Below are 126,164 nucleotides of genomic sequence, written 5' to 3' on the forward strand. Positions count from 1 at the left end.
CAGGTGTCAGGAGAGATGCACACACACAGTCATACAGGTGTGGGAGAAGGTGAGAGGAGGTTGACAAACACGTGTCCCTAAAGGAGAAAGCCAGGGAGCCACCTAAAGGGACAGAGAGGGTGTCGAGGGGAGGGGAGCCCGGGGCTCAGAGGAGAGCCTGCAGCCAGCCTCGGCCACTGTCCCCACAGGAGCCCCAGGACAGGAACCCAAAACAAAGAATGGCAGAGGGCAGAGCTCCCTTGAAGCCTGGCCCTGAAGACAGATGGCCCAGGGGCTGCTGGGTGCAGAGGAGCTTCTGAGCCGGAGCCTCCCAAGGACAGCGCCTGGTGTCTGTGCCTATGCCCCAGGTAGACTCCCCAGAGCCTTGGCAACCCATTCCACTGTTCCACCACTCGACACAGCCCCTTGGAAGTCCTCCCTGCTGTCTAATTCAGATACCTCCCACTGCAAGTGCAGCCCACTCAACTCTTTAGGAGGCTTAAAAAAAAAAAAAAAAAAAAAAAACCTCTGCTGAAAACTGAAATGCCACAGAGTGCTAAGACAAAGACCCCTTTCTATACAGTTCCACCCCTCCTACACCTCTCTCCTCCTCCCCACCCCCTTCCTTACTGCAGGCTAAATTGGCAGTAGAGAGGTTTTGAGTCAACAAATGCAGTGGGCTGGGGAAGGGAGCCCTGAAGGGGATTCCTGTCTTGGAGACATTTGCTGACAGCAGTTACTGTGACAACAGGGAAGGCCTGCTACAGACCCACACGCAGCCGCTGCTTCCTGCTGGCCGCCCTGCCCAATTCCAGCTCTCTGGGCACCCCCTGTCCCACTTCATTCACTTATTCATTCATTTATTCTGTTATTTACTCCACAATCTCTGGCTACCAACCATGTGTCCAGCACCTGCTTGACTGTCTCCTTCAGGCCTCACGGCAACCCAGGAAGTGGTCCTTTAACAAAGTAGAAAGCTGAAACCCCAGAAAACTAAAGGGACTTGCCCAAGGTCACGCAGATGATAGAGCTGGGATTTGAACCCAGGCCTGTCTGACTTCCTAAATCAGTGTGTGGCCCGCTGGACAGTGCCAGAAAGCCAGGTGCCAAGTGGTGAGCTCCTTGAAGTCTGAGACTTCATCATCTTAGCTCCATGTCCCTAGACAGCGCCCAGGGCCTGCACACAGTAAGTGCTTGGGGCATGCTTGGGGCCTGATGTTATGAACATTAGGTTATGGAGGGGAGGGCAGGAGTCGGCAAAGGTAGGAGCCTTCAGAAGGGAGGGCCTTCCAGTTTGGAAGCAGCTATACCTAGATTCTGCAATGCAGAATCTTAAGGGCATTTATAGAATTCCTACTGTGTGCCAGGCACTGTATTAGGACCCCAGAGTACAAGGATTTTAAAAACTCATTTGTGCTTTGCCCTAAAGGAGGCCTTTGTTTAGCTGGGGAGACAGACACATAAACAGAGGGAGTTAGCAGTGCTGTAGAAATAAGTATGAAGTGCTGTGGGATTCCAGGTGGGACATGGGCCTCCCTGTGAAAAGCAAAACAATGAAGCTTTTATAAGACAATGTAGAAAAATATCTCCGTGACCCCAGGGTAGAGAAAGATTTCTTAAACAACACCCAAAAATAACACTAACTGTAAAGGGAAAGATTGATACATTTGAGTACATTAAAATCAAGAAGTTCTGTTCTTCAAAAGACAGCACTGCAAAACGGAAGTCCCAGTGGGGAAAAGATTTTGCAACACATACAGCCAACAAAGGGCTCATCTCCAGAAGGTGTAAAGAACTCCTACAAAGGACTATGCAGGAGACTGACAAACCTGGTGGAAAAATTGGACTGCAGAATGGAACATCGGAGGGGCAATAAATATATGAAAAGGTGTCTGACTGGATTAGTAATCAAGAAAATGCTCTTTAAAATCCCAGTGAGATTTTTATCACACATTTGTCAGATTAGCAAACATGTAAAAGTCTGATAAAATCAAGTACCGGGGAAGCTGTGCAACAGGAGTTCTCAGATACCTCTCTGAGAACAGCCTGTTAGTATTTAAGTCAACAAGTCAAAGATGGGCACACCCCAAAGGTGAATTCATGTAGAAGAATGTTCATGGCCGTCATCAGTCATGAAGACCCCCGATGAGAACCAAGAGATCGCATAGACTGGGTACCCGAGTTCAGGGGAACAGAGAGAAAACACAGTGGATCCTGCTTGAGGGCCTGGGTTATCTGGGAAGGTGAACTCTGAATTAGCAAAGTTTCCTAGTCAGGGAAGAGGAAGGGATAGCCTTCTAGACAGAGGTGTCCCCAAATGCACAGGCAGGGGCTTCAGAGCAGTTCCCCTGTGTCCTGGAGGCAGTGGGTTGGGGTGGCAGGCAGAGAGGCAGGAAAGGCGAACAGAGAGGGGTTGGCCGTGTCTACATCAAGGCCTCTGTGAGCCATCACAGACTGTTTGGCTTTAAATATAAAAGTGGGAGAGAGTAGGATCAAGGAGCCATTGGAGGGAGGGAGACCAGTCGGAAACTATTGCAGAAGATGGTACAGACTAGAAAAAAGAGTGACTGTGTGACGAGTGGGTCCAGGCACCAGCTCTGAGACGGATGGATGGGATGTGGTGACTGGGGATGGGGATGGGAGATGGAAAGGAGCTGAGGGACACCCTGGTCCCTAGTTTTGGGAGCTGGGTGCATGGGGATGCCGAACATCCAGGGACCGAGGAAGGAGTGAGGGAGAGGTTTGAGGTTTGAGGAAGGATGGGCAGCCCAGGTGGCTCAGTGGTTTAGCACCACCTTCAGCCCAGGGCATGATCCTAGAGACCCAAGATCGAGTCGCATGTCAGTCTCCTTGCATGAAGCCTGTGTCTCTGCCTCTCTCTCTCTCTCTCTCTCTCTCTGTCTCTCATAAATGAATAAAATCAAAAAAAAAAAAAAAAAGGTTTGAGGAAGGAGCTCAGAGCCCTAGTTGGGACGTGCTGCTTTGGTGTGGCTACAGGATAAACAGGAGAACATTCAGGACAGCAGGACAAGCTCGGAAACAGAACTAAAGATATCAGAGCCATTGGAGCAAGAAGCCATGGGTTTGGATGAGAAAATTCAGGGTGCAGTGGGCAGAGGGAGCCAAACACAGGGAACCAAACACAGAGGCAGTGGGCAGAGGAGGAGAAGTGAGCGGTCAGAAGGTAAGAGGGTCTGGAAGAGGGTGGTGGTGTCACAGCAGCTGAGAGAGGTCTGGGGTCTGTGGACTGAAAACAGGGTATTGGAAATAGGTGGGGTTGGGTCTGGATTAAGCCCAATCCAGGCTGGGTCTGGATTAAGTTGGGGGCGGGCTGTGGTGCTGGTTTGAGGATCTCTGTATTCTCTGGTAAGTCTATGTGAGGGAGGGGCAGGCCAGAAGCCTGGAAGGGCAGTAAAGGTTTAGAACAGGAGCTGACCACCAGGGGCCCAGCAGCCTGGAGGGCTGGGCTGACGTCAGGGACCATAAATCTGGAGTGGCACCAGTTTGCACGGTTGGGTGATTTTCCTATGCCTTCTCGTAGCCTGGGAATCATGATGGGGAAAGCAGATGACTGGAATCCTCCAGGGCTGGGAAATACAGGGCCAGGGGGTGTGGGAATCAAGGGTGCCAGGGAGAATGAATGATGCGGCCGATCAGAGGCAGGTCGATGGGGGAGGAAGAGAGCCAGGACGGAGCTGACAGCCTGGCAGAGTGCCTTGTCCGAAGCCAGTGCTCTGGTCCCATAGTTGAATGAAAAAGACAGAATGAGGGGATTGGAGAAATCTCTGTGAAAGGTTTTATGGGAAGAAAGGAAAGAAGTTGTGGTCCAAGAGGGGGATGCTGATGTTTAAGGTTTTATAGGAGACATTCCAGGCAGTATGTGGGTGGCTGAATTGAAGAGAAGAAGGTCACTGAAGATGGGAGGGTAGGGGAGCCAAGATGTGAGGACGTTGGGGTGTCCATGCGGACATCCACATTACCTAGGGTGATGGCAGAGCTTGGGATACACAGAAGAAGACTATGAGCCAGTGACCAAGACCTCAAAAGTTGTTGGGTGACCTCCGGGTGGATAGGTATATCTGCAGGGTTGGGTTAAGAGTTCGATGGCTAGATGGTGGAACTCTGGAGGTCTGGTTTTGGCTGGGAGAGGAAGTATAATGGAGGAAAGTGGGAGAATGCTGACCCTTTGCCCAGCCTGGCCAGGTACCTCCTGCAGGCTCACCTGCTCATTCTCTTCTTGGCCTTCATTGTTCTTTGAGTCTGAAGGACTCCCCTTAATCCTTGTGTATACACGACTCCAATACTTGCTTTCCTCCCCTCAAAATGGTAGGGCAGGATCTTGCCCATGGCCCCTATGTATTGTGGATCTGGTCACATCCTGAGGAATGGCCATGCACACAGCACAGGGCGGCCTGGACACTACAGTGTGGGGCTGTTCTGGATCCACCAGCCTTCGCTGCCTCTTCCTCATCTCCTCGGGACATGCAGAATTTTTCGTTTCCTTTTTTAAAATTTTAAAAAAAGATTTTATTTATTTATTCATGAGAGACACAGAGAGAGGTAGAAACATAGGCAGAGGGAGAAGCAGGCTCCCTGTGCAGAGCCTGACGTGGGACTCGATCAGGATTCGAACCTGAGCCGAAGGCAGCCGCTCAACCACTGAGCCACCCAGGTGCCCCACATGCAGAACTTTTCTACCCTTCAACTCCCATATGGAAAATTAAGCCAATTCAGAGATGCTGAGTGTTAGGGCACGAGCTAAGGGGTGCTGGTATCCAGTACACAGTGACTCGCTCTGTCTGAAATGCCTTCTCCCCTTTAGCCCCTGCTAAAATCCTGCTTGACCTTCAGGCCCCTCAAAAAGTGTCACCTCCTTTCTGATCTCATCTTTTCAATATCAGTTACTTTGATAGCATGATTCTTGGTCCTTCCATTTGGCATTTTTGTCCACCAGTCTTTTTTTTTTTTTTTAAGATTTTATTTATTTATTCAGGAGAGGTACAGAGAGAGAGAGACAGAGACACAGGCAGAGTGAGAAGCAGGCTCCATGCAGGGAGCCCGATGCAGGACCCGATCCCAGGACCCCGGGATCACACCTGAGCAGAAGGCAGATGCTTAACCACTGAGCCACCCGTCAGTCTTTTTTTTTTTTTTTAAGATTTTATTTACTTATTCATGAGAGACAGAGAGAGAGGCACAGACACAGGCAGAGGCAGAGGGAGAAGCAGGCCCCATGCAGGGAGCCCGAGGTGAGACTCGATCCCGGGTCTCCAGGATCACACCATGAGCTGAAGGCGGCGCTAAACCGCTGAGCCACCTGGGCTGCCCTCTGCCAGTCTTGAAATTGGTGGCTAAGAGCCTGTATTTCTATACAACTTCATTCTTGGAGGGAAGACCTCTGAGGGGGCCACAGGGACAGATGAGGCACGGCCTTTGTGGGAAGGAGCTCGCATTCTGGTCGTTGAGTCAATGAATTCCAGTCGATTGCTGGATCTGAAAGGCTGGGACTTGCAGACAGGAGGCTGAGGGAAGGGCGGGTAGGAATTACCCTGAAAGCAGGTGGGAGCCTTTCCAGGTCAGAAGCTACACCCAGGGATCTGGATGTAGCAGGTGGGGGGCAAGGGTCAGGACTTCTGCATTTTTAGACACCTCAGGTAGTTCTGAATCTTCCTTCTGCTTGGGAACCACTCCTGGGGAGATAGAGTTAAGCACACTGGGGACTGACGAAGGAAGAAGAGAAAAACCAAATTCAGACTGACCACATAAGGGTGATAGTTATTCACGAGCCTGGCACACAATCAAAAACTCATCAGTGTGAAGCACAATAACACCATGAGTGGACATGTCATTAGAAGGTGCCAGCTACTTTATTTATTTATTTATTTTTGCCAGTGACATTAGATTATGACCCTTAACTTCTTGGGACTGGCCTGGCTGCTGTTGCCCAAAGGACCACGTGCTAATCACAGCAACCCACTGGCTCTTTCCCCAACTCCCCAACTTGGTCTTTCAATCTTTTGGCTTCCAGAGCTGGATACCTGGAGAGAAGAAAATTAATGCATACCGAGCACCTACCAGATGCCAGGCACTTGAAACACTTCTCTCTTTTAATCTCTAAAAGGTCTATGTTGGGCAGCACCGTGAAAAAAAAAAAGGTTCAGAGCAGTGACCTCTGCTGAACCAGGTTCAAGGCTTGGCCCTGAGAGGTTCACTAGCCTGAACTTGGAGCAGTCTCTGAATCCCCGCAGCCTCAGCGTCTTTCTCTGTAAAATGGGGCTACAGCAGTTTACCCCATCAGGCACTTGGTCAATGCATTGCAGCTCTTTCTTGCCGTTTCCTGCATTTTACAGGTGAATAAGCCGAAGCCCCGCTGTAAGGGGCTAGCCATACTGGTACTCAGGTCTGCTGGACAGGCCAGGCTCTTCCCTCCACCACACCACCTCTGGGCTGTAGGGCCTTAGCCAGGGGACTGTGTGCCACCAAGGGGAGCTGGGGGTGGGGGCAGGGAGGAGCACCTGTGGCCCTGTGGCCGTTAGGACTGGCTTTTATGAGCCTGTTTCACCAACTGGCTCCCTCCCCCAGGTCTGCAGCCCGTTGAAATTCTTCCTGTTTGCTCCCAAGCAGATGGTGCTGGAATCTCTCTACACCAACTCCCATTCATAAATCACGGCCATTCCCCTGGTGCTGGAGCAACCGTTCTAATTACAGTGGGGGGAGGTGTGCATGTGTGAGTGTGTGTAAATGTGCATGTATGTGTGTACGTGTGTATGAAGAGACTTAGACACTGCTGGCCATAGGATGCCACCTCTTTTCCATTGTGGGTACAGCTTTTCCCCCTCCTCATCCCTCCCAGCCCACCCTGCTTTACAGAGGGAAGCTGGAGGTCTGAGGCCTGAGGAGGGAGGCCCTCCTGGTGGGAGTGTTTCCTGCTTCAGATGGTGTCCCCTCCCCCACCAGAAGGGACCCTGGGACCAGGCAGCCATTCTTAACCTCACACTTCCCGGCCCCAGGTACTGGGCATGGTGGTAATGTTAACAGAGCCTCTAGTGTGTCCCCAGTGTCCTGACAGGTACTTGAGAGGGGAGTGGGAGTTGGAGATAGGGATGGAGACTTGGTCCCAGGCAGGTCAGCTCTTATCTGCCAGAGCTGAGAGTGATTGGAGGGGTGGGAAGAGAACGATAAGCTTGAGGGAAGCCAGGCTGGGGACCCTTGCTGGGCACCACAGCTTATACCCCAGCTTTCTCTGGGTTCCTTATCTCAGGCCCACGGGGCTGTGTGTGAACATTATTACCGTACATAGTCATATACCTGAGTGGGCAAGGGGGTTTGGGTGCTGTTGTAGATCTGGGGCCTGGTGCTTTTGTGTGTCTGAGCAGTCTGTAAATGCTAAATCATCTTGTGGGGTGTTCATATTTGTGCATGAAGCTGAATTGGTGGAGTAGAGGTTTGATTGTGTGTCTGGGTCATGGAGAAAGGGGTGTCTGTGTTTGGGGAGGGAGTAGAGGGGCTGTGTGTGCTAGAGTCCAGGTGAGCAGGTGTGAGGCCTGGCTGTTGATTGTCTGCGGCTGCCTGCATGTTCTGGGGACAGTGTGACGCTGCATGTCTGTGCCTGACTCCCTGTTTCCTCTACCCTTTCCATTCTGAGCACCTGATTGTGGAGGTTTGTCCCTAGGTTCAGATTCTCTCCCTAGTCCCTGGGGCTTCACTTAACAGATCTGGGGTTTGGACTTGCCCCTTGCATTTTGCCATGACAGACGGGGAGGTAGGAGGAGACAAAGGCATCTCCCCAACTGGAGCTGGCCAGGAGGCAGCATTCAGTTCCTGGATGCCCCCACCCAGAGACAGTGGCAGCCCTAGGGAGCTCATGGCTGACCCTCAGTGTCTCTTCTCCCCAAATCCTTCCCTTTGTCGAGGCACCCCTATAAATGTGATCCTGCCTAGGACCCTTCTCCAGGTGAGCTTACCTTTCAGGGGGTCCTCCTTTGCCTTCCCCTGCTCCCAGAGAAATCTGAGACTTGACCTGCCTATGTTCCCTCATTTGCCCGTAGTCTTCACCCCAGTATTAGGTGGCACACAGAAGGGAATAGGGGACAGACACCAAAACAGAGGCTACTCAGAGGGAATGCTTTATTTGCCTTGCCCTCCTCCCTCCCCCCTGCTCACCTTCATCCCTCAGTGCTTTCCTAAGCACCCCGAAGCTGCTCTAGTAGAATGAGCCTTGGCTTTAGAATGCAAGCTATACACCTGCCATTTGCCAGCTGTGCCTCCAGCCTCACATCATTGCACTTTGCTAAGACTCAGTTTCTTCATCTGCAAAATGGGGATTAAAATATTATTGTAAAGGGGATGCTGGGTGGCTCATTCGGTTAAGCATCTGCCTTCAGCTCAGGTCATGATCCCAGGGTCCTGGGTTGGAGCCCCATGTCGGGCTCCCTGCTCAGTGGGGAGTCTGCTTCTCTCTCTGCCTCTCCGCATGCTTGTGTGTGCTCTCTCTCAAATAAATAATTAAAAAAATATTTTTTAAAGATTTTATTTATTTATTCATGACACACACACACACACACACACACACACACAGAGGCAGAGACACAGGCAGAGGGAGAAGCAGGCTCCATGCAGGGAGCCCGATGTGGGACTCCATCCCGGGACTGCAGGATCATGCCCTGGGCTGAAGGCAGGCGCTCAACCGCTGAGCCACCCAGGCGTCCCAATAAATAGAATCTTTAAAAAATATATATTATAGGGCAGTCTGGGTGGCTCAGGGGTTTAGCGCTGCCTTCAGCCCAGGGTGTGATCCTGGAGACCTAGGATCGATTCCCACATTGGGCTCCCTGCATGGAGCCTGCTTCTCCTTCTGCCTGTGTCTCTGCCTCTCTCTCTCTCTGTGTGTGTGTATTATCATGAATAAATAAATAAAATCTTTAAAAAATATATATATATATATTATTGTAAGGACTGAGGGAGGTAATACACATGAAAGTAGCTAGAAATGATGAAAGGCTATATACACGTGCTAGCTCTTATCATTTCTGGGTTTTCTTTTAACTTCCCAACACTGTCCATTTCACAGATGGAAAGACTTGACCCTATGTTGCTCCCGGACTTTTGGACTTTTGGCCAGGAGCCTGGCAGTCATCACCCAGCGATCACTCCCAGTCCTTAGCGAAGGGGAGGCCCACCTTTGCCTTCACTTCCTCCACCTGCCCTGTCCTGCCTGCTTTGAAAACTCTTTTAAGTATCTTTCAGGCAACAGCTCAAAGGGCACCTCCTCTGGGAGGACTTCCCTGATGCCGAGCGGGCTGGCGGCTCCTCCGCAAGGCCTCCCGGCTGGGAGCACATCCCGTGCGCTCTTATCAGGCGCTCTGTAATTGTTTGTTTTCCCAACACTGTTTCCCAATTACTGAGCAGTTTACAAACACTGACGGAGCAGCGTGATCTAGCTGCGCTAGCTACTGTTGCCGGCTGCCCGGCGAGCTCCTGCAGGGGCAGCCCTCCAGGGCAGGACACCCCCACCCAGCTCTTACCTGTGACCGCCACCGTCCCAGGGCCTGGCCTAGAACCTGGCTCCAGGGGGCGCGTGCTAAGTGGTCATGGACTGGAGAAGCACATGAATGAGGGCAGGAGTAGAGACCCGCGAGGGAACAAGACAGAAGGGAAGAGATGCTTCTCGTTAACATCTCTTCATAAAAGCCAGCGAGTTCCTGTATCCAGCTGGTGTCGGAATTGGGGCTGATGATAAAACGGAGAGGCCCCTGAGGCTGAGGGCAGCTGGCTGGCCAGTGGGCTTTATAAGGCGGTTTTATGGACTCAGCTGAGATGTGGTGATGAGAAGCCAAACTTTAAACATCCTCTTAAAGTTCGCTTTCACTCCCCCGGGGCCTTCAAGCTGAACGGAATTGAGGAGAGGCCTATGGAAGAGGTGCCAGTGGAGCGATGAAGGGGATAGCATCACCCACATGGACCAAAAGGAAGTAGGCAGGAATCACAGCAGGAAGGGTAGCAGCTAGATGTGAGGAGGACTTCGTTCTGGGGCTGGGATGGAAGGCAGCAGGGGTGAGTGATGTGGAGGGGAGCAGGTGGGCTGATTGCTCCCCGATTCCTCTGAAGGGGTCGCTTCGTGTTTCAATGCCACTGTACCACCTCTGCCCCCTGTCTCACCCTGCTGACTCCTGACCTCCCCAGTTTTTGAACCAGACAGAAATTTCCAGGAGAGATGAGCCCAGGTCAGTACCAGCATCTGCTCATAGGGTGCAAGCCCAGGCGAGCCCTGCGCCAGCCGGGCCTGTGGGTGTTAGGCCCATGGCTCCTCACTTCTGCTGTTCAATTTGTGGGAAGGAGAAAAGCGCCCAGCCTGAGGGACTTTAGAAAGTGCTGGGGAGGGAATGAGAGCCGGAAAAAGGTCAAAGAGACAAGGAAAGATAAAAATCCAAGAGAGGAAACGGTGGAAAAGAAATGCAGGAAGGGGATGAACTTGCAGAGAGCCCACAGGACAGGCTTCACTGAATTTAAGCTGTTTGTCTACATTGAATTGGAAATATGGCAGGAGAGTTTGTCTCTTGGAAATTCTGACAGTTTGGTCCACTCTCTGCCATCTCTCCTCATCTTGAGTTCTTGTGCTTATTGCTTCAAGTATTCATTCCCCAAAAGTTTATTGAGCATCTACTATAGGCCATTCTACAATCTTGCCACTAACATTTGCGGGACTCAGCGCAAGAGTACCAGATAGAGGCTTACAGGCCATATGTCTAAATGCCTAAGATTTATAAACCAAGCTGGCTTTCCCCTCGACTCCTGGCTACTTCCCATAATGCGATGGGCCTTGCACATATGCACTGTATGCTAGCTTACACATCCAAGCACATCCTCAGTTCCCAAAATCAGGCACCACTGCACCATTCTTTGGACTTCTACTCTCCAAACGAGGGTAGAAGCTTATACTAGCCGTACAAGTCGGCTCCAAAAGGGGGCCTTTCAGGCCTGGGGCTAAGGGTAGTACTCCCAGAAGCCATACAGGGGCATCTATACAAGGCTACAGTTTTCCACTGTGCACTGTAAATATATCATTCTCCTAAAATATCACCACTTTTCATTGTCAACCCAGTCTAACCCCTTACTCTGATTTGGCCTTAATTTTTTAAAAGATTTTATTTATTTATTCATGAGAGACAGAGAGGCAGAGACACAGGCAGAGGGAGAAGCAGGCTTCCTGATGTGGGACTTGATCCCAGGACTCAGGGATCATGTCCTAGGCCAAAGGCAGATGCTCAACCACTGAGCCACTCAGACATCCCTGATCTGGCCCTAAACTTTCTAACCTGGTAGCAAAAATTTCCCTTTACAGTGTTGAGAAGAAAACCACTGGCAGGGCACTTGGGTGGCTCAGTCAAGTAAGTAGTTAAGTAGTTAAGCATCCGACTCTTGGTTTTGGCTTAGGTCGTGACCTCATGAGTCTTGAGATGGAACTTCGGGGGAGTCTCTCCCTCTCTCCCTCCCCTGCCCTCAAATAAATAAATCTTAAAAAAAAAAAAAAAGAAAGAAAGAAAATCACAGGCCTCCAAATAGTGTCACTTGGGCCAAGTCACCAAACTAGGGTTTAGTACATGATAGTGGTCTGTGCAAGTTTCACCATCCTTAGAGGAGTTAGTGTTTTACAGGTGGGCAACCTCCACTCAGAGGGATGCCACAGCTTGCCTGGGGTTCCCCCACTGGTGAAAATCTTGAACCCAGGACTCCCTGATTGAAGCCCAGGGCAGGTTCTAGGCCCTGGAGAATGCAGAGCTCTTGCATATTGGCACTGGGCGGAGGCTCCTGGCTTGGTCCACGTGAGCTCAGGGAGCCCGGGATGTCCCAAGGCCCTGGTGTCCTTGTGGCTAGTCTTCTCTGGACCTGCTTCCACAGACTAGGCTTGTAGTTGGCCTGTTTGCTGGGAGGACTGATGGCTATCACCTAGGGGATGGAGAAGTCAGGACCCATATTTTTTTAAAGATTTTTAATTTATTTATTCATGAGAGACACAGTGAGAGAGAGGCAGAGACACAGGCAGAGGGAGAAGCAGGCTCCCTGATGCAGGACTCAGTCTCGGTCCCGGGGTCACGCCCTGAGCCGAAGGCAGAAGCTCAACCACGGAGCCACCCAGGCACCCTAGTCAGAACCCAATTAAAGGCTTTTTAACTCCTGCCAAAGTCCTCAGCCACAGAGAGGGCGCCCTTTGCCTTGGGGGCTAAGGCTCATTCTCGGGAAGCCGCTAGTCGCTAGTTGCTAGTCGGAGCAGGACTGAGCACCCTCCTCTGTCCCCAGCTCCCACGGGCCAAGCACCATCAAGGTCAGGTTAGGAGGGGCACTGCTCTGCCCCCGCCGCCTCTGCCACCCCTCTGGCCTCCCCCTGCAGGGGCTGGAAGCTAGCCGGCCAGACAAGGCCAGTCACCCCATCCACACCCAGCTGAGGGGTGAGTGCCTGGCGGGAGGGGGCAGGAGGGGGCGGGAGGGAGCTGCTCCTCCTTCCCGGCCAGGGCCTCACTTGATTCCCTAGGGCAGGGAAAGGAGGAAAAAGAAGGAAAGGGAAAGAACATCCATTGAGCACCTATCCTGTGCCAGAAGCTTTACATACATTAGCACATTTAATCCTCACAGCAACCCTGAAGGGAGGATTATTATCCTCATTTTACAAGTGACAAAAATGAAGTTCAGAGAGGTTAAACATCTCACTGAGGCCCACACAGCCAGTGAGCAGAGGAGCCGGGATTCTAACTTGGGTCTGCCTGACTCCCAGCCTCGCTTCTCTGGCTCTGGGAGAGGATGGCTTGAGCACCCCTCCAGAACTTCCAGGCCCGGGGCGTTCCCAGGCACACTCCATGTGTGCATATGGCCTCTGGAGGCCTCAGCCGCCCAACTCTAACAAACACCCTTCAGACATTTCCGGACACTTCCCACCCCTGCTCTGGGGTCCTTGGGAAAACCGGGTTGCCTTTGAAGGGCCCCCCCAGGCCCATCAGCATCTCTACTATTTCACACTTTCCCTTCAGGAGCATCAGATGAGGAACAGCTGGGCCTGCAGATTTATTAGGGTTTTGCCAGTGATTCTAACCGTCCTTCCGTCCCTAGCTAAGCCCCGCCCCCGCTCCCATTAGTAGCCTCTGGAAAGCCAAGAGAGTTCCTTTGTCAGTGCCCCAAACCCACATAGCTGGTGTGATTTTTGCCGCTCTCCCTCCTCGCAGCAGTCGGGAACCAGCCATATGTCTCCCCAGAAACACTGGAGAAAAAGAAGAAAAAAAGCAAAGAGAGATTGAAATTTTTACCTCTCTGTTTCAGAAAACAGAACACAGGAAAGCCCTGGCTGGAGAGACAGGAGACCCAGATTTTCCTCCTGGTTGCATCAGCTGGGTGGCCAGAGACAAGTCATGTAATCTTACTGGGACTCAGTTTCCTCTCTGTCAATGGGGAAGAGTATCTACCCTGAGTACCTAGAGGGGAGGATATGAGTGCTAAGGCCAGAGCTCTGCAAATCAGAAGGCCCGTCCCAGGCCCCTCTCCCCTCCAGTCTGCACCCAGAAGCAGTAGGGGCTAGGCTAACGTGCGAACGCCCCTAAGGGTCACCCCCCCACTGCAGACACCGGAAATACAATGTAATCATGGAGTTTTCACACTAACAGCTCTCAGAAACAGCCAGCATTTCTCATTTTTCCCCTTTGTTTTTTCAAGGGTCACTCACTGACCTGCACCTGCATGACATGCATGTGTAGGGGCTTGTGACCATCATGTGACATTAGGGGAGCCAAGGGGAGGAGGCGCAGGAAGCGGTAGGCACAGGGGCACAATATGAACATTCAGTGACAAACAAAAAACAGCAGGATGGGATGCCTGGGTGGCTCAGTGTTTGAGCATCTGCCTTTAGCTCAGGTCATGATCCTGGAGTCCTGGGATTGAGTCTCCGGCATGGGGCTCCCCGCAGGGAGCCTGCTTCTCCCTCTGCCTGTGTCTCTGCCTCTCTCTGTGAGTCTCGTGTGAATAAATAAATAAAATCTTAAAAAAAAAAAAAAGGCCCCAGGTACAGCAGGGGTCATAGTTCCAGGTGTAACCAGTTGTCACAGGTACCACTTGCAAAGGCTGGCCAAAGCCCTCAGGGAGTTGAGCGGAGGCCCAGACTGATGATGATATTTTAATAATGAATCATTATTAATCATTCTAATTATTAAATAAAATATATTAACATGTGATTAACTATTGAGGTACTAACGATGGTGCTCATGAATTAGTGGCTCAGAATGCTTATGATGATCACTACAATAACGTTATGCTGAAGAAATTTTTTTGCCAATAGACCAATCCGAAAGCAACCGAGGTAGACCACTGAGGTTACAGGGCTGATACGTAACGACAACAAAAAATAAGTATTGCAGGGGTCCAAGTGCTGACCGTCTGCTGGGACCACCAAGCTTAGCTGAAGGGCTCTGTCACGAGGAGGTTTTGTGCGGCACTGGCCCAGCGTCTCTGGAGCCTGCACAGCCCAGGCAGCGCGGGGGGGGGGGGGGGGGGGGGGGCCCACCCTGAGTCCCGCTGGGGCCTCTGCCGGGAGGGTGGGCACCCTGAGATGCTGGTGCAGGAACTGGGGAGGAAGGCCTGCGTGGGGACCATGGGGACCGGGGTGAGCAGGAGTGCAAACCAGCACAGGGTGATGTGATGAGAGGTGGGGGGTGAGAAGCACGCTGAGAATTGGCAGCAGAAGAGCTCCCCTGAGCTTTGTGCCAACCCCGCAGCCAAGTATTGCAATATAATCGCCAGGTATTAAGAAAATAGAAATAGGGTCTCCAGGTGCCTGGCAACGGCGCAGGTGAGGAAGACAGAAACTGACAACACGGAGCAATGATTGAGGTCCGGGGGCAGCCTGGGGCGCACCTACCCCTGCCCGGAGGAGCAGGGATGGGCCGCTAGAACCAGAAAGACAGCCATGCCTTCCCCCTGTAATTAGGCAAAATGCTTACTTTAGTTGTTTAATAAAGTTGTAGTTGACTCTTTCCGTGATGTGCCTGTTCACCAGGAGTTCAGTATTTCCTTTGTTTTAAAGTCCCCATTTAAGAACTGCAATCAAGATTTGGGGGCGGGGGAGGGGGGGCTGGCAGGCTAGGTCTGTAGCACGTGCAGTTCTTGATCTCTGGGCTGTGCATTCAAGCCCCACATGGGGTGTAGAGCTTAGTTGGAGTAAGTAAAACTATTTAAAAAAAAAAAAAAAGAACTTCGACCAGGATAGACTTGCCTAAAGTTCTTGTGTCCAGGCAGGACCATTCATGGGGCAGTCAGGAAGGGACATGCTGATCAAGTGATCCTGACCAGGGACCTTGCTGAGTTCAGAATTCCCCCACAATGGTGAGCAGCCCCAAAAGTTGGGATAAGCCCTGTTGTCTCTTGTATTGGGCAGAGAGGCAGGGTCACCTGATAGAACCGGATAGTTACTCAGCCAAGAAAGCGCAGCTCAGCACTTTTGTTGACGAGCCAAGAGATCAGGAGGTGGAAGAGGACAGTTTGGGGTGATGGCCTCTGATTCCCCTGTTACAATAGGACTTTAGGAGTTATCCAAACCTTCTTTGAATTCTTCCAAGAGCCAGTTTGTCCAGGTCCTTAGAAGGGGCCAGGGCCTTCAGCTTGGAGGTAGGCAATCTAACTCGGTGGAACTGGAAGGGGAAGGGCATTTCCAACTATTCAGACATTGCCTGTTGTGGGAAGGGGCTGGGATTGGGGTTTTCACTCTTCTTGTCTTGAACCCCCAAGAAACTCAGTGGAAGTCTTTGCCCTGTCTTTTTGTAATCATGGTTGCCACGTGGTGTTAGAAGAAAGTTTAATACATGGAGGAGCCAGCCATTCTTTGTCATAAAATAGGAAAATTTCTGTGATCAGAAAATCTCCCAGCGCCCTGGGTCTTTCAGTGAGTTCTAGTGTCGCCCCCAACTGGTGGCCGGCTGGGGGCGGGGATGCTCGCACAGTAGGTTCTCATGAGCACGTGTGCTGTTTCCTCCCCTCCTGGCGGGAGCCCAAATAACCCATTTAAGGTTATTGTAACAAGTCAAGTCTCACTAGCGGATTTGTTTAACTCACACCACGTTGGGTATAAATTCCTTACTCCAAATAACGGTCACTCATTTTCCCCCTGCCTTGAAACAACAGGCATTTCATACACCCCAGCTGGCAGCGCCAGGCAGAGCAGACGGGCTAGCTGCCTCACACAGGCTGAAACATGCAGCGCCTTGCTCCTGCTCTCTCTACCTCCTCAGCTTTTCTACCAGCCACATGCAAAAATCTGCCCCATTACTCGATTATTGCATTTCGCATGAAATTAGGGATTGCAGGTCTTCTGTTATTCACTTAGCTCGGTGCAGGCTGAGGGCATGACTCAGAGGCACTCCCAGTTTCACCTCTTCACAGTCATGGCCTCCTCCTTTATCTTCACCCTGGGGAGACCCTGTCTTGTCAGGGTGCACTTCTTCCCCCTGGAGGCGTGGGTTAAACTACATTCTCAGGTCCCTTGGTTCCAGGACAAAGGGCCTTTTCTGACAGCTCCAGTTCCACCCCCGTGAAACCTCAATCCCCAGTGTCTCCTGGAAGTACCCAGATGAATGACCTCCATTTGCCTCCCTCATGGTGTGGCCTGGAGCCCTGTGGAACAGCCCTGGTGCTTACCCTGGCCCTGGCGGCTTTTTCATTCTTCTCCCTGTCACGGGACTAATGGTTTCTCTAAAAAGCCTCAGCACTCCGGGCTGCAGTGTCAGCAGCTCTGGGTGGCCCAGCACACACTTCCTGCAGGTACACGTGAGCATGTTGAAAATCCTGGTCCCACCCGCATGTCCCGGCCCGGTAGCCTCCCCCTGTTCCACTTTGCAGCCTTCCACATTCTCAACTCCCACATTTACATTTCATCAGTCAACCCCTGGCTCTCTGGGATCCGCCCCCCCCATCAATCCATAGTGATATTTTTGGCTATACCCCCTGCCCCTGGAAATGAATTCCCACCACTCCAGATGCAGACACGTGGACCTCCTTCTCTTCCCAGAACACTTTCCCTTCTGTGCCCAACTGTCCTCAGAGGTGCCAGGAAACGCATTTGGGGTTCATTTGCTCATTCAGCAAAGTTGTCTAAGTACCTACTATGCATAAGACCATATTTCTCCTTGAGGATTTATAATCTAAGAGGAGAGGTGAGAAAAAAAAACCCTACAACTATAATATGGAAGAATAACAATAACATAGGAGAAAGTGCCTCTTTTGAAGGACAGGATGCTGGTGATCTGCATATCACTCTGGGAATTCTGGGTTATCATGTCTGAACACCAAGGACTCCTAAGGAACTTTGGACAAAAACTTTGCATCTGATACTCAGGTCTTAAGAGACTGGGTGAAGATTCTTAAAGACAAGATAAAGGATGAATCAACTGTGGTTCTGCCCCGTGGACCTGGAACTCGCCATCAGCTAGAGAGGAGTGAAGGATCATTGAAAACTCCAAGTTCCTTTTGATAAGAATGAGCTGAGTATACTTCCTAAGAAAGGCATCTCCTAATTTTGAGGTTCCCTTTGGCAATGAGCCGTCTTAATTGCTCTGAAGTCCACATGACTATTTGAAGCAAAAATTATAACATTGTCTTGTGGGTTTCGTAATATATGTAGATGAAATACATATGATAACTATAGCATAAAGGATGGGGGTAGAGAGTAATGGACCTCTGTGGTCGCAAGGTTTCTACATTTTACTTGAAATAGTAACTCTAAGTGGACTGTGGAAAGTTAAGGATGTATAGTATAATCCCTGGGGCAATCATCAAAAAATTAATGCAAAGAGGTATAGCTACAAATCCAATAGATAAATTTAAATGGAATTCTAAAAATCCAAAAGAAGGCAGAGAAGGAGGAACAGAGAAATAGAAAACAGAGAAGGCAAATAAAACTAAATGTAACCATATCAATAATTACATTAAATGTTAATGGACTAAACATTCCAATTAAAAGGCAGAGATTGTCAGAATAGATAAAAAAGAAAAAAGACCTATTTGTACTCTACAAGAGATATTTTAAATATAAAGACACAGATATGTTGCAAATAAATGGATGAAAAATGATATACATTCAAAAGCTGAAGAAACTGTATTAATATTAGACAGAATAAACTCAAGCCGAAGGATATTACCAGAGATAAAGAGGGATATTTTACAATGGTAGAAGGGTCAATTCACCAGGAAGGAAAAACATTAGTATGTGTGCAACTAATAACAGTGCTTCAAATGCATGAAGCACACATTGACAGAATTAAAGGGAGACATACACAGTACTATAATCAGAGATGGAGATTTCATCAGTAAGGGTGGAGTTGTCTGACTGCGCATCTGGGACCAATGGGTTTGGGAGGCCATCCTCTAGGCCAGGGCTGGGTTGTGGCTGGGTTGTGGTGAGACACCTAAAGGAAGAGGCTGGGAGGGAGTGAAGCAGAAGTTCAGCAGCAAAGCCTGGAGAGATTCTTCGAGGATGGGACACTAATGGTCCCGGGTGATTTTTATGGAGGCCCTATGGCTCAGGCTCCACTTGGGGTGGGCAGGGAGTGGTTGGAGGTACTGAAACTGTTTCTGAAGATAGTGGTAATAATGCTCATGTGGCAATGGTCACTCTGTGAGCTGTTCCAGAAGAGGATGCCAAGTAGTGGAGTGGAAAGCAGCAGTGGAAGCCAAAACAAGCATCACTCATCTCATTATTAGCTGCTCAGGATCCCTTTACAATATACCTGATGATGTGGGCTCAGGTGTCAAAGGCTACAGCAAGAGCTAACCTTATCCTTGATTGTTACCAAGACTGAGGAGGTCTGAGAAGCCAGAGGAAGCCCAACATTTCTCAAGCTAAGCCTGCATCGGAATCCCCCAAAGGGCTTGTTAAAACAGATTGCTGGCCCTATGCCCAGAGTTTCTGATTCAGCAGGTATGAGGTGGGATCTGATGCTGCTGCTGCTGGTCTGGAGATATTCTGGGAGAACCACTAATGTAAACAGAGTGCCAAGGGGATCTGGAAGAGGGCATAGGTCTTTGGTACACTGAGTCAGCGTAGAAAGTCATAGTTGGAGATCAGGGTGAGGGGCCTGCCAGACAGAGGAGAGTCTAAGAGATAGTACACTTCCGGGGCTGAACTGGAATGTCCATCTAAAGAGCAGAGTGGAGAAGCCTGGTAAGGTGGATCTAACTTAGCAATGAAGAGCACGGGTTCAGAAATTAGACACGTGATTTCAAATCCTGAGTCTGATACTTACTTGTGGCTTTACCTAAGAGAGGTTACCTAATCTCTCAGAGCCTCGGTTCCACAATCTGCAAAGCAGGGCTAAATGCTAATGCCTACTCTCAGGATTGCTAGTGAGGGAGCGCGTGCAAACGCCTGGCAGAGGGGAAGAAGCCTCGTCCGTCAATGCTGGGTTGTGGCTGAATGCAAGGCAAGGGATTTGCAGGCAGAGAGAGCACGGCTGACCCATCTGTGGGCTGATGGTGACCAACTCAGGCCTGGGCTGAAGCCACAGCGGCACGCTCGTCGGTATTTTGTGAAACCCTTCCTGAGGATTCTAGTCTTCTGTCTAAAGAGTTCCAGGCCTCCTGCTCCAGTTGTCAGTTTCCTGGAAGTCAGGGTGCACCGCCCCCCCAACCTCCAGCCCTGCTCCGCCCTTCCCGAGCCCCTTGGCACCCAGGACTGGAGCTGAGACAGCTCTGCTCCACCGGGCCCCAGGCAGAGGAGCCGCAAGCCACCTAGCCTCTGGATTTATTCTCTCCTGGCTTTGAGTTATCAGCTGGCATCCAACAGAGCAAATGGCAGCAGCTTTTGGATTTCTTTTTTTAAAGTAAGAAGCGAAGGGGATTTAGTCCATCTGCATTAAGGAAGGGGAATTCATTCCTCCCCCTACCCCACCCTGTGTTTTGAGATAAAATGGTTCATTTCCATGAAAATTGAAACTCAGAGAAGAATCCTTGCTGCAGTGCCTTTTGGACTGTGAGCTTAAAGGGGGGGCGAAGGGGGGGTGGAGGGATGTGCACTGGATGGAGAACCGCGCCTCCCCTCCACCTTCTCTGGGTACCACGGAGGCCCGCGGTACATGGGCACAGGCTTCTGAGTGGCCCTCATACCATTCTGAGCCTCTGTGCTTGCGGCTCAACAGAAATGCAGGTGCTGCCCTGGATCCGAACGAGGTTTCCATAACCCTTTGGAAATTGTATTCAGGCTCCCATTCCCCGTCTTCCGAGGAATCCAGCCTATTCCCTGGGCCACTACCCCTCACCCCAACCCCATATAATTCAAGCTTACTTTTCTGCTTCCTACCAATCCACCACTATGGCCTTCACATGTCTCGTGGCCACGTCCTTTCAGGGCCTTCCCATGGAGAACGGACAAGGACAGCCTAGGCAGGCACTGATCAGGAGCTAGAAGCTCCCCCTGGACATTTCCTCCCACTGGGATCTGTCCCCAACCACTTCTGACCCCTTAACAAGGGTGCCTGGCCCCCAGTGCCATCTCAGTAAACCCCCACCCCCCACCCCTGCTCTCTGTCTTTGTGGTTTGAATGGAGCTCAGGATAAAGCCAAGCTTGGTCATCTCGGGGAAGCATTGTTCGCGGTTGGAAATCATGAGTAAATTTTGAAAAATAGTCAAGGAAAATCCTGCTTAGGGAAGCAAGTTTCCCAGCAGGGGGAAAACAAGCCAACTGGCAAAGTCCATCAGGAATAATCAGAAATAGTCTCTGGATTATTCACCTTTGGTATCATCCGCCCCCTCCCCATCCTTCCCCGAAGCACGGGTAACCGAGAGATACCAACATTAAGGCGATTGTCTAGGAAGAATCAACTTGGACGTGAAGCCAAATTCCTGAGCAGTTTCCACTGCAGTCCAGATTCCCTCACACTGCCTTCTCCAACTCCTTCTTCATCCAAATGCAGTTCACATTATGCATCTGCTACCTGGGGGCTGTTGGCCCTGGCAGATGTTTGCGGCAGAGCCCTGGGACCGATCCAAGGGTTAGACCTTCTGGGCCCTGCGTGGGGAGGTACAGCTTAAAGGTGTAGGTGGATTTATCTCATCGGCCAAGTATTGCCTGAGTGTCTGCATGCACAAAAGGACAGTGAACTCCTCTCACTTAGCCTTGCAAATCAGTCCTCCAACTTTCCCAGCCCGTGTGGGGGTATTTTCTTCCCTTGGGACTGAGTAGAATAAATGAGGCAGCAGCTCAGGTGGGAGGCGGGGGACCTGGTTCTGAACTGGCTGAGTCATCCCTCTAGTCCTCCCCCTCCTCCCCAGTCTCTGCCGTGGCTTTACCTCAGCTCTGTGCCCCAAGTAGGCATCAGCCTCCCTGCCTCCACTCTCCATAGAAATGCCTTCTTCCCAAGCAAATCTGTGCATGCATATGGCTTGGGTTTTGCACTGAGGGACAATCAGGTACAGAGCTCTGCAATGGCCTGGAAGGGAGAATGTAAGGGAAGGCTCAGTCCAGGTTAGCCCCCTTTCTTAGCCTAGTGGGGCCAGGGGGTTCCATCTGCAAGTACGGGTCAGTCCCTGCTGGTCCAGGTTGTGGGCTGGGAGAGACGTCTCTCCCTTCGAGAATGTTCCCCCCAGAACAACACAAAGTACGTGAGCCCTGTGCTTCTTTTACCATCCTGGGGGAGGAGAGTGCTTCTTTGGGAACCTCCCTCGTGTCCACTCTGCTCCTTGGGGCGTGGTCCTCCAGGGATGCGTATGGAATGACTCTGGGGCATCTGGAATGCAGTAGGGTCGGGCGACTTTGGCCCCCAGGGCGTAGGTGGATCACGTTTCTCTCGCAAACCTTCCTCCAACAAATTGGGACCCAGGAGTGGCAGCGCTTCTGAGGTGTGACAGGCTTATTTTTAGTTTGGATTCTAGCTCACAAGCCCACTTGTTTTTCAGTTTGGTCTAACTTGGGCCAGGTCTTCGGGGTGTCTCCGAGGACCCTGAATTGGGCCGCTGAAGGTCTGTAAGACACGAGCTGCCAGGTCAGGGAAGTTCCACCGGCTTCCCGGCCCAGGGCATCGGCACCATACAGCCTAATCAGCCACCCTGGGGCCTGGACCGCGGCTCGCTTGGAAGAGGAAGGAACCTGGGCCTCCCAGCCCTGAGCCTTTGGTGATTTGGGGTGGGAGGGATGTAGACTTAACATCCTGTTTAAATTTGGCACTCTGTCGCATTTTTAACAGGGGTTACGACCCACCCTCCTCCCTTTCCCAGGCCTATCCTTACATATTCCTCTAATCAATTTTTTACTTTTGGCTCTAATTCTGCTCTTCACCTTGGAGCTTTGGGCCTGATGGAGGGAGGAGCAGTGTGATCAGCGTGATTTCTTGAGTGCTGCCTCTGAACAGAGCTGACCATGGAGAGGCCTCCCATGGAGCGTGAGGGGATGGGAAGATGCTGGGCAAGAGGAGGGTGATGAAGCGGAGAGGAGAGACAGGGTGGGCATGCGTGTGGGAGGGTACTGTGTCGTCACCTGTGTTGGGGCTGGGGTCCTGGTGCAGGAGATTTGGGAGGATAGGCAGTAGAGAGGGGAAGATGCCTAAGGACAGCCAGGCACAACTGCCCGTGAGCCCAGGCCCCAGCCCACCGGCCATGTGAGCAGAGGCTCTGCCGAGCAAACACCCAGCCCCTCTGTGACTCCCGGGCGGAGGAGCCCACATTCCTGCCCAGCAAAGGCCGCTTTAATCAAGGCTCCAGATCCTTCCTGCAGCCGCCCGGGGGGGACTGTAACGCTAAACACATTAGTGTGTGAGATTGAAAGGTAACACATTCTCATGGAAGCCCCCGGAACAATGGGCCTCGGGTCTGGGTTTCATTTGGAGGAACTGTGTGGTGGGAATTTCTCTAATCAAATAAAAGGAAAATGAAAAACTCTATCGTTCGCAAACTTTAATGCTCTTAATTGCATTAATTTGAAAAACATACAAGGTCTTTCTGAGTGTGGTGTTGGAGCCTGATAGGAGAGGAAGCTCAGGGCCCGGCTGGCGAGAGGCATGGGTCTGATGGCAGCAAAGGGTGCCCGGGCGAGGTGGCCCACCCCCCGTGGCCTCTCCCACCCCTGGTATTTCCGGGGCCCCCATGGTGGCTGAAGAGCCCTGAGAGCCCCATCAGGCCACTTGGCTTGGACCTGCTGCTGTCACTCACCCTCTCTGCCCAAACCTGAGGGGGAAGGGCAGATCCTCTCTGGTCTGTCAGCACCCACGGCCCAGGGCCAGCTGCTCATCTTATAACACACCCCACCCTGGATGCTTCCAGAAGCTCAAATCCCAGTCTGCCCTTTCCCTTCCATTTTCCCCCATAGGACCACAAGAGTTCACCATCCTCTTCCTCTGTCTCCATGGAGGACGGAACAGAAAGAAGCGCCCTGCCTGAGGGTACTGTCTGTCAAGATGTGTTTCAAGTTCCTGAAGCCTGAAGGAGTTACAGCCTTCCCTCTGTGGCAGGGCCTGGCATGGGTGGGTGTCAGGGGGGGCCACATTTCTCACATGGGGTTCAAAGGTCTCTCTGATGTGGCAGCTGAGAGACGATGACCTGGGCCCTGCAGAGGGTTGTGGAGATTGGAGCTTCCCAACCGTACTAAGTCATGGCCCTCCCTGAAAAGCTGAGGAGAGCTGAAGGCTGCTCCTCAGCAAAGCGATTTGTGCTGTGCACGTGGGTGCACATGCGTGGACACACACACACACACACACACACACACACACACGAGCCTGCGCACAATTTCAGAGGTTTCACAAACACCTGTAATCTCTGTCCATGTTGGAAAAACCAGTTTAAGTCCTGCTCCTGAGTCTTGGCAAGGACACTGACTTGCTGGAACTCCTGGGGGCGGGGGGGGGGGGGGGGGGGGGCGGGCAGTGTGGGATTCCAGGAACCGAAGCTAGGGGTGAGGAGAGCTCTGGAGTTGAGGAGGACACAAAAGGCAGAGGTTCAGGGGGGACTCACAGAGAACTGGGTCAGGCCGTGGGTGCAAGCCCTCCATTCTCAACCTGTGTGACCCTCTTCTGTAGGAATAAACGTCAAGCCTGCCAGGGCTGTGGGGAGGAGTAAACGAGGTGTGCTCCATGCAGGGCGAGCAGGGGGTGCTCCGCAAATGTCATTTCCCCTCAGGCCCTCTGTCCTTAGGTGACAATGAGTGGAGTGAAGACCATGTGTACATAGAAGCTTCAGTGCCACCAGAAAGGGTCCTCTTTATCCATCCCATAGTTTTCTCCCTGAACCACTATTGTCTTGTGGCTCCTTCAACCTGAGATTTCCATCTCATCTTTGAACCTGTAGTAAGCTCATCTCTTCTCTCAAGGGTCACCTCCTCCGTGAAGCCCTGCAAAATCCCTGTGAGAACCTCTTTTCCCGGGGAGGTAGGCTGGGGCTGCTATTGTTCTTATTGTCCAGAAAACGGAGACTCTGAGAGGTTTGTTGACTTGCCCAAGGTCACACAGCAGCAGAGTCAGGACCTGTCTACCAGACTGGCCCCTGCTCCCTAGCACTTGCGGCGAGCCCAGCGCTGTGCCAGTCACTTTGTATGTGCAAGCTTGCTGAATTTTACAGAACCCAAGTGTCTTGGCTCCAGGTCCACATTCTTTCTCGGCACCACACTGCCTCCCAAAGACAAGGATGGAAAACCAGGAGGCTTCCAATGCTCTTCTAAAATCTTCCTTTGTGGAGAAGTCTGTCAGCCATCAGCCAACACCACTTACTCAGAGCTCTGGGTGTGGACTAATGAGGGACACAGTTCTTGCCCGGGTGGAATGCAGGCTCCCGGGGAGGCCAGACCTGCCGCCCTCCGAGGGAAAAGAGAAAGAGGACAGTCTGTGTCTCCTAAGGTCTCTCATCTCTGCCACGAACCAGCCGTGTGACGCTGAGTGAGTGATGCCTCTCCCAGCCTCAGTTTCCCTGGTTGGGGAAGCACAGGGCCTTCAAGGACATTCCTGGGCAGAGGACTCCAGGTTTCCGTGACTTCCAGGAGGACCTTGGGCCGGCCACATCTGGGTGCAGGGAAGCAGTGATCATTGGCAGGTGTTCTCCTGGGGTGCCTGGGTCCGCAGTCTCACTGTCAGCCGGAGCTCAGCCTCGGGAGGAGGGGCTCATCTGGGACGAGGGGAGCCCTGGTTGGAGATGATTTACAAAAGCAGGATGTGCTCAGGTTAGCAGGGCCTAATGGCGTGCTGGGGAACAGGCAGATGTGCTCCCCAAGCTGGCAGATGTTATTTAAAAAAAAAAAAAGTCTGAAGACAGAATCCTGGAGGGAGAGAATCTTGTGGCCTCATCTCTTCTGTACCCCCAGCAAAAGGCTCAGTGACCCAGGAACATGACCTGATTTAATTCTCCCACCTGATCGGCTCCTCCCCCACCCCCTTCCCCGGCTCCGTCCTTCAGAGCAGCTCAGAGGCCAAAGCTGCCCACAGGGTGTGTAAGGTCACCCGGCTGGGAAGTGATAGAGAAGGGCAGAGATTCAAACCCAGGCCCAGCCGGTGCCAATGCCCAGGTGCTGTCCACTCCACCGTGTGGCCCTGTGTCTCATCGCCATCGGGGAAGAGTGAAAATGACAGAGCTGGCAGTTGAATGCCAACACCGAGGATACTCAGAGAAGAAAACCTCAAATGAAAGGGTTGCAAACTGAATGCTCGTGAGCCCCAGTCTAAGCAAATCTAGCATACCCAAATCTAAAAATAGCTCCTTATATTGGAACTCTTTCCCATATGAATTCATTCCCATATGAAAAAGAATCACTGGTTCTTTTCTTCAAGAAGCCAACTCCATTAGTGCATTAAAAATACGATTCCAGTTGCCAAATGTGATTTCATATGCAATCCCCTCTCCCCACCCCCAGCCCCAGCACACTTCTCACTCCTGATCCCAAAGGAATACTCCGCCTTGCCTAAAGAGAGGCTCGCCTCCAGTGTGGGGGGCTGGTAATCAACATGGCAAACACATGTCCTGGATTTTCTGAGACTGGCTCACTTTCTAATATAAGTTTTCCATTGTCCCATGAGAATGCTTGGAACTATCAGGCCTTGGGGACTGATGCTTTGGTTCATAAAATGTGGTCACCACGGAGGACACTATCCTATCAAACCCATTTTCCAGCCTGGCAGGGCTGAAGGATAGGCCTGGTCAGAGCGGATGATGTGGGGAGTCCAGAGTCTAGCCTATGAGGTGGCGTGGGGGACGCTGGGTACGGGGTGAGTCAGCTAAGAGGCAGCCCCCTGAGTTCCTGGGATCTATTAGCAAGCATGCCATGCAAAACAGGCAGGCTGCAAAGATCCTGGGCTCCCTCACAGGCACTCCTCTGCCTGGGAAGTAGGCGGGTGGGACCTGGAGGGTAGCCAGGGAAGAGCAGCTCCATGATTAAAGGGTTGGAGACCAGGACTTTTGAAGCAAGACTGGGATGGCTGGTTATTTATGCATTCAGCTCTGGGCCCTGCCTCCACCCGACCCCACCCACCACCCAACAACGCTGACCCGCAGCCCAGCTCTGGGCTGCACACTGGGCTTTGGAAGGGTGGCAGGGAACGCAAGGATTTCCAAAACCTTGACTGAGGACTTGGGGTATGTTGGCAGGGGCTTTAACACACATGCATCAAGAATCTTCCCAAAGAGCCTCTGGGGTAGACTTACCCATTTTACAGTGGAGATACTGAGTTTAAAATGCTAGCTCAAGTGGAATAAGCACCCAGGTCTTTTTTTTTTTCTCTTTAGGTTTTCATTTTAATTCTAGCTAGCATACAGCGTTATATTAGTTTCAGGTGTATGGTATAGTGATTCAGCAGTTCTTTTTTTTTTTTTTTTAAGATTTATTTATTTATTCATGAGAGACAGAGAGAGAGAGGCAGACATAGGCCGTGGGGAGCCCGATGCGGCACTGGATCCTAGGACCCTGGGATGATGACCTGAGCCAAAGGCAGATGCTCAATTACTGAGCCACCCAGGGGCCCCTGATTCAGCAGTTCTGTACATCACCCAGTGCTCATCAGGACAAGTGTGTTCCTTGATCTCCCAACACCTTTTAACCCATCTCCCCACTCTCCTCCCCACCAGTAACCATCAGTTTGTTCTCTGTAGTTAAGGGTCTGGTTTTTGGTTTCTCTCTCTCTTTCTTTCTCTTTTTATTAGGACCCACCTCTTCTGATTCCCTCTCATCTCAGCAGAAACAGACATGGCAATGGGTGAGATAGAGAACTCTGACTAAATCCCTCCAATGACTGGGTTGTTCTCCCAGCATTGTTTATGTGTGAAAATAAGAGTCCTTAAAATAGTAATTATGAGGAGCTTGATGCCATGTACCACTTACTGAGCAGCTACTACATGCTCAAGATCACTGTATGTAATCCTTAAAACAATTTCCGAGGTAGGTATTATAATCCATGTTTTGCACATGAGGAAACTGAGGTTCCAAGCATTACCTGACTTGCTCATGGTCACAGAACCAGGAAAAGGCATAACTAAGATTTCAGCCTTGATTGTTTGGTCTTCAAAGCCCACAACCTTCCATCTGCCCATGACCCATATGACACCAATGTCATGGTTGCTGGAACTGCTGTCTTGTTGGAAAAAAAGCCTGGGGCATGACTGAAGAGCATCCTGGGAGCATTCTTAGAGCCAGGGAGAGTTATCTCAGGGGCTGCTGATTGACCACCTGTTTTCTAGTGCCTTAAACTAGCTCATTCCCATGCTTGGGCTCCTGCTCTTTCCTACCTACTTTAAAAATATTTTGTGTGGTTCTAGGGACACCTGGGTGGCTCAGTCAGTTAAGCATGGGCTTCTTGATCTCTGCTCAGCTCTTGATCTCAGGGTCATGAGTTTGAGCCCTACGATGGGCTCCATGCCTAGCATGGAGCCCAAAATAAGTAGGGGTCCTTGGGTAGCTCAATTAAATGTCCGACTCTTGATTTCGGCTCATGTCATGATCTCAGGGTTGTGGAATAGAGCCCTAGTCAGGCTCCACACTTAGTGGAGAGTCTGCTTCTCTCCCACTCCCTCTGCCACCCCTTCTGGCACCCCCTCTACTCCTGACTTGTGTATGTGTGCTCTCTCCCTCAAGTAAATAAATAAAATCTTTAAAACAAAAAACAAAAGAAACTATTAAAAAAAAATGCCTCAGGACTAGGAGTCCCACAGGCCTGGGGTTTGGTGGCCTCATTCTGTGGATGCCTGTGTGACTTTGGACAAGTCAGCTGCCCTCTCTCGGACTCAGAACCGGCCAATGGCTTTTCCACTGGATTCAGGAAATACCAGGCTCATTAACAGAGAGTCCCTGCCCTCAAGGAGCTCCTGTCTAGAGAGGAATGTACTCAGTAAGTAGATTGTTGTAAGCAAGATGGTTACTCCTTTTTTAAAAAAAATATTGTATTTATTTATTAGAGAGAGAGAGAGCACAAGGAAGGAAGAAGGAAGAAGGGTAAGTAGGCTCCTTGCTGAGCAGGGAACCTGACACAGGGCTGGATCCCAGGACTCAGGGATCATGACCTGAATGAAGGCAGATGCTTAACCAACAGAGCCACCCAGGCACCCTGTGATGCTTACTTCTTTATTTTTTTTTTTTTTGCTTACTTCTTTAGAAGGATGGATAGTGCATTGAGGGGAAAGAGGAAAGAACAGAGGAGACAGTGACCAACCCTGTCTGGGGAGGCAGGGAAGATCTTACAGAAGAGGTGATCTCTGAATAAGGACTTGTAGGATGATGGGAGTTTGTCAGAAGAGTGGAGGTACCCCACTTTGGGCTTTGTTGGCCTGGATTCATCACCTCACCACTGTGTCAATTCCTTAATTCTGATAACAATGTGCCCTTGATTGCTACTTGGCTGGAGGTTTCCTGGCTCATTTTCAGAAACCTCAACTAGCCACCATTTAAATCCTGGTAAAGATCAGCAAGAGAGCAGCTCACAAAGGAAACGGACAGTAAGATTGGAGCAGAAACCAGAGAAGCAGGCCAGACGAAGGGATTTTAAGTAAATATTCAAAAACATGAAGAGCTACAGGGATCAGGAAAGATAAGGATGGTGAAAAGTAATATGACAATTATTGGAATAAAGAAAAAAGACTGGAAGGAAGTATGCCAACATGCTCATAGTAGTATCCTCGTGGTGGTGTGATCACCGGGTAATCCTCTTTCTGCTCCTCCCTACAGCTCTGTACTTGGCAATTTTTCTACAATGAAGCATTTCTTTGATAACCAAGAACTAGAACCATTGAAACTTGTTTAGAAAAGAAGTCGCTGGTGACCTTGGCAAGAGCAGCTTCAATAGAGTCTGCCGCCAAGCCAGATTGCAGGGCATTAAGAAAGTGGCAGGGGGTAAGGAAGCGGAAGAAGCATACGTGGAACGCTTGGAGAGGGTTGGCAGTAAATGGAAGGACGGAGATGATACCTGGAGGCAGCAGGGCCAAGCAAAGATGTCTGTTCTCTATTTAACGCAGGAGGGACTTTTAAAGGTAATGAAGTGTCCTGAGTTAAAAAAAAAAAATCTGGATCTTATAAAGGATTTCTGTGTCTCTTCTTGATGTAAGAGACAGAAGAAATTTGTTAGAATTTCTGGGACTTTTTTTTTGTGGCTTGTGGGGGCAACAGAAAAAAAATGATATGAAACCAGGATGGTCTCAAAAAAATGCAGGCTTAGTGGCTGCTGAATATTGCGTGGGTTTTGTTTCCAACTGGAAAGAAAGGAACCAATATAGGTGAAGACAAAGAGGATGCTAAGAAGTGGGGGGTGCCCATGTTTACAGCAGCACCATTTAAGATAGACAAAAGCTGGAAGCAGCCCAAGTGTCCAAGTGAATATTAAAATGTGGTGTATAAAAAAATTAAAAAGAAATAAAATGTGTATACACATGACGGAATATTATTCAGCCTTAAAGAGGATAATTCTGAAACATGTTATAACATGGATGAACCTTGAAGATATTATGCTAAGTGAAATAAACCAGTCACAGAAGGACAAATATTATGTAATTCCACTTATATGAGATTCTTGGAGTAGTCAAACTCATAGAGAGAAAGTAGGGTGGTAGTTGCCAGGGCCTGCGGGGAGGGAGGAGTGAGGTGTTATTGTTTAACGAGTGCAGTTTCTGGTCTGGAAAATGAAAAATGTTCTGGGGATGGATGGTGGTTGATGGTTGCACAATACTGTGAATGTACTTCATGCCAAAGAACTGTGCACACAGAAATGGTTAAAATGGTAAGCTGCATGTGATGTATATTTTACCACAATCTTTTAAAGGTAAAAATAGGTGGGGCCCCTGGGTGGCTCAGTGGCTGAGCATCTGCCTTTGGCTCAGGGCGTGATCCCGGGGTCCTGGGATCGAGTCCTACATCGGGCTCCTCTGCCTATGTCTCTGCCTTTCAATGTGTTTCTACTGTGAATAAATAAATAAAATCTTAAAAAAATAAGTAAATAAGAAGAATTATGAAAGGAGAAAGAAGAGGAGGAGAAGACACAGGGGAGAATGGGAGAGCAAGGACAGTTCCTGGCAGGAAGAACTGGGGACCTGGTGTCCTGGTGGGGATGCTTTTTGGAAAAGTGCAAAGGACATTTTGTATTCAGAACAGAATGAGTGGGAAGAATGGACAGAGAAACAGAAACAAGTGTGTGTGGAGTAGGGGGTTGCGTCAGGTACCCAGAGGGAAAGTCTGCCCCCATATGCTTTGGCTGAGATTTAGAGAGCAGGTTAGAATCATTCATTCATTCATTCGCTCCATGAGGTGTGACCTCTCTGCACAGACAGGATCATCAGCATATACATAGCTCCTTCATGTGAATTAGGGAAAAAGCACTCCACCTCCTTCCTAGGCAGACACATCCTCAAGGGTACAGGGCTTAGGAAGTAACAGTATCTCTGAGGGAGTGGGGATTTCAACTCCTACCTGGGCACTGGACTGAATGTCTTTTTTTTTTTTTTAAGATTTCTTTCTTTCTTTCTTTCTTCTTTCTTTCTTTCTTTCTTTCTTTCTTTCTTTCTTTCTTTCTTCTTTCTTTCTCTTTCTTTCTTTCTTTCTTTCTTTCTTTCTTTCTTTCTCTTTCTTTCTTCTTTCTTTCTTTTAAATATAATAATAAATTATATTATATATATATATATAGAGAGAGAGAGAGAGAGAGAGAGGCAGAGAGAAGCAGGCTCCATGCCGGGAGCCCAACGCGGGACTTGATCCCTGGACTCCAGGACCGCGCCCTGGGCCAAAGGCAGGCGCCAAACCGCTGAGCCACCCAGGGATTCCCAGAACTGAATGTCTTTATACTATGAACAACTTGCCCAAATGTACCCAGTGGCCCGTGTATCAGGCACCAAGCTGGACCCTGCAGAATTTTCTGAGCTACAGAAGTCCCAGCCCGTGCCCTGAAGTATCCAATCTTGTGAGGACCGAGGGGACAGAAGAAGAGAGCAGAGGCGATCAGTTGGACTGTATGACCTTGAACTCCATGCACTGCACTTCTGTAGGCCTTTAGCGCCAGAAAGCAGGGATGTACAGATGCCAGGAATGAGTGGGGCTGGGCACTGGCACTGCAGGCCCTATGCAGGTCAAAGGCACAGGGACACGGAAAGGACCACACTGAAGTAGCTGCTCCAAGGTCTAGGCTTGGGAGGCAGCCTGGCTTGACTGGGGAGGAAGGAGCCAGAGGAGAGTGAGCGTGTGTGAGGTGCTGAGTCTGCTGATCCCCTGGAGGAACTGGCTGGAAATACTGGGCACCCTCAGGCAGGGGTGCCTCTCTGTACTAAGCTTCGTACACAGAGATACGTGGTCGGCAGCACTAGCTTCTCCTGGATCGTCCCAAGGGCAGGATGCCCACAACCAATTTTAACTAGAGGTTGTCTCACCTGTGAGCTGCATCTGGTATGTTCTGTCTTTTTCACATCAGCACAAGATAATGATGTTCAGGCTGTGTGTGTCCTGAGGTAATAGATATTTTGGGCTGGGGAGATCAGGGTTCAAATCCCAGCTTTTAGTGCCACAATTTTTTTTTTTTTTTTTTTTAAATTTTTTTTTTTTTTTAATTTTTATTTATTTATGATAGTCACAGAGAGAGAGAGAGAGAGGCAGAGACACAGGCAGAGGGAGAAGCAGGCTCCATGCACCGGGAGCCTGATGTGGGATTCGATCCTGGGTCTCCAGGATCGCGCCCTGGGCCAAAGGCAGGCGCCAAACCGCTGCGCCACCCAGGGATCCCTTAGTGCCACAATTTATAAGCTATATAGCCCTGGATAAGTCTCAAGTTTCATTATTAAATAAATTCAATATACCAAGGCCCAGGAGTCCATAAAGATTGAATGTATATAGCACCGAGCACAAGGACCATAAAAACGAATAAATGTTCAGTAGATGTCATTTCATACACATGCATGTGTGCAGGCATGCTCACACCCTCTTTTTGGGATGTCTGCGTTGGTAGGTCAATGGGCTGGTATGAGGTGGTGGGGCTGGCTCACGCTTCTACCTGTGGGCATACAGAGTCTCATTCTGCTTGATTTGTCAGGGCTCTTTTCCCCTCTGGTTTCTCCACCAAATCCAGTGAGCTTAAAGATAGGGTTGCCTCTGCTTATCACGGCAGGGCCTTTCAGAGCTTAACACTAGGACTTGTACTTCTATGGTATTTGTGCCGAAGTATGATGTAGAATGCTGACTGGTACCAGGTAGTGAGGTAGAGAGAGCTATAGAGAGGTGAGGGCCCTGTGATGAGGAGTGGAGCACACTGGGGGAGGTGAGGGTCCTGTGATGAGGAGAGGAGCACACTGGGGGAGCTGAGGGTCCTGTGATGAGGAGAGGAGCACACTGGGGGAGGTGAGGGTCCTGTGATGAGGAGAGGAGCACACTGGGGGAGCTGAGGGCCCTGTGATGAGGAGAGGAGCACACTGGGGGAGGTGAGGTCCTGTGATGAGTGGAGCACACTGGGAGAGGTGAGGGCCCTGTAATGGGGTGGAGCACACTGAGGGGAGCTGATGGCCACTGAGATGAAATGGGTACAGTGGTAAACCGAGGCCTAGTGCAGGGACAGGACTGCTCTGGGAAGGAAGGGTGGCCTCCCCTTCACAGTCCTTCATCTTCCCACTTCTACTCCTCAGTCTGGACCTAAGTCTCTCCTGGCCGGCCTGTCCCTAAGGACCTAGGGACCATGCTCCTGGAGCTACTCCCCTCACAGGCCCAGTGCCGCCCGCCTGCCCTCCCTGCCACGCTCCCTGCCGCAGGGCTAGAGCTCACTTTGCACAAAGCCCCTGTAAGTGCCTATGGCCCCAGCACCACCAGGGTCTGGCAGATGGATGAGCCCATTCCTGAGTCCACAGGGACCCATTCAGTGCACACTTACCGAAACCTCCAGGTGTCACCCACTGTGCTCGTCTCTGGGGATTCAGACCTGAATAAAAGCTGGTCTCCACTCCAGGAGCTCAGGTGACAGGGGTCATAGACCTCTTGGATTCCCCTGGGCTCAGAGTGCCCCCAGAGGCTTGAACCCCATATTCAGAGCAGAAAACAGGCAACTAGCCCGCCCAGGAAAGTCTGGTAAGGCTTCCCAGAGGTCGTGACCTCTGAGGTGGGATTTGAAGGGAGAGTAGGAGTAGAGAGCCAGGGACCAGGCATTCTGGGTTAGCTCTCAGTGGTTCTGGAAGGTTCTGACCAGCGGGAGGGAGGTGTGAACCTATAGAGGCTCTCCAGGGACTTGCAGTGCTGTTCTGACTTGCTGGAACCCTCGGGGACCTCACCTCGACTGGGTGATGGGGGCTACAGTGGGGTACAGCTGTTTCTCTTTAGAGGGAGGCAGGAGGGGGCTGGTCAGAGAACGTGGCCTCACCCATCCCGCCCCGTAATGCATTCGGTTGCAGTCAGGGAAGGAGGAAGGTACGGAGGGAGGGGAGGAGCTGGGTGGGCTGGGCCGGACTGGCCTGGCACTGGAGGGACTGGCCGTCGAGGATGATGTTTATTTGACTATGATGTATATTTAAAGGTCTCAGTTACAATGGGCCCCGGGCGCTCTTTAACAAGCTGCAGCTGTCCGGTTGCTCATTAGCTTTCCTGACATCTTCTCCGGGCTGTTCCTGGGGGAGCAGCCCCCACGGCTGCTCCCCGTGGGCCAGGAAGGCTGACATCTTGCCCCCAGCGCCAGAGCCACCGTGATGAATGGCGCTGCTGCCCCATGCAGACAAACGTCTTCCTGGAACAAGCCCTGTTTGTTTAAGGCAAACAATCCCGATCAACTCCGGAGAAAGCCCGTGGTGGAGGCCCCAGGCTCACCTGCCACCACCTGCCACCGCCTGCCCCTCTGCCTTGGGCACTGGGAAGAGTCACTTCCAGGCCAACAGCTCTAGGCGCTGTCCTCGGATGGGGACAGAGCAGGGTCTCTAAGGCAACATGTCTCTGGAGGTGAGTGGAGAGAGAATCAACCCTCTCCAGACAAGTGGCTAAGCAGGCAGGCATCAGGGGAAAGCAGGGCCTTTGGGCTCGGTGTCTGCTCTCTGCTGCTCCCTACATGTGTCTCTGCTCAGGTTACACCTCCCTCGGCCTCAAGACCCTCAAAGATAGAATAGGCCAGTTTGTTAAATGGATGGTTCTCGACCCTAGCTGCACACCAGGTCACCTGAGGAGCTCTTAAGAAATACACCCAGGCCCCACTCCCAGAGATATGCTTAAAGTAGGTTTCAGAAAACTCCATTCCCACCCCCACCCCACCCCAAGTCTTCAAGTGATTGTAATATGCAGCCAGGGTTCCAAGCCATGGCTTTGGGGGGTTCCCAAGGTCTGACTCTATGGCTTGTGAGGCCTTCCTTGAAAATTCCTGGTTCCTTAGCAACCACCTCCAGGAAGCCATTAATCTGCAGAATGTGAGTCCCCAGATGTCCTTCCTCTAGGACTTCCTCTTGAATAAACCCACTTGGACTGGAGCAGAAAGGGACCTCAGAACTCATCTAGTCCAAATTGGTTTCAGAGACAGCAAAACCGAGGAATCCTCTGGGCGAGCAACACTAGCAGGAAAGTGGTTTGTATCTGTAAAGTATCAAAAAAGGTGGGAGATTATTCTCATCACAGATGGAATGCATAATACTGATGAAGAACAAGACTGTGGCACTGGCTTTATAACTACTCCGTCTTCTGAGCCTAGATTGTAAGACCCTTAAGAGCAAGGGCCAGATCTTGTTTTGTTATCCTCCTCCTGACTTAGCCTTTGATGACCATGTGGACGGACCAACAGACAGATGGGCAAACGGGTGGACCGGCTGAATGGATGGAGCCACACTGGTTGGGAACATCCATCAGGAGATTTGACTGTGGGTCATCTGGCCTGCCATCACCACCATCACTGCTGTGAATAATGGAAGGACAGGGACTGTCCTGTTAGCCTTGGGACTAGAGAGAGGGCCGTTAATAAGGAGTAAGTATCCAACGCTGGTCTTTCCAGACCAGATTCCATGCCCATTATGCTCTGCTGTGAATTCCCAGCACCCGAAGCCCATGAGAGCACAGCCAGGAGTTTCCCCATCCCAAGAGGTCATTTGGCCAAAAAAGCCACTTCTACCAAAGGAAGAATGTGGTCTTGCAGGCTTCAGATGGGAAGGAGAGGAGCCCAGTAGGGGGTGAAGAGGAGACTTGGAGCCCTGGACTGGGTCTGAGTAACCCACAAACTCTTCATTCCTCCAAATACTGCTCCATACTCCACCAGCCACCCTTTATTGAGCTCCCCCTTAGGCAGACACTCTGCTCTGCTGAGGGTGCAGAGGGAAAAAGAAAGTCCCTCTGTCCCCCAAGGAACTGATAGTCAAAGAGTAGAGACCTTTGGGAAAAGAGCTAGTGCACCAGAGATGAGGAGATGCCTGGCAGGTTGGGGACATTGACGCTCAGTGGGACTTCTTCAGGATAGGTCCCGGGAATCTGAATTCTTCTTAAAATTCATCAGGGCATTCTGTTGTGCAGACAAGCCTAGGAATCTTTTGGTTAGTGGATGATGGGGAAGACTGGGCGGGCAAAGGAAGGGAGGTGACCCAAGGGCACATGGGAAATGGCCAATAGTCAAATGTGTCTGGAGACCAGTTTATTTGGGGGGAAAGAAGGAGATGTGACTAGGGTGGGAGGATGGACTCCAAATGCCTTTTTATTAAAATAGTTTAAAATAATTCCCCCAGGAAGCAGTAATCCGTTTCAGTCCTCCTCCTGCGGTGCTGACTTGCCCAAGTTGCGGGGAGATCTGGTGCCGATTACCAGGTTTCGGTGCATTAAGTAATGCAACAATAAAATTTGGGTCATTGCAGCACAAAGTCCCCTTTATTTTGACAAGTGTAGTTTTTACTCTGAAGTGTTATCATAAATAATTAAATTAAACCAGTAAATGGCTTGTAGTATGCTTTGCTGAAGTAACAAAGTCTCTGTAACCCCAGACACTGAGCCTCTCCTTTGGGGGATTCTTGGCTCAGAAACATTTGGGAATTTGTCAGAGCTCAAGAGTATTTGAACTAGTCAAGGGAGAGGGTAGAGCAGAATGCTCATCTCATTTCCCTGCTGCCCCTTTCACATTGGTTCGGGTTCAGCTGTGCCCTAGCCTGTCATCTGACTGGTGGTGGTTTGACTCTTGGGCAAGGGGAGCTGCTCCGTAGCCCTGAATCGGCCTGGGCTGGAGGGTTCAGGGGGCCTAGTACACATACTGGGCAGTGTTCCTTTTTAAAATTTTCATGACCTTACCCAGGCACCAGGACATCAATACATAGATGCTTTAGGTTTTAGTGGGGAGGACCTGCAGGGCCTCTCAGGACCATGTCACTCCCCACCCCTAGCTGTTACTCCCTTACAGACAAGGAGACAGAGGCTCAAGGAAGTGCAGTGACTCGCTCTAGTGTGTGTTGGCTGGTGGGCAGGGGCGAGCAACAAACGTGAGTGGAGAAGACTCAGACCCAGAGGGACGATGTGCTGGAGGGACAGGGGCTGGAGGGCAGAAGGAGGGGGAAATAGGCAGCAGTGAGGTTTGTGGGAGGGGGGAGCTGTGAGCCACGTTCTCAGGGGACATCAGCATGAGACCCTGAGGAATAATTGCCAGAGTCCTCAAGCATCCCGACTTCTGCCCACCGCATCTAGACAGTTCTTACATAAGGCAGCAGAGAAGAACCCAGATCTTTACAGTAGAGTGGGGGAAAAGGTGCTGGAGAGAATACCCAGAGGCAGAACATGTTGGTTAAAAGCAAGGAGAAGTTCCAGACCCTCCTCAAAGTGAGCAGATGGCTTTTCTCCTCTTTTCCACCCACCCCACCCCCTACCCATCCTCTGCCAACATCCTGCCTGGGGGACATTCAGGCGTCAGCTTCCCTCTTCCTGCCCAGGGTCTTCAAGAAGGTGGCAGCTGGTAGCTGGTTTGGATAGGGGTGCATTCCCATCACCCCCTCTTTTGGTAGTATCCTAGGCCTGCAGGACTCTGTGCAAGGACATGCCATTCTTAGAGCCAGAACTCCCAGCAAGAGTACCGGAACCTGGGCTCCCTCAGAATCCCAGGCCACTTCAGGAGCTCCCAGGCCTGGGGCTGAGCCAGCTCCGAGGATAGCATCACAGACAGCGCTTCTGGTTGGAGGAGCCCATCAGAATGAGGTCCTGATGGCACACTCGGCCTTTCTGCCCACCCGGCACCCCCCACCCCCGACAAGGTGTTTTTCATAGCGCCTTTGGTGGAAAGGAAAGCATGTTGTTCTAACTCCACGGAACACTGAGCTATGTAAACAACACCTGCAGCAGAAATCACATACGGGGCAGACAGAGCCACACCAGAAACCCCACAGAGGAGGCAGTCGGGGCCCCAAGGTTCCAAGGTGCTGCTTACCAGGATGCACACTTAGACACCGGTGAGGTGTTGAGTGGTGTGGGCTTTTGCCCTGGGGCTGTGGAGGAAGGCTGGGTGGAGGCTTGGTGGCCTGAGTGGCGGCCCCTTCTGTCTCCCTGCCATGCAATGTGTCCCTCACAAGGATATGGAGAGGAGGGGAGGCGAGCTCAGCAGACCTGGAAACCCTGGCCAGTCCATGCCAGCTGGGAAGCTGTGAGGTGCTGCGTGCTCACCTCTTGGGCAGTGGTCGCAGAACAGGGATGGAGCGGGAACGGTGACCTGCACACCAGCTGGGGTCTGACACTGCTCCTAGAAGTCCACTACCAAGCTGGGTCCTCAGGGAACTCCTGAACTGTCCTCCCCTCGGATAGCCTCCCCTTCTCAGAGTCTCCATCTGTTCAGGAAGCTCGCTTTGAACCCCAAGGCCCGGCAGGGTACTGTCCTCTGCACCCCACTGTACCCTCTCACACTCAGGCCTTATCATACCAAGTCTATCTCCTTAAGGCAATTTACATTTGACTGTATTTGTCTTGTCTCTGTGCTCACTGTCGTGTCTACAGCAGATGCTTAATCAAATGCTTGTTGAACAGAACAGGGCATCTCTAGACCAGGTGGGATACACGTCGCCTTGGCCTGGAGGGAGCAGTTGGGGGAGAGTTCAGGGAGGTCAGAGCCCTGTGCACTGCCCTCAGCCCAGCCCAGTGCCCCATCTGTTCCCTGTCACAGTCACCAAGAGGGTCTGCGGCTACTGTGTTCCTTGCCTATCGGCATGGTGTGGACATGTGTGCCAGGTTGGGGGGTAGCTCATGGCCCTGGGCAGTGCTGAGGCTCACCACACCCGCTTCTACCCCCACCCCAAGGTGGCTTGCTGGACCCTGTGACAAGGAGCCAGCAGAGTCCATTTAGTGAAAAAGGATGTGATGTTTTGCCTCCCACTCCTCCAGCCAGGCCAGAGAGCGCCTGGGTGCCCCTCCTGTGCACCCTCCCCTTGGGTCTTTCACTCCCTAATCCACGGAGAGGGGAGCGGTCAGGTCCCCAGCTCTCGACAGGAAGCTGTCGGCACCGCTGGCTCCTAGGGCCAGCTTCCTCACCGCCTGGAAGGCAGGCTGCCTTCCCCCAGCCCGGCTTGCTGAAACCCAACCCCACTTTCCAGCTGCAGCACGAAAGAGCCCCAGGCCCGGCCTTCCCCGGGGACCCCGCAGCCTGCAGATCTCACGGTCAGGGAATCTTCCCTGTGCAGTGTTCCAAGCCAGCAGAGCCTCCAGCACAAAGGGCAGGGAGAGACAGCAACCGTCTTCCCCGCTTCACCAACCTCTTTCTCCCAATCCAGGCAGGGGAGACCCAGAGGACAGAGATGGTTCTTTCTGGGGAGGCTGCTGCCTTGGGAAGCAATCCCTGGAGGGGTCCTGGCCCAGATCAGTTTGGAGCAGTTCCCATTTCTTCCAGCTATCTCACCCCCAGCCCCCGAAACTCACCTACTCTGGCCTCGACATCCTAACAGCCACACATGGCAGGCGACCTGTGTCATAGTCAGACCTGTGCAAAAAAGACCTCCCATGATCCAGACAGAAGGGGACTGCAGCTAGGCCACGGGGAGCCACTGGTTCCAGAACTCACTAATTCTCTTACCTGGAGAAAGTCTATTTACAAAAGAAAAATCGGGCCTTTTGTTGTTGTTCCTAACAACAGACTCTTCCTCAAACTCAGTGGAAAAACTGCTATCAAGCTACAATCCTGAGAACAGTCCAGAGACTACCCCCTATCCCGATTTTGCTTTTTTGCATTTTTCCCTTAGCCACAGTCAGCTGTGGCTGGTCCGGAAGCAGATGACCCTCCTTAGCGATCCTTGGAAAGTCAGTAGTAGCCTAACACTATGTCACAGTGCCTACAGTGCCCGGATGGCCTTCATCTTGCTTCATCTAGCCACGTGGGCATGTGACTACCTGCCATCACATCACAGGAACAAGGGTAAGTACCGTCCAAGGAGAGAGAGAGAGAGGGAGAGAGGGAGACCACAGTCACATAACTTTTTACAGCAAAATTGTTGTATTTTATTATGACTTCATGTTGTTCATCTCTCACTATGCTTAATTTAGAAGTTAAACTTCATTATAAGTATGTATGAACAGGGAAAACCTGGTATCTGCAGGGCTGGGTATAATCTGCAGTTTCAGGCATCCATGGGGGTCTTGAAATACATCCCCTGCAGCTAAGTGGGGGACGACTGCATAATAGAGCAAAAAGATCCGGAAAGCAAGGAATGGTTCAAACCCCCCAATTTTAGCACTTACTAACCATGTGGGTGGTCCAGTTGTAGGGACACCCCAAGATACAGTATGAACAAAACTGAGCCTCATTTTTCTCTCCCGTAATACGGGACTCCTATTTGCCTCCATTCACCTAGCAACCATTAAGTGCCTACTACGTGCCAAGCCTTAAGTCAGTTGCTGGAGACTGTAAAATAATGGGTCGCCACCCGAGAGGTCACATCAAAGAATGTGTATGAAGGTGCTTGGATAACTGAAATGTTGAAATAAATAGATGAAGGCCAGCTGTAATGATCTCATTAACGGTCTGTGAATGAGGCTGCTAAAGCGATTCTTACAGTTCTTAAAAACAGTTTTAAGTAAACCAGACTTGTCTCTGTAATCTGGCCTGCACTATTTATTTGCTTAGCAAACCATTTCTTCATAGATAGTGCAAAAGGAAAGACTTCAGACCAGCCTGAGGCCGACTTTATCCCAAATTCAGAGTCAGTGGGGTCTGAATTAATTAGGTCTTTCTGTAGCTTAATGTATAAACCTGGGCTCAGGAAATTTGGCCTTTAAAGCAGGTGCCCTTTCAAATGAGGTGGGTTTCATGTAACTATTTTAACTTCAGCTCCATTACCCTTTATGGGCTGCAGGGGTAGGTGGGAGGAGGAGGGGAGGGATCTGGTGTAAGTCTGCTTCCGTGAGTGGGAAACCAAACCAAAAGAACGGTAAAACAGTGTTTCCTAACTGGTAAATTCACACTTGCAGCCCTCGCCTGGGGTCTCCTCCAGCCCCTTAAGAGCAGGGGCCAAGGTTCCCAGTTCTTCTTATGGGGTCTCCTTCATCTTTGGACTGTTCCCCCATCTCAGCTTTATTAAGGTATGATTGACAAAATTGTATGTATTTGAGGTGTACAGCACAATGATCTGATCTACATAAACATTGTGAAATGATTACCACAATCAAGTTAATTAACACTTCCATCACCTCACATAGTTTCTTATCTTTTGGGGGGTGAGAAGGCCTAAGATTTACTTTCTTAGCAAATTTCAAGTCTATAGAACAGTATTATTAACTATAATCGCCATGCTGTACATTTGATCCCCAGGACCTTACTTGTCTTTTAACTAAAGGTTTGTACCCTTTGACTAATACTTCCCTATTTCTTCAACCTTCTAGCAACCATCATTCTATTATATCTAGAAGGTTGACATTTTTTTGGATAAGTGATACCCCACAGTATTTGTCTTTGATTTCTCTTGGTATAATGCCCCCTACTTTCATGTTATTACAAATAAGAGGATTTCCTTCTTTTTTTATGGCTGAATAATAGTCCATTGTGTATGTATATCACATATTATAATATATATATATGTCTGCGATATATATATGTGTGTCCTATATATGTATCGCATGCTCTTTACTCATTCATCTGTCGATACTTTATACTTGGGCTATTGTGAATGATGCTGTAATGAACATGGAAATGGAGCTATCTCTTTGATGTAGTGGTTTCATTTCCTTTGGATATACACCTAGAAGTGGGATTACTGGGTCAAATGATAGTTCTAGTTTTAATTTTGGGGGGAACCTCCAAACTGTTTCCCATGGTGGTTGTACCAACTTACATTCCCACCAACAGTGCACAAAGGATTCCCTTTCTATCACATCCTGACAACACATGTTATCTCTTGTCTTGGATAATAGACATGCAAACAGTTGTGAGATGGTATCTCACTGTGGTTTTTTTTTTTTCTTAAAATTTTTTTTTCTTAAAATACTTATTTTTAAGTAATCTCCTCACTCAACACAGAGCTCGAACATACAACCCTGAGATCAAGAGTTGCATGCTCTACCGACTGAGTCAGCCAGGTGCCCTCATTGTGGTTTTGATTTGCATCTCCAGATGATTAGTGATTAGTGTGGGTTGACTACCCTTTCATATAACTGTTGGTTATTTGTATGTCTTTGAAAAAATCCAAGTCCTCTGCCCATTTTTAAATTGGATTACTCTTTTTTGTTTTTGCTATTGAGTTGTGAGAGTTCCTTATATATTTTGCATATTGACTGCTTTCTGGATATATGAGTTTTAAATATTTTATCCTATTCTGTGGGTTGCCTTTCATTTTATTCATTGTTTCCTTTGCTATGCAGAAACTTCTTAGTTTGATGTTGTCTCACTTATTTTTGCTTTTGTTGCCTGTGATTTTGGTGTCAGCTTCAAAAACTAATGTCAAGACCAATGTCAAGGAGGTTTTCCTCTAGGAATTTTAGATTCAGGTTTTTTTTTTTTTAAGATTTTATTTATTTATTCACAAGAGACACACACACACAGAGAGAAAGAGGCAGAGACATAGGCAGAGAGAGAGAGGCAGGCTTCCTGTGGAGAGCCTGATGCGGGACTCGATCCCAGGACTCCGGGATCACCACCTGAGCTGAAGGCAAAGGCTCAACCACTGAGCTACCCAGGCGCCCCCAGAATCAGGTTTTATGTTTAAGTCTTAAATTCATTTAAGTTGATTTTTGTCCATGATGTAACATTAGGGTCCCATTTCATTCTTTTGCATGTGGCTGTCCAATCAGACTTCTTGTTCTGGCTTGTGGGTCATCTCCAAACTCCCCAGCCATCCATGTCATCTTAGCCACTAGGTCACAAGACACTCTTGCTTAGGAATTTCTTGGCTAATCCCAAAACTCCTCAACTCCCACCCATAGGTCTTTCCCACTGCTTCTTATGATCTGTCCAGGGGGATTCCAGGTCAACTGTCTGTTTAGCCAGTCCAATGCTGTAGCCAGTAGCCACATATTGAACACTCATGGCCATTCCAAATTGAGATGTGCTGGAAGCGTAAAATACACACCAGATTTTGAAGACTCAGTCTGAAGAAAGTACCATAAAAATCTCATTAATAATTTTTATTTTGATTACATGTGGAAATAATAATAGTTTGGATATATTGGGTTAAATAAAACACATTATTAAAATTAATTTCACCTGTTTCTTTTTAATTGTTTTAATGTGGCTACTAAAATTTTGAAATTGCACCTGTGGCTCACATTATATCTCTGTTGGACAGTGCTGCTTAGGGCATCACATACCCTAAGAGTACCTGGGCAGATTCCTTCTTTAAAAAAATAACCTTTATTTTTTATTTTATAAGATTTTATTTATTTATTCATGAGAGACACACAGAGAGAGGCAGAGACATAGGTAGAGGGAGAGGCAGGCTCCATGCAGGGAGCCCAATGTGGGACTTGATCTCGGGACTGTGGGATCACAACCTGAGCCAAAGGGAGATCCCCAACCGCTGAGCCACCCAGCCGTCCCGTTTCAATGACCTCTCTAAACCTCTCCTTCTTTTTGTTTCAAATGGGATTAAAAGTACCTGCTTCGGATGATTCTTGGGAGAACCTGGATCTGCTGAATTGTGAAAGCATCTAGCATATCCAAGTTAATTAACTCAATGTACACTGGGTTCCTTTCCTTTCCAAACCTCATTTCAAACACCTCCTAGAGCAATAGTTCTCAACTGTGAATTCACACAGATTCACCTGGGCAGCTTTTTAAAAATAGAGCCAGCCCTGGGCCTCATTCTGGATTTATTGGCACCAGTAGGGCCGGGCCTGGGCATCTACATAATTTCAAAGTGCCCCCCTGCCCCTGCCCCAGGTGAATCTGTGCATAGCCAGAGTTGAGAACCCCTGCCCTGGAAGAACCGTTCACTCCTTCACCCCTCAATGCTCTGACCCTCTTGCTTTATGCGGCACCCTGTTAGCATCTTACATGTGTTTTGTGCTGCTTTAATTATAACCAACATTTCTGAAAGCCTACCAAATGTCTGGCACTTTACATATATTGTCTCTAATCCTTACCACAACTCTGCAAGGTAAATTAGATTAACCCCATTCTGCAGATGAGGAAGCTGGGGCTTAGAAAGGTTAAAGTAACTTACTTGTTCAATAAGTGGAGGGGAGCCATGGAAGCTCTCATCCCAGCTAAGTCTGACTCCAGACTGCGAGCCATTGACCACCTGCCTACACTGACTTCATCTCAAATTCTTCAGTAACTAGAATATAAGCTTCTGGGTGCAGAGATGGTTTCTTCCTGTTTGCAACAGAACTTATGATTCATTCATTCGGCCTTGATAAATACTGAATAAACCTCCGAGTACCTGTTTGAGAGCAGCCCTGGGCAGACTGCTGGGCTGGGGACCCATGTAGGGATGACTGGCGTCTGAGCTGTGCTCTAAGCAGTGGGCCATGGCTTTTGGGGCTACCTTTCCCAGGTGGGCCCCTAACAATGTGGGAATGCTCTGGAAAGGACAGCAGGCACAGGGGCCTGGTTTTTGTGCTTCTTGGGTTGCTGGCAGGTGATCCAATCCCCTACTAAAAGGACTCCTCCCCTGTCTGCCACAACCAGGGGGGCTGCCTGGATTTTCTGGACCACCTCTGAGTCCATATAATTTTATTCTTTTCAAAATAGGTGGTTTACAAAAAGCTTGACTAAATGTGATTCAAGTTTTCTATCTTTGTAAGACCTCAAATACAAGCATTCTTAAATCTGACAGTAAAAGCCTTTGTCTTCACTCACAGGATGGGCTCACATGCAGCCAAGCAAAGGACAGGCCAACTGCATGGTGACATGGGGAGAAGATTGCAATATCATGACAAGTGGTGGGAAAATTCAGGTGCACAGTCTGGAAATGGCATAATTACCATTATTAAATGTTTTAAAAATAAAAAAGAGGGATACCTGGGTGGCTCAGTAGTTTAGGTCTGCCTTTGGCTCAGGGCGTGATCCTGGGGTCCTGGGAATGAGTCCCACATGGGGCTCCCCATCAGGAGCTTGCTTCTCCCTTTGCCTTGTCTCTGCATCTCTGTCTCTTGTGAATAAAAAAAATAAAATCTTAAAAAAATATAAAAATAAAAAAGAGGTAGGGGATCAGAGACAGAACTACATGAGAATAACTACACAAGAATGTTACCGAGGGTTGTGTTGTGGTGAAATTACAGATAATTCTTTTTCTTCTATGTGCCAAATTTTCTGTAATACGTCTGTATGACTGTCATAATAAATGGAAGGAAAAATTCCTTTGGGGTGATTCCCATCCCAACAAAAACCATAAGATCTGATCTGCACTGCTTCATCTTCTCCCTCAGTCTAGGCCACCTCATCTGTCCCCCTTCCCGGGTGGTGACAGGAACAGAGCTGGGGATGTCAGCAGGCCACTCTGGAGAGCTGGCCAGCCCTTCCCTGGTATGAGAACTTGGGCACCTTTTTCCTCAGCCATTCTGGGAGCGCAAGGTGGAAGGGCTGTGTCCTCCTCTTGGAGAGCAAGGTCCTTTGGCCTCCATGATCCAATTCCTGCTCTTCTGCAGGAGGGGAAGTGGGAAGACCTCCGTCAAGAACTCCCCACTGCCTCTCCCGCATTTGGAGGAGGAGGCCACCCTTGACATTTGTCCCAGTCAGGCCCAAGGGCAGGGCCACCTCATGGGCAGAGTCTGGGGCGTGCAGGGTGGGCCAGGGTCTGGAAGTACAGTTCCTGAGAGTAAATGATCTTCCTTTCCTCGTAGGTGTTCTCTCTCCCCGGTGTGCCTGGGGACCCCAGCCAGAAGCTAGGCCAGCCTACCCTGCCATTTTGGGCCAGCAGCCAGTGGGGAGAGTAGTTCTGAGCTTTGGATCCAATCAGACCCTGCTCAAATCTTTTTTTTTTTTTTTAAGATTTTATTTTCATTTATTCATGAGAGACACACAGAGAGAGGCAGAGACATAGGCAGAGGGAGAGGCAGGTTCCCCACAGGGAGCCTGATGTGGGATTCGGTCCAGGTCCCAGAACCCCGGGATCATGACCTGAGCCACAGGCAGACTCTCAACCACTGAGCCAGCCAGGTGCCCCATGACTCTGCTCAAATCTTGACCGGTTTTGCCACCAACTAAATGAGTGACCTCAGGAAGATTATATGTGAGTGGAGCCTCATCTGAAACATGGCACCCTGTCTGGTGGGGCTATGATTAGGGTCAAATGAGAAAAAATGGACATAAGGCACCTAGCACAGGCTTAACAAGCAACGGCCATCCCTGGGGTTTCTGTCACCCTGCCCCCTCCAGAACTGGACTCTTGGGGTCTGGGGAGGACCTTGGATTTGATTTTAGGGGTCAGCTCCTTTTGGTGCTTTGCTCTTAGGGCCCTGCCTGTGGGGCTGGCTTTGGGGAAGTTGTGTGATCTCAGGCTGGCTATGTAGGCCCTCCTTCCCGCCTTCTTTACGTCTACTTTGCTCTGGAGGAGTGAGGTAGTCCCTGGGGAGAGAACCTCACTCTTTTGGGGTGGTGGTGGTGGTGGTTAAAATTCCTATCCTCTTGCTGGAGTTGAATGATGGTGGTACCAGGGCTGTCCTCACCCTGCCCCATCCTGACCACCTCTGTGCCCACCCTGGCCACCCCCCACTGCAGGATTGGGTGGCAAGAGACAGAGACTCCCATCTAGAAACATATACACCTTTGGGGGTACTTCTGAGGGACAGTGGCTGTTTTTAGAGTACTTACAGTTCTGTGATTTTTTTTTTTTTAAGATTTTATCTATTTATTCATGAGAGACACACACAGAGAGAGAGGCAGAGACACAGGCAGAGGGAGAAGCAGGCTCCTTGCAGGGAGACTGATGCAGAACTCCATCCCAGGACCCCGGGATCACACCCTGAGCCAATGGCAGATGCTCCACCCCCAAGCCACCCAGGCATCCCCAGTTCCATAATATTAATCATAATAATTATCATTATTGTGTAGCGCTCTGTAGTGTGCAAAACACTTTGACATAGCTCATCTTATTTCCTCCTCTCAATCAACAACCTCGTGGGGTGTTATTGTTATCTTCATTTCACAAACAAGGCCAGGGAGGCTCAAAGAGAGTAAATGATGAGAATAGATAGGTGATCAACTGATGTCTCCTGACTGAAAATCCTGGAACGTAAACATGATAAATGGGGTGGAGGGTGGTGTTCGATGACAAGTCTCTCGGGGCCTCTCCCTTTGTTTTGAGTCCCGCTCACACCCAAAGGAGGTCCTTTCTGTTCTCCCTTCAGTAGAGAAAGTGTGAATCTGGTTTATGTAGAGGTGGGGAAAACAGAGGGGGAGGGAGGTAATGCTCCCCAGGTGCTGGGTGTGAAATTAATAAGCTGAGAAGGCAGATGCCTCCCTGCATGGTTGGGGTATCAAGTATGTCTGTGGGGGGGGGGTTCACTGGCCCCACACCTGGGCCCTGTTAGGTGGCCCCCACCAGGACATGACCCAGGCCTTCCTACCGTGCAGCCACATCCATGGAAGGGAACACAGCTCTCCTTTCTGGTGCATCCCTACCCCTGGGGTGAAAGAAATCTCTGGAAAGGCTTTCTGGAGATCAAGGCCCCCCACGGTGCTCAGAGGGGTAGGAAAGGAATCCCTTCTTCCAGTTGTCCTATGCCTGGGTCAAGTGCCCATGTCCTGCTAGGATGAGAGGTGGGATGGGGTTAGACTCCCTAGGACCAGGCGAGAGCTGCTGGCAGATGGCCAGTCCTCTGTTCGCTGCCTGCAGAGAGGGTGGTGGCCCAGGACCCCCACCCCTGTGAGACCCAAACCCTGTGACAAACACTTGCCTCAAGAGCCTTTGACTTCCACATGACCGTGGGGGGCCGTGGGGAGGGGGCGGGAGGAAAGGAACACCTGGACAAAGTGTCCCGAAGCCAGCCAGTGTCACCTCACTTTGGCCACGGCCTGTTCCTCTGTTGGGACTATATTCCAGCAGGAGCAGCAGGGGCCCTAATGTCCCCTGCAGTCGGCTAGCTTCCCAGTGTGAAACCCTAGCCCAGAGGCCCCGGGGCCCCTTCCTGGGGACGGCAGGCTGGCAGACAGGGCTGGTTCCTGGAAACTTTATGGCCCAGCTCCCTGCTCTGCTGAGTGCCTCTCCCAGGGACCTCTCGAATAATAAAATAAGGCATTATAATAACAGTTACCACTTATTGATCATCTACCGTAAGCCAGGCACCGTGTGAGGTGTTTCATTCCTATCTTCTCATTAGTCACCGCCTTGCCCCGTTGGTTCTGTTCCCTGCTTTAGAAAGAGCTGCACTATGTAGAGAACCAGTGTATCGTTTCCAGTTCATTAAATGTATTACTGATGGATTAGTCGTTATTATCTATTAGTCTTTATCATTTTCATGGGGGAAAAAATCGACTTCATTTACATTGTTTTGCTTCGTGGAAAACTTTCAGAAACCTCCACGTGAGCCAGGCTGCTGGTACCCCCAGTGGGCACGGCCTCTGCAGACACGTCGTCTACAATTCGTAAGCATCTTTCTGCTCCCAGCTGTTCTTCGCATCAAGGACGCTGGATTTTTGATGTCTCTCTGGCCTTTCTTCCCCTTGCTCAACAAGTGAGGCCTCTCTTATCAGAATTGGAGGGTGGGGGGGATGGACAGTCTGGGTTCAGCTACAGACTGGTGGGCCATGGGGAGGGGGGCCTTGGCAAGTCCTCCTCCCAGCCACTGGGGTCCTGGGACGCTGCCCCTGCAGGAGCTGCCAGGAGAGTGGAGGGTTTGTGGGGAGGGCTGTTGGTAAAGGGTGGGAATGGAGAAAATTCTTCCAGCTGGTCGCAGAAGCTGGCTAGCCAGAGGCCTTTTTCACGGCCCAGTGCAGTGCGGCTCTTGTGTTTATGAGCTTTGTGAGATTTAGATCACTCTGTATTAGCCACAGGTTTTTTGGGGTCACATCAAAGGTTAGAAAGCCGTGGAAAGAGTTCTTTCCCCATGAATCACGCTTCCCAAAAATGTAATTCTCTGAGAGGAGCCAGCTTGCTTTATAGAGCTGACAGGAGAAAGGGGATAGCAGGGGCTCCTGGGGGAGTTTTCCTGAAGAAACCTCTGAAAGGCTGGACAAAGGAATTCTCAGAGAGGAGGGGAGTCAGGAAAAGAACAACTTACTGGGACCAGGTTGATGGATGGGCATTTGGGGATCAGGGTAAGGCAGCACAAGGGCTTCAGATGCTGCTGGAAGGATGGGCCCTGGCATTGCTCAACTCCAGGAAGTGCCCTGGCTTGTACAGTGCAGTGCACAACCTGCACAGCCACACATGACAGTCCTATCTTTCCTCTCTCCCTCCTAGATGGATTGGTTATCTTTTTAATAGGCTGCCATAGAATCTTCTAGATGGTCATAGATTATAATTATCTACATACTTTCCTGCACCCCACTCCCAGCCACTTCATAGTTATACTTCTGAGGACAGAGCCCATATCTTCTTAGCTTTTGCTTTGCAATCGGGTGTATAGTATATGCTCATGAAATGTGTGTGGACCAAATAAAGAAACATTGTTAAAAGAGTTCTAGTATTTGGGGACTGCTATGGCTAACTCAGGGATTAGGAGCCAAGAAGAGATTTGATTTCTTTGGAAAAAAAAGCACTATCCAAATAGACCAACTCCAAATAGATCAATGGATACCTGCTTGGAAGCTCCCTTGATGAATTTTTGGTCACTTAGTCCCTCCTTCATTTTTCAAATACTTACCAGCCCCTCCCACAGGCCCCATGATGGGCTGCCCTTGAGAAGTCCATAGCCCTGGTGGGGTGACAGGTACAGAGGCAGCTGGTCATCAGAGTAGAGTGGTCAAAACTGTCAGAAAGGCCTGTATGAGGTGTGTGCAGGGTCTACAGGGCACAAGGAAGCGAGCAGCTCTTCACTGCCAGCAAGGCCAGCTCATCAGAGGGGCTTGGGCGCGGGGCCTGGGGCAAGGGCCCTGCTGGTGAGTCAGACGGACCAGGAGGGAAGGGGGTCTTTGTTCTGCTGCTACCTAGGCTTGCTTGGGGTCTGTCCAGCACAGAGAGGTTAGGTGTCTACTCCGGGGTCACATAGCTCGTAAGTAGGTCTCAAACCTTCTTCTTTTTTTTTTTTTTTTTTTAAAGATTCCACTTATTTATTCATGAGAGATACAGAGAGAGACACAGAGAGAGAGACACACACACACACACAGGCAGAGGGAGAAGCAGGCCCCACGTAGGGAGCCCGACGCGAGACTCGATCCCGGGACTCCAGGATCACGCCCTGGGCCAAAGGCAGGTGCCAAACCGCTGAGCCACCCAGGCTGTCCTCAAACCTTATTCTTTAGCTCCATACCCTGTGACACACCACCATCTCGTGTTGTGTGCTGGAGCCTCGGTCTTAATAAGGTGTCGGTCCAAAAGCCCTCAGAGTCTCCCAGAGCATTGGATGCAGGAGGAGGCCTCACCAAGGGCTATGGAATTTATCCCTGCACCATCCTGGGGACCTCTGCGAGCCTCCTTTTATCTCTGGTTGCCCTGTTAACGATCCAGCGTGTTCCCAGCACCTCACCTGTCTCGTTCAACAGTTTGATGCTCTGCTGACCTACTTAGCTCTCCTGCTCCCCGCTTTGTTCTCCAGGACCTGCCTGGCTGTCTCTCTCGTGGTGGATTATATCAGTTTTGAGCCCTTGGGCACCTGCCCTCCAGCTTGTCGTGAGGCCTGAGTGCCTCTAGGTCTGGGCATGTCACTCCACCAAGCCCCCTGCATTGGCCGACCCCAAACAGAGTCCCAGCCCCCCGCTGCCAGATATCCCCAGCAGTCTCCTCTGCCAGGACTCGCTCTCCTCCCTCAGCTTGCCAGCCGTGATGCTGCCCATCCCTGCCCGCTGCGTTGCAGTAGGAGGAAGGGCGTGTGATCCACAGTCAGACAGACAGAGCCGGTTCAAGTCTTGAGTCTGCAGGTTTCCCGAAGTTCCTTGACTTTCCTTAGCCTTGTTTTCCCACCTGTAAAATGGGAGTAATACCTCCCAGAAATATACGGACAATGTGTGGAAATGCTCAGTTCTGTATCTGGTACATGGCTTAGGAGTGGGAGTTGATAGCAGCCACGGCTTATGAAAGCTTTTAACAGCTTTTCTCCTCGGCTTGGGCTCTCTCAAGCAGAGAGTTTAGGTGTCTACTCCAGGGTCTCCTGGCTAGTAAGTAGGTCTCAACCTGATTCTCCAACTCCAGATATTGTGACACACCACCATTTCACTTCCTGTGGTGGAGTCAAGCCTTGATAATCTGTCCATCTGTCAGTCCCGTTTGCCCCTGAGGTGTGCAGGGAAAGCTGAATTTGCCCATTTTACAGTGAGGTAGTTTGGGCTCTGTGCAGATAAGTGAGTTGCCCACGTTTGCACTGCTCATTAGGAGGGAACTGGCTGGGAGCCTGTTTTGATTCTGCATTCTGTGGCCTCCCACCTCTTTTCCTCCACTGTCAGAGCATCCCAGTCGTCTTCTTTTTTAAGATCTTATTTATTTGAGAGAGAGAGTGTGTGAGCACACGCGAGCAGGGGGGAGGGGCAGAGGGAGAGGGAGAAGGAGACTCCCCGCTGAGCAAGGAGCCCAATGATACCAATGCAGGACTCAAACCCAGGTCCCTGGGATCATGATCTGAGCCAAAGACTGATGCTTAAATGACTGAGCCACTCAGGTGCTCCCAGCCCTCTTCTGAGAAGCTCCTCTCCCCCATGCACAGAAAGCCAGTGAGGCTGGTCTGGCTCTTTCCATGGCCCCAAGCAGAGAACGGTGAAGAGAACCCTCTAGATGGGCCTTGAAAGCTGGAGCTTTGGGAACTGAAGGACACAGCAGTGCCTGGAGCCCCGAGAAGGAGGAGTCTGCTGGTTGGGATCTACTCTTGGTGCCCATGAGTCAGCCCAGACTCTGCTCTTCCCGCACCCCAGCCCCTGTCCAGGGCAGCCCTGTGGGCCGTCGGCGGCTGCCAACCAGGCCCCAGCCCCCGGCCGCCACCGTGGGCAGCCTCGTGGCCGCGCCGCCCGGCTCCGCGCCTCTCCTCCTCAGTTTATTCCTTCCAGATACACAGTTGCTGCTTTTTATTTGGATCACTTTTCTGCGTTATGGTATTTCGGTTGTTTTTCCAATCCCTCCCCCGCCCCCCTGCCTCTCCCCTGTGGCAGGATTCCTAAGAAGACTCGTTTTTTGGATAGAGCTGCGAGCACATCTGCTCTCTAGCTGCAGCATTCCGGGAGGGCCCTGCCAGGGGCTCGGGGAGCCGGGGCGCGGGGCAGCGGGGCTGCGCAGGGTGCAGGGTGCCCCTGGCCTTCGGGCTGGCCTCGGGGCCCGCGGGGGCTGCCAGGGCGCCGGAGCCGCGGTTCGCCAACGCCCGGCCCTGCCGGCTGCGGCTGCTGGCTCCCGGCTCCCGCCAGTCAGGTCTGTGTGCCAGACTCGGGGTGGGGAGGAGAGGCGCCCCCAGAGCGCCCTGGCCGCCGTCTCCTGTTGTCAGTGGCTCTGACCGGTGAGGAGTCCCTGGGGAGTGTGGAGGTGCACTCGCGTGTGCGAGGAGCGTGGTGGGGGCACGCAGGCTCAGAAGTCGTGGGGTCTGGGTTTGATTCCTGCCTTTCGCACCTCCAGCTCTGTGCACTTGGGCAAGTTAGCGTGAAGAGGGGAGTAGAACAGGCTCAATAAATGTTTTAGTTATTATTATATATGCATGGGGATAGGTATGGAATCAAGTAGATTTGGGGTGTGCTCATTGGACTCCGGAGTGTGGGAATTGCCTGGGGAGCCTGTTAAAGGTGCTGGATTTTGGGCCTCACCTGCAGAGATTTCTGATTCAGCAGGTCTTGGGCAGGCTCAGGATTTACACTTTTTTCTTTTTCTTTTTAAAGATTTTATTTATTTATTCATGAGAGACACGCAGAGAGAGAGGCAGAGACACAGGCAGAGGGAGAAGCAGGCTCCCTGCAGGGAGCCTGACTCGGGACTCCATCCCTGGTCTCCAGGATCACTCTGGGCCAAAGGCGGTGCTAAACTGCTGAGCCACCAGGGCTGCCCAGGGTTTACACTTTTTAAAAAAGATTTGTTTGTTTATTTGATAGAGAGTGAGCACCAGCAGGGGGAAGGGGAGAGGAAGAGAGAGAATCTCAAGGAGACTCCCTGCTGAGCAAGGAGCCTGAAACCACCTCAAGACACTGAGCTCATGACCTGAGCTGAAATCAAGAGTCAAACACTCAACCAACAGAGCCTCCCAGGTGCCCCCAGAATTTACATCCTAACTCAGAGACCCTGGTGATGCTGATGCACTAGTCTGGGGTCTGATCTGGGGTCATTTGAGGTACCTGGGTAAATAGATCCTGATCCTTGAAATCCTGGGCTCTGGTACATCAATCAGAACAGCTTTGTAAGTGTTACTAGAGACTGGATGAAGGGGTAGGGTGGGATGAGGCCAAGAGGCAGGCAGGAGCCACCCCAGGCAGGGTTATGAGGCTCTAAGGAATTAAGGTTTTTTTTTTAAAGATTTTATTTATTCATTCATGAGAGACACACACAGAGAGAGAGAGGGGAGGGGGGGGCAGAGACACAGGCAGAGGGAGAAGCAGGCTCCATGCAGGGAGCCTGACTTGGGACTCTATCCCAGGTCTCCAGGATCAGGCCCTGGGCTGAAGGCGGCACTATACTGCTGAGCCACCTGGGCTGCCCGGTTGTTGGGGTTTTAATCAAGGGATTGATACAGTCCTACTGAGTAATTTGGGTTGGACCAGCCTGGTTCACAAACCCAGGGCACAGCAGACAGCAAGGAGGGTGTAAAATTGTAGTTTGCTTAAGGCCAGTGTGGCAGAAGGGTCTTTGCCCCGAGAGCAGAAGCAGCAGTACCTGGAGGAAGAGAATCCCCCAGATGGAGCAGCTGTGCCAACCCCCTCCTCCCTCAGGCCAGGCATCTGAGCTGTTGGCAGAGCATCCAGGCGGGGCCCCGGCTCCTTGAGGTACCGAGCCAGGCTGAGGCCAGACTGGAGGGCATGGCTTAGTGTAAGAATCTGGCTCTGTCAACTCGTCCACGCAGGAACTTACAGTCTCTTGATTTATTTTTCTCTGCTTTCTCTCTTAGTAAAGATCCTTCAGAAAAATTCTTTGTTTTGACTGAGCTAGGGAAAGAAGGACACAGGCTGTGCTGAAGCCAGTTGCCTGCGCCAGGGAGGAGACTAGGGAGACCAGCTGTGGGCCGTGAGGCTGAGGTCACCCCTCCACAAGCAGGCCATGGGGCAGCTCTGAGAGCTGGGTCCCCCTCACCGGGGATCTCCTTTTCAGGTGGTGAATTTGATGGGTCTATAAGTATATGTGAAGGTGTGTGAATGAAGGTTGTGTGTGTGTAGATGTGCATAGGTGAGTGTTCATTCATTCAATTCATTTAACAGCAGCTACAAAATATTTACTGTGTCTTCTGTGCCAGACACTATTCCAAAATATATATTCCATATATCAGTGAGCAAAATGAAGATCCCTGCCTTTAAGGAGCTTACATTCTAAGGGGATTTCGGATTTCGTATATCTAGAGGGGAGGCATGCACTTGAGTGTGTGAGTCTGTTGTGTACACATATGTGAAGAACAAAGAGGAAGAACACATGAGTACAGAGGCAGACCTGGGTCAAGAACCATCTGCCATTTTTCCAAGCATGTGATCTTGGGTGGAATACTTCATTTTTCCGAGCCACAGTTTTCTATGAAATGGGAAAATAATGTCTTTGTCTCACAGCTGTTGTGAAACCAAAGGTGAAAATACCTGGAGAGCTCTAGGCAAAGTGCCTGGTATATGATAGTAGCCAAGTGATATTTTTTCTTCGTGTCTTCTACGGAGTCGGGAGGAGATATGTCTACGTGTGTGTGCCAGGGGAGGTCTGAACATGTGGGTTGTCCCAACTGAGGACCTCTGTCCCTCAGAGTGTATCTTGTGCTGTGGAGATGGCTCAGGTCTGGTGAAAGGTGCTAGTATTGCCTGGAAAGTTCCTTTCTAAGCAAGAAGGGCTGCTGGGCAGCAGGGAGAGCAAGGCTACTGAGTCAGGAATCCCATGCGTTGGCCCACTTAAGCCTTGGCGTGGGTCTCTTGGGAGTCCTTCCAGCCACAGTGTGACTCTGTTGTTTGAAGTTCTGTTTTTAACGTCCACAAAGAATCTTGGCCAACACTTACCTGATACCCAGCTACAGCAAACTGCAGCTCCTCTTTCCCCACTTGCCCTGGCCACGCTGAGATCATCTTCTTAGCTCCCAGGTCATTTGTAGAAACCAATCTAGAAGAACCAGGCCCTCTGTGGGCCCAGGACTGCATTGGTGGGACTTTCAAGATCCTTGCTTTCTCCCATGTGGCCAGGAGAGAGGTGGGTCAAGTTCCTGATCTCTTCCTCGAGACACTTGCCCACGTAGAAAGTCCACGTTTGGGCTATGTGCTCTAAGAAAGCTGACTCAGAGCGTCTGCCTGCACCTCAGTGCCCCTCCTCTGCGCCATCGCTAAGTATTCATCGGATGTCCAGCTGAGCAATGGAGACTCCATGTGCCTGAAGCCATACCCATCTCTTGATCCCCAGCCAGCTCCCCCGGGCATTCAACTGTTCTGATGAACAACTCTAGTTTCTTCCAATCGCTGCAGCTTGAAATTGCTGAATCATGCCTCACATGTCCCTCTGTTTCGTTTCCCACAGCTAATCGGTTATCAAATCATTTCGAGTGAGCCCCCCAACCAGTCCTTTCCCACTCTCATTCTTTTTTTTTTTTTTTCAGGTTTTATTTATTATTCATGAGACACATATAGAGAGGCAGAGACATAGGCAGAGGGAGGAGCAGGCTCCATTCAGAGAGCCCGACGTGGGACTTGATCCCAGAACTCCGGGATCACGACCAGAGCCAAAGGCAGACACTCAACCACTGAGCCACCCAGGTGTCCCTCCCACTCCCATTCCTGCTGGTCAGACAGCCATCATCTCCTATTTGGACTGTTGCCAGGACCTCCCTTTTGGCCTCCCTTCCTCCAGCTCCCTGCTCCTGCCCAGCCAGCCCACTTTCCTAGAGCACCACCATGTGCTCATTGCCCGCCTCCGCCACTGCCCCCAGCTGCTCCAGCCACAGCACTCTCTCCTTTCCTCCACAGACTCTGCTCCAACCTTCTGGTCCCTTTGTGGTTCCCAGTGTCCCTGGTTCTCCGGGTACACTCCTGCTACCCTACCTTTGCTGGAACTGTTTCCCTTGCCTGGGATCCTTTCCCCCATTTCCAATATTTTACCTAACTCCTAGCCATCTCTCATGCTATGTAACACTCCTGGTTTTGAAAACATTCTGAGCAGGGTGCCTGGGTGGCTCAGTCGGTTAAGCATCTGCCTTTGGCTCAGGTCATGGTCCCAGGGTCCTGGGATAGAGCCAACCATTGGGCTCCCTACCAGGAGTCTGTTTTTTCTCTCTCTTCCTCTGCCCCCCACCCCCAGCTCATGCTCTCTCTCTTTTATGCACTCTCTGTTTCTCAAATAAATAAATAAATAAAATAAATAAATAAAATCTTTAAAAAAAAAACATGCTGGGCAGCCCCAGTGGTGCAGCGGTTTAGCGCCGCCTGCAGCCTAGGGTGTGATCCTGGAGACCTGGGATCGAGTCCCACATTGGGCTCCCTGCATAGAGCCTGCTTCTCCCTCTGCCTGTGTCTCTGCCTCTCTCTCCTCTCTCTGTGTCTCTCATGAATAAATAAATAAAATCTTAAAAAAGAAAACATGCTGAGCAGGTGGGAAAAGAGGGAAGAGGGCGCTATAGTTGCCAGCAGCTTGCCAGAGGTAGAGCATTTAGTTCACATTTGGGGTAGCCTTTCCTTTGGGAGAAAGCAGCATAAACCTGAAATCCTGTCGTCACTGTCCGCCTGAATGCAGATGTCACTGTTTGGGTTCAGCAATGCAAATAGCCATGCCTTGGGAGAGAAGGACTGCCTTTACATTCCTTTTTTCTTCTAAGGTTTGGGGAGAAGAATTGTGGAAGGCGGAGGAGCCTGGACAGGGCCCCATGCAGGTGACTTGACCATTTTCAGCCCAAGTTTGGAGAGTTATTTGCAAGAGGTGACAAACATAGATAAGCAGGCTTCCTGAGGAGGTAGGAGAGGGCCTGGCACTGTTGCTTCGGGACCCAGGTGACATACCTTGGTACAGAGTGGGGAAAAAAGACACTCTGTCCACCCTTGCAAAGACACAGCAGCTCTCCAGAATCCTGGGGGCATCGCAGGAGGCAGCAGCCATGGATGTGGGGGGTACACCATAAGGAGCATCTCCAGCAGAGGCTCCTTTCATGGGCCTCCATAAGCCCGGCGTGGTGACTGCTGTGGATAGACAGATTTGTGATATCATCGGAGATACCCCACTGGAGCTCCCACAAATAATTTGAGGGAAATATTGCAAGGAGTGGGGCTCACTGTCATTGTAACTCATTGTTAAAGTGGCAACAAGCCATCTATAGCCTTGGCAGGTGAAAATGAAATACTCCAGCAATAGGTGTAAAACCATGCTACTAGCCACGACCGGCTCTGGGTACTGGTATTCCTAAGAGTTCTTTTTCTTCTGTACATTTTTATGGAACTTTCCAATTTTTCCACTATAAGCATTTGCAACTAGAAAAACAAAAGCCATGACGAGAGAATATTTTATCTTTCCTTCCCCTTCCGGGCCCAAAGGAAGCCCCAGCCAGGCCTAAGGCCTGAGGCTGCTGGGGTTTCTTCCCCTGCTGGACTCCTTCAGCGATTCTTGGGTGCAGATTCATGTCCACTCATTGTTTTAGGCACTTGAGCCAGCTCCATCAAGGTGAGGAATGTGTGGCCTTCTTTTTTTTAATTTTAATTTTTATTTATTTATTCACGAGAGACACAGAGAGAGAGAGAGGCAAGACACAGGCAGAGGGAGAAGCAGGCTCCATGCAGGGAGCCCGATGTGGGACTCGATCCTGGGTCTCCAGGATCAGGCCCTAGGCCACTGGGGCTGCCCAACATGTAGCCTTCTACTTGACCCCTCCCGCTCGGCTCACTCTCCCGTCTGGAGCTACTTCTCAGAACTGCTTGGCCTTCTCCCACCTTGGCCTGCTTCACACTTGTGGTACTACCTGCCAGCACCCCTTCTTCTGCAGTGCCCCCAGACAGCTTGTGGGCTCCCTGCTCATCACTTTCAGTTTTGACTCAGTGACTCACTTCTCACTGAGGCTTTCCCTAGCCAGGCAGTTTTTAGCTGCACACGCTTCCAGCACCCTTTCCCTGGCCCCACTGCATTTCTTCCTCTGACACGGATCTCCATCTGCCATGCTGTGTGTCAGACTTCTACACTTATCACCCATCTCCTTACACTAGTGTGTAAGCTCTGTGAGCACAAGGACTGTTGTTCCTTTTGTTCGCTGCTGTAATCTCACTACGTAGCATGTATGCCTAGTGTGTGTAGAAGATGCTCGAACGATATTTGTTGAATGAGTGAATGCATTTCATAATATCAATAGTTACCATGTACCCAAAACTGTGGTAGGCGCTTATCATCTCCTCATTCAGTTTTCAGATTTTTGACGTAAGTAGCGTCATGTCTGTTTTATTTTTTATTTATTTTTTATTTTTATTTTTTTATTTATGATAGGCACACAGTGAGAGAGAGAGAGTCAGAGACACAGGCAGAGGGAGAAGCAAACTCCATGCACCGGGAGCCTGACGTGGGACTCGATCCCGGGTCTCCAGGATCGCGCCCTGGGCCAAAGGCAGGCGCTAAACCGCTGCGCCACCCAGGGATCCCCGTCATGTCTGTTTTAAAGATGAGGAAACCAGAGCTCAGAGAGGTTAGGGAGCTCAGCGGGAGCCACACGCTACCATGTGGCAGAGGGTGGGACTGGACAGGTCTCAGTTCCAGGGGCCCAGAGCTCTCAGGCCTCCTCTGTCCCCCTGGCTCAGGTAACCTGGCTATCCCTCACTGTGCCCAACAGCCGGTAGGACTCCTGAATAGCCTCAGGCTGAGGTTGTTGCTTCCCTTGTGCTAATTCCTCCACTATTGGGACCACAGAGCTGCCGCTTCCAACATTTTACCTAATGGCTCACCAGCTCACAAATGGGCTCCTCTTCCTTCTTGTGACAGCAGGTCCATAACCCTACAACCAGAGAGAGGCCAACTTGCCCCTCTCCCTCATCACCGTCTCTAGTCTCTAGTCTAGGTTAAGGTATCCATGCGCAGCATGAGAGCTTTTCTTCCCGTCCCTCTCAGCCCCATTTTCCCAAAGGGAGGTTGGTTTGCTCTCTTTACGAGCCATCTGAAGACCCGAAGGATAGAATACCCTCAAGAACCCAGAAGGTTTAAGCTCAAGTCCTAGGTCTGCCACTCACTAGCTGTGTCATGAGTTCACGGAAGTCATTTACCTTGTGCATTGACAGAATGGAAGGAATTCTTTCCTTGTGGTTTCCCTATAGCATCATCACATTAGCCAGCGGAGGACCTGCCTCATGAGGCTGTTGTGCAGGTGCGTGAGACAACGCAGCTGTCATACTTAGCGCCGTCCCTGACACATGAGGCTCAGTAAATGTTACTGTTACGGGTCATGACTGGCTGGGGAACTGGGCGGGGTCTGCATTCAGCCAGTAGAATGTGTGGGGTGTTGACTGTATCTGACCACTACCTCAACCACCCTCTAAACTTTTTCCTAGAGTCTCAGTCTTCTGAGTTTGGAACTCCTTGTTCAAAGTCACATAGTCATGACTTTTAAAAGACCCTGATTAGGACACTTTTCAGAACACCTAACCTTCTTAGTACACTGTGTTTCTGCTGGGAGGTGATTGTTACCCTCTCTGCTGGGCTGCACAATTCGAAGAATAATTTGTATAAGCATCAATTGCCACCATGACCAAGGGAAGGAGCATAATTATCTCAAGTGCGAGCTGTGATTGAGCCTGTGAATTGAGGCCTGATTTACAGGGGCTGTAAATGAGCTGCCTGCCCCCTCTGGAGCACCGTGTGCCTGCTGCATGCTGGGGCTGTAATCAACCTGAACCTGTTTCCAAACACCCATGCTCCAAGTTCCAGTGGGCCAGAAGTCCCCACTCTGGTGAGCATCAGGATCTCTGCAGAGGCTGGGGCTGAACTGAGAACTTCCCACTGGCCAAGACATGAGTCATAGTTTTCAAGGAAATTTCCTTTGCTGGCATTGCTTCCTAGTTGTCACAAAGTAAGTACAGTTTGAAGTAACCCATCTGCCACTACTCCCCCACCAGCAGTGCCCTGCTCTCCTCACCCAGTGCTTCACCCAACACACACTGGGTCTGCTTGTGCCTAAAGGAGGAAGGAGAGAGGGGATCTAGGCCATTTTTCTCCCTCATATGAGTGACCATAAGCAATAGGAGGTGTGTCATCTCTTGCCCTCACCATGGCTAATGTCTGCTCTACTACACATGGGCCCAGAGGTCAAACTTTTAGTACTTATAAGAAGTTGATGATGACATTTGTGACATGGGAGGTCTTTCATGCTGAGGCAAGGGTATGAGTTCTGGCAACCCTTTGTGCCATGTGGAAACAACGCTGGGAAGCATATTTGCAGGTCCACAAATGATATTTGATTGTTCCATGGCACGAAAATCTTAATTTGAGGCTTAGTAGAGAGAACAGACTAGAGTAGATGGAGGCAACATGGCCTGTAAAGGGCAAACCATGCTGAGTTTGAGCAAAGAGACACATTCTACATGTAGTCAGCACTCTGAGCACACTGGGGAGAGAGTAAGCAGAGCTGGAATCAGTGTTCACAGATCATTCTTCAACTTTTAGCTTCCTTTTTACCCTCCCGCAGGCCAGTATCTTGTCATAATTAGCCTGACTACACAATACTTGTTTGTGTCTCCAGAGAGACAGTAGTGTTTAAAGAAAGAACATGAGTCCAGTAGTGTTTAAAGAAAGAACACGAGTCCAGAGACAGATGACCCAAGCCTGGAAGGACTCCCAAAAAGAAGGAAATGTAAAATAGTGAAAAGTCAAGCTTTTGACTCAGACTTCAGTTCCAATCCTTATTACACACTATCTCTGAGACCTTTATAGCTTTTCTCTTTTTGCTTAGTGCAAGATGGGACAGATACCTACCCTGTAAAACTGTTATAAAAACCATTAAGAGATATGTAAGGCTGGCTTCTCTTAGGTATTAAATAAATGGCAAGAAGGCACCTGGGAGGCTCAGTCGGTTAAGCATCTGCTTTCGGCTCAGGTCATGATCTCGAGGTCCTGGGATGGAGTTCTGCATCAGGCTCCCTGCTCAGCAAGGAGCCTGCTTCTCCCTCTCCTTCTGGCCCTCCCCCTGCTTGTGCTCTCTCTCAAATAAACTCTTTTTTAAAAATTTAAATAAATGATAAAAATTACTATCTTTAACATCTATAAAATGGAGGTATTTAGTAATACCTACTTTGTAATGTGGTTGTGAAGAGTGGGAGGGGAGGGGATGCCTTTGGCTATAGTAGATGTTTAATAAACGGTACTGTTATTAGTCCTGTCTTTGCTAGGTGTTAATACACTCAAATTTCAGCAGAGTCACATCTGGTATATGTAAAACAGGGGACGATTTCTATACTATTTCACTGCCATAAGGACTGCAGTACTAACTGGAGATAATTATACAGGCCCTGCTTGTGTTTTAGAATCATGATAACTAAAATCACATACAACATATTGGAGGCCAGGAATGGGGAATAATGTGCTAAAATCACACACACCTAGATTGAGGAGCTGGGGACTTGGGTTCTAGTCCTGGTGCTGCCTTTGGCTGACCTAGTAGTGACCTTAGGCAAATCACCAAGTAATCTGACCCTCGGTGCACACATTGCTGGTGAGAAAATATAAATGTGAGAAATTGTCAGTTATTGTTCCTTGAAGGTAAAGCTAGTCTTCCCATGTTAATCTTTGGAACCTAGCAAAGTCCTTGGCATATAGTGGACACTCAAGATTTCTGTTTGTATAATGAATTATAAACTGCCCAGAAGTCATCTTTTAATTCATCAGTAAACTTTTTTGCCCATAAGCTTACAGCTTTGGTCTCAGTTTGGTTTGTAGGATCCCTGGGCCTGTGTCCCAAAGTATTTATTTGTATTCCACACCAACCTTAACATACTCAGAAATGTTATTTGAACACAGCTTGAAAGCAGGAAAAAACTGGCAGTAAAGAGTAGAAAAGCAGCTCTTCTGTAAATGGCAGCTGCTGGGCGGGGGTAGGGGGTAGTTTCACAGTCCTCTCTACACCCATCTCTGGTTTTGTTATCACTTTCCCTATTATTCCATGTATCTTTTCTATAGGATGTATCCCCAGAGTGGAAGTGGCAGGCATTGCAGAGGCTTGAACTGCTCACGTAGATGACCCTTCCTGGCTGGTTAAGAATGTGAGCAATGCCTTACAAGTCTCCTCCAGAGGGGAGGTGGCAGGTAGAAAGCAGCCGGTAGAAACAGGGATGAGGGCCCAAGGCTGCCTCGTGCCAGGGGAGAAATCTTGAAGTGGAACTTCTTGGTAGTAGGGAATGTCAGTACATACCCTCCACCCACAGGACACAGTGTTCCAGAACTGTTAAGAGTATTTGGTCTCTGACAGCTTTGGTAGAAGAGGGGACCTTGTAGAGGTTGAGAAGGCGGATGGAAGGGCCCAAAATGCTAACGGCCACCATCACTGTGTGCTCTAATGAGTTGCCACTGGCAAAGACAGGGTGTTTTCCAGCTCTGCTATGCATCAAGCCTTCTTCCCCTGTTATTGAGAAGCACCTGTGCCCTTCAGTTATTTTCAATACCACTTCCCTCCCTCAACTTCTTTTTCTCCTTTCCCTCCCCTCTGCGTGCCCCATCCTTCCCCACTTCCCCTGAAGTCTGACTGAAGGTAATTTTAGCCAAGCCTCACCAACCAGCCCAGATGGGTTAGGTGTCCCTCTGCAGCCTTCAACTTGCTGCTCTGTAATTTCTGATTTTCTTAATCCCCAGTTCCAGAATGTAGGACCTTTATCTTGTTCAGCATTCTATCCCCAAATGCCCCCAAACACCACATAAAAAAAGACACTCAGCAAATGTTTAATTTATTGAGTGTGTCAGGGTATAGTTCTAAGTTACTACATTTGCATTTTTCTCGAGATACTATAATAGCTACAAATAGAGGTACAGGTCAGTCTTTTCTCTTTATACAATATAGACAAAAAGCACTGGGAAGCTAGACACCAATCAGCTATTCTTCTCGTGGTACCAGGTGATCCATACTGCTGAGTTCCATCGACTCATTAATGTACAGCATTACAACGCCACGTCATTTGTTCAAGATCACAGAATAAAACGTGAAGTCTTCGATTCGTTTTACAAAACCCGCAAAACCCTACAACAAAATCCTACCGGAAAAAGGTGACCAATCTCATTTATAAACATCAATGTTAACAGTATGTAAACTGTAACAAAACATAGCAAGATACAAAACCTAAATCCTAGTTACACAGATACAACTTCTAATTAACAACCTACTTATGATGCTACTTATGACGGTAGCTTTTTCGCGACCACCAAGACCCTGGTGGCCACGTTGCCACCAGCCCTCACCAGGGGCTGATGCCAGCCGTCTCAGTGGCCCTGGCCCTGGCCCTGGCTCTGGCCCTCATACTGGCCTCCGCTCTGGCTTTGGCTCTGGCCCTGTCGGCCTCGTCTGCCAGGGCCTCACGGTACTGCACTGGCCAGTGCTGGGGTTCTTTCTTATGGAGTTTGGCCACGAACCCCAGGACCTTCATCTTGCTGATTTCCAAGTTGCTCCGGGGACCCCAAGAGAATTCACATTCGGGCGGATTGCTGTGAGGCACCTGCCTGTAACTGAGGTATCGCTGCTGCACAAAATCTTCCATAATAAGCCTCTTCGGGTACCCGAAGAGGAAGTGGTACTTGGAGGGACGCACCCCCAACCGACGTAGCATCTCCCAGACCTGTGTCTCCCTGGCACTATTACCTTTCATGTAGATAAGGCCCAAGATCATTATTAGGAGACCCAATCTGGGGCCACCTCCTCCCAGATCCTCCTCCTCCTCCTCCTCCTCAAGAGGTTTTAGTTTGTTGATCAGGATGTAAGTGTGCTGCTTGCGGCCAAGCTGTTTCAGCTCGAAACCAAAGACGTGGCGCAGGTGCTCTGCGGCCCTTGCGATGATCTCAGGCGACAGATCCTTCTGGTCTCCGATTACGTATTTCACCATCTCGGAGCGAGTGATGGGACTCTTCTTCTTGTCCTTCACCAGCAGGAACTGCACCAGCTCGGCCACCGTCCGGTCCAGGCGGCGGTAGGCCCTGCGCCGGGCCGAGGCTTTGGCTGCCAAGGTCCTGGCGCCTCTCGGGGCGAGGGCGGGCTCTGCAGGCCCCTCCTCCCTGCGGGCGCCGAGATGCTCCCCGGGGGTCTCCTGCAGGAGGGGGCTCGCGGCCTCCTGAGAGGCGGCCAGGGCCTGGGTCTCACCGTCGCGGCCGCCATCCTTCTCCCCCTCGGCCCGGAGGATTGGGAGGGCCCCGCTCTCGGGTTTCTGCAACATGCCTTCGGGCGGGCAGGTGCAGAGGGCGTGCACGGGCCGAGGGGTGTGCGAGCCGCGGCGCAAAGCCCCGGCGGGGGGGCGGGACAGAGGCTGGGGGAGCGGGAGGAGGACCGGGCGAGAGGGCAGAGGCGTGCTTTCGGGACGCTGAGCCGCACCGCCGCGCTCGGGGCTCGCAACGGCTGCCGCAACGCCGCCGGCACCCCCGACCCGCGCGCGGCCCCGGCGCAGCCTGCGTGTGCGCCTGCGCGCCGGGCCGCCGGGCCACTTCCGGCCAGCTCAGCCAAGATGGTGGCCCCCGGGCCGCGCGAGGCCCCGCCCCTTCCGGCGCCCTGCGGCTGTGGGGTCGCTCCAGGGGCGGTGGGAGGTGTGAGCTCTGCGCGGAGTCTTGGGCTCCGGGGCTGCAGGAGGCCAACCAGCGCTTGCTCCTCCGAGGCCTGCAGAGTGGGAGTGTGTCCACGGGCGAGGCGGCAGGCGATAGGCGTGGCGTTTTTAGGCACGTCTTATCAACAAGTGCTTACTTTAAGTCTGTGTACCCAGGATTTTGAGTGATAATCCTGGCTCAGGTGCAGAGCGCGGGACAGGATGCCAGGGAGATGGACATGTGCTCCAAACACGCTGGGAAACCACTACTGGGAGTTGGGAGTAGTGTCCAGACCAGATCTCCTATCTTTACAGTCTCCCTCCCCCGTGGCGGTGGCCGTGGCCGTGGCCGTGGCGGTGCGGAGGAGGATGGACTGCAAGTAGGGACGACCAAGTGCTGGGAATCCAGGTTGGAGGCGTGTTAGAGTGCAGAATAGGAACGGAGACTTGGCTTGGCTCGGTCACTGCTGTAGCCCCGCACCAGCACAGTGCCTGGCACCTATACTATTGCATAAATATTGCAAGATGGTTGATGAGGGGGTGAGGATCGCAGATTCTACAGGGGTGAGAGGAGGATAGGGCTGGCAGAAATAGTGATGGCAGGAAAGGGGTCACAAACTACTCCCATGACTTCTTTGCATACCCCCAGTTCTTGCCTCTTTCTCCTTCTCACTTTCCTTCCCTCTTGCCTCCTTCCTCTCTCTCTTTCTCTCTTTCATTTTGGGGCTCAGCCTAAATGTCACCTTTCCAAAGCCTTCCTTTAAAAAAAAAATAATAAATAAACACAAAGCCTTCCTTAATCTCCATGCATGGAAGTTCTTTACTGCCATCCCTGAATCAACATAGCAATTTACATTTATTTAACATCCTCTTATACAGACCTTATGTACTAGGCCCTGGTCCTTACCACTTTTCAAGTATTTGTTTGTTTAATTCTCATTAAGTCACTGTTAACATCATCCCCATTTTATAGATCTGTCCTTTCCCATGGTGTTTGCTATTTACCAGCTGTGTAATCTTGGGCAAGTTACCTAAACTCCCTGCCCCTCAGTTACCTTATCAGTAGGATGGGTATAATAGCAGTCACAACAGTATGGAGATTATATGAAGTAATGCATATATAGTACTTAATGCAGTACTCAGCACATATTGAGTGTTCAATAAATGTTACCTATTATTTATTGCATATTTTAATGTGCTGATACTGTGCTAAGTATTTACATATCTAAGTCATAACAGCCCTGCTAGATAAGTGGTATTATTATCCCCATTTTATAAGTGAAGTAACACACAAAGAGGTTAAGTAACTTCCTCAACATCACATGGCTCAACACCACTATATTTGAAGCATATAGTACGACTCTAAAGACCATGCTCGTAACCACTATATTAATAGATGTTAATTATTATTATTGACCATACTCTGCTTTGTATTATAATTAAGTGCTTATTCTATTACTCTCCAAAACCAAACATCCTAAAAGCAAGGCTGTCTTTAGAACCTCTCAGAGTCAGCACTCAGTATATAATTGTCACTGAATAAATGACGAAAGGCTTTTTTTTTACCACAGGAAATAACATTTATTTTAAGTAAATATCTGACAGTCAGATTTTTCTAGATGTAATCATGAGCTTTTCACTTTAAAAACTTCTGAAAATGTATATCCACTTATACTATATGACTTATAAAAACTGAAAGTGTGTGAATGAAGCAGAAGGATTTTTATTACAGTCTAGCTTGAGGCTGTTACTAGTTTCCATTGTGCCAAACATTCTGTGTACAATATAATTTAGTCCTCACAAATCCCTATTAAGAGGGTATTATTACCCTCATTTTACAAATGGGAAAACAGTCACAGAAATCACCTGTCTCAGGCAGCCTGGGTGGCTCAGTGGTTTAGCGCCGCCTTCGGCCCAGGGCATGATCCTGGAGACCCGGGATTGAGTCCCATGTCAGGCTCCCTGCAGGCAGCCTGCTTCTCCTGCCTGTGTCTCTCTACCTCTCTCTCTGTTTCTCATGAATAAATAAATAAAATCTTTAAAAAAAAAGAGAGAGAGAGAAATCACCTGTCTCAAACCAACTATCTGGGGATCCCTGGGTGGCGCAGCGGTTTGGCGCCTGCCTTTGGCCCAGGGCGCGATCCTGGAGACCTAGGATCGAATCCCATTTCGGGCTCCTGGTGCATGGAGCCTGCTTCTCCCTCTGCCCGTGTCTCTGCCTCTCTCTCTCTCTCTCTCTCTGTGACTATCATAAATAAAAAAAAAAAAAAAAAAAAAAAAAAAAACAGCTATCTGTTAAGAGCTGGACCAGTGACGAGAACCTAGATCTCTCTATTCTGAAGACTATACTCATGACTGTACTCATGCTGGGCTGCCTGGTTATCTGTTTCTCCTGAAGGTAGAGAGAATCACTCCTACCTAGAAGGACAGTGCTAGAGATAAAACAGCCCATTTATATATTTCTCTCAATTCAAGCATTGCCAAGAAGGTATGCAAGAGATATGCATGGGAGGGAGCATACACGAGATACACTGAATGGAAAGAATTTTGAGGGATGAATTTGCAATAATATGACTGGATTTTAAAAACTGAATGACTAATACTGTGCACAAAAAAAGAAAGAAAGAAGAAAGAAAAAGAGAGAGAAAGGAAAGAAAGAAAAAGAAAGAAGAAAGAAAGAAAAAGAAAGAAAGAAAGAAAGAAAGAAAGAAAGAAAGAAAGAAAGAAAGAAAGAAAGAAAAGAAAGAAAGAAAAAGAAGAAAAGAAAGAGAAAAAAACTACTGGTACAATACGGGATGAGTCTGGCAGACATTATGTTGAGTGAAAGAAGAAAGATACAAAAGATTACATACAGTATGATTCTGTCCTGTTTAATTGGATGTTCAAGACAGGTTAAACTAATCTATGGGGATAGAAATTAGGACAGTGGAGGTCTAGAGTGGGATTGACTGGAAAGGAGTATGCAGGAACTTTAAGGGAGTGATGGATATGTTCTGTGTCTTGATTTGGACATAGGTATTTGTCAAAACTTGTCAAACAGTTCCCTTAATATCTATACTTCTCACAATATACAAATTATATCTTAAGATTATTTAAAAAAAGATTTTAAAACCCTAAATGAATAGGCCTTTAGATATAAGAGACAGGGAGAGGCATAAAAGGTGAATGGCTTTGTTTTTACCATTTGCCAATTCCTGCATGCTACAGTGTTCTACTTAAGGAAACTAGACAATCATTTTTAGACAATCATTCTTGATTGTGCCTGCTGCTTGTACAGGACAGATCGACTCTTTAAACAATCCTAACCTAAGCTATTAAAGGGAGGAAATGCATATGTCTTTGTTGGTGAGGGGGTGGCAGCAAAACAAATACTTGGATGACTATTACCTTGAAACCTTCCTGAAGGATGATCTTTTGTAACCTAAACTAGCCTTTGAAAGCCCACAGTGCTTAGCACTGTTTAATATGTGGAGAGGAATAAGGGAGTTACACTGGAAAAGCAGAATTGCAGGATGAATTATCCTGGAAATGTCCAGCACTCTGTGGGCGTAGAAAAGGTGTGTCCCAGAACAAAGCCCTGAACTAGGTCAGAAGTCCTGGGTTCTGGTGTCCCTCCTCACTCACTCATTCTGTGACCTTGCACAGGACACTTAACTTCTCGGGGCTACTGTTTCCTCATCTTTAGGCCTGACAACCCTTGCTTTGCCTGTCCCCACAGAGTTATTTTGAGGTTAAGTAAGATTATAAACGTAAATATACTTTTAAAGTGCTCTATCATTAAGAAATGTAAAATGCTACAGACTTTTTTTTTTTTTTTTTGGTAAGGATAAGTGGTAGAAAAAAAATCTCAGTAATGAGTGTGACTCGTCTCTCATGCAGACATTTTGGAACGAGTTTACACATTCCTGGTTGAAAAAACCGTCTGGCCAAAAAAGATTAAATAAAGAAATGTCAAGTCCTGACACTCCTTCTAAGGCCAGTGAATGCTTTGGTGGGGAGCCAGGGTTATCTTGTTGGATTCCTTCTAAACTTGGCAATAGAGTCCTCCAAACTCTTGAGTGCCTTCTTCACAGAGATGCTGAGTAATGTCACCCCGGATTCGAGTGTGCCCTGATCTGCACAGGTGCTTGTGTCTTCACTATTTCTTCTGACAGTTTTGACAGCCGTGCAGCTGATCCGGCTCAAAGGAGGGATCAGAGGAGGAGCTTTGCCCCGTATTCCTGGGCCAGGGGGAGAAAGGAGCCTGTTTTTTTTCACAGCAGAATGGGCAGAGCGTGAAGCCACGGGTCCTGTAGGAGCGGCTGGGATTGAGGCAGGATGGCTGGGCGGATGATTCGATCTGACTTGGGTAATGAAAATTGTTTGTTACCGTTTGAAGAGCAATTGTGTAAGCAACAGTGCTTCTGTGTTAGGCTGCCTGTGACCCACCAGTATCTGTAACGTAACACCCATCGCAGAGGAGGAGCGGACCCTGGCCAGCGGCGGGAGGAGAGGGATGGGGGTGCACAGGGCCCCCTTCTCCCTCCTCCAGCGTCCCACCCCTTCTCTAAACCTCGAAGGAGAGTTGGCGAGAAGGCATTTGCCACCTGGACACAATGAGGCCCAGTGCGAGGGGCAGGCGTGAGGCTGGCCGGGAGCCAGGGCCCCGGTCTGAATGGCCGTCGCCAAGGGGCTGCCAGCAGCCCATCTCCATCCCTGAGAGGCCGGGCGGGAGCAGGGCGGGGGCCCTCAACCCCCACCTCCGAGGCCCAACTCACACCATCCGCTGGCCGTGATCAGAATGCGCGGGACCCACGGGCTTTGAGCAGCTGAACGGGGCCGTTTCCCCTCCGCTGGCCGCCAGTTCATTTGGATTAGGGCAGGCTCTCCGGAGTCCCTTTGTTGGCTGCTTGTTATTCCGCACGCACGGAGCACTGTGCATTCATCTTTATTAGTTCTAATTGCTTCCCTATTCTAATGGGATCTTGATATTCCCATACAATTGAAAGGAAATGTATTCATTAAAATAATTCTTCTCCTAACTGCCGCTTCAAGCTGCTCCTCTAAGTGACATTGTCTCTCTAGCCGTAGCCTGCTGAGGCCTCTTATTAAGACTCTAGTCAAAAGCCAACTTTGGGCCGCAAACTTTCCTTGCAGGAGTTTCCAGACACTGAAGCAAGGGCGCTTTTTAATCGGCTCACCCACTGAAGTTGGATGCCAGCTGGTATAATTGGGGGTGCTGCTCCGGGCGGTGGGGGGAGAGGGCTCGCCTCCAGCTCTGCCTCCCGTAACAATGACCCCTTTCTGCACACCAACCGGCTAATTTCGAGAGGGCTTCCTCCCCCTCCGCCTGTCATCTGTGTGAAACTTCTTGTTTATGCCACAAGCAGTTACTAGGTGTGTTCTAAGTGCGAGGCGCTGAGTAAGGTGCCGTGAGAAGTGTGAAGGCCGAGCTGGAGTCTCAAGGTGTTTATGGTCTCCGTGGGTGGCTCCCAAGTCCTGGTTCCTAAAGTCAGGCAGGAGAGGAAAGGCAGGGACCGCTCTCTCTATCCAGAAAAGCTTAGTAGGATAGAGAACTCAGAGAAGCAGGCTGCTCTTCCTAAGTGTGTTTGATTTAATAGCCAAAATCTTGCAAGCCATGAGATCAGGGGGTAATGCAAGAAGCTTCTCGGGGACATGGGGAGCCACTGATCAATTTGGGGGGAGAAACCATTATAAAAAAGCATGTGTAAATGTACGTTCCGTTCTTCGCAGGAGTGACATAAATAACCTGCTAGAGGAGCTGGGGGGAGGGAAGGGGGCCATGCGCTGGGTAGGACACGGTTGTTTGAATGTGATTTAATCCCCGCAAGAGAAGCATGATTATTCCCCATTTTACAAATGAGATCGAAGAGAGGAATTAGGTAGTTTGTCTAGTGTCGAGAGCTGGAGGCGGGATTTGAACCCCAGCCTCCCGGTCCCGAAGCACAGGCTGTTTCCAGGGCATCATGGGATCTCTCACGTCGTATCTGTCAGGAGCGAACCCATCAGGAGCCATCAGAGGAGCTTCATGCGGAAGGTGGTGTTGGGCTCCCCTTGGGAGGGTGGTTTGTCAGCACACAGAGCTGGGTTGCGCAGGAAGCAGGAGGCTGGGAAGAAGCTGGCATTTCAGGAGCTGACATTTCCGTGCAGGTGGCTCGGTGACTGGGGACAGTGCAGAGGAGCAACGGGAAGAAGGCAGAGAGGCCTGTGGGGATCGGGTGGTAGAGAGCCTTGCCTGGCAGGAGTTGGGATGTCAGGCTGCAGGGACTTCTCCACGCAGGATACTTGAGCCTCCCGGTAAACACAGTATTTCCTTCAGGAGCATCAATTTTCCTTGAGGTGAATAATTTTAAACATCTTCCTATTAAAGGAAATTCAGATATATCATGGAGTAGAATGTAAAATTCTCATGCATTTTTAAGAGAAAACAGAAGCCTTCAAAGAGCACTTGGGTGTGCTGGCAGGAGCTTGGGGCTGCGCGGTCCCCTGGGGGAGCTGAAGGCATTTCTTTTGTCTGCTGTTGGTGAACTTCAGCGGGAAAGTTTGAGGAGTACTGACTTTGGATAAAATGTTTTGACTTCAGAAATAAAATAATCAGCTGTGTCTTAAGAAGGGTGGCAGGGCTTGGAAGTAAGATTGGACAGGGCAGGGACTGAGGGCAGGAGTCCCCTAAAGAGAATGTTGAGGTAAACTCTCAGGAGACATGAAGGGCCCAAGGGGCTGCCTGGGGCCTCAGGGCCCGCATCTCTGCCTTGGCCTATCTGGAGGGGCCCAGCTGAGATAATGCCCATCCCCTACAACACACCTACCCCCCACCCCAACACGCTCCTTCATCTTGAGGGGCTCAGCGGTTGCTCTAGGATGGCCGGCGAGGTGGTAGCAGAAGCAGCCAAAGGAGGGCCTGGGCCAGGGTCAGCTCCTCACAGAGGCCCTTCGTGCCCTGGTCAGGTCACCCAGCACACTGCCTGCCAGCTGCCTTCCAGCCCAGCAGATTTATAATTAACTGCCCCCTCTCCTCTTGGAGGGGTGACATTTTTTAGATAGTTTGGAATTTGTCTTTTAAAGCATTTTTTTTTAAGCATTAAAAGTTTCTTAGTGGTCTATTTTTTTCTAATTTTAAAAGGGATTCTTTATTGTACAGCATTGAAAAAACCTTGAACATCTAAAAGAGTAAAACAAAAAATTCCTCTAATTCCACTACTCAGGGCTAACCACAGTTAACAATTACCTTGGTGTGTATCCTCCTCCCATTTTTCTAAGGGTATACATTTTAATTTTTTAAATGGAGTTATTTAGTTTATACTGCTTTATATTTTTTTTAAGATTTTTAAATTTATTCATGATAGACATAGAGAGAGAGAGGCAGAGACACAGGCAGAGGGAGAAGCAGGCTCCATGCAGGGAGCCTGATGCGGGACTCGATCCTGGGTCTCCAGGGTCACGCCCTGGGCCAAAGGCAGGCGCTAAACCGCTGAACCACCCAGGGATCCCTATACTGCTTTATATATGATAGATGTATACTGTACATCTTTCACACTAATATTTTTCTGTAACATAATGGTTTGTGATTGAAAATACTACTCAGACTCCCTGTTACCTTTAGTTTTTTAAAGATTTTATTTATTTATTCTTGAGAGACACAGAGAGAGAGGCAGAGACACAGGCAGAGGGAGAAGCAGGCTCCCTGCATGAGCCTGATGCGGGACTTGGTCACAGGACCCCAGATCACGCCCTGAGCAGAAGGCGGATGCTCAACCACTGAGCCACCCAGGTGCCCCTCCCTGTTACCTTTAAAGGCTAATGTTACCTACTCAGATTGTTTTCAGTTTTTCTTTATTTTTTTAAAAATTATTTTATTTAACAGTTTTTCTTTATTAAGCACAATGTGATGAAGTTACTTGTGGCTAAAAATGTAAGCACCTGTCTTCCTGCCATTCAGAAATCATACCTCTTTACCTTTCAGAGCCTATCCTTACAGATTTTATTCCATGCACATATTTATATCTGTACCCAAATACATGCACCCAGTAAAGTCTGTAAGTCTGGTATAAATATATTCTATGAAAATAACACTATTTGCCAACCTGCTCTTCCTTCTTACTATATGATGATTATGCTTGTCATTTGACAGTGTCTAATATTATTTTATTGCTTTCTAATAATACACTGTGTAAGTACACAAATATTGCTTTGTCTTGTGGTTCCTCATTTGAATTTTTTCTGCAGCATTCATTTTTTATTATTTTTGAGAGAATTCTTTAAATACTCAAGATATTAAATTTTTTTGTCATTTTGCAAATTTTTCCTGGGTTATTTATTTTTCCTTGAGACTTATTTAAGGCAAGCATTTTTCTCTTTATTTTGTGATTATAGAAATAAAACATAGTCATTGTACCAAAGTTTAAAAACACAGATAAAAAGAAAAATAATTAAAACTAAGTAACCCTAAATCCTCCCATTGGAGATAACTACTCTTAATATTTTAGAATGTATCTTTCTAGGTTTTCCTACTTGCCAATATATATAAGAAAATGACCATATAGGGCACCTGGGTGGCTCAGTGGTTGAGTGTCTGCCTTCGGCTCAAGTCGTGATCCTGGGGTCCTGGGATTGAGTCCCACATCAGGCTCCATGCAGGGAGCCTGCTTCTCCCTCTGCCTATGTCTCTGCCTCTCTCTCTGTATCTCTCATGAATTAATAAATGAAATCTTTAAAAATTAAAAAAAGACCATATAGATATGATTTTTAAAAAAACAAAACTCTTCTATATCTATTTCTGTGACCTACTTTATGAACTAAATCCATTTTGAAAATCTTTCATGTCAACACAAATGCATCTGAATCATCATAGATTAAATTAATTTTATTTTAAAAATAGGCAATACTGGGGATCTCTGGGTGGTGTAGTGGTTTAGCACCTGCCTTTGGCCCAGGGCATGATCCTAGAGACCAGGGATCGAGTCCCACGTGGGGCTCCCTGCATGGAGCCAGCTTCTCCCTCTGCCTGTGTCTCTGCCTCTGTGTGTGTGTGTGTGTGTGTGTGTGTCTATCATGAATAAATATATAAAATCTTAAAAAAAAAAAAAAGATAATACTTGGGGCACCTGGCTAGCTCAGTCGCTACAGCCTGTGACTCTTAGGGTCATGAGTTTGAGCCCCACATTGGGCATAGAGATTACTTAATTAAAAAAGTAAGCACCTTTACATAGTTCAAAAATCAAAATAATATAAAAAAAGTAGACACTGAGAATTCTTGCTTCCATGCATGTCCTGCTTCACCTGGTTTTCTTTCTTTAAACAGATAGGATTTTATTAGTTTCAGGTGTACAATATAGTGATTCAACAATTCCATAGATCAGCTGGTGCTCATCACGACAAGTGCACTCCTTAATCCCCATTTCTCTTTCACCTGGTTTTCTGCTTTTCCCCTCCAGTAGGTCACTGCTTTTAATACTTATAATGTTCCTTTTTGAAAATACAAGCAAATGCAATTATACTCCATCCTTTCTTACACAGAAGTTAGCACACCATATACATTATTAGGCACCTAAAAAAAAAAATCAAACCTAATAGTATATAGTGGAGACTTTTTCTTACCACTATGTAGAGAGTTCCTGGTATATCATGGTGTAGATGGACCATGATATCTAATCAATTTCATATAATTGGGCATTGTGGTTATTTTCAAACTTTTAGTATTACAAACAATGCTATAATACATGCAAATATGATTTCTGTATGTGTGCTAATATATGTGCAGGAAAAATTCTAAAGGTGAGGTTGATGAGTCAAGGGGTAAATTTATTAATAGTATTAATGGAAGATGCCAAATTGGCCTTCATAGGGGTATACCATTTTGTATTCCTACCAGAATTATATGAGGATGCCTATTTCCCTACAACTTCTTACTGTCAAGGGTATTTTAGATATGTACAAATCAGATAGGTGAAAAATGGGTATATCATTGCAACTATAATTTGCACTCTTCTTATTAGTGAAGTTGAATATTCTTTTATGTGCTTAAAGGCCATCCGTTTTTGCTTTTTACTCCCCCTGAAAACAGTTAACTTTTCTATTTTGTTATTGGTCTCCTTGATTTACAGAAATAAATTATGTATTACAGTGATTGACCCTTTGTGAAGTGACTTGTGATTTTTTCCCTCCGGTTAGCTATTTACTGTTTTTTGTTTTGTTTTTTGTTTTTTTTTTTTTAATTATGGTGCTTTTATCATACGGGAGTTTTAAGACTTCTATATAGCTGTTACTTATCAGTCTTTTATTTCATGATTTCTGGATTTTTAATCAATTAAGGTCTTTGCTATAAGATTATAAAGGAGTTATATTAATTTTCAGAAATTTTTAAAAATAACTTTTAAAAATTTGAGTATAGATGATACACAGTGTTACATTATTTTCAGATGTACAACATAGTGACTCAATCTTCTGGTAATTTTGGGCAGCCTGGGTGGCTCAGTGGTTTAGCACTGCTTTCGGCCCACGGCGTGATCCTGGAGGCCTGGGATCAAGTCCCACGTTAGGCTCCCCACATGGAGCCTGCTTCTCCCTCTGCCTGTATCTCTGCCCACCTCCCTCTCGTGAATAAGTAAATAAAATATTTTTAAAAAATCTTCTGGTAATTTTATAGTTTTATTTTGTGCATTTAAATCTTTGATCTAGCTGATGCTTATCCTGGGGTACTATGTGAAATACTGGCCCAATCTTTATCTTTTTCCAGTTAGCTAAGCACTACTTATTAAAAAGTCTGTCTTTGCCTCACAGATTTGATATTTATCATATATCAAATTTTCATATATTTGTGTCTGTTTCTGTTCAATTGGCCTATTTATGTATATAACATCATTTTCAGTAGCTGCACAGTATTGCTTCTTATGTGTATAAAATACTTTGACAAATTCATTTTTGCTAAACATCAAGGCTGCTTCCAATTTTTCAAATTCCATGAAGCGCCTCAGTGAATAAAATCCTTGCACACATTTTATATGTGTTTAGTGGATCAATTCTTTCCCTTGGATAAATTTTATACATGGAATTACTGGGTCAAAAGGTATGTGCCTTCTTAGGCTTTTATCATACATATTGCCAAAGTGCCTTCTAGAAAGATTGTACCAATTTACACTCCCTCCAACAATGTATAAGTGCCGATTTCCCCTCACCCATGCCAACTCTCGGTATTATCATTCTTTTTAATCATTGCCAATCTGATCAGCAAACAAGAAAAAAAGGTCTCTCATTGCTGTTTTAATTTGCTTTCTTTGAATGCTAGTGAGGTTGAATATTTTTTCAATTTATGGTGGTTTTTGATGTACAGAAGTTTTTAATTTTTTATGTAGTCAAATCTATCAATCTTTTCCTCTATGGTTTCTGCTTTTGTTGACATATTTAGAAAGTTCTTCCCCATCCTAAGATTATAAAATATTCACTTATTATTTTCTTCTAGTACCTTTATGGTTTCAGTTCCATCTTTATCCATCTGGTATTAATTTTGATGAATGGTGTGAGCTGGGAAATAACTTGTATTCTTTATTTATTTATTTCCCAAATGGATACCCTGTTCTTTCATCACTGTTAAGAAGCATATATTTGTGTGTGTGTGTATAACTATTCCTAAAATGAACATCTTAAACAGCTGGATACTCAGGCTATTCCAGCTCTAGGCTTTGGGTCATCATTAGAAATAATCAGTTATCATACTAAGTAGGCAGATATGGCACTTTCCAACATATGTGGGCTTTTGAGTCAAACTGGCCAAATTTGACATTTAAATCCCAGCACTGCATCTCCATGCTTGGGCAACTTTGTGCCAGCTCATAATCCTCCTTGAGTCTCGGTTTCTTCATCTGTAAAATGGGGTCATAATACTTATCTCATAAGGCTGTGATGAGAATTCAATGAAGTAATGTTTGTAGCAACTGTCAACATATGCCTTACATATCACAGACAGGCAATGTGCATCACTTGCCCTTCGCATGGCACTCCCCCCCCCTTCATCTCATGATCCCCTGAGGCCCTTACTGTAAATAGGATATGCTGGAGAGGGGAGGGGTTGAGTGCTATATTTGCTTTTTATAGGTTTTCTATCTTTACACTTGTGATCAGACTCTCATTTGTTATGTCTTGCTGCTTTTAGTGTTGTTTCATTAGCAGCCTTTCTCTCCCCTTCTAAATATGCCTCTTCATCTTACACCAGCTAGGAAACCAGACAACTGGATTGTTAGAAGTGTATATAAATTAAGAGTAACTGGGATCTGAGTGAGGGCCTGAGGGCCTCTCCTGTTGTATAATGTGGTGGTTCCCAAGTCTAACTGCACATTAGAATCACCTGGAGAGCTTTTAAAGCATATCCATGCCTGGGTCCTACCACAGACCAATTAAATCAGCATCTCTGGTGGTGGGGCCCAGGCCTGTGTGTGCTTAAAAAGCTCTGCAGGTGATTCTATCTTGCGAGCGGGCCTAAGAACCATTGGCCGAGTGCGCTGGCTTTGTGAGATCTGTATTCATACTTAGTGGTCTCTCATTCTGGCTCTTTCCCAAAATGTGCCTCAAGTTGGGGGGTTCGCTTTGGAGCAGAAGGCCAGATGGTGGAGATGTCACGGATGTTCTGGAGGCTGCTGCTTGCTGAATTCGAGCAGCCCCGATTCTCAGATCTCTATCACCCTGAGAGTCACATTCCTCTGGACATTTAGACATGATGTTGGCAATTTCTCTTCAGAAAAACAGAGCCACCCCAGGCCCCTCCCTGATACCTCCTGCCTCTAGAGGCTTCCTGGGACCACCATGGTTTTGACTCCTGAGGAGAGTGGGAGGTGAAGAGAATCTTGAGAAGATACCTTTAGGTTTATTTCTATTTTGTTTATTTGCTTATGTGTTTCTTTTTTTCTCTTGGGCCTTTCTTTCTCTCCCAAAACACACATAGGTGACACATGGCAAGGCTGCTTGGTTCCCAGCTTCAGTGGATCCATTTTATCCATGGCTGGAGCCACTCTCTCCTAAAGGCAGGGTTACCCCCACCAACTATTGGCGGACCTACTCTGTTCTGGTAAAATAGATACAAGTGTGCTCAATACAGCCCACAGGATGTCCTAACATTGAGGCTCTTTGCTACAAGATTGGCCTTCATCTCATCTCACTCTCTAGTTCTGATAACCTGACTGTGGGCTTAGCCCGTGGGCTTGAGTCCCCTTCTAGGTCTCACCTGGTTCCACCAGACCCTGTGGGAAGAGTCACCACCTTTTCTAATTAATTGAAACCAACTCCTCCAAGCTTAGCAATGAAGGGAGAATCTCAGTAGAGAGAGGTGACTAGAATTTTCCCTTGGGGTTTCTCACTCATCACTGACACTAGTCAGTGTCCCCACCCTCTGATACACACACACACACATATACACACGGAAGCCAAGACCAGGCTGGATCCTTCAGACCAGCCTTTATTGCAAACTGGGGATAACAAAAGAGAAATAAACAGAGAAAGTGACATGACTTCATAGAATCTCATTTACAAGATATGACTTGATCCTGAGGGCTCAGAGCCTGCCTCCTCCTAGTGAGGGGGCTGCCTCCATGTGGTCACTTACCATCACAGCAACCCTGGCCTTGGGGCAGAAGCCTGGACAGCTGGCTGTTTGAATGTTCAGATGGATCCACTAAGAGAATGAAGCCAAGGAGATGAGAGTTCCCCTTCTGCCTGGTGCCACCCTCTGAATTTCGATTCCCGTCTGAGGAGCTGCCTCTTCCTGGGAGGATTGACACGATTGTGTCATTCCTTTTGTGGGAAATGGGACTTTGGATTCAAGTAAGGTTTTCTTGATCACCAAGGCTGCATGCAGGAAGGACTGGAGTGGACACACAGCAGCTCCCCTAACTACCTTGACTGCTAGAAGTGTGGTTTATATCCAACCACAGATACAAAGTGTGGTTATATCCAACCACAAAAGACACTGTAGGTTCTTTTTTTTCTTTCTTAAGATACTTTCAGTCGAGAGGCATAATGTCACAACACTGTGAAATACTCTGTGGTGTTGATTCACGATGGAGCCATAGGTGAGCAAACCAGGGGTTATTTACAGAGTGCTGATGATACAATTTTCAAAGAGGTCCCAATAGTTGTCAAGAGGGAGGAAAATACAAGTGTCTAGCCGTTTGCTGAGACTTTTTCTCTACCTGCAAGGCCAGGTGATGTAACTCTGCCTATTTTGGTGCTGATTTCTTCTTTATACCCCAGAGAGACCTTGCCCCTATGCACTGTGGAATGGCCTTAGCCTAAAACCCCAACAAAACACAAATGTAGCAGGACACAACAAAACACTGGAGCCAGCGTGCGATGTGCTCATAGACTTACCTAATGCTGTCTGTCTGGTTTGTGTTCCTGGAGGTTGTATGGCCTATCATTCTTTGTTCCTTATCAGTTGGATCACCCCATAAACTCTGGCCCAGTGAGGCCCAGTGGAGTCAGTGCTGCCCCCTAGAGGCATTTTAGAAACGCATGGTCTGTTTATGTTAACGGTGTACTAACTGGGGGAGGGTAGAGGGAACCTGACTTCTTGCCTTAGGTTGGCCAGTTTTGTATAATGAAGATTTGTCCTGCACTTCACATGACATTTGAATGCTCCACTGGACATTCATATAGATAGAAACTCTCTTTACATTGGCCTGAGCCTAGAATGTAATTCCATTTTGTATGTAAACAACAAAGTACTTTTTGTAATTTTAATATACACTGCATTTTTCATAAATGCTAGCATCATATAAATCAAGAGAATACTGTGTTTTATGTTTACTAGGAGTTGTTCACCATTTCAGGAAAGCACAATAGCAACAGCCAAATGCTCATGGTATTTGAGTTGCCAAAATAACACACCTCTGTTCATCTGCATTCATACATATCTGTATGAATATATAGTACTATTTAGACTTGTTTCAGAACATCAAATATCAAGAAGTACCCATAATGTTCTAGTCAATATTTTTTACTTCTCTTAAATTCAAATTTATTCATTATAAATGGGTATAATCGTCTTATATCTTCTAGTGTAGTTATACTCAAACATTTACAGATTAAAATGCATATAATTTTAGGGGATCCCTGGGTGGCTCAGTGGCTTAGCGCCTGCCTTCGGCCCAGGGCATGATCTTGGAGTCCTGGGATGGAGTCCCGCATCGGGGTCCCTGTATGGAGCCTGCTTCTCCCTCTGCCTGTGTCTCTGCCTCTCTCTCTGTCTCCCATGAATAAATAAATAAAATCTTTAAAATAAAATAAAATAAAATGCATATAATTTTATTCTAAATTACTTCCCTTTAGTTCTGTATCCTATAGTTATAGCAGTATATTGATTCTTTTAAAAATTATCTGTGTAGGTGGGTTATATTATCTCTCACTTTCATTTCAGGAGAGTGAAGGTGGTCTCATTTGCTATAAAATATTTGCCGTAAGAAGGGAACATCGGGTGTGCTGGGATTGGGCCTCCCTGCACAAGGCAGCCTCCTAGAGAGTGTTTTATCTAATTTTCACAATAGCTCTGTGAATAGCTTTGTTCCTATGATGACCACCATTGTGCACAGGAGGAAACTAAGTCACAGAGCCATGAGGTAAGTTGCCCAAGGTCACCTATCTGGAAAACGGGGGGCGGGGGGATAGCCAGGATTCTAGAGCCCTCTACCCACTAGGTCTGCCCATCTCTCCCTTGATTTGTTCCTGTGCTCAGGGCCTTTCTACCTGAAAGCCCATCCTCTGGCCCTGTGAGGCCTCTTACAGGGCTCAGCAGGGACTCAGACTGGAGGAAAAAATGACTTTTCTCTTTCGGGTAGAAGCTCAGTAGAGTAAATCAAAGGGAGGTGTTTTGCAAAGAGCAGACCACTAATAAACTCTGTGGTGTGAATGAAGGGATGAGCACTTGATTGTGTTTTGGGAGAGTGGTGCTGGGTCCTTCAGAATAGCCCCTGGACTTTTAATAATTTATTTCAGTACTTTTTTTTTTTTTTTTTTAAGATTTTATTTGTTTGAGAGAGAGAGAGAGAGCACAGAGGGAGAGGGAGAGAGAGAAGCAGACTCCTCACCAAGCAGGGAGCCCACGCTGGGCTGGATCCCAGGACCCTGAGATCATGACCTGGGCCAAAGGCAGATGCTCAGCCAACTGAGCCACTCTAGGCGCCCCTTATTTCAGAAATTGATGTGAGTTTTCTAGGGGTTGACACTAGGGTCAAAGGGTTCCCAGCTCAAGGATGGACACTTCTATTGTCTCCCTGGGGCTGAGGGAGGCTGGCTACTCCCCCCACCCCCAAGGAAGCAATAGGAACCAACACATCCTTCTCACTCTTTCTCCATATTCCTTGGCATGGGTTCCAGGCCCTGGAGGTGGGTGTTTTGTAAATAACAGCCTTTCTTTGGGCCCTTTGGTCTGTGATCTGACTCTGGGGTGGGGTGGGGTTGGGGGGGTGGGATACCAGCTCCGGCAAAGGACTGCTCTGTTTCTTACGGATCTTTGGCAGGGTCTCACTCAGAGCTTCTTCTTTTTCATTCAGCAAATATTTTCTGGGCTCTTGTTTTGTGCCAGCTGCTGGGGTGCAGGAATGAGCAACAACACATGGTCCCCACCCTCCAGAGACTCAGATTTAGGACAAAGGACTGACTTTTGCAATAAAGTGTGGAAAGAGTGGTGACAAAGGAACACATAAAGGCTCTGGGAACCCAAGTCTGACCCAGACTGGGGAGAAAAGGGAAGCCTTCCTGGAGGAGGTGTCAACTATGCTTAGTCCCAAGGGAAGGTTATGATTTAGCAGAGACCAAAATATATTAGGATCCCAACAGGGAATGATGACATACTCAAGTTTGGATAATTTGAGAAAGGTTTGTGTACAAAGGGGTTATTTGCAAAGGTGTAGGGAGGGGACAGAAGAACACCACAGACCCCACAGACACCCAGGGCCAGTAGCCGCAGAGCTATCACCACCTTTAGGCCAGAGGAAGTGGGGAGGGGTGGGGGATTTTGTACTCTGGGAGGAAAGTGTAGTACAGGCCACCTTGACAGGAGGGACCTCCCATCTTGGACCGGCCAGCCTGATACAACCTCACCTTACAGAGAAGGATTAAATACCCTGTCCTCACTCTTTCCTCTCCTTGAATCTCCGCTGGTGCTCTCTATTGGCAAAACTCAAGCAGAAGCCAGAGAGCACTGGGGTTTGTGGATGCAATCCTACAAGGCAGTGTGGGGCCCTGAGCAGGACGGGAGTGCATCTGAGAGGCAAGCCGAGGACCTTCAGCATGCTGGCCTAGGGCAGGCATCCCCAAGTAGGGAAGCGTTTGTGAAGTCCCAGAGGTGGGGGAGAGGCTGCCTGGTGGGGAAATGTGTTCTTGAAAGCTAGGGCGTGGTGGAAGGGGCCCTTCTGAACATTTGGAAATTTAACCCAAAGGCAAGGGGCTCGCTAAAGAATTTAGGCAGGAGGTGATGTGATTAGATTTGGGGTTTAAAATGGCCACTCTGCCCCTGGTGAGCAGATGGTCTGGAGGCCTCACTTCGGACCAGAGACCGTGAGCCTGAACCAACACAGTGGCAGTGGAGAGAAAAAGAAGTGGATGGATTTTGAGAAACTTTTAGGAAGTAGACCCAAAACGTGATGCAGAATCAGATGTGGTGGTTGAGAAAGAGGGAGTGTCAGGGCAATGCCCTGGTTTTTCACTTGAAGCTGGGGCAGGGAAGGGAGCAGTCTGGCTGTCCAGCTATCGCCTCGTGGGCTTTGCTTTCTGGATTCAGGGGACGGTTTCGTTTGGCCCTTGTTAGTAGGACCTTAAGCTTTTAAGGGGGCTTTGCAGGGTCAGGACGCCACAGGGTTGGCCTCACTTCACCTGTTTTGGGAGCAAAGCAGTGTAGAGAGCAAGAGAAGATCCCCTTTGCTGCCACCCTGGGGTCTCCCGAGCTGAGACCTGCTCCCATCCAAACTCCTGCCTTTCCCATCTGGAGAGAGGATGTGTTTTCTTTTAATGTGCTTCATTGCAGGGGCAAATGAGGCCCAGCTGAGGGGAGGGAGCCAGCACTGACGGCCGAGTATAGCTCTGCAAGCTGGGGTGAGCACTGGGGGCCCCGTCATCCTTAGTTTCCTCCCCCAGCTCTCCTGAAGGCCCCCTCCCCAGGGGCTCCTAGTTCCTGGCCAGCAACTCCAAAGAATCTGCTCTGCAGTAACAGGTCCCATTCCTTGGAGTTCTCTGCCCAGGAACCCGGAATAATTTTCTTTTGTTTTAGAGGGAAGTGCTGAGGTAGTTCTTTCATGTTCTAAGAACTTGGGTAGTCATGGCAACCCATAAGGGTGGGGTGGGTGAGGTGGGGGCTTCTTAGCAGCGTTTCGTTTCAAATGCCAGATTAAAGCAAAAACTTCTTTGGAGTTTGCCTCATTAAGACATAGCTGGATGCAGGCTTGCTGGCTGATTTTCTGGTTCAGGACTTCGCGCGTTATATTTTGCGTACATTTTCTCACCTGACGGGCAGTCTTCTGGGTCTTCCTGAGAATTTTGGCTCAAAGACGTCTCCAAGATTTTCAGCTCATTCCTGGCAAGAGAGAGTTGGTGGGAGTGTTTCCTTTGTTCCCATCCACCCCCCTCCAGTCCTGTAAGCCCCTTTCTTACAAAGGGCCTGCCACTTAAAAGCAAAAAGAAGGTAACGTGTTTACTGAGGATTTTGTTCAGTGTATGAAAGGAAAGATGTTCCCTGAGCAGCCGTCGTGCTCTGTTCCCACTCTGGGTCCAGGATCTTTCTCCCAGAGTCTCACCTGGCCCTGGGACCACGTGGACCAATGCTGGCCCTGGCTCTGGGGTCCTAGAGGGGATCCTTTCCAGCTGCTGTCTGAGGGACGCCAGGAGAAAATGAAGGTGGTAACATCTAACCCAGAGACTGAGCTCAACTGCATTTTTCCTGAACTGCACTGTATATCCTGATTTGAGGCGACTTCAGCGTTCTCTGTCGCTGGGACCAGACACCCCATCCCACCCTTGTCCAAGCCTTCTTTCCCAGCAGGGAATTCCAGTTCTGACCCCAGAAGATACCCAATCACATCGCAGTTGTCCAGGTGTTAGCTGTACTCTTTCCCAAGTCTCCTTATTTATTCCTGCAAAGTATCTCCTAGGTTCACCGTGTTGTTCCTGTTCTTATTAACAGCCCCAACTATTGAACACTTACCGAGAGCCAGGATTTCTAGGTGTGTCACCTAATTTAATGGTCACCGCAAACCCTGCGAGGCAGGTACTATTATTCTCATCTTACAGAGAAGGGAACCGAAGGCCCAGAATGCTCATTTGTCCAGAGTACATTAGCTGCTAAGCGGTAGAGCGGCGTCTGTCTGTCTGACGCACGCCCATGTCCTTTCCACCACAGCATAGCCTGGATCCTTGGCCACCACCCCGACTCTGATCCCCTCCTACAGATCATGGCAAGCACTGTGCACAGGCCCCACACCTCATTTCCTCCCTGCTCCATCCCAGCCAGCATGTAGCCACTGAAAGGTCTTCCTTGAGCTCCTTTCATCGCTCTCCAACTGGGCTCAGTTTTGTGGGTAGAGAGACCACGGCTGTTTTGTTCGCTACAGCGTCTATGGAACTTAGTCCATAGAAAGTGAGCAATAAGTACTTATTTACTTTCTGAGTCAATAAAAAATACCTCTTTCCTCCACCAGCCCTTCTCTTCTTCTCTGTTTTTGGGTCCTTCCCAGCCAGAGCCACTGCTGTCCTCCACCATCAGAAGTGGCTTACCTGGTTCCTGAGTCAATACTGTCCAGGCAGGTGGAATCCTATTGGAGCATGTGAACGTGTTAGCATCCATTCCCACGGAGCTCCCATAGCTCTGGGTGCTTCTGAGTTTGCAGGGAAAAAGTTTTTCTGCTGTGATAAATCCAAGATCTGGGGCCCAGGGGGTGAGTACCAGACCCTAATATGCCCCTGGATCCCATCCTTTCTTACCTCCCTCAACTATCAGCCTCGTCTATAATAGAGTAGCCACCTTTTTTTTTTTTTAAGATTTTATTTATTCATGAAAAACAGAGAGAGAGAGAGAGAGAGAGAGAGAGAGGCAGAGACACAGGCAGAAGGAGAAGCAGGCTCCATGCAGGGAGCTCGATGTGGGACTCGATCCCGGGTCTCCAGGATCAAGCCCTGGGCCAAAGGCAGCACTAAACCGCTGAGCCACTGGGCTGCCCATAGAGTAGCCACTTATTAAGCACCTACTGGGTTGGGCACTTCACATACATTATCTCCTTTAATTGTCATAAAACCCTCAAAAGACAGATATTAGCATCTCCATGTTACACCTGAGGAAACAGGCTTGAAGAGATTGCATCACTTGCTAAGGGATTCACAGGTAGGCAGTGGTGGTCGGGGCTCTGAGCAAGGGCTTATCTGAGGTTGGAACCTTTGTGTTTTTTGTTTTAAGGATTTTATTTATTCATGAGAGATACAGAGGGAGAGGCAGGCTCCCTCTGGGGAGCCTGATGTGGGACTTGATCCCAGGACCCCAGGATCAGACCCGAGCCAAAGGCAGACGCTCAACCCCTGAGCCAACCAGGTGTCCCTGAGGTTGGAACCTTTGTGATCCTCTTTTCACTGCCTGTCCTCCCCAGGGGTTGAGCTTCTGCCACCATCAAACCTCTGAATCCCTCCCCATTTCCTGGGAAGCTGGCAATCTCAGGAGCTAACAGTCATAATTAGAACAGGTACAATTTTGTGAGCATCTGTATGTGCCTGAAGCCCCACAAAGGACTTTATTTAATCTTCAGCCCTATGAAGTGCTTGCAAGGAAACTGAGAGACGTTAAGTGCTGCCTCCTCTGTTGTATGTCCCCGCAGTGAGGGAGCAGGGATGCAAACCAGGCTGTCGGAGTCCAAAGCCCCTGCTCTTTACTACTCTTGCAAAAGCTGGCTGACTGTGCTTTCCTCTCCTCACCTCACCCCACTTCTAGCTGAGGCCCAGCTGCCCAAAACCAGGTTGCCCTTGCCCTTTAGCCCTTGGACTCCAGTTGTCTACCCCACCTGCCTAGTAGACCAACCTTCCAGCTCAACCCGGACTGAGCTGCATTCGCTTGCCCCTCCGGTTACTGTGCTTAGCACTGCTGGCCAACCTGGCAGGCAAGTCAGTTCCTTTGGCCTAGCTCCCTCCACACCCCAGGCCTTGTGCCCTTGCCTGTGTGCGGAGGTCCCTGTGTGATTCTCCCTACCTGCCATCTCCCCGTGAGCTGGATGGGCTAGGAGAAGCTGCTCCTACACCTCATGGCTTTCTAAGGAGGTTTGAGTGAGTCCAAACTCTTCTGCTTGGCTTCCTGGGCATCACATAGCTGCTCTGCTTCTCTCCACCAGTGACAACCCTTCCCTGTGGCCCTGGGAGCCCACATTCTGGGGCCAGTCCCTGTTCTCGGCAGAGCCTGGCTCAGGGCTCTCTTGGCTTATGCTTCTTAGGCTCCCTACTGCCCTGCTGAATGCTGCCTCCCCCACCTCTGGCCCTGAAGGAGGGATGCCCCAAGCCTCAGCATATGTCACCACAAGCCAGCTTGGGGCCTGCCTGGTGACCCTCGTCCAGTCGCTTCTCTTGCCCCACCCGATGGGACATCATCCAGCTTTTTTTTTCTCAACATCTTTCAACTTGGACTCTGTTCCACTTAGAGAAGAATCACTCAGCTAATAATTTATGCTTTGGGGCCACGTGCAAGACACTGTGTGGAGCACTAGGACCTCCCAGCTGCCTCCTGCTCCCTGACCCCACTGCCAGCTATGCCTACTGTATCTTCTGCACCTGGTTTTTGCTGTTCTATGAGCTTCCACCACAGCAGACCCCTCCCTTCCCCCCACCTCACCAAAGGCCTCATATGCTCTGAAACCTGTGCTAAGGTCATTAGGCAGGGCTCTCCAGGGTCCTCTGCACACAAAGCAAAGGATACTGTTGGCGTGGCAAACTGGGGTAAATGGAGGAACAGCTAAAAGCCTAGGAAGAGCTAGCTGGGAGGCACAGACACCTCCGGCTTGGCTCCCAGGGCCACAGGGATGGATGAGTTTCTGCTCACCGGGAACGCATTGAGTTGAGAAGCTCTCCTCTAAGCCCTGGCAATAAAAATAATAACCCTGTTTTTTTTTTAATTTTTATTTATTTATGATAGTCACACACACACACACAGAGAGAGAGAGGCAGAGACATAGGCAGAGGGAAAAGCAGGCCCCATGCACCGGGAGCCTGACGTGGAATTCAATCCCGGGTCTCCAGGATCGAGCCCTGGGCTAAAGGCAGGTGCTAAACTGCTGCGCCACCCAGGGGTCCCAATAATTCTGTTTTATCGAGTGATTCAAATGCGGCAGGTGGTATGGTAGGCATTTATATTGCCTCTGATCATCTAAGGTAGGTCATCATTAACCCCATTTTACAGATGAGGACCCAGGCTCAGAGACTCTCAGCAGCTTGCTCGCGCTGAGCCTATGATGTGCTTAAAGTCGGGGTCCTGGGATGAACCCTATGGCATTCTTTGTCTCCCTCTGAAGGGGCCAGTCTTGCAATGAAAGAGGGCTCTGGGAGAGCAAAGCTGCGTCTGATTCGTCTCTGCACCCGCACTCTGCCTGGCATACTGCGGGTGTTCCATGGCCCCTCTCCTCCAGGTGCTTCTGGGAAGCCCAAGGTTCCCTAGGGGCAGCTCTACTTTGATCCCAAAGTAGTAAACACAAATACCTTCCCCAAGGCGGAGCAGACCCCTTACCTGGGGGGCATGTTTGGGAAGAGGGGCTGACCTGCCACCAAGTGGCTTGGTGGCTGTGGCCCTATAGCAGTGGGGTGTTTCCAGGTCAGAGGCTGTGAGAGTCCCTATCTCTTTGTTCCTCCTCAGCGAGGCACCTCCATACACTAATGTCCCTGATCATGGCCTCGAAGAATCTTTCCCACTGTAGGTACTGAGAAATCTTAGGTATCTCTATCTGTAAAGATGATCCTGTCTTCATACCCAACTCCTCATGGCAACCCATGGCAATCCTTGAGAGAGGGAGAGGCTCAGGGAATTGAGAAGCGGGTCCTGTTAACACCCTCCTGCCTCTGTTCTATTGCATTTAACAGTGTGAGGAAAATGTCACCCTAGGAATTGCTAAGCTGGTCCCATCTCTCCATGTATGGATGGTGAAGCCAAGGCCAGAAGAGAGGAACTCTGTCGTGCAGGGTCACGCAGGGAGAAGAGGCAGAAATACCTTGACTCCCCAGCCGGTGCTCTTCCCACAGATCCGTTGCTTAGTATCAACTCCGTTACCAAGGTGCTGCCACCCAGTTTGGGGTTCTGGAGTTTGCTGATTTTTCTCAGCTGCTTCTCGGTTGGGGGACTCTGCACCTCACCTCTGGGCAGTGGGGACTGGCCGGTAAGGGTACCCCATGGGTCCCTGTTGGCCCTTGCGACCTGGCAAAATGGCAGTTTGTGCTCACGTGGCCCACACTCCCTCTGTTCCCCTGGTCTGGAAGCCTGGTGGGAGGACACTTGCCTCTATTTTGAGGACTGTGGTTGTTATGAGCCCATTAGTGGCTCAGACTTTCCATCCAGTAGAGGGCTGTGCTCTTTGGCCAAGCCAAGAGCCTGGCTGTTCCTCAGCCTGACAGGACCAGTAGGGTTAACTGGGAGCCGCTCTCCCCTTTGTCGTCACCATTTCTCCCAGAGCGAAGGAGCAAGCTTTCTGCCATCTACATATTTTCAGCGGAGTTATATTTTGCATAAAGTAAACTTAGCAAACAGAGAACACAGTGAGAATATATTTGGCTTTGAAGCGTCAGTGTTCTGACAGGCATTTCCTATTAGCTATCTCTGAGCCGACCAGCCGGGCTGGGTTTTGCTTAAGTGGCATAATTCTCCTGCAGTGGAGACAGCTCATTCATTAGTCATTCCAAAAGCCAAATACAAAATATCCTTCTCTAAGCCAACTCCACCAACCAGCTCTGCAGCCGGGGTGGAACAATGAAACTATGCTGCTTACCGGGCCTGGCAAAGGTCAGCCCGAGAGCCACCTGTCTGCCTGGCTTTGGAGGACGGCTCTGGCTGGAGTTCTTCATTCCCTTTGGAACAGGAAGGACACATCTTCCTCTGGTTGGCCCAGGCCTGGGGAGCCTTTCAAAGGGTGGGCTCCAACCCATTTCACTACTGAGTCATTTGCAACAGCTCGAAGCTCTGATTGAACCCTTTTGTTTATTTATTTTTTTTCTTCTAGGTCCTAGAAGCTAAAGGTACCGGTTCTTAAAGGAAGCAAAAGAATGTGTCCCTACCTGCTTGGGTCTCTCAGCTGAACTGAGCCCTTCCTTGATTGGCATCTCACGTGTTACTGCTTTTAATCCCTGTGCAGTGAGGGCTGGTGTTCCCATTTTACAGATGAGGAAACATGAGCTCAGAGAAGTGAAATGATTGGTCAAAGGTCACACAGCAAGGGTTCAATCCTGTCAGGCTCCACAATGAATCCTCAGTCATCATTTGGGATGATTATCTGAGTTTAAAGTGAAAATGTACATCAGGGTGAGGGTCTTCTCTTGACTTTGAAAGAACTAAGCCTGGTATGGTATCCAGGCACCCAGGGTAGGGGTGCTCTAAAAAGCCAAGCAGGGAAGGCATGTTGCTCTGAAAGGAAGATTGAAGGTTGACAACACCCTGGGGTGGGAGTTGGGGGTGAGTAGTTTTGATGGGGGCAGAGCTTGGTTTGAGGTAGGCCAAGAGCTGGGACCGGAAGAGAGACAGGAAAGGAGGTTTGGGGGTGCCATGGCCCAGCTGGGGATTCCACACATGCCCCACTGCATGGGCCATCTGACCAAGCCTGACCAAGCCAAACGCCAAGGGGTAAAGACTCCACTAACATCCAGTAACTGAAGGAACACCAGAGGGGTACTGAGAATGCTGTTGTGCAGAAGTGAAGAAAGAGCAGGAGGTTGGTGTCAGACTCCCCGGAGCACCTAATTAGCACTCCAGGTGGACAAACACACTCACAGGTGCCCAGGCCAGCGTGGAGAGTTGAGAGAGGCAGGCCAAAGCAGAGAATATATATATATACATAAGCTAGGAATGAGAATCTCAAGGTCTTTCCAATGCAGACCTTCAAAGCTAAAACTCTTGAGTGGTGCCCTCCTTAGCCTGGCATTAAGACCTTCCTCAGGCTGGCCTCAACTCACCTCTTTAGTATCATTTCCCATCCTCCCACTTTCTGTCTCCTCTAACCCTTACTATTTGTTTTTTTCCAAACATACATAGCACTTTACAGCTCTTCCACATGCTATTTTCTCTGCATGGGTGTCATCTCTTTCATCCATACCCCCACCTGGCAAACTCCTACTCACCCTTCAAAACCCTGCCTAAATGTACCCAGAAGCCTCCTCCACCTTTCTGGGATAACTTTTGTCTGTGTTCCTGACCCCTTGTCTACAACTTTAGTAAACTATTGATTCTAGCCCACTGTCAGAGACCCTGTCCAGTGATCTCCCTGGATTCCCAGGACCCAGTGGAGAGCTGGTATTTGAAAATTACTCAGTCATTTGATAAAGCAGTGCAGCCCGAATGGCTATAATTTGAAACATGTGCCACAGGATCACTGTGTGTCAGACCTGGAAGAAAATATGCAGTTGATCCAAGTGAACCATTTCTCTGATGTTCGAACCCCTCATCTGTGTTCCTAGTTTGTTGTAATGTACACAAACCACCTAATCTAGTAACTGGCATATATTAGATGCTCAATGAATGGTAGCTGTTGTTGTTTTTCAGGAACTCAAAATGGACCTAGGAGGGTCCATAGAATACAGGCTCTGGAGTCAGGGCTACAGCTCTGTGTCTAAGACCCCAAATACTTTGGACAAGTCATTTCAGCCTTTTGAGACTTCAGTTTGCTCACATAAAAAATGAGATATATAACAAGGGGCACCTAGGCGCTCAGTCGTTTGAATGTCCAACTTTTGGTTTCTGCTCAGGTCATGATCTTAGGGTCAAGGGACTGAGTCCTGAGTCGGGTTCCAATAGGGAGTCTGCTTGAGATTCTTTCTCCCTCCCCCTCTGCTCCACCCTCTGCTGATGCATGCATGCTGGGGAGATGTGTGTGTGTGTATGCACATGCGCATGCACTCTCTCACATAAAGAAAAAATGTGTTTTTAAGATTTTTATTTATTCATGAGACACACAGAGAGAGGTAGAGAATAGGCAAAGGGAGAAGTAGGCTCCCTAGGGGAGCATGATGTGGGACTTGATCCCAGGACCACCCCGGGATCACAACCTGAGCTGAAGACAGACTCTAAACCACTGAGCCACTCAGGTGTCCCTCAAATAAATAAAATCTTAAAAAAAAAAAAAAAAAAAGAGTGAGAGATATAACTAGATGGCCTATAACTGGGTGCCTTTCAAATTTAAAACAAAAACAAAAACCAAAGCAAACATCACCAATAGATCTTAGGGATTCCAGTTCTGGTCTTCCTGGTGTGATCTCAGATCAGAAACCAGGGAACCAATCCTGACCTTCATGGCTTCCTGGGGGTGTGCTCTTCCCTCAGGCAGTGCCAATCCTTAGGGAGACAGAAACTGCTCCTTGTCCAACTCCTGGCCAGTCATACCTTCTTTAACATTCTGGTGAGGGAGGGAGGCAGTCTGTCATGGAGCTTGTGGCAAAATCCCTCTTTCTCCCCCAAACACAGGCTATGATTAGCTGTGTCCTCACCACGAAACTGCAGGGGTGTGTGCGGGCGAGTCACAGATGTTCAGTTCACATTTATAGAGTGCTTGCAAGGTGGGGGGTGCTTCGTGGCTGTCAGAAGCACCCCAGTTCCCTTTCCCAAGCCCAGCAGTTGTTGAGACTTTAAGACCCAGGTATATGGGTTACAGCTTTTAAGAACCCTCCTCTGATGACCACTAGCTTCTAGGCAGCTCCTTAGGCCAGACCTCTGCCATTCAGAGCAGGTCCCCTGGAGGTGGGCAGGGACTTACCCCCATTCATATCACGTCCCCACCCCATCCAGGAGGGCTGTCACAGGGTCAGGCCCAGGCTCTCTCTCTTGATCCCTTCTCTCCCTGTCTCTGCCACCCCGGGGGCTGCTGCAGAGGAATCAGGTGATCTCTCGAGGAGTGGTTGGTTTGAACCTTGCAACCTTTGGGGGCCCCTGTTCCTACCACCCCTTCACACCTCAGGCTCATTTTTGTGACTGCTGATGTCAAGCAGGGCTGCAGCCAGTGACGCAGGAGTCCTTGCACCTCTGGGCTTTGTCCTTTATTACCGAAGGTCACCCCCACGCTCCCTTTCCATCCTGAGATGGAGGATCTTGAGCTGCCAGCAGGAGCTGGGAAAGAAGTGGAGGCCTCTTAGGTGGAGGCATCCTGGCAAGCAGGCAAGTCCCAACAGGCAGACCAGGGCTGCAGCGTGCAGACAATGAATCACCCGGGTCCCCGCTGCTTACTGGACAGAGCCCGAATAATGACAATAATAATAGAGATCCAGGGTGCTGTTATTAACTCCCACCTCTCCTCCCAGGATGGTATCTCCTCCATCCATCTGACAACCCTCAGGGCCAGGGAGGGGCTAAGGGCAGAGATTTTGTGGCCCTGTCTCAAACAGGGGGAAGCTGAAGCCAGAGTTATTCTCCACTGAACCTAGGTAGTCCTGAGAAAAAGATACTGCCTCCTACTGTCAGCCCAACGTCAGGAGAGTCCTGTGGGCTCATGATTAGTGGTCCTCCACACTAGCCAAGCTCTCTAGGCTCAGAGAGGGAAAGAACCTCCCCCCTCCCTTTTAGTTCTGCGGTCTATCCTCTAACCCTTACTTACATCTCTACAGGGTAGGGATGATTATCCCCATTTTAAGGATGAGGTATCAGAAGTTCAGAGAGGTTGGATAATCCTCCCATGGTCACACAGCAAAAGAGTGGCAGAGTCAGGATTTGAACCCAGGTTGGTTTGACTGTGCCTTCCCAGCCTCCTGTGCAGCTATGCCATCCACGGTCAATAATCCCAGGGTTTCCAAGGCTGGCTTCGTAGGCCTTTGGGCCTGGCCTTTCTCCATTGCCTTCCCCTCCTGGACTCACTCTATCTCAAGATTAGGGCTCTTCCCAGGGATCCCTGGAGGCCAGCTTTCATTTTCATCTTTGAGCAGTTGTGGAAAAGTCAAGACTCAACACTTTAATTTTGGGGTCTTAGTAATTATCTGGTATCCACCACCCACTCAACTCTACCACTACTTATTATAATAACAACAATAATAATTTAGAGAAGCAGTGATGATGCTCACAGCATTCACAGATCCCCCTTAGGAGGCCGGACACACATAAATATAGCCCCACCCTTTTGAAATTTCAGACTGGTCCTAGATTGGGAGTCAGGGCTATTGGATTCTGGCCTCAGTTCTGGCAAGTTTAGCCGCAGATCATATGGCCGCGTGAGCCCCTAACTCCCTCTGTGCCTTCGTTTTCCTCCCAATAAAATGGGGTTAATAATTTTGCAAGATGATGTGCTTTTAAGCTTCTTGAAAGAATGTCGTAGTAAGTTTTTTTTTGTTTTGTTTTGTTTTTTGTTTTGTTTTTTAAGCATCACCACCCCATATTTGCCATCAGAGGACCCAAGGAGTCTGAGGCCTCCAGGAGGCGTGATCTTCCTGCTCCGATCTCTCCCCGCTCTGGCTGCCCACCCCGTGGGAAGGGTGCTGGGTCAGGGCTGGGTCGGTGCTGGGGGGCAGGGGCTGATCCCCTGGCTGCAGTGGGAGTCTCGCTTTTCCAGCCCTCATCCTCAACAGCTGCCTCTGCCAAGGCCCCGGAGCTAGAAAAAGCAAGGCCGTTGCCTGAGCGCAATAAATGGTTTTATTAGTCCTTTTATTAATGATGGTTGGTATTTGTCGAGAAGCTGGGACAATAGTTATTCCAGTAAGAGGATATTAAGCTCCCGCGGACAGACCCTGTATATCTAACGCGCTCTGGCCCCCGCCGTCCCCAGGCACTGCTTTATTACAATGCAGCACAGCCCTGGCCTCCTAGCAACTCCAAGGGAGAGAGGGGTGGGGGAGGTAGGGATAAGCTGGCCTCGTTAAACACACAGGCCTTTTCAGAGGTTACCATAAGCCAATGGCAGGAAGCTTTTCCTCCCCCCGCCCCCCCTCAGCTTAGCGAGACTGTGATTTTTTTTTTTTTTTTTTTTTTGCCACCTCTGGGCTCTTGGCTATTTTACAGCCAGAGCTGCTAGTGATGAGTCCGTAAAGGAGGAGGACATCCTTGAACCATTTGTTAAATTTGAGTCCATTCCTCTTCTTTGTTTTCAGACATTTTGCATTACTTTTTAAAAAAAATAACACACACACACATAGTAACTACTATATGCTGGCAGTGTTCTGAGTGCTTTTAAAATACAACTTTATTCACTCCTCATAATGTCCCTAGGAGGCAGGTATCCCTATTTCACTGATGAGGAAACTGAGGCCCAGAGAAGTTAAGTGACATGCCTAAGGTCGCACAGCTAATAAGTAACAGAGCCATGTTTGAACCCATAGGCAGTTGTCTCCAGAGTCTGCAGTCTTTATCTGAAATTTTAAAACTGAGTCTGAAAAGAGCTGGGAAACATTTCTGAAATTCATCAGCTTTATTGCATTAAGCAAGGGAATTAGGTATTTTCCTGTAGGCGATAGTATAATAAGTTATAACAGCAATCCCCAGAATCAGAATAGCTGTGAATTGAAAAGATCTGATCTTCTACTCTGGTGAGTACAACTCTCTGCAGCATCCCTCATCCACAATCCTCCAGCTTTTTGCCGTAGTATCTCCAGTAATGGGGAATCATTGATTCATCTGGCAGAGACCATTCTAGCTTTGGACAATCGTCACAGTTGAGAGAAAGTTCTTCCTCAGCTGGGCTGAAATTTAGCTCCCTGGAACTTATTCTCATGGACCTACTTTTGTCCTCTAGAGTTAAAGGCAGGGAAGCTTTATTTCTTGTGTATGGGTTAGGCTTTAAAGCACTTGAAAACAGCTTTCATATCCCCTTCAATCTTTTTCCTCTTTGGGGTTAAAATTCCTTAGTTCTTTCATGATCCTGGTTTGTTATAATTTCCAGATTCTTTATTTTCCTGTTTCTAATCCTCTGATGCATGAGAGTTTGTCAGTGTCCATCCTGGAGTCGTATCAAAAGGAAACAGTACACATCAGATGTGGTCCAGCAGAGCCTAGTAGAACAGGGTCATCACCTGTGCTTTATATTTCCATGATGCAGCCTAAAGTGGCTTTAGGTTTTTTGAGAGTCACATGTGCCCTTGACACCTATTGAGCATGCAATCAACTTGTAGCTCTGTTAGTTCTGTCTTCCAAATTCTGAAATTATACATCTATGTTGTTTTTTTGAACCCAAGAGTGGGACTTTACATTGACCACTGGTAAGTGTCATCTTTTGAATTCAGTTCTTTGGTCCAACCTATCATGGTTGACTTGGAACCTTACTTACTCTTTTACCCTATTTAGTGATTCTATTTTGTATCATCTGAAATTCTGACAAATATGTTATGTGGGTTCCCATTCAGGTTATCATTATTATTATTTTTTTTTTTTAAGCCGAGTAGGAGATTTTCCCAAGATTGGGTCTACAGAGAAAGATGAGGCAAAGCTGGAGTGACGTCAAAGGGATGTTTTCTATTTGGGTCAACATGAGTGACCAGCACTGTGCACTTTCTGGGGAGGTGAGTGGGGTAACCAGGTAAAGACTCATATAGCATCACTTCTGCGTCAGAGCCTGTGACCCATGAGGAGGCAGGAAGGCAAATATTGATAGCTTGGTTCGTAGATCTGATTGTTTCCTACATGTATAACCCCTGCTGACAGTACTGAGAGTTGAAATGGAGGATGTTATGAAGTGGAAGCAACGCCCTTTGTGAGGAGACAAAATTCCCAAACCAGAAAAAGCCAGGTGATGGCTGTAAGCATTAAGACCTCCAGAAGTTAAAAAAGAAAAAAAAAAAAAAAAAAAAAAAAAAGACCTTCTTGGAGCAAAGACAGAGCTAGGAAAAAAAAAAAAAAAAAAGGGAAAGAGAGAGTGCACACTTTAGCAATGCTGCATGGACTTTGAATACATTTTTCTCAGCTCAAAAGCCATTCTCTTCTGTCATTCCTTGGAGGTCACACCTAAAAGCCAAGAGAATCAGGCTGAGGCCACATCATTGGGGTTCACAGCAGGGGCTCCCTGCTTATGCCAAAGGGTGTTGGAAATCAATTTAATGTTTCAATCTCGCTGCCAGCAGCCCTTTAAAGAACTCAGCCCACTCATGCCATACACCACAGGAGTATATTTTTAACTCTCTTCCTAATATTCACCCAAACTGTTCTCCTAACCCATTGTGACCCACTCTTTTTATGTTCTAACTCCCACCCTTTCTTCCCCACAGGCCACCTCCCCAACCCCCATTAGGAGTCTGAAATGCTGTGGTGTCCTGGACACCTGAGTTGGATGTAGGGACTGAAGCGGATTTTGGTGCTTAGGGAGTAATTGTTGTTGGCTGAGGTTATGGGATTTCTAAGACAGTCATGAAGCAGAAATGGAATCAGGCTGGTAAGTCCAGGTAAGATGAGCCTGGAAGGCTAAACTGGGAGAGAGCTGGAGACCACGTGGGAGCCAATGTCTAGGGCAGAACAGAACTGTGGACACTGAACTGAAGTAGGCAGGGTTTTTATGTGGCTCCTGTGGCCCAGGCAGAGGCAAGCTTCTTGGGGTTAAGGCCCAGGCTAGGGGAGGACTTCCCTATCTCTGCGACTCCTTGCTATATACACTGTGCCCTCATGCCCACCTCAGTCTTTCTTGGCTCCAATAATGCACCAAGACTCTGTCTTAGTCTGTTTGAGCTGCTATAACAAAAACACCATAAACTGGGTGGCTTAAGCAATAGTTATTTCTCACCATTCTGGAGGCTGGAAAATTCTAAATCAAAGCACCAGCTGATTCAGTGTCTGGTGAGGTCCTGTTTTCTAGCTCCTAGATGGCTATCTTCTTCCTGTGGCCTCATGCGGCAGAAGGGGGCGAGAGAGCTCTCGCTGGGCCCCTTTTCTAAGGGCACTAATCTCATTCATGAATGCTCCATCCTCATGACCCAGTCACCTTCCAAGGGCCCCATCTCCTGATACCACCACACTGGAGATTAGATTTCAATCTATGAATGGGGGGAGGGGCACAGAATTTAGTCCATAAGGGATTTTATTTATTTATTTGAGAGAGAGCACAAGTTGGGGTGGGGTAGGGAGGGGGAAGTGGGGGAGGCAGAAGCAGACTCCCTGCTGAGCAGGTATCCTGACACAGGCCTCAATTCCAGGACCCTGGGATCATGATCTGAGCCGAAGGCAGACACTTAACTGGCTGAGCCACCCAGACACCCCAAACTTAGTCCATAATAGACCTCTTGGTCAGTTTGCTGAACTTGACGTGCATGGCACATTCTCAAATGGGTAGATACATCTCTTCTTCTCAAAGGGCCCATAATTGTGGTGAGAGATGTTCCTGCCACCTTGAGCCTCAGCTCACCGGAGCCCCACTAGGTGGACCACCCTGCCTGGCCTCTCTGCTTGGCTGGGGGGACAGGGTAGCGGGGAGGTGGTGAGCCCTTACTGGCATCAGGCACTATGCCCAGTAAGATCTGAGCTCAGACAAACGGGGAGGCCAACCTCAAAAGGATGGAAACTACTTATCTGCACAGAGCCAGCATTTCCATTAATTTAGTAAACTGAGACCCTTGTTCAGTTAAGTCATTAAAAAGAAGATGAAAGTAAGTGGAATCTGTTCTTTGGTCATATACACTGAGGGAGCACACAAACAAACAAACCCCTACAGTTTGCCCGGATTGAGTATTTCACTTTACAACGTATCTTTCTGTCACACCAATCCAGGCTCTGGCAGACCAGACGCCTTATTTGTCATTATGATTATTTGCTATTATTAGGCACATTCTTACTTGCCTGGGGGGTCTGCTTCTTTCAGGTCCAGGCTTGTGGGCCTATGTTAATATGCATGGTTGAGATATTTATTACAATCTAGTCTATCCATTTCCTATACTTTCTTACTCCAGATGATCACTAATTCAAAATGAATTAAATCCCTAAATGTAGAGGTGGGAGAAAAGGACAGAACCGGATTTAGGAAGAACTGTAGGCTTCTCTTCTGTGTTTTGCCTCAGTGTCCCAGACCCCAGTGACAGAAGAAAGTGGGCATTCCCACTCAGCTCACGGCCCCCAGCTCGGAAGCAGAGGGAAACGGGAAGATAGCACAGATGAAAACACCAGCTCCACCCAAATGACTCAAATGAAGGCGCGTCTCTGAGTCTTGGTGTTTTCCTGAAACTCTGAGGCCTGAACGTAGAAGAGTTGTCCAGCTGTCTGTGGGAGCCACAGAAATCTCCAGAAAGCTTCTGACCCGCCCCCTTCTCACTCTGGCTGTTTCCTTCTTTGGTGAGGGTCCCTATTTGCCAGAGCAGAAGGGGATTGCATCAGTCGGTTTTGAATCAGACTAAACAAAAATAAGTGGACAGCCCTCCTTGGAAAGACATAGTGGCAATTTTTTTTTTTTAAACCAACCCCTGGGTAGTGAGGCCGTACAAAGTACGTTAGAGAATGGGCTGGGATTTCAGGTATATAAAGGGGGAGCAATGTGATCACTGAATGGAGGAGGGGGTAGGAAAGCAAGGGTTGGATTCAGCCTCACGGTTCCCCTTCTCCCCCTGCAGGTGATGAGAGACACTTGAGAGACAGCAGCGAAGCGGCCTGGGGACGTGCAGGTGTGCAGGGCGGGGTGTTCCCCCCACTCCCCCCATACACGTGGACACAAGGAGGAAGCAGTGAGAGGCGTCCTGGATAAGAAAAGAAAAGGGGGTTGAAGTTGAAGGTACTCTGGGCAATTATGTAAAAACCGCGTGCTGCATCCATCCAGTCCATCGTCTGCAGGCTGCCGCTCTGGGCAGGGCACGGTGCGGCTCCCACGTTACAGCAGTGAGGGAAACCAAGTCCTTGCCTTCGGGGAGCTTCTGTGCAATGTAATCCATGGCCGGCGCTAACATCATACATCGTCTCATTTATCGACCCTGCAAAGTGGTTCCTGTTATCCCCATCCTACAAATGATGAAACAGAGGTAAAAAGAAACTTTGAATACTTACCGAGTCGTGCAGTAGAGCCAAAATTTGAACTCAGGTCCACTGGGGTCCAGAGCCCCTGCTTTTAATCGCTGGAATGTGATAGACCCCCGTGCTAGGGAGTCCCCGGCCTAAAGCCACGGGCCCTGCCTTAGTTATTAGAAACTCATCAGACAGACTAGTTTTCCTCCTTGAACCTCAGACTATCCTTCTGTAAAAAAAGAGGGGCTGGATTGGTTAATCCCTGAAATCTCTTCTGCTCTAGTGTTCTATTATTATGGGGGGAATTTCTATATTGGTACCTTACCCCCCTCCCACGTACCTCTTTGTGGAGGTAAGCAGAAGCTCAGTAGATGTTCAAAAAGAGATGAACACCCAGAGTAATGTTTCCCACACTGGGTTCCAAGGATTTCTTTCTAGGGATTCTGGAGTTTTCTGTGAGAATTTTGCTTTTGTGAGTCAGATTCCTTGAGGGAGAGACAAGCTCCAGAGGGAAGCAGCTTCTGGGGTGCCCTCCAGGCCAGCAGAAGAGGGAGAGAAAGGCAGTGGGAGGGAAGAGGGATGGAGGGGGGAAGGGCCCACTGGAGGTCTGGGGCAGTCCCTGAATGGTTCTTTTCCCATTTTGTTTTGTTAAGATTTTTTTTTAAATTTTTATTTATTTATGATAGTCACAGAGAGAGAGAGAGAGAGAGAGAGAGGCAGAGACATAGGCAGAGGGAGAAGCAGGCTCCATGCACCGGGAGCCTGATGTGGGATTCGATCCCGGGTCTCCAGGATCGCGCCCTGGGCCAAAGGCAGGCGCCAAACCACTGCGCCACCCAGGGATCCCTGTTTTGTTAAGATTATCTGTTTATTCATGAGAGACAGAGAGAGAGAGAGAGAGAGAGAGAAGCAGAGACATAGGCAGAGGGAGAAGCAGGCTCCATGCAGGGAGCCCGATGTGGGACTCTGATCCCAGGACCCCAGGATCAAGCCCTGAGGTTCAACCACTGAGCCACCCAGGCGTCCCCCTGTTTGTTTTTTAATACCTAGCCCGTCCATACCTTGCTCAGGTCCCTCCCACCTGAGGCTGGGGGAGAGGGAAGGCAGTGGGCCCATCTGGGACCCAAGGCTCAGAGCCCTGGAGGGCAGGTGTGACTCAGGCTGCCCCCAGGACTCTGTGAGGATCCAGCCAGCATGCTCCAGGGAGGAGGGACATGTTGCCAAGTGGTGACATGTGACTGAGCAAGGTGAGCACGGTCCCAGCTCTTTACCTTAACCCCGCCTCACCTCGCCTGACCGGTCAACCGCTCTAATGTGAGCTTTGTTGACTGGGAAGGTGAGGCGGCAGGAGTCTGGCTCGCCCAGCGGCTGAATGCAGCGCGGGTCCCCCGATAAGCTTAGTCAACTTATTAAATTACACAGGAAAAAATCGAGATGGAATATTAATTCTGCACACCTCTCCTTTCTGCCCGAGGAAGCTGCCTTCCTGGGTTTCACTTTTCAAAGGCTGAAACAGATATGGAGATTTCGTGCTTAATTAAAGGAGAAGAGTGCTCACTTCAAGTCTTTTCAAAACCGTGTTGGTTCTGAGCTTACTGGAGCTAGTGGAGACCCAGTCACCATCTGGCACGAAAGGTGTTAACTTGGAGTCTCTGGTCCACTCTAGACATCAGATTCAGAAACAAAGAGAATTAATTTCAGAGGCCCCCCTTTGACAGCCCCTCCCCTTCCAGCCTGTAATTTGAGAACCGATGTATTGACTTGCTAGGTATTAAAAAGTTAGGTCTGAGAGGTCACCTGCAATGCAGAACACCAGGTGCCAGAGCTCGCCCCACAGGACAGGATTATCTTATCAACCAGGCTGATAAAACCCAGGAAAGTCTGGCCATAAGGAACAAATATTTATAAGCGCAACACCTTTCAGTCCCTAACAGATTAGGCACAGAATGTGAACGGGAGCAGAGGGTGAGTTAGCAATAACCGTGGGCATTACAGCCTGGTCCCTGATCAGAACCTTCCTGGGCTTGTCCATCTCATTAAGAAAGCATGGTGAACGTCAAACTGTTCAGGAGGCACTTTCACATCTATCACCCCACATGAGCCTCATGACAGCCTGGGGAGTGCTATTATTACCCCACTTTATAGTTGAGGAGACTGAGATGCAAGGGTTAAGTGATTTGCCCATTGGCCCAGCCGGCAGGTAGGACTTGAACTCAGGTCTTCTGACTCTAGAGCCTGTGTGCTTTCCACGCTGCCATGGTGGCCTTGACCGGTACTCACCTGGTCACAGGCCCTGTTCACTTGCAGGTGAGGCAGACCAGAATCATATGAAAAGGTGAAAGGAGATGGGGCCCCTACCGGGATGGGATGCTCCAGGGGTGCTATAAAATAGCTCTTGGCCCCAAATACAGTAATCCCTCCTGGTCCCTCCCAAGGCTTGGAATTCATTCCTTTGGGTCCCAAGTCTTTTCTGTTTATTCATTCTCCCCGGGAGAAGTGATTAAATGATTAAATGCAAATGAATTAGCACAGGGGCCCTCGGTGTCACAGGAGGAGTTGCTGATTGGAAGGGTCACCTGTTTGCCCTCGTGTGGAGAGGGGCAGAGGGGGGATGGCCCACCCGGAGGAAGCCCCCTCCCTTGGGATTCCGGGTTTCTCCTCTGCCAAAGGCAAAGTCAGACTAGATGATCTCAGACAACCCTACCGTTTGGGCCTCTCAGGTGAAATCTCCCCTTATGCTCTTCTCTTTGCATCCTCAGCCGCAGGAGTGGGAGTGTTGGGAGGAAGCAACTTCTAAGCTAAGAAGTGAGTGGCTGGGGTCAGGACCGTGCGGCAGCTTGAAGGTGAGCACGGACGTGTGTGTCTGAGGAACCACGGGCCTGGAGCTTAGGTTACGAGAGGGTGAGAAGCCTTGAGAGACAAGCGGGAGCCTTGTAAAATTGCGTCAGGGAACTTGGGCTTTATCCTGACAGCAGTAGGGAGTCAGAAAGGGTTTACAGCCAGGAAGTGGCATGACAACATTTGTGTTTTAGGAACTGATGGAAATGTGCAGGCTAGATGGAGGGGGGGTGGGGGCACAGGGAAAGCAAGGCAGGAGGAAGGGCCGTGGGAGAGAGGCTCCAGCTGGACTTATTCCTGCTTCCCACCCCTTTCTTCTGCCCTGGGCTGGACTGGTTGTCATAGCTGTATTTGCAGGAGTGGTAATAATGACTGCCATTTATAGATAGCTGCCCACCCCGTGCCAGGTGCCGCGTGGGGTGCTGGGTTGCTTTGTCTCAGTTAATCCTCACAATAACCCTGCGAGGTAGGAAGTAATACCACCCATATGTTACAGATGAGAAAACTAGGCTCAGAGAGGCCAGGTGCCTTGCCCTGGGTCACACAGCTGGTAGTCATAGCAGACGGACCCAGGCAGAGAAGTGGCTCGTTCCAAGGCTCCCGCTTTTAACTCCTGGATGGCCTTCCCCTGAGGTGGCCATCAGAGGGCAGTTGGTCTGCACTCTCCAGTGACAGGATGGAGCCCTCCTGGCCAGCTTCCTGTGGCAGAGGGGAGTGAGAGCAGTCGAGTGGGTACAAATGTGATGCGCTGTGGATCTCCTTTAAGCAGATTGCAGGTTGTGTCTGGAGAGGGTGTGTGAGGTCTCTGGGAGCCCTTGGGCTCCTGAGGCTGGGTCACCTTTGCCTTTGGAGGAGAAATGGAGCCGGGAGTGGGGCAGGCTCTGGTGCTGGTGACCCTGCCCTTCATCCCCCTTTCATATGAAGGGGCCTCTCAGAAGCCGGGGAGCTTGGACTGGATTTCTCAATCCAGAGGGGAGCCAAGAAGTCACCCTTTCCAAAGGCTGGAGAACATAGAGGGAGAAGAGCCACTGCCTCTGTCACATGCTGCCTTTTCCTAAAGGGGGAGCAGGACTCCGTGTCTGGGTCAGTGAGGCCTGGAGGGCCCCCCAGGGTGGCTAGAGCCTGGGAGTGCTCCCAAAGGCCAGGGTGGAATAGGTCAGGCCATCATCCCTGATCCCTCAAAGTCACTGAAGGCCTGCAAATGGAGCGTGCTCGTGCTAAGGGGGAGGGAGGCTACTTGCTGAGAGCTTGGAGTGCAGGCTTCTGATCTGGACCCCACCATAAGAAGTGGGTAACCCTGGAACATTGCCTCCCCCACTCCCTGCACCTCATTTCCCCCACTGGATGAGTAAACCCCACATCCACCCTTTCCCCACCAGCCCTGGCGTATCCAGGGCCTGGATGAGGCTGTGGTCCAGGCTGGCTGGCTTCACAGCCCTCTCTAGACATCAGGGTCCTTCTGTCAGGACCACTCCAGAGCCAAGCTGGACAGCAGGCCGCCCTCGGGCCTTCCACAGCCTGAGGGAACGCTGGCTGCCCACCCTAGGCCAGCACCCTGCCCGCCCCCCTCTCCACCCCCTACCCCATAAAGAAACCAGCCCAACGAGATTTGCTCTGGCAGTTGGAAGACCCGGCTGGCTGACACCTGCAGCAGGGCACTCTGATTAATTTATTTTGCATCGTTTTGCATTACCTGGCTCCTGGGTCTCCAGCTTGACATGCAGATTTATGTAAAAGAAACCCGTCATGCAAATGAGCCAGGGCTGCCACTTGTTTTAGTCACAGGCAGGCCTGCCTGCATCACTGGTTCCTGGCCCAGCTCTTCTGCCCACGGCCCACTGGTTCAGGCAGGCCAGGGAGGTTCATCCCCCCCTCGTCCCCCTGCCCCCCGGCCCCCTGCAGCCTCAGCCCTGCCCTGCTCACAGCCCAGCCACCTGAGGAGCCAAGCTGCCAGCAAGGTGAGGAGGAGGAGGCTGGAAACACAGCCTCCCTGGAGTTCCTGGCCCAGCTCCTTGTTAAGAGACAGAGAGACGCACAAAACAGAGAGAGGCCGACAGGGACTTGGAGGGGCCAGCAGGCAGCTGCACATAAAACAAGCACAAGGAGGGACAGACAGGTGGACAAAGGGCAGGCAGTGATAGCACGGAGTCGGAGAGGGCGAAAAGCAGAGGGAAGTAGAGGCAAGAGACAGAAGAGATGGGACAGGAGGAGGGGGATGCCAGTGGGGGGTGGAGACCAAGAAGGGAACAGATTTTGGAGTTGCTGTGGAGGAAGGAGTGAGGGATAGCAGCAGCCTGGGGGGGAGGAAAAGCGAGGGAGGAGATGGTGACGTGACCACTTGATGGGGGGGAAGGAGTCACGGGCGGAAGTGACAGGAGACACCCGCGGGGAGAGACAGGGGAGCTGCCCTCTCGGAAGCTGGCAGTGGCCCCGGTGCCGCAGGCAGGAAGCACCGCTACCACCCCGTACACCCTTGATTTCTATCCATCCATCTATATTTATACACACGTAGCTATAGACACATACAGATATAACCACACAGGCGCACACATGGGCTAGAAGAACACATTCTAGAACCATCGGGCTCTAGAAGGGAGTTTGGGAGGTTATCTGGGACAGCCGTGCACAGTCCTGGAACAGAGGAAGCTCATCTCTTTCTCAGAGGGCCCAGAGGAGAGGTCACAGCCCTCATGGCCCAGCTGCCTTGTGCAGCAGCCAGCACCCCTGGTGCCAGGATGCTCCCCCCACACACACACCTGCCTGAGCCAGGCTCCCTTGCTCTGTCCTTTGAATGCGCCCGATCTGAGCATGAAAGCCAGCTAGCAAGTGGACAAGTCAAAAAAGAAAGAGGAAACCATCTTGTTCCCACAGACTGTTTGTGGGGAAACTGGCTTTGTGGGAGGGGAGGGCTGTGTGCAGGCCCTGGGTGGGTGGTCTTGCAGCACCCTGGAGAAGGCTGGGAGAGCGCCCTGTGGCTCCTGAGAAATCTCCACCTGCCCCATGAGAGAGAGCTCCAGGAGCTCCAGGACAGAGACAGGAGGGGATACTTCAACTTCCAAGGTGGTGGCGCTGAAGGTGTCCCCAGAGACCCAGCAGCCCAACACTGTCATTCCACAGAAGAGCGAACCGTGACCCAGAAAGGTCCACCAGCTTGGTGGGTGCAGAGGTGGGCAAGGGGACTTTCTGCAGAGCATCTGTCCTTGCCTCCAAATTGTCCCCTTAGCATCTATGACCTTCCCTGCTTTTTCTGGAATTCCTTTGACTTGCCCACATCAGTGCTGGACATGTTCACAGCCCCTTGAAGAGTGGTCACTACTTTCACTCTGAGACAGATGAAACTTTCATGTTGTGAAAGTTCTGGGGGGAGACCCTCCTGGATGCACTTGTCTCTGAAGCCCCAGGAAGGCTTAGAGCTCAGATTGGTACCAGCTATACTTGCTAGAGCCACAGCAAAGCCACAGACAGCTCAGCCCAGTAACCATACATCATGTACACCCCAGGATTTCACCTGGCAGAGATCAGGTTTCACATGGGGTCTCCAAGAACCCAGCTGGTCGCCAGGAAGCACACCCCCCACCCTCCCACCCCCCATCCGTGCTTCTTACACACTCACCTGGAAGTGGAGGTCAGCTCCTCAGACTCACCGCCAGAGCCTGATCCAGTCCACTGGGTTCAGCCACAGGACATCCAGCACCACGCTGGCCTAGTCCTTTGGGTCACTCTAGCCAGCTTCAAGTGTCACCTTCACGTTAATTTCTAATTCATTGGTTTTTAACCTTGTGGGGTGAGAGACCCTTTTGAGAACACGATTAAGGCCATGGAGGTTCTTCTTACAAGAATGTCCATATTCACAAGATTTTGCATGCTGCCAGGGGATTCGTGGACTCTGCATCTCTAGGCCTCAGGAAGCCAGTGTCCATGGATGGAAGTCCCAAAACCTCACCCATTTCAGATGGAAGCTGTAGCCCCAACCAGGTGGTGTTCTTGGACACTTCCCACAGAATATCTTCTTTTCCTCTTTCTGTCTCAGAGATTCCTTTCTAGGCAACTATTTCTTCCACGTCAAAAGTGAGTTCTACGCTACACCATCCTCTAGTTACATATCAGACAAGCTCAAATGACACGTAATCCAAAAATCATTTCTACTCTCTCATCCCCTTTCCCAATGGCCCTTCTCATGCAGTCTGTGACCCTGACTCCATTTTGCCAGGACTCAGCTGAGCACCAGATCCTGAGGTGGCTCCAGAAGATGAGCAGAGTAGGTGATGCATTTGCAGAGTTGAAAGCTGGTGCATCTTGTCTGCTCATCTGCCAAGGGAGACCATGGATGGCCACATCCTCAGAAAAAGGGCCTCGGGGGCAAGAGCGGGTAGGAAAAGCAGAGATACCAGAGGAGAAATTGGACAGAGGAGGGGGCTACCAAAGTGAGGTCTCTCTGCTGGTTCCAACCTCTGAGCACTGCCCTGCCCCCACCCCCCACCCCCCATTCCTTTCCCAAGAGCTGGGGAGAGGAGGGTGTAGGCCCAGGCAGGAGGAGCTGAGAGGCCTCTGTGTGGAGGGGGAATGATGGGAGGGCTGGAGTCTCTGGGGGGCCAGGGCAGGGTAGGGGCATGGGAAGTTCCTTGTGGAAGGCCCAGGACTCAGGGTGGGCCTGGGCTCAGAAGAGTGAGAGCAGGCCCCTCGCTGTGGGGGTCTAGCCAGCCAGTGGGGTGGCCCAGGCATCCAAAGAGCCTTTAGATGGAGAAAGCTGCTTAATCTTCCCCTGAAAATCAGGAAGTTGGAACCCACACAGCTGATTAGGGGGCCAGAGGAGCAATTTCAGAAAAAAGATTAACAGAATTAAAGGCGGCTCAGGGGGGAGTAGGCAAGAGGGAGCCTGGGGCAGGTGGGGGCGGAGGGGGTGGTCTACAAAGCCCCACCCCCCTGAACCCAGCTGGGAGGGCTTTGGGGGAGGAGGGGGGAGCCTTGCTGGGGTGGAGGGTCCAGTGACCCTCCAGTGAGGAGGTGAGGGTCAGAGTAGACAGGGACAACTCTGGGGGTCTGGAGGTCATGAGAGAGCTCTGAGAGGGGCTAGCAAGAGGCCAGGAATGGGGCCCAATCCGATTTCTAATCCGAGCAGGGCCATTGTGGGTGTAGCTCTGTGGTGGGTGCTTGGTCCTCTCAAATGTCCCTTTCCACCAAGACAAACTCCAGCTCCAGCTCTTCCGGCAAAGCAGGATAGAGGGTCAAGAAAGTATACGGTGGGTGGGTTATTATTAGCAGACTATGTCCCCCAGGCCATCTTGGGGTTGAGGGTCAGGGACAGGGGCTATTGTCCCAGGAGACCCTAGGTGGAAGGACAGAGATGGTCCTGGGCAATGGCCTTTCCCTCGTCAGGTCTAGACAGGTCCTGCTGGGGCCGGAGGACAGCCAGGGCTCAGGCAGGGACTCTGAGAACTCCTCTGCTCTGCTGTGTGCTCCAGTCACACACACCCTACTCAGCCATCGTGCTCGCTCTCATATTCCCTCCCCACTCCCCCTCCCCACGCATGCACACTTAAACATACATTTAAATAACTTGCAGACGTATATTAGCAAAAACATTCCATCTGGGCTGGGATTTCTCTCATTGCTTTGAATTCCCCCGGGTTTTAACTTGAAAAAAAAAATAGGAAGAGGCAAAGATTTGACTAATGTTGGGTTAAGGTTTTTTTCTTACCCCTTTCTTTCTTGGTTACTGACTGCCAAGAATTTATGTTTGTAAAAGGAAAAGAATTAACTGTGTTGATTAAGAGGCAAACTCCCTGGAAATGTTCTTTCTTAACCCTTTGGTACCTTCTCAGTGAAAGATCCTGGGGTTCTCTGGTGCGGGGTTTGAAGGCCATCCCTGGGCTGGAGGCCCAGAACCTTTAGAGGGGCTTATCCTCCCCAGGGGGAGCTCATGGAACAAAGGCAAGCCATGGCCTTCTAGTGTTTGAGTGTGTGTGAGTGTGTGGCAGTGAGCAGATGCATGGGTAAGTGGTGTGAGAGTCTGTGAGTGCAGGTTCCCTGAGTATGTGTGCGGGAGAGGAGTGTGGACACGTGTGTGAGTGTGCACATTTGCTAACTGGGCATGCGTGTCCCTCAGCGGGCATGGGGTATACTGGGAGTTTCTGTGGCCTGCTGGCTGCATAGTAGAACTCCAGGGAGGTGAGGGGACATTCACTTTGATTAAATTAGCAGGAACTGATTTGGCAGGTTCAGGTCCCTAAACCCTCTCCCTGGCCTCACTCCTCCTAGACTTTGCACAGGCTGTTTCCCTCCACATGGACAGACCTTCTGTCTGTCCTTTGTTTAGCCAATTCCTGCTTGTCTTTTAAGTCTTAGATGCCACCTCCTCCAGGAAGTCTTCCTTGCCATATAATTTAGCTGTCCCCCTCTTACATAACAGAACCCTGGGCACACAGGAACTTTCCGTACGGCATAATCCTTACATCTTCTTGTCTGTCTTCCCCACTGGACCCCACCCTCCTGGAGGATAGAGACGCTGTCTTCTTCATCCTGAATCCCTGGTGCCTAGCACTGTACCTGGCACACAGCATGGGCTCAGTCAATGCTTGCTCAGTTGACCTAAGCCCCTTGACTGGTGAAATCAGCGTTAGTCACTCCATAGGCCGGGATCTAGAGTACCTTGTATACAGGCCCCTGCTATGACACCAGAAGACCCCAGGATTAGCTGCACATGTATTGAACCTTTCAATTTTCTGTGAGTGGGCAGCCTGGTGGCTCAGCAGTTTAGCACCACCTTCAACCCAGGGTGTGATCCTGGAGACCCTGGATCGAGTTCCATATCAGGCTCCCTGCATGGAGTCTGCTTCTCCCTCTGCCTGTGTCTCTACCTCTCTCTCTCTCTCGCTCTGTCTGTCTCTCTCATGAATAAATAAATAAAAAATCTTAAAAAATTTTTTTTCTGTGAGTTCCTCAGGGTGGGGATTAGGTGATAGTCATTGCTAGGCCCTATGCAGCATGAGACAAATAGTAAATGCCCAATAAATGTCAAATGAATGAAAGGGTAAGCACCACATGATAAATATCCAAGAGTAGACACAGAATGAGCCAATTGTGGCTATAAAGATTGTTGAAGGCTGGAGGACGGAGAAGAGAAGGCAAATGTGTATTGTGTACCTACTGTGTGCCAGCACTGCCTCCCAGCACTGCACCTGGCATCGAGGGGTTGTTATTTCACTTTATCCTCTCCTTCATCCTGTGAGGGAGGGGTACCTACCTTATCTGACATATCAGGAAATTGAGACTAAGAGAGGTGAGGTGACTTGCCCAAGGTCCCACAGCTGGTATAGGTTAAGCTGGTCTGCCTGAGCCCAGAACTTAAGCTTTTCTGAAACACTGTGCCATGTTTCATGAAGATCATGAGTTTTTTTTTAAATAAATTTTCCTTTTTTAAAAAAGAATTATTTATTCATGATAGATGGAGAGGGAGAGGGGGAGAGAGAGAGAGAGAGAGAGGCAGAGACACAGGCAGAGGGAGAAGCAGGCTCCATGTCTGGAGCCTGACGTGGGACTCAATCCCGGAACTCCAGGATTGCGGCCTGGGCCAAAGGCAGGCAGTAAAACGCTGAGCCACCCAGGGATCCCGAAGGTCATGAGTTTTGAGCAGAGTTTTGAAAGATGAGAGGAACACAGATTCATAGAGAAGGATCTCAAGCCTGAGCAGGTGGAGAACTGAGGGTTCTAAGAACTGAGAAGGATGAATGGTGGCCAGCTTGTCCCATGAGCTTACATAAGCTATGATGTGACCATGAAGTCAGGAGAAGAGCAATGTGACAAGGGACAGTGCCACTCTGGAGGAAGGCACAGAACAGAGAGGGAAGAAGGTCTTCAAAAAATAGATTCGAAGCTCTGTCTTGCAAAAGGAGCAAAAGGAGCCAACTGCGAGAGGGTGGCAAGTACTATGCTGAGCCCTCTAATATATTTAATTCTTAAAACAAGGGTTTGAGGTAGGTTCTACTATTATCACCAAATACTGATGAGTTAGTGGAGGCCCAGAAAGGTTAAATAAGCTGCCTAAGTTCCCCAGAGCTGGTTAGTGATAGACCTGAGATTTGAATACAGACAGTCTGATTTCCTAACTAAATGAGTTAGGAAATCCTGTGAGGCTGGGGAACACTTAAAGTCAGAGTAGGCAGGGACAGAGTCTCTGATGGTCCAAACCTTCTCCACATTGGAACATTGGAGAACTTGTCTTTGCTCAGGGTCTTTGGGGCTCACCAATCCATCAACCCTGTCCTACCCTCATGAAGAACCTGAAAATGTTCTTCTGAGGCTACTTCTCCTGGAGAACACTAACCTATTTCCTCTCCCTCCCCAGCCCACCTGTGAGGAGGAGTCCAAGCCAGAGACATCAAGCAGGCCCTGCCTCTGGCCTTGACCGTATTCCTGCTGGATGCTTGCTGCCCTGGGAGCACTGGGCACTTTGCTGCTGAGGACATCTCCCTTTCTCCATTGATGGCAGACCTGCCCTGGGAAGGGGACTTTAGCCTCTTGGTAGCTCAGCTCTGACTTCTCCCTAATTAGATGGAGACTGCCATCTCCTAGCCATTCTCCTTTGTAGTCTGGGTGGATGGGTGTCACTGTCCCTGGCAAGCCCCATGCCTCTGTCCAGAGAGTCCAAAGACACTTGGGAACAGCCAAGCCATGGGCTGTTGGAAGATGGTGACTCCCATACTGTCCTGGTTTTGTGGTTTTGGGGATTTTTTTTGAGGGGTTGCTTTGTATCAGAACACCAAGAGAGATTCTGTTGGACACCCATATTCAAGAGACACTTTCTACCCAGCTTTGGAACTTCGGGTCTGGAGGGAACTGACATTCTGGGATCTCCACAGCTTCTCTCATAGCCTCCAGCCATCATCCCCCCCACCAGGCAACAAATTGTCTTATAACATAGCCTTGAAAAATCCCCATAAATAGCCCTTTACTTTGGTACAACATATTATAGTCCCAAAGCATTCTTGCATCCTCAGCCCAGAGGACCCTCTTCACGTCAGCCCTGTAAGGCCGCTAGCTCAGAGATGATTAGACCCATTTTACAGATGAGGAATATTAGGTCACATGGTTGCTGAGTCACATTGGCATTGGCTACACCGTTAGATTTCATGGACTGGGTGGGAGGTGGCCTCTGGGTCGATGCAGGCAAGTAGATGAAGGAACTGGAGGGGTGAGTGATCATAGTTCCTCCATGCCCAGAAAGTCCCACCTTGAGTCACTTGCCTTTCCCTGGCCCTGATCAAGACACCAGCAGCTTCCCTGCTGAGGGGTGGTGACTCATCCCCTTTTCGTCACCTTCCCCAGGTACTCTCAGCCAAACCCTCTCCTCCTGGCTTTTGCAGGATCTGACTCAAGGTCCCTTTCAGGTAAGCAGTATCTGTGGAGCCTTCTGGTGTAAGGCCCAGTTGAAACAAGAGGAGGCATTTGAGATTTATTCATGAAGAGCAGAATGCCATAAACAGCATTTGGACTCTTCAGGGAAAAGAGAGACAGGGCTACAGGGGTGGGGGCAATTATATAACAGCATTGACAATTACATCCTTGTGTGTCTTTAGCACCTGCTTCCAAAGAACTTTAAGTGCCTTCAGGTTTATTAGGCTATTTGATCTCATAAAAATCCCACAAATAGATGGTGATAGTTATTATCATCTTTTTATAGATGAGGAAACTGAGGCCTAGAAAGGTGTAGTGATTTGCTCAGGGCCTTACAACAAAGGACTGAGGGATAAAGCTGGGTCTGTCCTATTTCAAGACGTTTCTCTAGGTGTTTCATGCATGGGTCTCCCTTTTACCGTCTACATTCCTATGAGATAAGGTGTGGACACAGGAGGTGACTGGCAGCAGGCTCAGAGAGTTCTGCACAAGGTCACTCAGAAACAGTGAGTCAGGCACCATTATATTGAGGTCAGTTTCCTCTTTCACTTCCCCAAACAATTGTTGGGGAGCGAGCTCACTTGTTGCCTTTCAAAGATCAGGAGCTGAGTTATTTGCACAGTTGCTCCTGAAGGACTTAATAGTAGTGGTGATCTGAAAAAGAGGTCAAGGATCCCACCCTGGGACTCCTGCCCTCCTGACCCACCAATGCCCCTGCCAAGTGGGAGATGTCCCCACTAGCGCTGTCTATTACCACAGCCTCTGCCCTGATTTCTTGTCCTCTGGTGTCATTCCCATTCAATCCTCTCCATGACTGATTTTCATAAAGCTCTTCTCACCTTCATAAATAGTGGAACCCCATTACTTCCAGTCTCGGCTTGGCATTCAAGGCCCCACCCAATCACATCCCAAACTATCTTCCCACGCTTGACTCCTCCCCCTCGTCCTCCTCTGAAAAACCCTGTCTTCAGCCAAGACTGTAGGACTTGCCTGGGCATGCTTTGTGTTTTCCAACTCCACAGTTGACCGCCACACCATTCCCTTGGCCTAGAAATCTACTCCTACCCTCTTTGCCTGCTGGATTTCTACTCATCCTTCAAAACTTATGACAAATGTGACTTCCTTTATGAGGACCTTCTTGATTCCACCACCAGGAAATGATCTTTCCTTCCTGGGATGTCTCACTTGTTTATATAGGTCTCTACACAAGCAATTCTTGGATTGTGTGTGTTGTGGTGATGGTGTGAAGCTTTGGGTGTTTGCAAAGCTTCAAAGATTGCAGAATTCTGCAATCGTGTGTGTGTGTGTGTGTGTGTGTGTTTATGTTTATGTTTTGGTATGAGAGGTGAGCACAGCTATGCAGAACACTTGAACACAAAGAAGGGATTGGACATTTACTGGGTGTGGAATATGTCGATCACGTCTGCTCTGCCAATGAACAGAGAGCTAGAGGTCTCCCTCAGAGGAGAGAAAACACTCATAATAAAACTTCTAAACACACTTGGAGGAAGAAAGAGTAGAGAGAGGAAAGAAGTGAGTAAGTGTGCATGGATCATTCACTATATTCCAGGCACAATGTTAGAGATGAAATTTCAGGTGAACCATGAGCTCACGTTACCCTTACAATTGCTCTGCGAGGTAGGGATTATCGCCCCTGTTTTGTGGATGTGTGGTTCTGAGAGTCAGGTTCCTTTGGAAATAGACTTTGGGGAGGAAGACCTGAATGCAGAAGATTAATGGAGGGAATGCTCATGGGACAACATCTATAAGGGAGTCATGGGACTGGTAGGACCGAGCAGAGGGAGAGGTTATATGGCATGGGGTCGCCAAGAAGCCTCAGCTACTTGCATGGGGCACACCAAAGCTTGGGTGGCCCTTCAAAGATGTTTCCCCATCAAGGCAAGGGGGCTGAGTCATTATACCTCTCTGGAAAGAGGCATCACTTAGGCAAGACAGCTAGGTCCCTTCAGCTGAGGGCAGTTCCTGGGAGGACAGCACACACTGCACATATGACTCCAAGCCCGATAGGTGCCTGTCCTGTGCGCACATAACCCTGCTGGCCAGTGGAAAGGTTGGAGACTGGCCTCGGGACTATCTCGGTCCTCAGGCACTGTGTCCTTTCGGTTCATCTCAGAAGACAGCCTAGCCACCCGTGCCCAACATGCATCTTCAGAAGGCCTCACCCCAGAAAGTTCCCAGTGGAAATCACCCCATGAAGAAAACGGTCTCCCCTTTTTATGAAAGACCTCGGGTGGATCTGGTATCAAATAATTGCAGTGAGAAGGCGGGCTTTGTTGAATCTAGTTACTGCTGTTTTCTGTTACTGTCTGGTCCTTATTCTTTGGAAACTCTGATCGTGGAATCCAAGTATGATATTCAAAATATTTAATACCCACTAACACCACTGGGACAGCTGGAGTGGGTGCTGGCATGCTGAATGTGCGTCAAGCCTGGAAGGTGCTGGAGGACGAGGTTGCAGCTCCCCGTGAGTGCCGTGTACTGAGGAAGATGCTGGCAAGGGCTTTGTGCCAAAAACAAAGAGAGGTGGGTCTACAGATTAAACTGGACCAAATGGTTCCAAGTATCCAAGGTGCAGGTATATATTATATAGGTAAGCTTCTCCATTTTGTAAGGGCTGCATCCTACCCAGCCCTGTATTCCCCTCACAGCTCGTGCAGTAAAGTTTGTTCCATGAAATCTGTATGACTCTGGGCAAGGCCCCATCCTGCTCTGTGCCTCAGTGTCCCCATAAGAGGACAGGTTTCCAAACCCTGTTTCTCCTTGATCAGGAGAATCTGGTGAAGCCCCCTCTGGAGGAGGGCGGTGAAGAGGCCAGGCCCAGGGCCTCTTGTCCTGCTCTCACCAGAGCAGCTTGCCTCGTATTTGTTTATGCTTCCATACGGTTTCACTTAAACCAGCATTCCTCAGCTAAAAACAAAGCCTGGGAACCACTGGGCTGCATATGGGATCTGGGGTCCTTACACACAGCTCTGACATGCTCAGATGTGAGTGAGCGAATAGACAAATGGACACACGAACGAACATGGGTGGAAGAATGAATGAATGAATGAATGAATGAACCAACTCTGTGCACCTAGCTAGTGCGGGTCAGGCCTTGGTTACACGGTTCTGGACGGCCAATGGGCCGCTGTCCTGGACAGTTTGGAAATCTACCCCGGGCTAGGTCAGAGCTCACCCGATGCCCTGGCAATTGCAGGATTTTGTCTCCGCCACAGCCACAGACCAGGCCTGGATGCCACCAGGTCTGAAGGCACTTGTCTTCTTGGACTCTCCCAGTACCTTGACTCAGCTGAAAGAGATACTGACAGCGGCAGCCCGAGTCACTGGCAGGTTTGACAAAAGACTCATTGGGTTTTCTCAGTGTGTGTCCCGGGGTGTGGCACCAGGTCTGGCTTGCTTCAGCTCCCTTCCATCCCAGGAAAAGGACTCCCAATTTTGGCCTTGTCCTCCCTCGCTGCCTCCTGACCCCCACCTCCTCCGCTCTTCTTCTTTTCATTCCTCTAAGGCAGTGGTTCTCGACCTCAGCTACACATGGGAACCGCCTTAGGAAGGCTTAAAAAATCACCATTGCCCAGAGATTCTGATTTCTTGGTGTGGGTGTGGCCTTGGCAAAAGGATATGGAAAAAGCTCCCCCGGGTGATTCTCATACGCAGCCAAGGTTGAGGACCAGTGGTCTGAGAACATGGAGGAGGGCACCCAACTCCAGCCTAGACCATTTCTAGCTGTGGGATTCAGATATGCCTGCTAGACTGGGGGAAGCCTGGGGCATGAGCACTGACCAGCAGTACGGGGAAGAATAGGGAAATGGAGGGAGGTGCACCTCACTGCACCCCTGCCTCTATCTACCCTAGCATCTCAGCCCTGTGGGGAGAGAGGCCTCAGAAGAAGCCAAGGGCATTTTTTTTATAGGGCCTCTTCTGTAGGACTCAGAGAAGGCAGGCTTGTTTGGTGTCCAGGTGACACGGTGTGACCAGAGGGGGAAGGAAGGGCACAGGACACCATGAGGTGCCAGTGCACCGAGGATACCAGGCAGGCAGCACCACCCTTTTGGGGGGCTTTGAGACAAGGTGCCGGGCCTGGGCAGCAGCATTCTTACAGGGCACGCCTGCAGCAAGGGACCGGGGCTGTGTGTAAGGCACGGCATGCACCCTCCATGACGGCCTGTTGACAGGCGCAGGCGGGGCACCCCCCAAAGAGTCCTGCCAGCCACAGAGTGAGCCTAGGGCAGATGGGGGCAAGCGGCAGTGAAATGGGTAACTTCTTTGCTGGGAACCCAGCTGGGCTTACGAGATGGTGAGGCCTGTAAACACCGGGGTCACAGATCCAAGGCACACTCGTGAAACCGCAGTGACGGGGCGGTGGTAAGGCGACAGCAGAGAAGCAGCCACGTCCCAGGCTGCCCCGAGATGGCCGGGTCAGGTGATGGCCAGGCCCCCTCCGGCCCCACAGCTTTCCCACCAGGTGCTCCCCGTCCAACCTGGGTCCTTGCAGGCCTCCCCCCACTTCTCTGCAGGTGTGCTCTCAATGTGAATTATTCGTCTTACTTCCTGCGCAAGTTCTTTCTCTCTTCGTTTTTTTTTTAAATCACATTTTCTCCCAAATTAGAAAACCTCTTTAATTGTTAGCAGGAGCTGGGGGTCTGTTCCTTGCATGGACAATATCATTAAACATTGGAAAATAAACAAACCAGGCAAGTTTAAGACACTTTCAAACCCTTTGCTTCCCAGAGGGCGTCTGGGGCCCGGGCAGGACAAGGCTCTGCTGGCCTGGGTTTACACTGTGTTGACGACTTGACCCCTCCAGCTGTGAGAAACCAAACTGACAGCGGGGGTTGTTTTTACTAAACTTTGCAGGGTCGCAAACTTGATTTGGGAGGCATCTGCGCTGATTTGTGCTGAGGTCTCCCGGCGGCTGCGCCGCACGCTTCCTCCTTGGGCAGAGAGCATGATGGGAGTGGGCCAGTGGCTCTCCTAGCTGACAGCTGTTGTAAACCATCTCTGTCCTCCAGACTTATTCCACAGGGCTGGGGGAGGAGAGGAGAGCCGTGGGAGGGGGTGGTGTGTGAGAACATTTCTTTCCATCTTGCTGAAATGTGAGTCTAATGAAATGATAATGAGGTTGTGGCCTTTAAGCTCCATTGAGCTTCTTGCGCATTGTAATTTTACCCAGAGTGGGGCTAGTTTTTGAAATGATTAAAACTATGGATTCCTAGGCCTGTGTGGCTTGAATTGGAATTCATTAGAGGCCCAGAGGTGAGGGATAAACATTTCTTCCTAGTTCAGCCAGGGAACAGACCCTATCTTGTGTGACGCTCCTGCCTGCCCACCCACCTCTCCAGCAGGACCCCTGGCAGCACAACCGGCTGGTGTGGGAACCCCAGGCAGTGCTGGCAGACAGACAACAAATGGCATCCAGCATCCACAGGGCGACAGGTTCTGAAGGTCCCAGTAAGCATCCCAGCCCATTTTCCTGGGACTTCTCCCTCATGGTGGAGGAAGAAGTTCTCAGGGTTTAGTCTTGGTCCTATTTTCTTACAGGCATGTTAAGTGAAATGTCTTTTCTGTGAAAAGAAACACACAGAAACAGAGAAATGCTCCAAAGTGTGACCCAGAAGAATGCTGGAGGGAGAAACTCTAGCTGGGAGCAGTGGCCGACAACGTGGCCTGAACTTGGATCTCTTGGGCTCCATCTTTCTTGGGAGAGAAGAAATTCTTGCCTCTGATTTTTGTTGTCACCACCATGCTGGCTCCCAAGAGCACTAAGATCACTTCTTTGGGGTTCTAGTTCAGGTTCTTTCAAGCAGAGACAGGCTGCCATCTTGAAAGTGACCCTACTTTATGAACACTATAGAGGTTCCTCAAAAAATTAAAAAGAGAACTTCTGAGTATCTACCTGAAAGAAATGAAAACAATAGCTCAAAAAGATACTTGTACCCTCATGTTCACTGCAGCATTATTTACAATAGCCAAGGCATGGAAGGAGCCTAGGTCTATTAACAGATGAATAAATAAACGGTGAGATTATATATATAATATATGGTATATACACACACAGGAATATTATTCAGCTATAAAAAAGAAGGTAATCTTGCCACTTGTAACAACATGGATGGACTTTCAGGGCATTATGTAGGGTGAAGTAAGTCAGGGAATACCGTGTGATCTCACTTATATATGCAATCTAAAAAACAACCCCCAAAACTCCCCAAACAAAACAAAACAAAACAAAACAAATTGGGTAAAGGGGGTCAAAAGGTACAAACCTCTCGTTATAAAATAAGTCAGGGGATAAAATGTATAGTATGGTGACCAAAATTAAAATACTGAATTGCATATTTGAAAGTTGATAAGTGAGCAGATTTTCAAGGTTCTCATCATAAGGAAAAAAAAATTGTAACTGTGTGTGGTGATGGATGTGAACTAGGCTTATCATGGTGATCATTTCACAATATATACAAATACTGAATCATGTTGCATATCTGAAACTAATATAACGTTATATGTCAATTAAATCTCAAAAAAGAAAACACTTCATATCGAAGGATCCAAAAAGAAAATAATTACAGAAAATGTTGACGGCATAAGGATGGGCATGTTTCCAAAGTATGGAAACCAAGTATGGGTGTCCTGTTCTACCTTGTGCTGCTTTTAACTCTTTTCTTGCCTTAAAGGGCTGAAGCAATTTATATACACTTGGCCTGGCTTCCTGCCTGTGGAGGCCACATCTTAAAACTGGTCAATCGCCCATCTTACTATCTTCTGTGAAAGCTCAAAAGCTGGCATTCTAACATCCCAACTGGGGCTTCCTATTCACATCGAGGTTCTGGTCTGAAGAGCAGGCTTCATCCACAGCGCATTGGGGGTAGCGTAAATGAGGAGTATAAGGAGACAGGGTGCTATCCTCCACTGGGGCAAAGCAGCCAGGTAAAATTCCCCATTGACCTCCATCCCCTCCTCCTTTTATAGCCTCACTGGGCAGTCATGGTCATAAAATGTGCACAGCAATAGCTATATTCAGACTGGATCATCAAGGCCTGTCTTCGAGGTCACATATACCATGATCATGCCCACATTTTAGAAATGATGTGATACAGCTCTAATTTTCCTGCTCACCTTTTACAGGTCAGCTCAGGCATCATGATCCTGAAGCCCTCCCTCAACAAGATGAGTGGGGTGCCTTTCCTCTGGCTTTCCAAAGCACCACAGGCATCTAGAGCCCCGCCCCCATACCACATTGTGTCATATTCACATCTATTTCTCTTGGTGGTTCCCACTAGACTGTGGGCTCCTTGAAGGCAGGGTCTACATTTCATTCCCTTTTGTACCTCATTATCCAGCACCACACCTGGCCCCTAACATACCTGAATGGAAGACTCTTGGGTGAGTGAATGAGGGTAGGAAAGGGTCCATGATGGAGGTCATCTGAGTCTTAAGACAATCTTGGGAGTCAAGGAGGGCAGGAGATGAGCTGATTTCTTGAAAAAAAAAAAGAGAAAAAAAAAAAAAAGGTATAGAAAAGCAGAGCTTCGGAGAGAGTAAGGCCTTGCTTAAGGAGAGCTGCTTCCTAGCCCTGGCGCCAGGGCTGAGGCGCAATCTGGTGGCCCTGCCGGAGGAGGTGTGCACTCTGCTGCCCACATCTGGGCAGATCCTCTTCAGGCACTCTGCTGTTTCTCGGAGACTCTCTCCCAAGTTGCTCCTCCCACGCAGGTGGTTCCCAAGCGGTTCATATCAAGGTCCCTTTTATTTTCTCCCCCTGCCCCACCCCCAGCACCTGGGCTTTGAAAGATTTGGCCTAGCAAATGAGCCTCAATTATGCAGTAATAATGACTCCATTTTCTCATTTTTATTAATAAAAGACATATGCGACATGCCACTCAGAGCTTTCGGTTGGGCGAAAACGAGTGGGCCCCGCTGGGTGCAGGGAATTCCGCCCAGTGGCAGTGGGTGGACAAGCCACCTCCTCTGCCCGGGCTGGGACCCTCCGGGCCCAGTTCAGCCGGCCGCCTGCCCTCCGTCTCCGCCTCTGAGCCCCGAGGAGACAGGGGCCCTTTCAGCTGCTCCCAGCCTGCTGTCCCGGTCCCGGCTGGAATCAGCAGAGCCTGACTTCTGGGGAAGCGTTACTGCGATGTGTCAGCTGCTCTGGGAAAGCCCGGCGCGATGTATTCCAAGACCCGTCAGGAGGAAGGGTTTACGGTCAGTTAGGAGCTGTAAACTCCTTCCCATGGAATTGTCGGTGGAATTTTAATACTCTGTCTCCCTCTGTCTGGGCACTTCCTTCCACTCTTGGCCGGCTCCTCGATGCATATGGAGCAGGGCTCATGTTCGAGGGTCCCCAGGGACAGCGCGGCTTCACTCTGTCCAAGCGTCACGGCTGAGTACGGAAGGTGAAGCTCAGACAGGGCGCCTTCCCGCCCACCCCTCTGTCCCTGGGCCTTGGCAGCCCCCCTCCGTTCACCACCCCCACCCCCAGCTCCCTTCCCTTTCAGAGCCGCACCGAGGTCCTGCACAGGCCTGAAGGGAGGGGGGGTAGGGGACGCCAGCCTGGCTTTATTCAGGCAGCAAACACTGAGGGCCTCTGTACTGAGGGCCCACTATGTGCTGGACAGGGAGCCCGGAGCTGAGAAACAAGAGACACACTGTCCCTGTCCTCAGGGCACCCCTTCCTGCTGCTGTGCAGTTCTGATCACCTCACAGACCGTAAGTAACAAACAGGAAAAAAGAGGAGAGTAGGGCAAGTAAGAGAGAGGAGGTGGCCAGGAGGAAGGGTTGTGGTCAGCAATGACCTGGGGCAGGGGGTGGGGTAGTGAAACAGAAAACATGGCCCTATGGATGATTTGGGAGCCCACGTCACCCCTCCTGCAAAATGGCTCTAGGTCCTCCACTCCACTCTCCAGGAGATTGTCCCCACATCTACTCTGGTAACTCCAAAGTCCCTATTTTTTGTCCAAACCTCACATTTGAGTGTCAGGCCCCCTGTATCCAACTAACTCTACCTGGAGGTCCCAGAGGCAAACCATCCATGACCAAACTCAGCCATCCTCCATCAGTTACTTAATTATAATCTCCGGTTTCCTCCTCGTCCACCAGATCGTGGGCAATCCGAAGCTAGGTGCACATTTTGGTTCCCTCTGTGGCCCCAGCGCCCAGTATAGCCCCTGGCGCATGGTGGACACGTCCAGGAAAATGTGTTGCAAATGACCAGTGCCCCTTCATAGAAGAGGCCACCCCTACAGGATCAGTTTCCCTCCTCCCCCCTGACACTCCTCTCCTCCTTTTCCCGAGGAAACACACCATCCCACGGCTACAACTCTCAAGACTGTTGTTTTAGTAGAATTAAAATGGAACCAGTGAGAGATATCTTTGTCCCACAGGGAATCCTTTGACCAATTTTGGGGTGGAAGGGGGCTGTCAGGACTTGCCTTTCTATCCTAAGTCCTCACGCACAGGCTGGATTTGCATATGTTAATACAGAGAACTGTAGCAATTTAATGAGAAGCAGTGGGCCATGTGGGTGAACAGAATTCCTCAGAGTATTTTTTTCAGATGTCTTAATTCACTCTCTTTGTTGTATTGCGGCAGATCCAGGTGTTTGGATTGAGTTGGTCCTGGTCCCCACCCCCTCCCCCAAATCTCTGAAACCACAGATCTTTCTAGATGCCAGACTCAGTTTTATGTCCCAGGGGTGGGGGGTGGGGGGGGAGCATTCTCCTCACCTGGGAACACCTCCAAGGAGATGGCCCCAAGGAGACGCCCCCGCCAGAGAGCCCAAGCCCAAGGGTTGGGGGTGAAGGGGTGTTCCTCAGCGGGTGGGGAGGAGAGGATAGAATTCCAGAGACAAGAACTCTCTATGGAGACAGCCCGCTGGGCTTCCAGCCCTCCATCTGGGTTCCACTAAAAACACATTTTGCGTGTTTCTGTTGTTCTTAAGTCTGGGTTTATTTCAAGGGGAAAATTATAAAGAAACATCTTTGCCTTTATTTCAATAGCAGCTTGTGCTTGGGTAGATTTTCATCTGTCTGGCCTGTCCTGCCTGAAGGTAAACGGAGGGATAGGGTGGGGTCCCAGAGAAGGCAGGCCCCAAGAGACCCCCAGAGACTGAGGTTCCAGGCTCTGCTTGCTGTCATGGTCGGTCACCGATTCTCACCTGTCCAGCTGTTAGCAACATCCATGGCAGAGGAGGTCCTTGGTGGTTTGAGAATGAGAGGTGAGAACAGGAGAAGCACAGGACCAGGAGAGCTGTAGGGGCTGTCCGACCTGGGAAATCGCTGCAGACAAAGGTGTGTGACAGTGTCCCCACAGGTATTCAAAAGGTTTCTGGAGCCCCGAGCAGCATTTGGCAGGTGACCACCTATGACCACCTACGTGAATCAGAGTTTTGCCCTGATGGGAAGTCAGAGGTGGAAGAGGCCCATCTCAAGGATTCAGGTTCTAACCCAGTCTGAGTATCCCCAAGGCTATCTAGAGTCCCTGAATTTGAATCAGAGAATTCACACCTTAGAGAGACAACAAATGAATGTCAGAGTCTGGAAGGCCCTGAGCCACCTAGCCCACTGCTTTCATCTCACAGATGAGGAGACAGGGCCCAGGGAAGGGAAGCTACTTGCTCAGGCCACAAAGCAGGGTCTACGAGTGGACTAGACCTGCATCCCGGGCCTTGGTGCTGTCTGGCACTTCTCTGCCATGCTGCTTCGCAGGGTAAATGGCCAAATCTCCCGGAGGGGCCAAGAGTTCTTATAACCATGCCATGCATGGACTTACACATCCAAGTGCACACAACGTGTTACACTCTCCCTTGGACTTTGTCAGCAGAGCTCATCGGTACCCACCCCTCCAGAACAACCTGGTTTCCCCCTCTTGGGCATCCAGGCTCCAGACAGACATGGGAACTCAGAACACCATGGTAGATATGATCCTGTCTTTGCATAGAGCTGGTATCAGACACAAAGGGGGAATTCTCTGCCCAGGCCCTAGGCCCTGGCCTTCACCCACCAGAGAGCTATTCTTGCAGAGCTCACTCTTCCTCGGAGAAGGGCCTCTGCAATGACTCAAGTCCACCTGCTTAGGAAGGATTGGATTGCCCCCTGGTGGCCATGCGCGGCACCTGCTCCCCAGTGCCTCAGTCTATTCATTCATCAAACCTGCAATGAGCCCCCTGCTGTGGGCCAGGGGAAGGAGTGGCCAGTACACTGTAGGAGATTGATATGCAAAGCAACAGTTACAATGCAGGTTGATTAATGCTATTATAGAGGTAGGCTTAGAGTACAATAGAAGCTAAGAAAAGAAGGGGGTAGGTCCGTGTCCTCCCAGCTTCCAGGCAAGGAACCTAAGAAAGATTCCTCAAGGGATGTGGGCTGACATGCTTCCCAGGCGGTGCACAAGCAATCAATAATTAACATTCATTTGCCCTGGAGTTCACAGCTTACCCAAAATTTGCACTTGCATTTTCTAATTTTTCCTGATAGTCTCATGAGGTAAATGTAATTGTCCCCGTTTTACAGATGAAGACACTGAGGCTCAGAGACGCTAAGTGATTTACTCCAAGTACAGTCTAGTAATGGACGCTTATTTGATTAGTTTCCAAGCCACTCCAACTGGACCATACAGCCCATGGGGAGGGGGGCACACCAGGCAAGGGTTGAGGGAGGGAGTTGACACAAAATATTGCTAAGTTAGGGATTAGAACAGCTAAGCAATCCTCTCCCATCCCCCAGGGAGCCGAGTTCTCTTTCCCCAGAGCTGCACACTGATGCCTGGTGGGCCTCACGGGGCTAATGCAAACTGGAGAGTCCTGGGCCTGGCGGCTACATCACTTGCTCTTCACAAACCCAGAAGCGATGGATGTGGGAGAGGGATGGTTAGTTTCCTCTTCACCATTGCTGGGCATGTGGGTTGGATCAGAGCTCGGGAGCAAGGAGTGAGCCGGAGGTCCTGCTGGGTCTGTGGTCAGGTCGGCAGGCCTCGGGGTGGGGTGCAAAACTCTTAGGAGGAGCCTCGTCCACAGCCAATACCCCGCCGCAGGTCAACGGGACTGCCTGTGAGAGAAGAAGGAACAATTCGGTGCAGCTGCTTAGAAGCAGGTGGAGGGACACCTGGGTGGCTCTGCAGGTTAAGCACCTGCCTTTAGCCCAGGGCGTGATCCTGCGGACCCGGGATAGAGTCCCACGTCGGGCTCCCTGCATGGAGCCTGCTTCTCTCTGTCTATGTCTCTGCCTCTCTCTGTGTCTCTCATTAATAAATAAATTCTTTAAAAAAAAAAAAAAAAGCAGGTGGAGTAAAATGCCAACAGCAGGAGGGCACTGCCCTGGCAGCTTGGGGAAACCATCCACTATCAGAGCTGGAGACGGGCCTTACATTCCTGGCCAAGGAGCCTGTGGGTCCACTCAGGCTCCCTTCTCATCCTCATGCCCCAGAGCCAGTTCATCCAGGGGTCTTGCCGACTCTGTCCCCAGAATATTCGAGAAACCCGCTGCTGGCCCTGTGTCCAAATCCCATTCTCTCTTTGCCTGGAAATCCGGTTTGTTTCCCAAATGTTCACTCTCTCTCTCCTTCACACAACCTCCCTTGCCAGGGCAGGACCGGTGCCTCAATCCCATCTGCTGGAACCCCTTAGGGCAGGTCGGGATCTTTGGATGTACAGACAGGTGGTACGTATTGGGGTGCCTCTGGGAAGAGGTTGGAAAAGGCTGTGGAGACAGCGCAGGACTAAAGTGGGGTGAAAAGACCCCCAGGGTTGGTAAAGCACTGCCGTGGGCTCGAGTGTGAGTGGCCGGGCAGACGGACAAGGTGAGTGATGGCACATGTCGACACTTAGGTGAGAGATGCTGTTAAGTCTCTGCTGGGGCTCAAAGTCACTTGTACTTCCCCCAGGATCCTAGGCCTGGGTGCTTTTCAGTGAGCTATAAAATGGCCATCCTAGGAAGCAGCATATTCCAAGGGCACGACTCGGTTAAGAAGATTCTCTGGACCAAAGAAATTGGCAGGGGATGAAGGATTTAGATTCAGTGAACTTGCACTGACAGCCTACTGTGGACTCAACACTGAGATAGGCACTCGCTCGTATTTAGTCCCATGTCATCCTCGCCACCGACCTATGAGGCAGCGAGACTCAGAGAGGTTAAGTAACTGGTCCAAGGTCACAAAGCAGTAAGTGACAGCACTAAGATTCAAACCCAGACTGGGTAGTTCCCATGTGGTTTGTTACAAGAGGATCTTGGGACTTTGCTAATCTCTGGACATGCTGTGGAGACTTCCACGAAAGAGTCAAATGTTTGGGAAGCCAAACATTCAAGGGAGGGAGTGCCAGGTATTTTTATGTAAGCAGATTGCCCCTGCCGCGGAGTCTAATTTCCCTGCCAGCTCTGCCCTATCCCAGGACACATATTCTCTGGCACGCATCTGGTTTTGTCAGTGCTCTGTGGAACTGCATTTTCAAGGACTCCATCGCTCCCCAGGCATACAAATGTCTCTCCTTCATTTTTCCTGTTAAGCAGATTTAAGAATGAACTAAGAATCTTGGTCACCATTAATTTCACAGCCTACAATTATTTGCATCCTTTTTTTTGCTTGAGTCATTTTAAAAAGCCCTTATGATTCCTTTAATCCCCTTTGGTAGAGCGATTCCATTCTGTTCTCTCTTAACCTTCTCTCTCCTGAATGTCCCCCACCCCCCACCCCACCATGGAAAGCTTTAAATAATGCAACAAATTCTTGTTTCATTTCCTTTTCTCTGTTTCCAGATGGATTTTTCTCCCCAGAACATCCCTGGGAATCATTTCTGTCAGATGCTTCACTGGGTGTCCCTTGGTTTTTATACTCATCTATCCCCTTCCACCCTCCCCCCACACCACCCCCACCCCGAAATTGCAATTTGCTATTTTAATTATAGCCTCTCTTGCCACACTTGAGGGTTTTTTCTCTTTGCAGTCCTCTACCTCGCTTAGATTTAATCCTTTCTTCCAGTGCAGAGAATTCATTAAGATTTCTAGATTCCTCCGAATTTGCTTTCTTGACTGTGAATAATTCGTCTTGGTCTATGCGTGATTTTGATTGTTCAGATGCTGACTTAAGTTGCCTAGCAGTGGGGTCAGGGTGGCCTGTCTGAATTAGTGCCCCTATTCAAGTGCAGATTGCATCACCACTCTAGAGATAAGGTGTCCCTGGGTCTGTCTGGTCCTTGTAGTCCTGGTGCTGACCTTCTCCAAGACCTGGCAGTGGCCCTAGGGAAGCTGACCACATGCCTCTGCCTCCCTGGCCAGTTGATGAGAGCTCCTGGGACTGTCTTTGGGTTCCATGAGTTGTCCCTTGTGGGCGGGACTGGGCTGGCCTTGACCACAAGCCATCTGGGTCACCTGCCACTGTTTCCCAGGTGCCTGCTGGGCCTGCCAGTCTGAGGCTGCAGCTGGAAATGAGTCTGGGCAGGAAGTGAATGGGGAAGTAGTTTATGTCACTAGGAAGGTGATGAGGGGAGGACTGGAAGGCAGTTCTCCAACAAATTCCAGGCATAGAAGCTGAGCTACTCACCACAAAGAGGAACCACTCAAAAGCTGCCACCCATCCTGTTTGGGCTCATAGACCTGTCCCTGTTCTGTCCTTCAGGCAAGTATGTAGGTCAGTATGAGTGAAGGTCATTTACTGTGGGAGCCTGTAAATCTCAGTTTTGAGCCTGGCTCAGTCGGAAACACCAGGTGCTCCAAGGTAGCCTAAAAGTCCCTAGGGAAGGCGATACTCTTAGAGCTGCGTCACCAAAGGGCTGGTGTGGTGCCATGAGGCCACTAAAGGGCAATAGTGATAATATTACACAGGTGAGGACATGAGAGAGACATCATTCTCTTGTTGATTCATTTCCTATCTCATTCTAAAAGGGATTTGAGGCCAAGGGCCCCAGATGGAAAATGGACAAAGGAAAAATGATTTTGAGATCCTAAAGTGTAAGATACTGTCTGAGATTGTCTCCAGTGGGGGTGCAGGCAGTGAACAGGAGGGTGCTCTCTAAGGCCAGGTGAGTAGTGAAAACACAGAGGTGGAGCCCCTAGAGGGCCTGCTGTAGGATCATCAGAAGAAGTGGAAGGAGCAGGGGGGGCTGTGCATTCCTAGTGAACTAGTCCTAGAGAGTTGCTGTGTTGGGAAAGAG

At 49.6% G+C, this 126,164-nt stretch overlaps 1 protein-coding gene and 2 long non-coding RNA genes across 6 annotated transcripts; 1 reads left to right on the forward strand and 2 right to left on the reverse strand.

Annotated features, from left to right (window-relative positions):
* Positions 1-62,856: 62,856 nt before the first annotated feature.
* MAGEF1 (MAGE family member F1) lies at positions 62,857-64,580 on the reverse strand. Its single transcript, XM_072807705.1, has one exon. It carries the CDS (start codon positions 64,348-64,350, stop codon positions 63,382-63,384), a length of 969 nt encoding a protein of 322 aa, XP_072663806.1. The 5' UTR covers positions 64,351-64,580; the 3' UTR covers positions 62,857-63,381.
* Positions 64,581-67,479: 2,899 nt separating this feature from the next.
* On the forward strand, positions 67,480-116,246 carry LOC140622117 (uncharacterized). 4 transcript variants are annotated; one of them, XR_012021816.1, is made up of 6 exons: positions 67,480-69,058; positions 96,076-96,249; positions 97,852-98,122; positions 98,398-98,799; positions 101,542-101,625; positions 109,965-116,246. It is a non-coding gene; the product is annotated as an uncharacterized lncRNA (long non-coding RNA). The 4 variants fall into 4 exon arrangements; XR_012021815.1 differs by having other exon boundaries at positions 96,076-96,239; XR_012021817.1 differs by lacking the exon at positions 101,542-101,625 and having other exon boundaries at positions 96,076-96,239.
* Positions 94,026-100,019, reverse strand: LOC140622116 (uncharacterized). Its single transcript, XR_012021814.1, has 3 exons — positions 99,844-100,019; positions 99,123-99,235; positions 94,026-98,779 (listed from the first exon to the last, which is right to left on the reverse strand). It is a non-coding gene; the product is annotated as an uncharacterized lncRNA (long non-coding RNA).
* Positions 116,247-126,164: the final 9,918 nt, after the last annotated feature.

This window comes from Canis lupus, chromosome 31 (assembly GCF_048164855.1).
Source record: "Canis lupus baileyi chromosome 31, mCanLup2.hap1, whole genome shotgun sequence".
Lineage (NCBI taxonomy): Eukaryota > Metazoa > Chordata > Mammalia > Carnivora > Canidae > Canis > Canis lupus.

Bases quoted from the DNA above. Each gene is read 5' to 3' on its own strand.
- MAGEF1 (XM_072807705.1), bottom strand. From the start codon at position 64,350: ATGTTGCAGAAACCCGAGAGCGGGGCCCTCCCAATCCTCCGGGCCGAG.